The sequence below is a fragment of the Xenopus laevis genome, chromosome 4L, assembly GCF_017654675.1.
Source record: "Xenopus laevis strain J_2021 chromosome 4L, Xenopus_laevis_v10.1, whole genome shotgun sequence".
In the NCBI taxonomy this organism is placed as follows: Eukaryota; Metazoa; Chordata; class Amphibia; order Anura; family Pipidae; genus Xenopus; species Xenopus laevis.
Window position 1 is genome coordinate 110,910,953 of NC_054377.1, and position 117,712 is coordinate 111,028,664.

General features: G+C 40.8%; 5 protein-coding genes across 6 annotated transcripts; 4 read left to right on the forward strand and 1 right to left on the reverse strand.

Moving 5' to 3' along the window:
• Positions 1 to 1,080: 1,080 nt before the first annotated feature.
• Positions 1,081 to 14,994, forward strand: desi1.L (desumoylating isopeptidase 1 L homeolog). The gene is given in 6 exon segments (NM_001092829.1): positions 1,081 to 1,207; positions 5,076 to 5,097; positions 5,225 to 5,294; positions 9,934 to 10,043; positions 10,133 to 10,255; positions 12,314 to 14,994. Coding segments are annotated over 6 exon segments (510 nt in total). The 5' UTR covers positions 1,081 to 1,116; the 3' UTR covers positions 12,408 to 14,994.
• Positions 14,995 to 20,136: 5,142 nt separating this feature from the next.
• Positions 20,137 to 43,117, forward strand: pmm2.L (phosphomannomutase 2 L homeolog). The gene is given in 8 exon segments (NM_001095117.1): positions 20,137 to 20,222; positions 31,050 to 31,167; positions 33,381 to 33,457; positions 35,194 to 35,285; positions 37,068 to 37,167; positions 37,706 to 37,781; positions 38,473 to 38,588; positions 40,328 to 43,117. Coding segments are annotated over 8 exon segments (783 nt in total). The 5' UTR covers positions 20,137 to 20,141; the 3' UTR covers positions 40,451 to 43,117.
• Positions 43,118 to 49,549: 6,432 nt separating this feature from the next.
• On the reverse strand, positions 49,550 to 68,792 carry csdc2.L (cold shock domain containing C2 L homeolog). 2 transcript variants are annotated; one of them, XM_018258726.2, is made up of 4 exons: positions 68,661 to 68,792; positions 56,273 to 56,487; positions 55,355 to 55,477; positions 49,550 to 53,683 (listed from the first exon to the last, which is right to left on the reverse strand). In XM_018258726.2, the coding sequence occupies exons 2-4, from the start codon at positions 56,440 to 56,442 to the stop codon at positions 53,521 to 53,523; spliced, it is 456 nt and encodes a 151-aa protein (XP_018114215.1). In that variant the 5' UTR covers positions 56,443 to 56,487; positions 68,661 to 68,792; the 3' UTR covers positions 49,550 to 53,520. The 2 variants fall into 2 exon arrangements, with proteins under 2 accessions (XP_018114215.1, XP_018114214.1); XM_018258725.2 differs by lacking the exon at positions 68,661 to 68,792 and adding an exon at positions 68,455 to 68,575.
• A 4,987-nt stretch (positions 68,793 to 73,779) lies between these two features.
• On the forward strand, positions 73,780 to 94,485 carry fam234b.L (family with sequence similarity 234 member B L homeolog). The gene is made up of 13 exons (XM_018258727.2): positions 73,780 to 73,923; positions 75,456 to 75,851; positions 77,357 to 77,449; positions 79,098 to 79,286; positions 79,407 to 79,534; positions 80,355 to 80,502; positions 80,675 to 80,816; positions 83,204 to 83,347; positions 84,290 to 84,371; positions 86,798 to 86,950; positions 87,804 to 87,921; positions 88,650 to 88,879; positions 90,041 to 94,485. Exons 1-13 carry the CDS (start codon positions 73,887 to 73,889, stop codon positions 90,044 to 90,046), a joined length of 1,866 nt encoding a protein of 621 aa, XP_018114216.1. The 5' UTR covers positions 73,780 to 73,886; the 3' UTR covers positions 90,047 to 94,485.
• Positions 94,486 to 95,884: 1,399 nt separating this feature from the next.
• On the forward strand, positions 95,885 to 115,799 carry f8a1.L (coagulation factor VIII L homeolog). The gene is given in 12 exon segments (NM_001097049.1): positions 95,885 to 96,013; positions 97,944 to 97,990; positions 98,882 to 98,954; positions 99,172 to 99,331; positions 108,853 to 108,921; positions 109,634 to 109,754; positions 109,919 to 110,011; positions 110,624 to 110,688; positions 113,225 to 113,306; positions 113,576 to 113,622; positions 113,944 to 113,999; positions 114,706 to 115,799. Coding segments are annotated over 12 exon segments (954 nt in total). The 5' UTR covers positions 95,885 to 95,954; the 3' UTR covers positions 114,788 to 115,799.
• Positions 115,800 to 117,712: the final 1,913 nt, after the last annotated feature.

Here is a 117,712-nt window from a genome sequence, read left to right on the forward strand (position 1 = left end):
AACAATAGTAGTGTTTCTGAAGCAAACACAGCAGTTTTACTAGTGCAGGGCAACACTGCATTATATTTTCATTACTTTAAAACACTTATTTTTTGACATTACTGTTCCTTTAAGCAATCTGGTAACTAGGGCCCAAATTGTCCTAGCAACCATGCATTGATTTGAATAAGAGACTGGAATATAAATGGGAGAGACCTGAATAGAAAGATAAGTAATAAAAAAGTAACAATAACAACACATTTGTAGCCTTACAGAGCATTTGTTTTTTAGAATCAGTGACGCCCAATTGAAAGCTGCAAAGAGTCAAAAGAAAAAGGCAAATAACTATAAAAAAAATAAATAATGAAAACCAATTGAAAAGTTGGCCGTTCTATAACATAATAAAAGTGACCTTAAAGGTGAACAATTTAAATGCGCGGGTTATTTATCTGTGTTCTGACAGACGCCATGAATAGTACCCCGTGTGCAGAATCGATACTGGATTAATCACAAAGAGCCGCTCAGACACAAGATTCTTCACTAGCGACCGAGTGCCCCTGTGCCTTAACCCGATCACAGAAAAAAAAGCAGGAGGACATACCGTGAAACTTTCAAACCGGAAGATGCAACAAACAGATTCCCCGCTATAGTGAGAGCCGGAAGGGGCGGGATATTAGCAATATAAAACAACGTTAGGCGACACGTAGTTTTAATCACGTGATATTAAAGCCCGGTAGTCTAAATAGTCACTAAATCCCGCTGTTAGTATTCCACAGACAACTGAGGATGCTATGAGTTGTAGGGTTATAGTATAAAGAAAATAGCGCGTTGAAAGCCTGTGGCTCAGTTGGAAAAGTAATAAACAGTACGCCGAGCAGCAGCGCTAAAATGCAGCGTAATGTTGTTTGTTGTTGCATTGGTAACAACGCATTGCTGCGCTCATTGGTCGTGACACTGCAAATGGGCGGAATATCCGGCGTGTTAGCTTTGTTTTGTTGTCTGGTTGGTTCTTGGAAGTCACGCTGACGCCTGTGATTGGTAGATCTCTCTGCAGTGGGTGTAAACGGTAGCGATTGTCTTCGCCCACTGTTGCCGGGCTGTCAGACAGTGATTCAGTGGATTTCGGTGACTGCAGCAATGGAAACTGCCGAGGGTCCACATCTGGTGCGGCTGTATGTGTATGACATGTCCCGCGGCCTGGCTCGCCGTCTTAGTCCTGTCATGCTCGGTAAGAATCACATAGCTGCGTTATGTATGGGGCGAGCTCCTCATCCTGCGGCTCTCTCTAGTAGCATGTCCTCATGACCGTGGCATGTGTAGTTCTGCCATTGAGTTTCAGTTGAGTGCATAGTTCTAGTGTATGATAATGAGCTGTGAGTGGTGTGGGCTTATGGGTAGGCGTAGGGATAACACATGACTAGCAGGCAATAGCTTGGAAATGGTAATATTGTGTGCTGGAATATGGAGAGGGTGTGCGATTGATAAAGCTAATGCAATATGGCTCAGCTCCATTTCTTATATATTAACAGACAAGGCAACAGTCACTATAAATGTAATATTCTCATGCCTTATTAGTAGTGAACAATTCACAGAGAATCAGGAGAAGGGTTTTTTTTAAAACGTATAAACTTTAATGGTCTATACTCTATATTAAAAGGTTTTTTCAGCATACAGAACAGTGGATAATACGCTTAACGCGTTTCGTGGCGTCTCGCCACTGCTTCAGAAGTGATCACATGATCCCACTACACACCTTAATTTAAATACCTATCTGTCCCACCCAGAAACATATGAACCATTACACAACACCACTGGTTCCATCCTTTGTTACATTCTGAAAGGCATTCACTCAAGCAATTTATCCTAGTAACATAATCACAAAATAATTCAGAAGATACATAGTTCCAAAACATTATAACATCATAAACAGTAAATCCTCGAAGTAATCATATTAAATGTACAAATTCATAAGTTAGCACAATACTTAATTAATCACTTAGCCCTCATCAATCCATAGATTCGAATGGGAACATGATAGTTCCCATTCTCTATTCATTCCTCCTTCAGACTCCAAAGTTTTTAATCGATACATCTATGGATTGATGAGGGCTAAGTGATTAATTAAGTACTGTGCTAACTTGTGAATTTGTACATTTATTATGATTACTTGGAGGATTTACTGTGTATGATGTTAATGTTTTGGAACTATGTATTTTCTGAATTATTTTGTGATTTTGTTACTAGGATAAATTGCTTGAATGCATGCCTTTCAGAATGTAACAAAGGATCAAACCAGTGGTGTTGTGTAATGGTTAATATTTTTCTGGGTGGGACAGATAGGTATTTAAACTTAAGGTGTGTAGTGGGATCATGTGATTACTTCTGAAAAAGTGACGAGACTTTGCGAAACGCGTAAAGCGTATGATCTGTATGCTGAAAAAACCTTTTAATATGGACCATTAAAGTTTATACGTTTTTAAAAAACCCTTCTCCTGATTCTCCGTGAATTGTTCACTACTGTCTGGATATTCACCGAAGGGGGACGAAGGGACATGCAGCACGGAGAAGCAGTGTTTGGAGAGGTAGTATGCTCCTGTATTTGGATTTGCATAAACTCTCATGTCTTATTACAATTGTAATTTAGCGATAAATGCTCAATGAAAGTAGCGTATATGCTCTCCCTTTTTCTCCGATGACCTGGGTGTCCACAGACCCTAGGTCCCATGCTTCTGGGTTCGCAACGCTTTAAACAGGTTGTAATTCAAAGGCAAAAGCACTCACCAAATCAGACAAGCGGCCCGGGTGTGTCACCCCATACCAGTAGCTAAGGTGAGCTGTACTTGAAGATAAGAAATTGGTAAGCTCTCCGAAGTCCACTCGTATAAAATCAAAGGTTTTATTTCAGCAGGTTAAAAACATACAAAATCCTGACATGTTTCGTATCCACGATTCGTATGGTGGGTACGAAACACTTCAGGATTTTGTATGATTATGGACAAGGTAAGGCACTGTGTGCGGGTGAGCTCCGCCATCAACGCTTCTCAAATACATTCTGACTTCTAGGAACCAATCTTCCAGGCAGACTTTTCAATTAAAAAAGTATTTATTTACTGAAGAGCACTAGGACTTTGAAAAATATAACTTTAGATAAATAAGGACCAAAAATGTTTTTTACCTTGAAAGGTAAAAGGTGGTTTAGCAATTTTATCATCCACAAGGGTACAGAATAATGACTTATTAAGAACTACAATTGGTTATTCAGCTATTTGCCCCCCTCCATGTTCAGTTGTGGGTTTAAACACATTTGGACACAGAACATGTGAAAATGGAGAACACTATGACAGATGCTAATCACAAGTAATGCTCTGGTTAATTGCAAGCAATATCTGTAAATGATCACAGGGAAAATCAGTAGAGATTGATCTCATCTGTGGGCATCACTACTAATGGGTTGCACCATTGTAAATATACAGGTATGGGAATCTATTATCCAGAAAGCTCCAAAATACAGGTATGTCATTTTCCACAGAGTTCTATTTAAGCAAACAATCCAGAACAAACTGCACAATGTAGTTGAGGGAGCATGGCTCAGCAGTTTTTTTAACAATGGAAAAGGCAAGTAAGTATTGTTAGGCTTTTCTATTGTAAACTGAGAGACACAAACATGTCTGAATCATTACTTTCACTTTACTTGATTCAACCAACAAAATATATTGAGATACCCACCAATTCCAATGGGAGAGATTCTTTTAGTGTAAGGCCGGGAAAGAATAGGTGGTTAATGAAAAAGCAATATTTAGATTACAGACACTACAGGGCACTATCATCTATATGAGTTCTGTATAAATATGTGATGTGACTGCTTGGGCTATTTGTACTGTTTAATTATGTAGGTTTGGGCAGAATGATAGCACAGTGGTTAGCATTGCTGCCTTACACCACCAGGATCCTATCATAAATGTGTGTGTTCTTCCCGCTCTTGCCTGGATTTCCTCCTCCTACTTTTGGCAAGATATGTTAGAAAGTATATCAGTTTCATAGAGGCCAAATATGTTGTTCTAATTACTTGCAACTTGGTCTAAGAAAGCCGTGCATCATTATTCAACCTTTAGTGAGGGGATTGCTACATATCTGTAGGGATGTCGCGGACTGTTCGCCGGCGAACTTGTTCGCGCGAACATCGACCGTTCGCGTCCGCCGAATGTTCGCGAACGTAACGCAACGTTCGCCAATTTGGGTTCGCCTTAGCTGGCGCTTTTTTTTGCCATTTCTCCCCCAGACCAGCAGATACATGGCAGCCAATCAGGAAGCTCTCCCTCCTGGACCACCCCCACACCCCCTGGACCACTCCCCTTCCATATATAAACTGAAGCCCTGCAGCGTTTTTTCATTCTGCCTGTGTGTGCTTGGAAGAGCTAGTGTAGGGAGAGAGCTGTTAGTGATTTCACTGATTTGAGGGACAGTTGATAGTAACTTTGCTGGCTAGTAATCTACTTGATACTGCTCTGTATTGTAGGGACAGAACTCTGCAGGGATTTGAGGGACATTTTAGGTTAGGTAGCTTTGCTGCTGGCTAGTAATCTACCTTCTACTGCAGTGCTCTGTATGTAACTGCTGTGGGCAGCTGTCTGTCCTGCTGCTGATCTCTCATCTGCATCTGTTCTTCAAACCACTGCCACTTAGCTGTGTGAGCTTTTTCACATTCTGTCTAAATATCAATAATAATACCGTCTCCAGAAACACCACCTGAGTGACGTAGTGTGATTTCTGCCCTTTACAGCACAAAACGCAGCGCTGTGTCAACAATGGATTTTTTAGAAACATATTTGCCCTTGATCCCCCTCTGGCATGCCACTGTCCAGGTCGTTGCACCCTTTAAACAACTTTAAAATCATTTTTCTGGCCAGAAATGTCTTTTCTAGCTTTTAAAATTCGCCTTCCCATTGAAGTCTATGGGGTTCGCAACGTTCGCGAACCGTTCGCATTTTTGTCCGGACGTTCGCGAACATTTTTTCCGACGTTCGCTACATCCCTACATATCTGCTGTCTCTGCTTATTTACTAATAAAGTAAACATTCATTTGTTTCTCTACACAGGAAAACAGTTGGAAGGAATCTGGTAAGCAGATACAACATTTAAATATTGATTTCTCATTTTGTTATGCTGAGTTTTGATGGGGATGGGGGAGGAGCGTTTACCTATGATTTGCAACTGCTCATAAGATTTTGTTCATTCTCCCACACAGGCACACTTCCATCATTGTATTCGATGAAGAATTCTTTTATGGCCGTGAAGGTATCACCAGCTGTTTGCCAGTAAGAGTTTGCAACATAACGTTATATCTGTTAATGTGCTGAGCAGCATATGTTTTACCTTTAAGCATACAGAAATTTGTATCAAGGGGGGTGCCCTCTGCCAAGGTATCGTTCCTGCAATGAATATGCAGTATCTATTGCACTATAGCACAGCCAGTACACAGTATCAGCTGGCTCCATGAGTGTGTTTGCTTGTCACCCATCATGTTCTGTCAATGTACTTGTCTGAAAATCTTAAATTACAAAACACTGCGTCCCACTGCTTCCTCATTCACCCTACACTGCTTTCTTTGTTTGTTACTGCTTCTTAGCTATACCTTATCACAGTTTTCCACCAATCCATAGGTCTTTCCCTTATTCTGTGATTTTACCCCATACACCTGGAGTGCCCATACTGTACTAATGTGAGGTCTACTTTTAGTGAGGTTGTCCCATTATGATCTACATTAATAAAAGCATTGTTAGCATTCTGCTTCATGGAAAATATTACTTAAATACTGATTCATGGGAAAATGTTTATTGCTATATTTAACAAAAAACTATTTCTTATGTAACTATTTCTTATGTAATCTACTGATCACCAGCTAAAGGTCTACTGGTAGATCCTGATCTACCTTTTGGGCACCCCTGCCATACACCATCTCCTTCATTCCTTCATGCCCCTTATTCCTTCTATTTCCTCATCCGTCTTATTCAGTTTTTGCTGTGGCATCCCTGCTTCCAGCTCCTGCATATTTCACTCTGATCTCATTAATAATTATTCATACTTATCATGCCAGTTTTTTGCCATTGATTTACCTTCACTCTTTCAGTATTTATTTTCCCCTTGACATTGCAATATCTATAACTTTTATGTACTACCCCTAGTCATGTGCATTGCGTCCCTGTCTCCTGTAAGATGTCACCATGTGCATGTTGAAGAGCATGCTACATTTTTCCCTCACTGCTTTAGTTATTTGCCTGAAGAGCACACACTTAGCCTAATTACTTTGGCTTCAGCCTATTACACACTGTTACTAAACACCCTTCTCTAGTTGTCAGTTAATCCCAAAATATTGTCAGAAAACTCCATTTTCAGATGTCCTACTTTGAGCAATTTCCATTAAGAATATAGACTCCCCAGAATGGCTGTGGAAACAAAACACTACATGTGATACAGTGGTGTGAAAAACTATTTGCCCCCTTCCTGATTTCTTATTCTTTTGCATGTTTGTCACACAAAATGTTTCTGATCATCAAACACATTTAACTATTAGTCAAAGATAACACAAGTAAACACAAAATGCAGTTTTTAAATGAGGGTTTTTATTATTTAGGGAGAAAAGAAATCCAAACCTGTGTGAAAAAGTAATTGCCCCCTGAACCTAATAACTGGTTGGGCCACCCTTAGCAGCAATAACTGCAATCAAGCGTTTGCGATAACTTGCAACGAGTCTTTTACAGCGCTCTGGAGGAATTTTGGCCCACTCATCTTTGCAGAATTGTTGTAATTCAGCTTTATTTGAGGGGTTTCTAGCATGAACCGCCTTTTTAAGGTCATGCCACAACATCTCAATAGGATTTAGGTCAGGACTTTGACTAGGCCACTCCAAAGTCTTCATTTTGTTTTTCTTCAGCCATTCAGAGGTGGATTTGCTGGTGTGTTTTGGGTCATTGTCCTGCTGCAACACCCAAGATCGCTTCAGCTTGAGTTGACGAACAGATGGCCGGACATTCTCCTTCAGGATTTTTTGGTAGACAGTAGAATTCATGGTTCCATCTATCACAGCAAGTCTTCCAGGTCCTGAAGCAGCAAAACAACCCCAGACCATCACACCACCACCACCATATTTTACTGTTGGTATGATGTTCTTTTTCTGAAATGCTGTGTTACTTTTACGCCAGATGTAACGGGACGCGCACCTTCCAAAAAGTTCAACTTTTGTCTCGTCGGTCCACAAGGTATTTTCCCAAAAGTCTTGGCAATCATTGAGATGTTTTTAGCAAAATTGAGACGAGCCTTAATGTTCTTTTTGCTTAAAAGTGGTTTGCGCCTTGGAAATCTGCCATGCAGGCCGTTTTTGCCCAGTCTCTTTCTTATGGTGGAGTCGTGAACACTGACCTTAATTGAGGCAAGTGAGGCCTGCAGTTCTTTAGATGTTGTCCTGGGGTCTTTTGTGGCCTCTCGGATGAGTTGTCTCTGCGCTCTTGGGGTAATTTTGGTCGGCCGGCCACTCCTGGGACGGTTCACCACTGTTCCATGTTTTTGCCATTTGTGGATAATGGCTCTCACTGTGGTTCGCTGGAGTCCCAAAGCTTTAGAAATGGCTTTATAACCTTTGAAATTGAACTCAGGTGTGATAAACCACAGTTAAGTTAATTTTTAACAAGGGGGGCAATCACTTTTTCACACAGGCCCATGTAGATTTGGAGTTTTTTTTTCTCCCTTAATAACGTAAACCTTCATTTAAAAACTGCATTTTGTGTTCAATTATGTTATCTTTGACTAATAGTTAACGGTTTTTGATGAGCAGAAACATTTAAGTGTGACAAACATGCAAAAGAATAAGAAATCAGGAAGGGGGCAAAAAGTTTTTCACACCACTGTATATCAAATGCTGTACATGTACAAACATACATAAATCTTAAGTATCATAATCATTACTGGCTCAATAAATTGGGTAATGAAAATTCCCTTAAAGCTGAGTAGAAAAGGTGCACAGTACTGCCCGGTTGTTCCCATCAGCTGGTTCATCATGGTTCCCCAAAGCCGGCAGTACCTCACAAGATTTGGTAAGGCAATATGTGACTATGAAGATTTTCATTCATCCAGGTCATGATATATCTAGTATAGGTAAATCTAAAAACAACTGGACTTGGTGAGTAATCAATGAAGACGTTTCACTACTCATCCGAGCAGCTTCTTCAGTTCAACTGAGTGGTGTGGGAAGTTCTCATCATACAAACTCTTCCACTAATCCAATCACAATGGCACATTGCTCACAAGTAACACCTGTTTCTAGGAGTTGCATGACACATTGGATAATCCTATCACAGTAACTACACAGAATCAACACCTCTGTGAATTTCTTCAGATGTCACCTCTTTGAAGAGTTAAACTCCCCATAGACGCAACGATTCTTCTTGCCGAACGACCGATTTTAGTTTAACTGAAGAAGCTGCTCAGATGAGTAGTGAAACGTCTTCATTGATTACTCAGCAAGTCAAGTTGTTTTTAGATTTACCTATACTAGGTAATGCAATATAGCGGTTTTTGTATGTGGCAGTTTTGAGTGTCATGTTGTTTTATCTGGTATGCCTGGGCCTGATAATCCAGTTTGAAACGTTTTCTTATAAGTACATCAGTTGACACTCATGTGGCAGGAATCCGCACTCCTTTGAAGCCAATGTCAGAAAACAGACTACACCACACCATTAAAAGTTGATATCTCCAGTATCCTGAGCCTATTGAAGAGTTATTGTCAGTTTTAGCTCTTGAGCAGTGATAAGGATGCCCCTGATAAAGATGGCAGCGTGATATCTTTTTTTGTCTATTGACTATAGTGCCTTCACTTTTCACTCTTAATTTTCTGATATATAGTAACAAGCCCGGACTGTGGGTTCTGGCAAATGACATAAGATGCCATAGAAAGTCACTATTTAGTGGGTTGGTGGGGAGCTGATTGGGCCTATTTTGAATCCCAGTCCAGACCTGTATAGTAATTTAATTATGATCCCATTGACCTCTCTTGCTTCACTCCTTCATGCAGTGGTCTAATTAGATGTTAATCTGGCTCACAGCAAAATCATTGAAATCTGTTTTATACATGCATGCTGAGACAGACCCTGTTATACAGCTACCTGCCCCGCTGTCCAGACTTTTGTCTTTTTTTATTAGACCCCTTACTTTTTTGGCTCATTATCCATCAGTCCCTGAGGGTTACATCCTGTTTCATCTGCATGACATTATCAAGCACTGTGCCATTAGCCAGTGATGTGCCAGAATTTAAACATTTTAGCCAATCTGCTCCTGCAAGGCAAATACATGGTACAAAGTCATAGCATACTTACCCACAGTTCTCTAGAGCAGTGCTGTCCAACTTCTGTGTTACCAAGGGCGGGAATTTTTCTGGCCCATGTGGTGGAGGGCTGATAATGGAAGCCAGTGTTCCCTTTTTTAACCACACCCGTTTTAAACCACACCCACGTTTCCATAAGAAATTTTAAGACCATTTCATATGTGAAAATGCAAGTCATATTAAAACATTCCCTTGAATCCAAATGCCTCCTCCTCCCCTGTGGATAACATAGTGCCCCCCCATCGCACGATTAAACACCTTAGGGGACAATTTCCAAATGCTGACAAACCCCCAGAACAAACCTGAAAGCATACTTTCATGTGGGGGCCACACAAGGGGGTAGTAGCAGGCCGGATGTGGTGTGTGTCACCAGTTGGACATCACTGCTCTCGATGAACACTTATATTACTTGTAATATTCGTGAAGAAAAATCTGGATTTATACTGAGTTTAACAGCATGTTTCTGAACACTATATACTTTACTTCAGTAAAACTTATATAAAAGTAGAAACCGTATTTTGATTACATAGGTGGCAATGCATGCAGTTTTCACTGCTTATGATAATTCTATTTACTTTCAGGGACGAACAATGTTAGGTGAACCCGACTCTGTGATGGAGCTTGGCATTACTGAAGTAACAGAAGAGATTTTCCTGGAATATCTATCCTCCCTGAGGGAGTCTGGGTTCAGGTGAGCATCAACTGGCAGAATATTTAGGGGTTAAGTTTACTTATTCGCCTATTTCTGTTCATTACCTGTTATGCTCTTTCTTTCCACAGTGGGGAGTCATACCACCTGTTTGATCACAACTGCAATACTTTCAGCAATGAAGTGGCTCAGTTCTTGACTGGAAAAAAAATTCCTTCATATATAACAGAGCTGCCATCTGAGGTTTTGTCCACGTAAGTGTATTCTCTTTTTTGTAGAACAACAAAGGAAAATTGGAAACAACAAAGGAAAAATGCAGGATATTATCTTACCTATTTCATTCTGCATCTGTTCACCCATAGAATCCTTGATACAGTGAAACTTATTCATGGTTCTGGTTATTGATGCAACAGCAGCACTGCCACTGAATAACACAGTTTGTTGTTTTTATGCCAACTCAGCACAAGTGTTTTTCTTTAGAATTGAATTCTCTTCTAAATAGCATAGATGGCAATCAGGTTCAAACTGAGATTAAAAATAAGCCCTGGTATTTTAAATACATAGAGGCCCAAACAGCCCCAATATAGAGTAGGGATGCACCGAATCCAGGATTCGGCCTTTTTCAGCCGGATTCAGATTCGGCCGAATACTCGTGCCTCGCCAATCCGAATCCTAATTTGCATATGTAAATTAGGGTCAGGTAGGGAAATCACGTCACAAAAGAAGAATTTTTTCCACTTTTTCCTTTCCTGCCCCTAATTTGCCTATGCGGCCGAATCTTTCACCAAGGATTCATAACAAATAAAAAAAAAAAAACAAATACAAAAAGTATTGTAGAGTGATACCTATATTGGCTAACAATAAAAAAAATACATTGCAAGCTTTCGGAGCACCAAGGCCCCTTCGTCAGGCAAAATAAAAATGAAAGATAGAAAGGCACAGCATATATTCTGTTAGATCAGTGAAAGGTATTCATGGGCAATAAATTAGGAAGTTACAGATAGATGGAGATCAAATGTAGAGATAATACAATGAAAAAGGGTGGGTTGTAAATATTCCAGGAGTCTGGATTCAGTCAGGTCACATAGTGTGACATGAAACCTGACCCTAAATTAAGGCCCTGTCTTAATGTGTTAAATATCTTCATACATTTGAATTGATAAATCTTCCTTTCCCAATCAGATCCCTTTTAGAATTAAGACCTGCATGTCTTAAAGACTGTGATTTTGACTGCAGAAATGTTGCCCCACTGGTGTATCACATGATTTGGTGTTGATTTTATGTCTGTGATGGTTCATCCTTGTGCGCAATTTGGTATGTGTATGCCTCCTGTAGAGCACCTAGTACATGTAACTTCTACAATACCTTTTGTATGTTTGTTTTTATATTTGTTTTTTTTGCTACTGGCTAACACGGTACCACAGTTTTTGTTTTGTGCTTACCAAGGATTCAGGGATTCGGCCGAATTCCAAATAGTGGATTCGGTGAATCCCTATTAAAGAGTGATGGTAAGTTACAGCAGTCTCTCTGGTCTCTCTATCAGAAGCTACAGATTGCCTGTCCAGAGCTGATGACAATTATTTCCATGTGAGCACCCCTAAATAATTGTTTGTTAAAAAGGAGTACAGTACACTAACATACTGTATGTATGCAATTTGTGTCTTTTGAATAAGCCTTCCTACAGTTAATAAGATACCTTTATTCACAGTACACTGCTTTTCCTTACCACCCATTCGTCTATGTATGAGTTGCTTGAATCATTTTAAAGTAAACCTAAAACACTGGGGTTGGCAAGTTGTTAGCCTAGTCACTTTCCTTCTTCCCATGGCTGGCACTCTTCTTCAGAAATACAACAATTCGGGTTCCTATACTATCATTCTCAAAGTTGTCCCCTGCATGCACCACTTTTTGGAAGGCACATGCGCAGTATAGAAACTTGGAAATAGTTCTGTTTATCCCTGACAATGGATCTCTGAAAGACCAGGAAAAGATGATAGCTTTGCATTCAGCAAGCAATACCCCAGGCGAGTGCTTTATTTGAAGAAGTAGAGTTTGTAAGCAGCTGGAATTGTGGGGTTGGTGTCTAACAACTCGTCACTGCCCAGTGATTTTTACCTTTCCTTCATATTTAAATTTTATAAATAGATCATTAAATCAGGGCATGCAGGAAAGTTTCGTTCTAAAACTTGTGCAGGGCTGCTAATAATAGTTATGTGAGGTGTGGAGTGTGACTTTTACTTTCCCCGTACAACAATATATAAATGCTGATTTTATTCTCTTTTTTTTAATGCTAATATCTTCTTTCCTTCCAGACCCTTGGGGCAAGCTCTTCGGCCTTTACTGGATTCTGTTCAAATCCAGCCTTCTGGTGGAAACATCTTTAACAGGCAGAGTGGACCAAGTTAATAACTGCAGCGCCATGTTCCAGTGGGGGCAGTGCCCTCGCTTTTTAACTTAACAGCATTTTCTAGCATTTGTTTGACCACAAGTGTTTCTTTTGTTCCATTTCCTAGAAATCAGGACATAGAGCCATATAGGCAACTCTTTATATTACTTATATCCCATCAATTTAAATCACCAGTTTGATGGTGTAATGTAACATTCTAATTAATATATAGAAATCCAAATTATTTAAAAATGATAACCCATCTTACGAGGGTATTATTTGAATAAACATTGGTTAAATACAGTTTACTTGTAATTATACACAGCATTGCATTCTGTCCATTATATCAAAAACAGAGAAGGCCCAGCTATTGTTGAAATTAAGACAGTTGTCCAATTGGTGGCTGCAGGGAGTGTTTTTATTTTTTTTAGTAGGGCATACCCTTCTCCTGCATACATTTCAGCTTGCATGCTTTGTGGATACAGCACAAGGTTATGGGGTGGTCTAACCCTATGTATTGTTAGGGCACCATCTGCCACTGGGTCCCTGACTACTGTACCCCCAGGATGCCTATGCATTAGTGCCTGCTTTAAAGAAATTGTTCAAGGTAAAAATAAAAACTGGGTAAATAGATTGTATGTGCATAATAAAAAATGTTTCTAATATAGTTAGTTAGCCAAAAACGTATAAAGGCTGGAGTAAGCAGATGTCTAACAGAACAAAACACTACTTCCTGCTTTGAAACTCACTTGCTTTCCACTGATTGGTTACCAGACAGTAACCAATCAGTGACTTGAGGGGGGCCCATGGGTTATAACTGTTATTAGGCTAGACATCCGCTCACTCCAGACTTTATAGATTACATTTTTGGCTAACTAACTACATTTAAAAACATTTTTTATTTTGCACATACAATTACCCAGTTTTTATTTCTACACTGAACTGTTTCTTTAAGACAAGTGATAGCTGGAGGGTTACTGGATTCTTAAAGGGATACTGTCATGGGGAAATGAATCAGTTAATAGTGCTGCTCCAGTAGAATTCTGCACTGAAATCCATTTCTCAAAAGAGCAAACAGATTTTTTTATATTGAATTTTGAAATCTGACATGGGGATATACATATTGTCAATTTTCCAGCTGCCCCGAGTCATGTGACTTGTGCTCTGATAAACTTCAGTCACTCTTTACTGCTAATTGGTGTGATATCACCCCCTCCCTTTCCCCCCAGCAGCCAAACAAAAGAACAATGGGAAGGTAACCAGATAACAGCTCCCTAACACAAGATAACAGCTGCCTGGTAGATCTAAGAACAACACTGCCTATTCTGACAAATAAAAAAGTAAAAACCCATGTCCCACTGAGACTCCTTCAGTTACATTGAGAAGGAAAAACAGCAGCCTGCCAGAAAGCATTTCTCTCCTAAAGTGCAGGCACAAGTCACATGACCAGGGGCAGCTGGGAAATTGACAAAATGTCTAGCCCCATGTCAGATTTCAAAACTGAATATAAAAAAATCTGTTTGCTGTTTTGAGAAATGGATTTCAGTGCAGAAGTCTGCTGGAGTAGCACTTAACTTAACTGGTGCGTTTTGAAAAAAACATGTTTTCCGATGACAGAATCCCTTTAATTTGCTTCTAAGGGCAGTGGCTGATGGGAAGATATGTCGCCTGCAATTATTTATGCACGACTGCGAGTGACAAATCTCCCGAAAATGCATCTCCATAGGAAATAACTAAAATAGCCAGCAGTAAAATCAACATATCGCAAAGTCGCCCGAAGTTGCCATATGCTGGTTTTATCGCCAGTGATTCCCTGTCGGCCACTGCCCTAATACATCTGTTAGCCAGTGGTAGTGGGACAGCAATGTACTATGAAGCACATAGCTCATAAATAAGTCCTGCTGTGTCTTAACTCTCCAGATCTCTTCTTTAATTTGTACAGGGAACGTCTGAACTTTACCCCTTCAGAGACAAAACATAAGATATGTGACAACAACAACTCTTCAGAATGTTGTAGCACAGGTCCCTGGGGGTACTGTTTTTTTGCAGGTTAAAGTTTTACCCATTTTATCAGTCTTTCAAGGACACCTTGTTAATGTGTTTGTGGCAAGAAACAATTGTATAGCCTGACTCTCTTTGGCCAAAGGGCTATTAAAACTAAAGTCCACTGGCTCCAATATGAAATGCATTAAAAAAAAGTAGTTACATATATGTATGTAAAAGTAAGTGTTTGTTTATCTCTCTAAAATTTCTGCTTAACTGCCTTTACAAATGCATGGCAAGCTGGCCTGTGGACCAATGTGTGCACCATGGGAGTTTTGGCCATGCATAGTATGTTTAAATTGCACTGACCCATAACTTGCAAGGGAAGCAGGAGAGAGGAGCAACCCATGGCTCTTACTGGAGCCCAGCAACACTGGAAGCATTGGCAGACCACAAATTTGTCAGAATAGGCTGTCTGTAAGCCAGTGCCTTACAAAAGGGCTCCTACACGGAGCAATGGTCAGTACGCTTGCTCAAATGACTGAACTGCCAGTACTTACCACTTTGTAAATTAACAGTTTTACTTGAAAAAAAATCTTTAATAAAAACACTATATAAAAGTTACCAGTTCTGATGAACTCCTGATACCTCGGTGTGTGTAATTGTTAGTGTCAGTTTATTTTATCATTGAATTATTTAACGTGAGGCCCCTAACATTTTCAGTGTAGTTGATAAAGGGCTAGGTGCAAATGCAGAAGTAATAAGGGCCACAAAATAGCAACCCTTACAGCAGTATGTATAGATCACTTGTGCTTAGTACTACTAATGCCACAAGCTGTGCTCTACATATTGTGTTGGAAAAAGAATGCAGCGCTAGGAACAGAGTTTGATTCTAAGATCCCTGCATTTACTGCCTGCCAAAAGCATTTGTTATGTACAGGAATTCCAAATACCTAAGCCCCCCCCCCCCCAACCCTTCTGGCTTGTATTTTATTAACAATGTGCCACACAGTGTTGAAAAAGTGTGCAATTGGCAAAGTCCAAGGGGGCAAAAATATGTAATTTGTTCCAACTTTAGGGGGCAGATTTATCAAAGGTTCAAGTGAAGGTTCGAAATTAAAAACGTTGAATTTCCAAGTAATTTTTGGGTACTTCAACCATCAAATAGTCCAACTTTGATTCGAAGTTGAAAAAACTTTGAAATTCGAATATCGAAATTTATCATGTACTGTCTCTTTAAAACTTCGACCATTCGCCACCTAAAACCTGCCGAAGTGCTGTTTTAGCCTATGGGGGACCTCCTAGAACTTGTATGGAGGCAATTGGGGGAGTTTGGGAGATCGAAGCTCGAAGTTAAAAAAAACTTTGAATCGAAGCAGATCGAAAGCGCTATTCCTTCGATCGTACGATTCGAAGTATGCCCGAATACGGACCACTTCGACTCTCGACTTCTATTCAGTTGGTCTTTTTGAATTCGAAAGTTCGAAGTTTTTTTAACTTCAAACTTCGACCCTTGATTAATCCCTCATTGTTCAACCTTTACATTTATTAAGTTTACTCTGTAGGATTCGGTTGAACTTTTGCCCTATTGTTTTATGAAATGAAAATTTGTTTATGAGAATTGTTTTTTTATTTAACGAGTGAAACAAGGAGAATGAATATGTATATTACATATGCACTTATAGGATGTAGCTTTTATTTCCATATACTTTGGTTTGTCTGTCCTGTGTCCCTCCAGTTGCAACACTTCGTACCCCAAATCTGTCTTCATTGGAAAATATACCTCCTTTTTTTTGGCAACATTTATTTATTTTTATACAGGCATTGCTATTGTTGAAGAAACCATGGGGATTGTATGCATTCCACTGATTTGCTTGAACCATTGTGCCTGCTCTGGCATAATTTTTATGGCCTTTGCTTCTGCCCCAGTGCTATTTGTTGTGGTAGTGAGAGCTGCCTCCTACAATGTAAGTAGCTCTGGCAATCCCTGTCCCATCCAGATTCTTTCCTGATTTAATGCAGCCTGGGAACCCTTTTTGCTGTTGGTTATAAGCAGGTTAAAGATGGCTGTCCTTGCTCACCAACTCCCTTCTCTGTGGGAGGCTCTTCATTGCGGTAACAAAACTCAAAGCTGTAGAGCTGATTCTCCCAGAGACAGTAGGGAGTCGGCAGCCTTGGAAGGGCATAGGTAATGAAATATGTACCATTCATTATTATCCATCAGTTGCACTTTTGCTGGCAAAACCAATTCCGTGTCAGGTAGTACTGTATTTAACCCCTGCCTTGAGCAGACATTAGGGGCAGATATATTAAAGGGATCCTGTCATCGGAAAACATGTTTTTTTTCAAAACGCATCAGTTAATATTGCTACTCCAGCAGAATTCTGCACTGAAATCCATTTCTCAAAGAGCAAACAGATTTTTTTATATTCAATTTTGAAATCTGACATGGGGCTAGACATTTTGTCAATTTCCCAGCTGCCCCCAGTCATGTGACTTGTGCCTGCACTTTAGGAGAGAAATGCTTTCTGGCAGGCTGCTGTTTTTCCTTCTCAATGTAACTGAATGTGTCTCAGTGAGACATGGGTTTTTAATATTGAGTGCTGTTCTTAGATCTACCAGGCAGCTGTTATCTTGTGTTAGGGAGCTGTTATCTGGTTACCTTCCCATTGTTCTTTTGTTTGGCTGCTGGGGGGAAAAGGGAGGGGGGTGATATCACTCCAACTTGCAGTACAGCAGTAAAGAGTGATTGAAGTTTATCAGAGCACAAGTCACATGACTTGGGGAAGCTGGGAAATTGACAAAATGTCTAGCCCCATGTCAGATTTCAAAATTGAATATAAAAAATCTGTTTGCTCTTTTGAGAAATGGATTTCAGTGCAGAATTCTGCTGGAGCAGCACTTTTAACTGATTCATTTTGAAAAAATTTTTTTTTCCCATGACAGTATCCCCTTTAAGGTTAGAATGGTAAATTCTATTTTGAATTTTCAAGTTGGATTTTTGGTAAAAACTCACAAATTTGAGTTGGGAATGATCCAAACTCGAATTCGAGATTTATCATACCTCGACCCTGGGAACAACTCAGATTCAATAGTACGCCACCTAAAACCTGCCGAGTTCATGTAGAAGTCAACGGCAGAGGTCCACTGACCCATTTGAAGATGTTGATAGCCTTCCTGACATTCAAGTTTTTTTTTCAGATAAAAAACTCGATTCAAGTTACGTCGAATTCAAATCGAGTTTTCGGGTCAGTAAAATGAGTTTGAATTTTAGACATTCTTATATGAGATATTTTCGAATTCATTTGAGGTAAAAAAAAAACTATCACTTGACCTTTGATAAATATGCCTCTAGATACAGAGCTCCTGAGGTGCATCATGCCCATAGGTGTTTTTCTTCACAAAGATTTGCACATCAAATGCTGCACAATAGAGGACAAGCTCTATTGTGGCCAGAAAATGGCAGTTTGTTTGTGTTTCTTGGAGTTTGAATCATAATAAATGTATGACAGCCTACAAATCCTTCAGTGATAATGTCAGGAAATATCACCCCTGCCACAGATTCCATTGCAGGTATTAAACATATTTCAGCTGTGTCAAAACTTTTCAGACAGTGCCAAAACTGTCCCTAGCCATTCTGCCCTCACTCTTTGTTTGTCCAACTAATGCCATGTAATCCCCATTATAATACACAAGCAGTATACCATCAGGTTAATCACATCTTCATAATGCATGGTCTCATATCTGTTTTATACATTCTTGGAAATGTATCCTTGCGGGCAACACACTGTACATTGGTCAATGACACTGGTCATTACAATAATGAGTATAAAAATCCAATACACATAAATATAAAGTATAGTTACACAAAAAATACCGTCGCCAGTCAAAGAGAGATGGGACCGAAAATGGGGTAGGCCCACCTTTTCTCGAAAAAAAAACGGCCTTCCTATATTTTTATGGTTTTTACCTATAAATAACATTGACATCAAGCAACATTTTTACTGACCAGGCTGGTAAAATAGTGGCCAGGTGGCAATCCTATGTGTAGGGGGCACAGCCTGCCTTGACTGATGTGATCTGATAGAACATTTTTCAGCCAGTGCCCAAAATCGCCCCCTGCTGCCTCTTGCTGACGTGAATATGAAAAGCCTGAAAGCACTGGCACTCTTCAGCCTAAAAACAACTGAATGAAAGTTCAGCATACAGACAGTACATACAGTACTTTGCCCTAGATACATGCTATTTGGAACAAAATGTCCTTTTCCAGCTCCATAATATTCACATTAGTTCAGCAGACCTTATCTCTGTTTTGCTGCTGTCATGTCTCCCTCCTAGCCCAGCACAAACAGATGTACCTGCATCGTTTACGTCCTCTGCTCAAATTAGAATTACAGCATGGCCCACTTGATGCTCGGGGTATTGAGGCAGTCTCTATTGTGAAGGCAGATGGTATAGTAAATAAATCACTTGTAACACAACAGAGAAGCTATCGATGGTATGTTTATTTAAGTAAGCAGAGTGACAGATAGCAGTGACTAGACAGCCTCAGTTGTATGTTTCTCCACTATTTACAGTCAGCAGTCATATTGTTGTTACACCTATTCTTCAGTAATTTGTTTATATAACATACTATGCTGAATTACTTTGTACGAGGTGCAAGCTTCTGCCACAACCACAAGAGTGGGGGTTATGTTGCAAAAGCTTATTGAGCTATTCACCAATACCCAGAAGCCTTTCTCAAGCCTAAGGAGTAACCCTTAATTAACCATATCAATCCCCCCCTCTGTGCTATTATTATATCACCAATCAGTACCCTCGCAGTTAAATATCACAAGTGAATGCTACATACAGTGAAAAACCATGCCTGAATGAATGAACAATAAGTGCAAAACAGTTGTATTTCGTAATAAAAGTAAATGGAATTCTAAGCAACTTGTGCATCAATTACAAAACTCATCTGATTCTGAGGTTATGTGTAAATGTCATTGTTACTGAAAATGGTGTAACAATGATTCTTAGTACTACTTGGTTCTGACTCCTGAAACAATTTAGCCAATTATAAGACCTGCAGCCAGGAGGCCTGACTTCTGCTATATTGAAGCACAGAATAGGAAAGTATTCACAGGAACATGGCAGCAAATCATTGCCTAATGTAACTCTATCACTTACAGCTGTTTCTTTACTAATCACAGGAATGCTGAACTCATGGAATTCTATCTCCAGACTACCTTGCTTTCTGAAGTGAAGAAGTACAGCTTGTATACAGTACAGTAAATAAGGGCAGCTTAGATTCAATCACTAAAGTTAGACCAGCCCTTGGGGAGAGAAGATTGCGATAAATTTACCCCAGTGGTCAGTGTGAACAAGTACATAGCAGATTTGCGTGTATAGGGTGTGAACCCATACTTCTGCTCTGTGTGTAGAACAGCCAGTGCAGTAATGAGTGAATAAGATCGGGGCTGTATCAATGGGTGCATTTGAGCCTGACCTGTTCCCTGCTGCGAGCTGCTACTCTTTTCATATCAAGTCAGAGAGGACAAATGTCCGAGCAGTGCAGCCCACTTGGCACCAGCGCAGTTGTAACACGCGGCAGGAAGGAGCTTATGCTACGTGCTGGGTGCCTTGTTTACCATGACCAGCTGACCCGCCAGGAGCACAATGATTGGCCAATGCATCCTCCACACCTCCCTCCCTCTTTCACCAGCCCATCACTCTCCCTATTCAATCATTGCACAGGCCAGGGCCTCTGCACATCAGAGGAGAAAGCCATGGCAGACACAAGGCTCTTAAAACACAGGGACATTCTGTGTCTGTTTGATGTGGATGGGACCTTAACCCCTGCAAGGGAGGTAGGTAATCGCCACACTGGCTTCTAAGTCAGTGAAACCAGTGTACTTGTGGGGTTAATAATGTGTGAGAATGTTTCCTTTACAAGAGCTGACTTCTAATAACAGCTGTGTGTATATATATATATATATATCTATATATATAAAACAAACAAGGGAAATTTGTGCTCATCACTAAAAAATGTGCACAAAAAACTTGTATGTGTCTATATATATATATATATATATATATATATATATATATATATATATATAAAAACAAGGGAAAGTATAAAAATATATAAAAAAACAGAGGAATCTTGTATTTGTCTACATATATATATATATATATATATATATATATATATATATATATATATATTTCATACAAAAGCATGGATAGTACAGTTGTAGTGCGTGCAGGTGCAGTAAACATTGCATGGACTCTAATGATAACAATGCACTGTACATATTCCTCACATGATGCATGTTCTCCAACCTGAGATATTTTAGATATAATAGGAAAACTCAAAACAATTATACGTCTGAAATTAAAGTGCAAGCAGGTGAGCGAGGCAGCAGTAGCACACAGCCGGTTGCCAGGGAGCCAGCTTGGAAGGTAGGTGAAATGTAATTTTACATTCAGTCACATTCCAAGTAGCACCCACAGGCCAAACTCGCATCTCTCTCTCTTGCAACACAACACTGGCTGCTGCACAAGAAACACTAACCTTTCTGCTATATGGAAATCAACAAAGCATGTGTAAAAATATGTTCGCTGAATAAATAAGGGCATATGGTTCATGTACAAAGAAAAATGAAGCCCTTCGTGGGGAGAGAAACATCTTCTCGAGAGTTGACCTTCTGGTTATAGTTTGTAAAGGCGCAGCTGTCCAACTTCCGGGCCTCTGGGGGTATTATCCATGTATATATATTTAAATGATCCTTTATTTATATGGAGCTGACACATTTACATAGCACTGTTTATCTGTCTGTTTATCAGTCCCTGTCTCTGTACAGTCCCTAGCACACCCACTGGTGTCAGTTTTATCAGCAGCCAGATAACTTGCCTGTATGTTTTTGAGGACACAGGGTGCAGACATACAAATTCCCTGCAGATAGTGATAGGGTCGAAATCGAACCTAAAACCCCAGCAATACAGGGCACCATTGATATAGAGACAGAGTCCTAGTTTTTGACAGCCTCTCTCATGTTGTCTTTCTCTTGTAAGAATCAATGTAGTGTAGAATAAGAATGAATAATGACAATGTTGTGTTCACACAGTTAGCATTAATTCTATGTATGAAAGCTGCAGTATACCCCTAAACGTGTGCGTATAATGAGATCATTTAATTTTCTTATAAATGAGTAACACTGCAAAACACAATGTGAATATGGGGTGTAGTATAGTTTGTCAAACTAAATTATAACACGTCTCCCATGTGTCCCAGTTGCATGTGTAATGTAATAGGATGATCCTTGTGTAAAATTCTTCCTCTTTGGACAAAAACCAACTGGCAAAGCTCAGTCTTGACAATTTTTTTTATACTGAATAGATCTTGGCATCTACCCACAGCATCAGCAGCAATACAGTTGTTCACTGCAATTGAACCAGTACAGTAATCAACAAAAATGAATCAGCAAATAGCATGGATATAATGCTAGTTGCAGCTCACCAAGGGCTTAAGAATGAAAAAGGAAAAGTATTGGAATGAAGGTCAACAGCCAGATTTGTCCACACATCAAACAGGTGACATAAGGGCCCTCTGGCTTGCATTTGCAGTCCAGTTTATTCCTTGAAGGGATACTCTGATGAGCGCAACATGTGATCAAGCTGTTAGCAGTTATTGATTGGTTAGATCATAGCTTTGAATCCATACTCTGATCAGCAGTCAAGACAGGAGAAGCCAGTAAGAATCTGCCCATGTACAGCCACCTATAGACAATGAAACCTAATTTCTGATTGGTTGCAATGGATTACTGGACTGGTGCATTTTGGAATGTTAGTGGATGAGCCCCTGTAGGTATTTAGTACTTCATCTGGGCCTTTGTGCCATGAATAAACTGTGTTTTAAGGGGGCATAATATTTCACACACACCATATGTCATAATTATAATAGTGCTGTTGTTATCTATGGGCCAATTTGGACATCACCAATTTGAAGTTATATGGTGAGACCATGTTTATACATTTGGTCCATTTTAAATTTCAGGGACAACACTCCCCTGTCAGGTTCTTCTTGTAAGACCAGGTAGTTTATATCTATATATACAGCTATAAGCCTTACAATTTACAATGTATTGATGTGCAGAGTAAAGGTGGCCATAGATGTTACAATTACGATCTTTCCTGGGAAAGATCTTTCCAGGAAAGATCGATTGTTTTTATATACACGTGCAGAGCTGAATCATCAGATATACAAGTAGACACAATAGAATTCTACCTGTATCTGAAAATTCAGCATTAACAATGACGGATGTTGGATGCCTTCAAAGGTTCCCTAATCAAATTTTCCAGCCAGCCCGATTGATGAGCCGATATCGGTCGTCTTGTTTCCTAGCATACACGCACCGAATGATTTTCTAGTAGACTTAAGGTAGGAAGATACAAATTACAGAAATAGGCTATCCAGAAAACCCCAGGTCCTAAACAATCTGGATAACAGGTCCCATACCTGTATTTGGTAAGTAAAACAACAATGAAATGCAGACAATTTTTTCTAAAATTTTACCAAAATTGTTACGCCATTGGCAGGTACCTCTGCTGCCCCTATTTCTGCCCCAGTTGATTGCAGAGAGTGGATTGCGACAGGATTTACAGGGCACGCCCAGTGATACAGAGAGGAAAATCTGGTTGATCTTGCTGACAATAGGGCTTGTTTACAACTACAGGGAAAGGAGCAAGGTCCATGTTTTTTACCTTTTGGCATCTTGCCCTTTTGTTTTAATAAAACTCCTTTTCACTTTTGCAACAAGGAAGTGCTGCAGCTAGGGTTCACGTACAAGAAAATACTTCAGCAGCACTCCAATTATGGTGAAAAAATTGGTACGTTATTCGTGCCTCAAGCTAAGCGATGTTTCGAGCTTTTCCAGTCCTTTATCAAGCTTGATAAAGGACTGGAAAAGCTTGAAATGTCGCTTAGCTTGAGGCACGAATAAAGTACCAATTTTTTCACCATAATCGGAGTGCTGCTGAAGTATTTTCTTGTACGTGAACCAGACCTGGGCAGACAGGGTCACAGAAGGCACCCGATGCTGCAAAGAGCGGTGAGAGTGTGTGTGTAGCACTACTTTGTGTTTGCTGCAGCTACGGTTGCCACCTGGCATTTTAATACACATAGGCCCAAACTGCCTCCCACATGCCCTATAAATAGTGACTGTCTATGGCCCTAATATCATTTGTAAGAATCTACAGATTGCCAGTGTATTTCAAAAGCATATTGTCCATAAAGGATAAGCCACATTTCTATATACATTTATCAAGATATAAGGGTTTATTCATATGGAGATTCAGATTTGGCATGTGGGCTGTTATGGTTACTGCTGATTCTTATATATAATTCTGTTATAACCCAGCCCATAATTATTTACACTAGTTACTCCTTTCTGTTATAAAGGAGGCCAAGTGTCATATGTACAGTTCTGTTTGCACTGCATTAGCTACTGTTTTTATTTCTCTAGTTAAAGCAATTTTGTCAGAAGAAAACTGCTGTATATTTACCCTTTACATGGCAACAAACAATGCTTACACAAAATACCATTCTACTAGGGCCACATATTCTACCTTTCCAGGTTTCCTTTTGCTCTATAATGGGAGCCGTGTTTACTGGAGACACAGAACTTTTGAGATCAAAAGGTGTTGGCACACAAAGGGTAAAATATTCAGCCACTTTGATCCACATTATATTGTACGTTATATGGCTTTCCATTGCATGTCTCCATGTATATGACAGAGACGGACATTCCTTTTTGTTGGTCATTTGATCTCTGAGCGTCATTATTTTCATCTTAAAAAAGGAACTAAAATGTTCTGTAAGCTTGTAATGATTATCTTAGTTAGCCAACAAAGGTATCACCTTTATACCACCGTTTTGTTGTTTTTTTTGCCCTATGACTGACTAACAGAACAACAACTTTACTTGGACACACAAAAAGTTAAATATACTCCCTATGAAGCTGAGCTGCATTACTCAACAGAATGCCACCAGTTGTTTTTGCAGAAATAGGACACACCGGCACAACATGGGTAATTCCAGCAGGTAAAACCTTGCTCGTTTATTGCGGATGCAACGTTTCGGGGCGTGACCCCTTTCTCAAGCAGTTGTTTTTGCGCCTGACAGCTGTTAAGGGGTTATGCTGTCACCTAGTGGCAGACCGTATATTAGCACAGGATGTGTTTTGTATTCCTAGCACAGGAAGTGATAAAGCTGTGATAGCCATGTTATGTATTGTGAGATCTGCACTGCAGCATGATTAAACAGCAGCTCTGAGTGGACTTGCACAGTCTCTGCATTATTGAACAGAACCACTGCAAACATGGTGTCAGAAGCTTGAACTACAGCACACCATCCACGCATCCAGCTGGAAAAGAAACTCTCAGCATACTAAGCATTGGTATTTAAGCAACCATGTACGCGAACATGATACCTCCACCAGCCGAGATGAAAATGTCCGGCGACTTGGCTACCAACTGGGAAACATTCAAAGCTGAATTTCAAGACTTTATGTTAGCTTCCGGACTGGACGAGAAATCGGAAGAGGTACAGGCAGCCACTCTGAGGCGTCTAATGGGTGGTGAGTGCAGACACATCTATCGCCATAATCTGCATCTGACAGAGGAACAGCAAAAGAGTGCCACTGCCATCTTGGACGCCCTTGAAGCACATTTCAAGCCGACAAAGAATGTAATCTTCGAGCGCTTTGTCTTCGGATCATGCAAGCAAGAGCAGGGTGAGACGATTGACTGTTTTGTAACCAGACTGAGGGAGAAAGCAGCAACATGTGATTATGGACAGTTAAAAGATGAACTTATCAGAGACAGGCTGGTGCTAGGTATTACTGATGAAAGCACGCGCCGTCGCTTGCTAAGAGAAAGGGAACTCACGTTGGCGTCTGCCATTGATATTTGCCGAGCTGCGCAGCAAACAGACTTGCGAATGAAAGTGCTGACACAGGCCAGAGCAGATGACTGTATAAATGCTACAGCTGCCCAAAAGCCAGCACTTCTAAGCACCATAAAGCCCAGCATAGCACGATATCCTACTACTACTCCAGAAGCCCTGAAAAGTGTAAGTATTGTGGCAGCACACACAACCGGGGGAGAGAGCAATGCCCAGCTTTTGGCAAGACTTGCCGACTTTGCGGCACCCTCAATCACTTTGCAGCAGTGTGCCTTAAAGCAAAACATGACCAGCGTCAGCTACATACAGTTGACGATCAAGCGGAGCTTGAATGGGAGGTGGACAAGGAGGACAATGGACATATATACACCGCCAGTACTATGGGCCCACCCAGCTCCCGAGGAAAAAAGTGGTTTGTCAACCTTCAGCTCCATGGCATCCGACAATGTTGCCAGCTTGACTCAGGAGCAACATGCAACGTCATGAGCCTTCATGATAAACACAAGATAGCACCCAAGGTAAGACTAGTACCTAGCCAGACCAGACTCAAGCTGTATTCGGGGGAGGTGATGAAGTCATTGGGCCTTTTTCGTACGGAATGCTTCATAAAGTGTCTACGCCACAGACTGGAATTCGAAATAGTCCAAGCAAGCCAGAACCCGCTCCTATCGGGCTCAACATGTGAACGTTTGGGTCTAATGCGCATTACTATTCCAGACGAACTCCACAATCTGGAAAGCCATACCACAGGGGTGCTAACTGAGCACCAGCTTACCAGCACATACCATGATGTGTACAATAGTCCGATAGAGTCTCTACCGGGGGAAGTGCACTTTGACCTAGATCGAACTGTCACACCAGTACAATGCTCACCACGCAATGTTCCAGTCGCACTGAGGGAAGCTGTAAAGGCCCAGCTGGACAAACACATACAGGATGGGAACCTAGCCCCAGTGACTGAACCCACAGACTGGATAAGCAACATGGTTATAGTCAAAAAAGCTGACAAAATCAGAATCTGCATTGACCCAAGGGCATTGAACAAAGCACTGAAAAGGTCCCACTATATAATGCCAACACTTGAAGATGTCCTCTATAAACTGCCCAAAGCCCGTACTTTCTCATTGGTGGATGCCCGGGATGCATTCCTACAAATCAAATTGGACACTGAGAGCAGCTTTCTTACTACCTTCTGGACACCCTGGGGGCGAATGCGCTGGCTCAAACTACCCTTCGGTGTGTCTGTAGCCCCAGAGGTGTATCAAAGAAAACCACATGAACTACTAGCCGGCTTGCGAGGTGTGGAGCCAATTGCAGATGATATACTAATAGTGGGTTGTGGAGACTCACTAGAAGAGGCCACTCGCGACCACGATGCCAACATGATTGCCCTTATGAACTGCTGCAGAGAAGTGAAACTGAGACTGAGCATCAAGAAGCTACAGTTTAAACTTAATGAGGTCCGCTTCCACGGTCATATACTATCAGCAGAGGGGTTAAAGCCAGATCCTGAGAAGGTGAGGGCAATAAAAGACATGCCTGCTCCAACCGATTCAAAGGTTCATCGGATTCGTCACCTACCTGTCAAAATTCATGCCCCGCCTCTCAGCGGTGTGCGAGCCCTTGTGCAGGCTCGTGGATAAAGACATGCCATGGCACTGGCTGCCAAAGCACCAGGAAGCAGTTGATGAGGTCAAGCGACTAATTACCACAGCACCGGTACTAAGATACTATGACATTAGCAAGCCCATTACAGTTCAAAGTGACTCCAGTCAGAATGGCCTCGGATGCTGCCTATTGCAAGATGGACAACCTGTAGCATTTGCTTCCAGAGCCCTCACTGCAACTGAGCAGAATTACGCTCAGATCGAGAAAGAATGCCTAAGCATTGTGTTTGCCTGCCACCGTTTCCACAGTTATTTGTACGGTCGGGGAAACATCACAGTTGAAACAGACCACAAACCGCTAGTCGCGATATTCAACAAACCTTTGCTTAGTGCCCCAAAACGACTTCAAAGCATGCTACTCTCGCTCCAAAACTATGCTCTGGAGGTGACCTATAAACCGGGCCCATATATGTATGTCAGTGATGCACTGAGCAGAGCCACAGCACGCTGGCACGAAGCGGACGCACCTCATGCCCAGCATTCAGTCTGCAGCATGTACCGTGAAGAGCTCGACATAGAGGGCATAAACCAGGCTGACTATTTAAATGTCACGCATCAGCGTCTGTCGCAGATCAGGGAGTCCTCTGAGCAAGATGAACACCTCAAGATCCTCAAATCAGTTGTGCTCAACGGATGGCCTGATTCAAGGGCAGACACCTGTGGCTATTAGAGAGTATTGGAACTACCGGGATGAAATAAGCTTACAGGATGGGGTGTTCTTCAAGGGCCAATGCATTATCATTCCAAAGCAACTACGTGCAGAGATGCTACGTCGCATTCATTGGAGCCATATAGGTGGTGAGGCATGCTTCAGGCAGGCTAGAGAAACACTGTTTTGGCCGAATATGCATGGGGAGATTAAAGACTATGTAGAACAGTGCACTGTGTGTAACGAATATGCACACGAACAACAAAAAGAGACTATGATGTCACATCCCCTCCCTACACGGCCATGGCAGATTCTGAGTATGGACATATTCAACTACGCTGGCAAGGATTTTCTGCTTATCATCGATCACTATTCAGATTTTTGGGAAATAGAACTGCTGCCTGACCTGTCGGCGGACACCACCATTAAGAGATGCAAGGCTCAACTTGCCAGGTATGGCCAACCCGACCGAGTCGTCACGGACAATGGTCCACAATTTGCTTGTGCTCTGTTCACCAAGTTCTCTCAGGAATGGGGTTTTGAGCATGTTACTTCGTCACCAATGTACCCTAAAGCTAACGGTAAAGCAGAATCGGCAGTGAAAATTGTTAAAGGCCTGTGCAGGCGAGCAAAACGTGCAGGAGACGACCCATGGAAATCAATCTTGCTGTGGAGAAATACGCCAACAATTGGCATGGACACTAGCCCCGCAGGCTGAAAACTCCCCTCCCAGTGACTGACACACTACTGGAACCTTGCGTTGCATCAGAAGTTCCTGGCAAGCTGCATTTCAAACGGCAAGTGGCAAAACATGCATATGATAAAACGGCCAGGGACCTTCCGGCACTAAATGTGGGGCAAAATATAAGAATGAAACCTCTTCCAGGTGACAGGACTGGCATATGGAGACTAGGAACTTGCCTCCAACAAACAGACCCTCGCTCCTATCTGGTTGAGGTGGAGGGTACACTGTACAGGCGCAATCCTGAGTGGACCTCAGGCCAGCAGAGCGAATGGACCTCAGGCCAGCAGAGCCCAGTCCTAGCAAGCCTGCAGTAACAGTAACAGAATCCAGTGAAACGCCGAGACTAGAAGTGGAGGCCACAGTGGAGAGCCAGTCTGAGCACTTGCCTGCAACGGACTGCACATCGGCCTCACAGCCTGAGAGTGAGTCTGAGATCCTGCGTTACTCACGCAGTGGCAGGCGAATTCAGCCACCAAAAAGACTTAACCTTTAATTAGTTTTCAAACAGTCATGTTTGGTTATCTTTGAAAAAAGTTACATATGTGCATATTATTTAAGTACAGTAGGGCAAATAACGTTACTACTTGAAGGCTTGAAATATTGTTTAAATATGTTAGATTATACAGTTAGAAAAGGGAGATGTTAAGGGGTTATGCTGTCACCTAGTGGCAGACCGTATATTAGCACAGGATGTGTTTTGTATTCCTAGCACAGGAAGTGATAAAGCTGTGACAGCCATGTTATGTATTGTGAGATCTGCACTGCAGCATGATTAAACAGCAGCTCTGAGTGGACCTGCACAGTCTCTGCATTATTGAACAGAACCACTGCAAACAACAGCCTTGAGGAGCTCCGACAGAAAGAGGGAACATAGAAGTAGAATTAGAGAAGGCAACTTTAAGGGAACGGTCAGACAGATAAGATGTAAACCATGAAAGAGCAGTGTCAAGAATGCCAGCTGAGTAGATAATGTCCAGGAGGAGTGTGTGGTCAACTGTATCAAAGGCTGCAGAGAGATCTAGAAGGATTAGTAGGAATAGTGACCTTTAGACTTTGCCAGTAGAAGATCATTGGTTACTTTGGTGAGTGCAGTTTCAGTTGAGTGTGTTGGGCGGAAGCCAGATTGCAGGGGGTTGAGAAGGGAGTTGTGAGTGAGATGCTGGATCAGGCATTTGTAAACAAGCCTTTCTAGTAATTTGGATGTGAATGGAAGAAGGGAAACCGGACGATAGCTAGCGGGAGAGCTGGGATCATGGGAAGGTTTTTTTGAGGATAGGAGTGATTAGTGCTTGTTTGTATAAGGATAGAAAAGTACCAGTAGAGAGTGAAAGGTTAAATAGGTCTACTACATCTACTACATCTACTACATCTTCTGAGGTACAGAGTTACACTAGTGTAAAATATTTTTATTTTTTAAACTTCAATGCCATAAACAGTTCCAGTCTTCCTATATGGTACACCAGAGACAGAAGAACATAAAATACATTGGTCCGCAGTTGCATTGTTTGAATTATTCTGGCTATGATTAATCGGGGAATGGGTGATGTACGGCAACCAGAGGAGTGGATCAGCCTAGGGTTTTTACAGTCACATTCTGACCTTAAGGGATTCTATTTTGGTTCCATTTTGACATACACAACAACTGCTGTATGTTCAGATAGCAACATAAACAGAAATGAGACAATTAAAAAGGAATCAACCTCACTGAACAATGAAAATGGGGTGCATTTTAAAGGGCCACAATACCTTACAAACTGTGCTTAGTACAAATACATGAAGGCATTATTATTTTCCCCTTTAAAGGGTATTACAAAGAAATTGGAGAGCTTTTTTAGATTATTGTAGTTAGCCAGCCTGAGACAATGGTAGGCAAGCAATTCTAAAGCTGCCCAAAGATGTACCAATAAACTTGGATGAAGTTTTTTACTACATGTATCCTGATGATCACAACTGATATCTATGTATCAAGGATATTATTTGGTTTCTGCCAGTGTACTGTTGGCCAGTGTATGGTACATCAGCAGATGAGAAGGTGAAGAGGAACCACACTTGAGTTCCATTGGCCTCAGAGAGAATGGTGCTACGTCTCCTGCAGCTGCTCCCCATGCACTTGAATAGGAAACTCATTGTACCAGTTACTAACATTGTCAGGCAGATATGCCTTGGTAAAGTGCTCCAAGCCATACAGTTTACCATTGCCTGCCATAGGCAGTTTGTGTCCCAATTAAGTGAATGGGAAGTAGCCAACAGCAGGGTTGGCCATTTGATTGCTGTGGTTCTCTCTGGGGCTAAGAGGACTATGTGCTATAAGTCTTAAAATAAAAAACAATACAGATCCAGATTCTTTGTATTATAGAAATTACACCAGAGGCTACAGAACTCTTAGAGACAGATTAGTCTATAGAAAAATATTATTGGTGAACAGACAAATTGCATATTATTTCAACTGCCCTCCAGCTATTGCTGAACTGCAGCTCTTAGCATTCAAGGGGATCCAAGTATTTTTAATTTAATATACCAAGAATATCACAGAATAGAAAATCAGAGATTGGGTCCCAACTATTCTATATTGATCAGATCTCTCTCTTCTCTAACCAGTTTTACAAGTTGCAATCTGGTTTTAATTTTTTGCCAGTTTTCCTTATGCCCAATGTGTTTCTTTTATTACAGAAGATAGACCTGGCAGTGGATCAATTTCTGCAGGAGCTCCGCCAACGAGTGAAGATTGGAGTGGTCGGAGGATCTGATTATTCTAAGATTGCAGAGCAGCTCGGAGAAGGAGATCAGGGTAAGGTGCTGCACATAGTTTAAATCTTTTTGTTTGAAGGTCTCCAGTTTAGTATTTAACCTAGCCAGTTGCTAGATCACTGACCAAATCAATTGGGAAGTGGTCTGATTTGCACTACTCAGTGCTCTTGTCTGGGGATATAAGGAAACAATTCCTATAGACATTCTTCTATGGCATCACTCGGTACCATTCTTTGTTAAAATCCTTTACCTAATCTATTCATATTTCGCTAATTTTTCTGGCCACTATTCTAGTGGAGGTACATGCTTCATGCCATTGTGGCTTTGTAAAAGAGGTTAGGAAGAAAACAATGATGTTTTTAGGCCATTATGTGAGCATTTCAAAAAACAGAACATGATAATGATACAACTTTGTAGTTAACCAACATATTTTCATTTATTGAACCAAATAAAACCACAAATTACTCTCAAACGACCCTAGAAGAGATGTAGATAGCTGGGATTTGCCTGGAGCAGGAATGTGGGGTGAGATACAGAGTGGCTGGGTAAGAACATGTATACCCTCTTGAATACATTGGAAATGTTGCAACAACGGATTTGTTGCTTCTGGAAAAGAGAATAAGCCTTTGGTTTATCATGTTACCTGTTTCCCCATGTGATATCCTTTTTATTGACGTACACACAATGAACTGTATCATAACACAATAATATCTGCAGCCTAACAATAACAATCCCATGTGGAGTCCAAAGGTTGCTGGTTACTAGGCTATCATAGGTAGATTGGAAGTCATAGCACAAAAACAGATCAAAGGAACTGTGGACTGATGAGTTTTGCATTAATGAAAACAGATTATTTATTTTTTAGGCATGAGAATTTCATAAAGGGAGCTTTACAGCTCCCTTAATAAACTGCAATCTTTAGCATTCTAATTGGTGGCCAACAGCCAAAACTTGCCTTTAATAGGGGGCTTGCCAGACACGTGTCAGAAAATATGGAGACATATATTTCCCACTCCACAATATTTGGTAAAGGGGATATCCACCTAAATGCTAATGGAAAATCTAATTCTAATTCTACCTTTCCAGTATACAATTATCAACAATTTTCAATTATTTTATATTTGTATGTAATTGCTATTAAAAATCAGTCTACCTGACTATATGCTCTGCTGGTTCTGATTAGTGAAACAATATATCAGAAGCCAGCAAATAAAGAGATCTGAAGGAGAGTTAACTATTGCTATTATTGAGATGCAAAACAAGAATTTAGTTAAAATAATAGGGGGGCAGAGTCTGCTAATTGGAGACCCCTAATAATAGTAGTGCATAATTTTACTACCATTTCTGATAACATCCTGGACAGAAGGCCCTATTAAGAACAGGGGATACCCATTCAAATTGATTGAGAGCTGTGAATTTTATGGACTATAACGTAATAGATATGTGAAGAATTGTGAACCTCATTCGTGAATAATAAGGTTAATAAGTTTCAGTTGATTTGGGAACCTTATATTACTAGATATTCAATTAGGACTGGTATAGGTCATGACCTATGGTGATAAAAATATAAAAATAATCTGAGATATCTACCCCAACTGGTGTATATTAAAATCGTAAATAATTGCACACTACAATAACCTGTGAATGATGATTTGCTTATTGTTTACATGTTTTTTTTACACAGTATTTAATAAGATTAATGTCATATTATAAGTCTGGATCAATTATGTGATTATTTATTAACATTTCATATGTACAAGAGGATGTTACTGGAACACTGTAATCTGTGATGACATGGTTGTACAAAATGTATAAATTATATGTATATTTACTGTGTAATAATGAAAAAAAGTAAATTAAAAAAAATAGAATCCTTCAATATCTACATTTAAAAATACATTTTATAAGCACTGAAAATTTGTAATGAATTACTCTTTACTGGAAAGTTGCTTAGAGTTCAATGGTAAGTATACAAGTATATTCATAGTCATTTGTATAGACAGGGAGCTATATGTGTATATGAAATGTGTACAGTAGCTGAGTGAAGCCTTTCATACCTTATAGAGCCAACACTCCAGCTTGAATTAATGAATTTGAAGCAGATGTAGGTGACAGCACTGTAGTTTTTCATCTTATCCTGGGCTGCCTGTTACAGAGGTATTTGGTACTTACATAGTAGTTCAGATTATAAATAGACCCATTTGTCAAGTTCAGTCTTTTACTTAATTAAATCCATATATTTATTTTTTGCAGTGGTTTACAAGTTTGATTATATATTTGCTGAAAACGGGACTGTTCAATACAAGGATGGCAAACTCCTCTCCAGACAGGTACGTGCAATAATACTTCAGTTGCAGTTAAGAGTCCTAGCTTTATTCTCTGGTTGCAATAATATTGATAGGTCTGCTGTACAGTGCTGGGTACATACTGTAAGTAGCACTATATAAATAAAAATATCCCTACATACATGTCTGGGTGTGCATGGGCAGTAGAGTGAAAAGCTTAGCTTTGAAGCAAACAACTGGCTTTTCACTCTACAACTATGAGATCCTTTATCTGAAAACCCGTTATCCAGAAAGCTCAGAATTACGGAAATACCGTCTCCCATAGACTCCATTTTATCCAAATAATCCACATTTTAAAAAAAACTATTTCCTTTCTCTGTAATAATAAGACAGTACCTTGTACTTGATCCGAACTAAGAAATAATTAATCCTTATTGGAAGCAAAACCAGCCTATTGGGTTTATTTAATGTTTACATGATTTTCTAAAAGACGTAAGGTATGAAGACCCAAATTACAGAAAGAGAGGTTATCTTGTAGAGAGAATCTCTATCTGAGAATTCTGTATAACAGGTCCCATACCTGTACTCTGCATGCTCACTGACTGAAGGGAAGAATGTAGAAGAGGAAGAAGACTAACATGGTGCTCCTACAGAAGCATCCTGGGCTGATGCTCCTTTTCACTGAAAACTGCACTGGTCGGGATGCTTCTGTAGGGGTCTCAGATAAGCAATTAACATTTGATTTATCACATTTGGCACTACCCAATGATTATACAATAGAGAAACTTATCTGACAAATAGTCATGCTTATAAAAAGGCATCAAGGCTGAGTTTTAATGATATCACAGACAAAGTTTGGGCCAGGTCTAGTAGCCTAGCCAATTAGCTGCATTTTCTTCAAACATGCTATCAAATGACCCCCAAAACCATTCATTCTAAAAGAAGATCCAAATACATTTTTAATTGGACTGCTTTATTTGACCCTAAACCATCTGTTCTGAAACCATTTAAGTTAAAGCCCTTTGAAGCCCAGCCTTTGGTCAAGGTACCGTTAAGCTAATAACAAGGAAAAGCTGTACAATTAAGCTGTTATTTAGCCATAATTTCAAGGAACTTCTAGGGAAGCAAATGCATTTTTAGTCGAAATATCAAAGTAATTATCCTTCAAGGATTTCTAGTGCATCTAGAAGAACATTTTTCCTTTGAACTGAGCACCCCCACCACTGCTCTTGGCTATCAGGCCAGTTACACAGTTTTTAAACACTGTTCTAAACCAGGGAAGCAATGATCCAGCATTAGTGGCCTCATTCCTAAGCATATAAATGCCAGGTCTCCCTATTTAGGCCCGATGGACCAGAATCAGGGTGGGCCCAATCAGAACATGGGCAGAATTTTGGCATGTCAGGTCTGTATCTGACCAGAATTGCTGCATTTTTTTTAGTTTTCAAACAGCGTAGAGGTATGTCAACACTATGTCACTAAGGATTCCAAGAATTGTCATTGAATCTGACATCCTTGCTTTCGAGTTTTGCACTGATGAGTCAATCATACACTGTGCTTTCAGTAATCTTTGCTCTAGGATATAAAACAGGCACAGTTAGAGTTGTTTACTGACAAAGGGGCGAAATTACTACAATGCAGTAGATAAAACCAGTCAACAATTAACTTTAATGTTCTAGTTATGAAGGATATATCCTGCCTACAAACATGGATTAAAGTGACATTTTTATGCACAGTGTTATCTAACTGTAACAAACCGTGTACTTTGACTTTGTTTTAAGGCCATCCAGAACCACCTTGGTGAAGAATTGCTCCAAGATCTTATCAACTTCTGCCTCATGTACATTGCGCTGCTCAAACTGCCAAAGAAACGGTGAGTATTTATCAGGTTATGGTGCAAGTCATTTGGGAAATGTGCTGACCCCTGAATATCAATATATATGTTACATAAGATAGGTTGAGTAAAAAGCCCAAGTCCAACATTTTTTTGAACCACATTCACATGAAAACTCCCAGCATGCCAGTAGCTAGTTCAACTCTCAGGAGAATAATGACCCAGTTGTAGTATGTGTAAAAGAAACGGATCCGCACACACACCGATTAGTGCAGTCGGGGATTATCCCCTTTTATTGGCTGAATAAAAGGGGATAATCCCCGACTGCACTTATCGGTGTGTGTGCGGATCCGTTTCTTTTACACATTGGTAGCTAAGGGACCCGGCCGGGTCAACGGAAGGAACGCACCACCAGCTTGCAGGATTGGTGAACTACAGGTGTGTGGTAGGATAATTACATTGTAATCCAGTTGTAGTATGTTCCATTTATAACTACTGTGTATCACTAGCCTTCCACACGAGTACAAACTGCCCTCATTGTACTCATTGATCTTTAATGCAAAACATCATTACTTAATTCTGCAAGATTAAAACAAAATGCAGTTGTTCAGGCACAGCCTTTATGTTGTTGAACATTATAAGTTAGATTGAATAAAGACACATGTATATCAAGTCCAACTTTTATGTCTATACAGTATATTACCTTCCCAACTGCTAGTTGATCTAGAAGAAGGCAAAAAAAAAAAAAAACATTTGAAGACTTTCTAATTTGCCTCAAAGGAGGAATACAATTGCTTCCTGACTCCAAGATGGTGATTGGACCATTTCCTTGATCAACTTCCATTAAGAGCTATTTTCAATAACTCAGTATTTAAACACTTGATAAAAAGCCATACAACCCTAATGTACAATCTAATGTATCTGCTAGTACATAAGATTCAGAGAGAGAATTCCACATCTTTACAGCTCTGCCTTTTCGGAATATGAATACAAAAAACATTAGAGAGATTATTATATGATAGCCTTATATATTTAAATATATATAAAAATACATTTTACCAGCTTAGATGCCTTTTTTTTTTATACTTTTTCAGTTCTCAGTAATATCCTGTATGGACACTGGAGACCAAAACTGCACTGCATAATCTAGGTGTTACTGTGTACTCACAAACTAATATTTAAACCTAGGTGACTGTATAGTTTGCAGGTTACAAGTGGATATAAAAAGGATCACTCTAGAAACGTGGCACCCCCAAAGGCTGGCAATGATCTTTGTATTAATATCTAACTAAAGAGAGAATCTTCCTTTGCTCCCATTGATTTTATGTTTCTTTGTACAGTATCTTGTATGGCGCCACCGTGTAATTAGGACATACTGTATATTTACAGACAAAGTTGTTAGGGCTGTTAATCAAGTAAGGCTATTACAGTGTAAGTGCCAGGTATGCAGAGAACAGTGTCGGACTGGCCCACCAGGATACCAGGAAAACTCACGGTGGGCCCAGGTGTCAGTGGGCCTCTTGCTTATAAACATTTGGCTTATTTCATGTTCATTACCTATTTATTTATGGGAACGTAATAATGGAAGAATGTAGTATTGTATGTAGAGAAAAGAGACTAGGAGAATAAAGAGGTTGAGTTAAGAGAGGAGGTATAATAGTTTGAAAAGCGGGCCGTCAGCCTAAAGTTTTCTGGTGGGCCCCTGGCATCCCAGTCCGACACTGGCAGAGAACCAAGTGAAAATTGATTTCTGCCCAAAGTGCTAACTGCCAGCATGGCTAGTGGGTTTCCATATTTAACATTCTGGCCTATATTTTGCAGAGGAACATTCATTGAATTTCGCAATGGGATGCTCAACATTTCACCCATCGGGCGAAGCTGCACTCGAGAAGAAAGGATTGAATTTTCTGAGTTAGATAAGGTACACTGGCAATTAGAAAAAGCCTGGAAAATAACTTTGATATTAGGCATCCCCCAATAAGCAAAAGGGTAAACCTCAGTGAGATAAAAGTTTGGAAATTATTCACAGGAGTTATTGTACCAACCAAAGGATCTTTAAAGTACATGTAAACCCTACATTCTCCTAACATGTATAACCTGGGTACATCTTCACCCAAACTACATCATTTGAACTGCATAGTTCACCAGCGTTGTCACATTCACCTAAAACAAGTAGCAGCTTTCACCCGACGGCCATTTTCCCTCTGACACATCATCAATGACATTTACATCTGCAAACAGCACGTGTTCTGTAAAGTTCATGCAATCAAGAATGTATGCTTACACAGGCACAACTTACTTTGATTAAAAGTCCTGCTTGGATTGAGCCCTGTAATTTTATTTCCATGTCAACAAGGATTGGTGCTGCTTGGAGTCCCAGCATGGTATAGGTGTTAGTGCTAGATGTTAATTCTTTATGAATTATTGAATCTGTCAGCTACACCCCTGTTTCTCCACAGAAAGAGAAAATCCGAGAGAAGTTTGTAGCTGCACTACAGAGAGAATTTGCAGGGAAAGGGCTGAGATTTACAAGAGGTAAGAATCTTTGTTCTTTTAACACTGGTTTTTGCCTTCTTCAATCAATTCTCTGTTGCTGGCAGGGGAGCTGCACCAATGCGCCTCAGATTAGAGTCCTGCATCAGGGCGGGTACCTGCGGAATACCTGCGGGTTTCGGACATAGTCCAAGTCCAAGATCCCATAGCTGTGCGGTGAGTCTGCGGGTAACCCGGCTGGGTACCCAACAAAGGGGTGGGCTTAATCCCTCCCACCTTGTGGTTCTTCCAATTTTTTTAATTTTTTGATAAGATTCGGCACAGGAGTGATGTCACTTGTGGTCAAATGTGACGTCACTTCGCGTGTCCCCCGGGTTGGAAGGTTAGTTGGCCTATTGCAGTTCGGGTAGTGGGAACATGCGGGTCAAATTGCAGGTTCAGGTTGCGGGTACGAGTTTCAAAAAAACGGACCCACGCAGGACCCTACCCCAGAAATTTGTCCTTTCTAGTTCGAGATAGCGCAATTGCACTCTCCGCACTACCGATGCGGCCCCCTCAGAGGTAAGGTAAGAGGGCAAGGCGGGGGCATTGCAGGAGCCACTGCAGGTGCCTCAAAAACGCCTCTGGTTGCTAGTTCCATCCAGACAATTATTAACATTAGTTTCCCATCTTCTCTATCATACCTCCACTTCAGCATGCTGGAGCTTCTACTTTTTTTTTTTCCTCCTTGTAGGCGGGATGATCAGTTTTGACATCTTCCCTGAAGGTTGGGACAAACGCTGCTGCTTGGATGTTCTATCTGCGGAAAAATTCAGCAGCATTCATTTCTTTGGCAATGAGACAACACCGGTAAGATATTTGCTTTCATAGCATGATGCCTTTTTGTCAATTTTACATTTGGCTGCAAACAGGTGCGTTACTACAAGACCATGCATTATATAAACTATTTTAGCACAGTGTATAAGCAAATTGTAATTTTGATAGTAATTCTGTTTTTCGTTCACAACTATTAATGTAATTTTCAAGTTTTTAAATGATCTCATTTAACACAAGGGGGCAAATTTACTAACCGCCGAAAATTTGCCATCGACGGCTTTGCGCACATCGCAACAGTTCGCCAGGCATAGATTCACCAGGACAACCCTAATTCACTAAAATCCGAAGTTGTGCCCAGGGAGCCGAACGCTGGCGAAGTTGCGCTAACATTACTGCAGCAAGCGAAGCAAAGTTGCGCTAGCGATGCCTAATTTAATGTTGCAGCCAATACATTACACTACACAAGCCTGGGAAACCTTAATAAAATAAAATAGAGTTGTTATATTGCCCTACACTTGAGGCCAGTATATAGTTCATGTGCCATGTGTTAGGAAATGTAGGGGGGAAGCCGGGTACCCCTAAAAAATTAAAAGTCGCAAGTGTTTTTTTGGGACTTGGAAAAATTTTCAACTATTTTTTGAGGAAGTCCTGTCTACTCTATTGCAAGAGGTAAAATCCGCATTTTAGTGAATTTGCGTAGTTACATCCATTCTCCAGAGCGCAACTTCGCCAGGCATAAGGGAGCAAAGTACTGCTAGAGTCTATCTCTTTCGCTAGCGAAGTTACGCCGTTAGTAAATCGGTGAAGTAGCGAAATGACGTCACGCTGGCAAATTATACGCTAGCGTTAGTCACTTAGCCCTTTAGTAAATCTGCCCCAAGGTGTGAAGTAGAGACGGGGAGTCGGTGCATGTTCAAACAATGAACTCTTCTCTTTTCCTCATATATATATATATATATATATATATATATATATATATATATATATATATTTTACACAGTATTACAGTACACCCTCTGCTCCTACGTGTGCCAACATGCACCCATAAAAATATCTCTACAAGTGTTGAGAGTCTGGTGTTGAATTAATGAGTAGCAATTTAAGAAATCTGTGAGGCATATTTAGAAAACTGCTAAGTAGTGGCACCAATGCAACTGCAACCCCACTATAAGTCCCACTGAAGTCTTAGGGTAAGGACTAAATTACACGGGAGATTTTGATCAGATTTTGTGGGTCAGATTTTACTTTTGATCTTGACACACAACACCACGCAACAATGCAACAGCACAAGATTTTGTTGGATCCTAGAAAATCTGATGTAGTCAGATCAGATAAAGTCAGATGGTGTGTTCATGCATCCACATCCTACCTTCAATGCATTTCAGTGGAGAAAAATAAGTCATTCAGACACCATCCGTATTTATCTCGTTGAATGAAGACATAGCATTTGCAAATCTTCCATGTAGTGTACACATCAGATTATTATATCAGTCCCGTTACATTTTGATGTGATGTCAACTTGCAGGATGTATTCTGTTGATCCAACACCATCCTACAAAATCTCCCATGTAGTTAAACCCTAATAGCTGTATGTTTTGGATGAACCAGATCGGTAATGCTACTCACATACAGTTCTATAGTGTAGGCTGCAAGAAGTATGTAGTATGTAAAAACCTGCGGCGTGAAGAAACACCAAGTAAAACAACATTTATAATATGGTTAATGTTGAATGACAAAAACTAAATCCATATATTCACATTTTATGACCACAGGGTGGAAATGACTACGAGATCTACACTGACCCACGTACAATAGGACATACTGTGGTTTCCCCCGAGGACACTGTACAGAGGTGCCAGGAGATTTTCTTCTCAGAAAGAGACAATGAAGTATGATACTGCTTCTAGGGCCGTGTTAATGTGTACAGGTGACAAAACTGTCTTTTTATTGTACCAGGACCAAAGAGTTGCTGTGATAGAGATGAGATGGACTGTTCTAACCATGACAAATAATCACAAGCAGAACCAAAAGCCACCACTTTACCTTTGTTCATCTACTTGAAAATATACATGGCCATGATGTAAATATTATCTGCAGTACTACAAAAACTAGAGGGATCTAGATGTGTATTGGAGAATTGTCACCTATACTAATAGGGAAGAAAGGCTTCAGGAAAAGGTTGCAAACCTGTGTTTCACTATAAAGACCTTTCTTCTGGTTGCTGTGAATTCTACATTTGCTATAGAGCAATGCTCACACTGTATGAAGGCAAATGTTGATGTTCTTCAATAACATAATGGAGAACATCTGATCCCACTGGCATTACAGGCCACACTCCCCTGATGATGTGAAGTTTAGGATGAAATCAAGGAAGTAACTCCTATATGAAGTGGACAAATTGATCCTGTCGTGATTAATTATATAATAGTGAGAAATGAAGTACATTCAGGAAGTGTAAAACCATGCCCATCTCCATGCCTGCCCACTGGCAGTTTGACAGGGTTCAGGATATTATAAGCAGTCTACATAAACATGGCGTGGTATTTATTGAGAATCTTATCTCAAATTGCACGGTATGTGATCAGTGATGCTTAATTATGACCTTCAATAATCGCAGTTTGTAAGAGAACAAGTGGAGTCACAGCTAGTGTTATAGTGCTGCCAGTTATTTGACGTTTACTCCATTCAGATAGTGTGAGGCAAATGAAATGGGAATATGGTTGCTACATGACTGGTAAAAGTGATCTTTGTTGCCAATGTTAATAATAGGGAAGAAAGTGAACAGCAATGGGAAGGCCGGTAGAGTTTTTTGCATAAAAGTAGCAACCCTATTTCACACCCCTACTACAAAATATGTAACAATTGCTGAAATGAGAGTAACATAGTAAGTAAGGTTGAAAAAAGACACACGTCCATCAAGTTCAACCTTTTAGTTATTTTTTTTTTATCTGCCTAACTGCTAGTTGATCCAGAGGTAGGCGGACAAAAAAACATCTGAAGCCTCTCCAATTTGCCTCAGAGGGGGAAAAAATTCCTTCCTGACTCCAAAGTGGCAATTGGACTAGTCCCTGGATCAACTTGTACTATGAGCTATCTCCCATAACCCTGTATTCCCTCACTTGCTAAAAAGCCATCCAACCCCTTCTTAAAGCTATCTAATGTATCAGCCTGTACAACTGATTCAGATAGAGAATTCCACATCTTCACAGCTCTCACTGTAAAAAACCCCTTCCGAATATTTAGGCGGAACCTCTTTTCTTCTAATCGGAATGGGTGACCTTGTGTCAGCTGGAAAGACCTACTGGTAAATAAAGCATTAGAGAGATTATTATATGATCCCCTTATATATTTATACATAGTTATCATATCACCCCTTAAGCGCCTCTTCTCCAGCGTGAACATCCCCAATTTGGCCAGTCTTTCCTCATAGCTAAGATTTTCCATACCTTTTACCAGCTTAGTTGCCCATCTCTGTACCCTCTCTAATACAATAATGTCCTGTTTGAGTGATGGAGACCAAAACTGTACGGCATATTCTAGATGGGGCCTTACAAGTGCTCTATACAGTGGAAGAATGACCCCCTCCTCCCGTGACTCTATGCCCCTTTTAATACAGCTCAAGACCTTATTTGCCCTTGATGCTGCTGACTGGTATTGCTTGCTACAGCCAAGTTTATCATCTACAAGGACTCCAATGTCCTTTTCCATTATGGATTTGCCTAGAGCAGCCCCATTAAGGGTATAAGTGGCTTGGATATTCTTACATCCCAGGTGCATGGCCTTACATTTATCAACATTGAATCTCATTTGCCACTTAGCTGCCCAGACTAACAGTTTTTCAAGATCCTGTTGCAAGGATGCCACATCCTGGATGGAATTAATTGGGCTGGATAGTTTTGTGTCATCTGCAAACACTGAAACATTACTTACAATACCCTCCCCTAAGTCATTAATGAACAAGTTAAATAAAAGTGGACCCAATAGCCATCCACTAATAGACTATTATGCTAATATGCACTATCTGCCCTAAATTCCAGGGAACCTGTGACCACAGTCCTAGCCCATTTAAAAGCCAATCAGAGTTGCCGGCACTGCGACAATATTTTAAAGGTAAAAGTTGGGTCAGGGAGAGGGACAATGATGCAGCAGACCTTGCGGCCCGGGCCCCCCTGTTGCTCGGGGCTACCACAGCCGCAGGGTCTGCTGTATTGATAGTTACGCTAATGTTTGCCCATATTCACTACTTATGTCAGAATATCTATTCTTTTATATTTAGCACTGGGATGAGCCATAGAGGCTGAGTTTTGGGATAGTAACTAACTGCCAATGTGAATTTTGTAAATTACAAAACCTATTAACACATGAAAGCAATCATTTGTATTTTCCTATGCCAAAACCCAGATGTAAGACAGTGGGTTCATTTAACAACCAATCTGATTGTTACATTCATTTCTCTACTTGCAGCTGGCTTTAAAAAGCAAATCACTGATTTTTGGTATGGGTAACTGCCCATGGGCAAATTTGCTCAGTGTTGATAAATAAGCTGCAAAACATACTGGCACAGAGGAGTCTGCCCAGGAAGGTTCATTTATCTGCACATTTTAGTTTATTTATGATTGGGAGCTGCCATACTGTTTTTACTTACCAGTTTAATGTCATAATCCCCAGGAAAAGAGTGGCCTCTAGAGGCTTAGTATTTAATGTAAGATGACTGAATGCTTGCTTAGTTTTACCAAGCGGTATCTGATTCGTTTTACCAAGCGGTGTCATTTTAACACAGTTGTTTTGCTGGGTGTGATACACCCATATTAATATGTGAATGCTTCGTTCTTCGTGTGAATGTTTTTTCACACAACTTGGGTCCCGGGCATCTTGTCTAATGGCATGCGGGTTGTTTACACCCCATAGGAGTATAGCTGCGTTCTGACCCCTGTATATGTGTGCAGGCCCAGGATCTGTCTACACATATGCAGAGCGGATTTTGGCATGGAAACACTATATATCCATTTTCTCACTGAAATCAGCTGTGTATGTGTGCCGACACCTGATTCCATGCCTATCAGTGCAAACACATACAGGGTGCAGAAGGCAGGAGATTGAATTTTCTCTGCGCCATTAGCCTTAGGGTCAGGGCACACAGGCAGATTCGGGGAGATTAGTCGCCTGGCGACAAATCTCTCTGAACTGCCTTCCCGCCATAAATTTACATTTTAGCCTGCGGGAAGGCAGGGGAGACTGTTTCCCTGCCTTCCTGCCGGCTAAAATGTCAATTGCTGGCGGGAAGTCAGTCGGAGCGATTCATTTTAATAAGTCGCCCGAAGTTTCCTCTTCGGGTGACTTCTGAAAACAAATCGCTCCCAGTGCCACCCGCCAGAGATTTACATTTTAGCCGGCGGGGAGGCAGTTCAGGGAGATTAGTTGCCCCAAAGAAGAGGAGATTTGTCGCCAGGTGACCAATCTCCCTGAATCTGCCTGTGTGCCCTTAGGGGTCCTCACCTCATAGGGATTATAAATCAGTCTGATCATTATATGGAAAAACCTTCACCACATATTGGCCTCCTGCACAAGTCAATAAGCTGCTGACTTAGTCATTATCAGCTTCTGTACAGACAGTATTACCTTCTATTAAAAGTAGGCAGAATTATCAAATTATTTTGTCCCCGTCCTGTGATCAGTGGCTAATGATAGACAAATCTACTGTATTTGCACTGACCTACAGTACACAGTTTATCCATAGAGCAGCCAGGCATGCTGTAGTTATGATCCTGAAATAAAACAAACCTAACATCTCCTCTTCGGCTTTGCCTTTGATGAATAACAGAAGTTGATGAAAATGATACAAGATATATAGGGGGTGAGATGTTGTGAGTACAAGTGCTGGTTACCCTGTGAATAAATTTCTATATGTATACATGGTTCTGTTAATTCCATTCACATGTAACCCACTGGCTGCACCAACAGCTCAGACACTTTTTAGGTTCAAATACATTTTAAAATGTAAAATATTACATTTTAAAATTAAAAAAAAAAAAATATTCAGTTTTCTTAAAAGGTCTAATTAATCAATGAGAATGGGGCTTTTATGCTTAAAGAAACATAACAGAAGAAGTAAAATACAGTTGGTTTGGGGGAAATAAAACATTGATTGTTGTAACTGTATCTTTTTTTTTTGCTTGTGTGGGAAATAAAATATTTTCTTTTAAATTCTGTTTATGCACATATATTTTTTTATTTCTTTTTGATTTATTATTATTAGTAAATATAAACAAGTATACAGCAAAATGTCTAATGCAACATTCCGTTCTTGTGCATATTATTGATTGCCATTTTCTTAACAGAGCTAGGTTATCATTTGTGGGTTTTTTTGAATGTCATATCCTGAGAATAAGGAAAAGAAGCAGGTGGTGACGTACCTATCTTTCAACTGCATGTCATAGTTGTGCCAATAGTAAATAGGTTAACCAAGAAAGAGCAGCTAGTTAAGCCACAAATAAATGTGTTAATCAAGAAAGAGCAGAATTTGAAAATATTTACCAAATAAATGTACATAAGGTATGGAACCTGTTATCCAGAATGCTCAGGAACTGGGGTTTTCTAGATATATTTAGTATTTGTTCCTGGTTGCTCATAAAACCACCCTTTAAAGCCAGTATTAGTAAATGTGATTAGCATTCAGCAAATCTACAGAATGTTTAGAACTTTAGCTTCTGGCTTTCCCAAAGAGCTTATATTTCATAGTTGTACAATTAATTCTGGATAATAGATCTTATACCTGTACTTCACCAATGGAACTAGGGACTTAAGATGAATAGCCCAAATATTCTCCAGCTATGCAGTGCTCATGTAGGGTTGCTCCAACTAACGTGTCAGTGACCGGGCATATCCCATTGGTTGGATCCCAAAGAGGATTTGTTCTGTCTAATTAAATTTGCAAAGTTTGAATTAAAGGAGAACTAAAGCTTAACTAAAGAAGTAGGGCAGAAATGTTGTACATCATGTTTTGGGCTTCTGTACCAGCCTAAGGCAACCAAAGCCCTTTAGCAGTAAAGATCTGTGTCTCCAAAGATGCCCCAGTAGCTCCCCATCTTCTTTTCTGCTGATTCACTGCACATGCTCTGTGCTGCTGTCACTTACTGAGCTTAGGGACTTACTCAAAATATACAGTACATACAGTAGAACAGTGCTGTCCAACTTCTGAGGTACCCAGGGCCGGAGTTTTTCTTGCCTAAATGGTGGAGGACCGATAATGAAAGCCAGTATTAACCACTCTGTTTTCACACCACACCCACTTTAAACCACACCCACATTACCACAAAACCATGTCCACATTAATGGTGGTAGCACACCAGAAAACCAAATGGTTGGTGCTCACTGCTGGGATTACACTCATCATTCATATGTGAATCAAGTTTAGTAAGTCATATTACGACATACCTTAAATCCATATGCCTCCTCCTCCCCTGTGTATAATACAGTACCCTAGTACATGATTAAACACCTTAGGGGCCCCTAACAATAATTTTCAAATGCTAACAAACCCCCAGAACTAATATCAGGCTAAGGCAGCAGGGCACACACGGTCAGAGTATGGTACACACAGGGAGCATAGGGCAGGCAGAGTATGGTATAGGGAGCATAGTGTGGGTAGAGTATGAAACACACAAGGAGCATAGGGCAGGCAGAGTATGATACACACACAGGGAGCATAGGACAGGCAGAGTATGGCATAGGGTGGGTAGAGTATGAAACACACATGGAGCATAGGGCAGGCAGAGTATGGCACACACAGGGAGCATAGGGGAGGCAGAACAGAGCAGGAGACAGGGAAACCTATTAGGACCACTCTAAGGTGTACTACAGACAGTGACAGGGTGCTGGTGCCCCTCCAGCAGTTTGTATATGTGTGAACAGGTGAACAATGGGGGCAGTTTCAGTCTGGGTCTCAGGTGTGAACAGTACAGGTCTTTAGGGTGTGAACAATAGAGGTGTCACAAGTGTGAACAATGCAGGGGGGGATTACATGTGTGAACAATACAGGGGATTACAGTCTGAATTTGAGGTTTAAACAATGCAGGAGCCAGTTAATCTCTGTAGTTTAACCTTTTAAAATTAACACATGGTAAACAGACACATCTGGCAGACTTTCATGTGGGGGCCACACAAGGGAGGTTGCGGGCCGCCAGTTGGACAGCTCTGGAGTTGAATATAAATGTCAGTATAAGGCTGATTAGTAAATAATTTAGATTATTGGTACATGACAACACAGAAACCTGCATAATTAGCTTCAGAATTTAATAATCAGCCCTGTAGCATCCTCTTATATGACAACTTTATTTTCTGATTGATGATTTGTGACAACCCCTAAGCTTAGCTTCTCAACAGCTGCTCAGAGCCCACTGAGCATGTGAGTGTCGCAACTTTGAAGGACTGGATCATTACTATACAATAGAGATGCTGAACCTTTAGCCTTGTTCAAAAAGTTCGGTATTTAAAATATGGCATTTCTACCCATATTTATTTTTAGGGTTTAATTCTCCTTTACAGAAAAAGAAAGAATATTGTTCACTCTTCCATATTAATACATTAAAAAACACAGGTGGCTGCTAAAAAGTGTTTTTTTTTTACTTCATGAGGAAGTGTGCCCAATATTCTTTTTTTTTCCTCATCTGAATAATCACAGTTTTGAGGAACTCTGCATAAATGCAGGCACACTGAATCCTCTGCAGTCCTGCTTGAGACACCAAACAAAGGGAGTAGCGGTGAGTCTGAATTGCCTCGTGAAATTATCACATTTAGTTCTCCTTTAAATCCAGTTAAACCACAGAAACCATCAGATGTTTGCTTCTCAAAGAGTGACATGTAAATTGCATGTGCTGGTTGCTATGGGTTACTATATTTCTAGCAAATTTACTGTTATTTTACCTGGCACTTCCTATTTGGCAGCTATTACTTTTCTTTCAGTGCCGGCCCTTTGCCCAGTGTTTGGTCATCTGGAACAGAGGCTAAATTCTTAACATGCAAAACAAAGGACATTTAGCACTGCAATCCAGACAGCAAAGTTTAACCTTCATTTCTTCATCTATAAAATGGTACAGTGGTGCAAGCAGGCAATAATGCAACTTTAGGTGTTCCAGCAAAATGAAGATCAAAGCCCAAAAATAAGTGTAGCGCTATAGTAAATTGAGTGCACCGTATGAGCTCCACTCCCAATTCTGTGCTCCGGGATGAGACCTTAAATCTCAGGGAGTAAGCCCTCGCAAATGTTGTGGAGGCAGGGTGTAGTGTAACTGTAACTTGATACAGGGTGCAATAATTAGGCGCCAGAGGTTCTTATAACTTAACCAATGAACATATTTATTGTACAAGAACATCCACAATAGAGTGTACATACAGAGCAAGCAGGATCATACAGCAACAGTGGATAGGCATATACTCACACCACCTTTGGTCAGTAGCTGTCCCCACAGGGATGGGAACATATACACAACAGCCACTCAGGGTACACCCAGCTTTCAGCCTTTTCCCTAAGTGGAAACTCCCTAGGTCTGTACACTTAGTCCCTACTTCTTGGCAATTAGTACCTGGGATCATAATCCCACTCACAATCCTCGGAAGAGCCTCAAGCTGCTCAGCTAAATAGCATGACTACCTGTCACTCCTAGAGTGACCTCTCAAGGTGAGTAGCCTATCCTTTCTAGACCTGACCTGTCTATGTTTCACTGGATACCATGTCTGCCTGCTCAGGCTAGGGCTAACACAAGATGGACCCTGAGCACATTGCTGCCCAGGACTTTATACTTTAGCACAGTGCCATCTACTGGTCACTATTGTGAACACTAAAGGACATAGAATTAAGCAGGAATAGGAACAGGTCCCCCCTCCTAACTGTATTTTAGGACCCAGTTAGGTGTCTATAACTATGGGACTAAGCATCAAAAACAGGTCTAGATATTATATCGGAGCTCACCCTTCTTAATGCAGCGTCTCTCCCTTCGGTCGCAGCTCTCGCGGGATCCTCCTCACTTCGTTAAGGAGGTAACTTCAGTGCACAGATTTACCCCGTTTCACGGCGCAGATTGAAGGAATCACAAGAGACGGTATTGCTCAATTTTCTTGCGGCTTTATTTGGCACATCTAGTGAGTTTCTAGCAGTGGGTTGGTGAGGAAAACCTACGCGTTTCGTGCCCTCTTTCCAGGCACTTCTTCAGGGTCACCCTGACGAAGTGCCTGGGAAGAGGGCACGAAACGCGTAGGTTTTCCTCACCAACCCACTGCTAGAAACTCACTAGATGTGCCAAATAAAGCCGCAAGAAAATTGGGCAATACTATGGGACTGCCTGCTAATACCGGGAGACTCATTTACCAGTCCCCTACATAAGGATCAAAGCCTAAATGTGCACTGACATTTTTTTTTTACCATGATTAAGCTATTTAGACATTTCTCACCTGCCCATGCCCTCCTATGGGGTGGAGCCAGGCAACACTGGATATAAATAAGTCAGAAGAAATTTCTGCGTATAGCTAGTTTGGTCTCCCTATCACAAGAGGAACTGACATCCCCATTCATGTCTATGGAATCACATGGAAATTATAAGCAGATGTTTTCATATGTGAACTGTAAGGGTGTATGTCCCCTTTAAATGACCACTAAATAAAATGGAAAACCAATGGAAAAGTTAGAATTGGCCATTATTTAAAATACTTTAAGTTAAGTTAAAAGTAAACCACCCCTTGAAAGGAGGTAGGAGGCTTTGCCAGATGTAAAGTGACAAATATCCATTTTCAAAAAAATGTGTTGTTTTTTTAAAAAAAAAAATCTTTCTTTTAAACTAAACAAGAAAAAGTGTGTGTGATTCCTAAGGAGCTTTCTGTCTGTTTGTAAATTATATTTACACGTGTTGTTCCTACTGCCATTGGTTGTTGCCTGGCTGTTGAAATAACAAAACAAATGCAAAACCTTTAAAAAAAACAAAAAAAAAACAACCAAACCAGGGTTTTATTTTATTTTATTTATTATTGCCAACACACAGACTTAAATTAACCAGACACAGACTACCAGCTTCTGAACACAGACACATACATAACAACTTTAGAATGTTTTACCCAAGGTGAGCAGCAGATAGCACATTGAAACCCAATAGAGAGAAATTATAGCAACTTTGAAAAACATTTTTATATTTCTGGGAGTTGAAAACTGGTAAAGGTTAAATTATATTCACCAGAACTGAAATGGTAGAGAAAAGTTAATAGTAAGGGAGTTATATAATAAAAAGACAGGTTGCCCAGGAGCAGTAACCCGTAGCATCCAATCAGCAGGTAGCATTTTCTGGTCGCCTGTTTAAAATCAAATATTATTGGTTTCTATGGGTTACTGCTCCTGGGTAAACAGTGTATTTTATTACATGGGGGGGTAAATATGGAATATTAAAAGTCTGAACATTTGAAGTAGCCACTTTCTGTATGACACAGTCATTAACAGATGCGAGGTTGGCTTGCCAGACACGTGGCTGCACCCACCCAATCACTGCTCTGTTTTATACTGGGCGGAGCATTGTATATGATGTCATTGAAGATTCACTCACCAGCCCCAACAACAGTTCTTGATTATGTGAGCTTTGGTGGCTTTTAGCGATACAAATCCAACAGTTGGGCAACTCTTATGTGAGCTTTGGTGGCTTTTAGCGATACGAATCCAACAGTTGGGCAACTTTTCTTTCAGCCCAATGATCCTTAATTTCAGTACTTTAAAATGATTATCTGTTGCTTTGGAAACATATTTCTGCATGGCAGCAGTCATTTTCATATCCATGGCAAAAAAAATTAATTAAGTGTGAAATACGGATTTCCTGGATGAATGTGAAGAGATGGAAGTGGGAAGGTTGTGAATGAACTCTGCAGGATTAAAGGAATAGGATGATTTAATAGACACAATGAACGTTGGCCAAAGAGGTCCCTCGGAATGCTGACACAGCACAATCCAATGAATGTACCCAGTGTTTCTAATTGCTCTTTAACTCATTCAGTATTTTAAAGACAGGGTAGGATTTAGGCAGTAAGCCTCTTTTCTGTTGGTCAGGTCCAGTGTAACAGAAAGAATATGTGGACTATGGCTTTGGTATCCATGACGGAGTTTATAAAAAGAAAAAGCTCAACTGAGCAGAGCACTGAGCTAATGAAGTTAAATGGGAAAAAAAGCCTATTCGTTAATGAATCAAAATAATTTCCACTTCATTTGCCACAGCCATACTGCCTTTCGGTTTAACAAACATCAGGTGGAGAACAAAGCACAAAACAATGGAGCAACCCACCGGTAAATCACATGCAAGTTGCAGCAAACACTACTTGCAGGAGCCCACAATTATGCAGAGTTTCTGGGGGATATTGCTGCATAGTGGGTAAAAAACACAGTGGGCTGTGTGTTAATTTTGCATTTTGTAAACGCGCCCTTATGAGTATAAAACGGTCTATAAAATATACATATTCTATGCCTGGAAGTAAGGGGCTTAAACATTATATGGCAGAACAGCCATTTGCCTTAGAAAGGGAAAGCGTATTGCACAGTGTTGTGCTACCTGGACATTGGAAAGATCTACTTGTTCGGTGCTTCATGACTTATTTTGTCCAGATGTTTCTTTTTTTATTAAGGAGCAGTGGGTAGAGTACTCCAACACAAAACAAATCACACTTTAGGCCAGATTCAATGAAATGAGAAAGACTTTCAGCTCTGGAAAAAATGCACTTAAATGAGAAAAACTTCTCACTGTTTATAACATGAAAACTAAATTGAAGTCTATGGGAACATTTTTATTCCTGGAATTGACTCTCACCCACGTTTTCATGTGAAAAGCCATGAAGTAAAGTTTTCTCATTGATTTGAATCTGGCCCTTTATTTGAGGCTGTATGATGTGTTTTGTTTTTTTTGTTCTCATAATGATTCAAGCAGAAAGGCTGCAGGCTGCAGAGTGATGAAGAAGAGTGACTATAGGCCTGTGCAAAGGGTCGGATGTCTTTCAGTCTGTGTGATCGGCAATGAAAGATTTCTATATAGAAGTGCGTGCAAGACAGCCTTTCAATGCTTTCAGCTATAATTGTGTGTTAATCCCCAAAGGCATACCATTTTAGCTTATACAAGAAACAATATTTACAAAGATATTCTACCCAGCATTTAAGTCATTTAAAGCAGCAAAGACACTGCAGTGTGGATTAGTACTGAAAATACACAAAATCCAGTGATAGCTTGTAAGGCTGCTGACAGTTACTCTGTAATGTGGATCAGAGCAGGGGAGTTGCTGTTATTATATTGTGGTACAATGTTCTCCAACACAACAATACTTCTTGGGAGGATCATTTTTGGATAAAAGACTGGCACCGGTGTTCTTTTGCTGGTTGTAACTGCCGTGGCAAAACATTCAAGCCTGTGTCACACAGCAGCCACGGGGCCAGCACAATAGTGAGTGTAAATTGAGGGATCTGCGCATTGGTTGTAACATTACAGCAACTTCATACTCTGCTGTGTGTACTTTCTGGCCATGGGGTGCATCCAACCTGCAACCTTACAGCTGTTGTGAAACTACGACTTCCAAATGTATAGTTTAACAATGGTTAGGTTCATATGTTGTATATACCTCTTTTATACTGAGTCAAACTCTGACCCTGACCATCAACAATAGAGCAATAGTCACCAGCCTTTCAGTGATATTCTCATGGCTCCTCTCAGTGCAAGTCCCCTTGTGCCCCCTTGCTCTTATTTTGCTCTAAGAGTTTTTATGCCATGCCCAAGTTTTAAACAAAAAAGTAAGCAGCACGCCTTACCCCTCCTATAAACGTAAGCCCGGTGCTTGGTGCTGGAGGGATCAGCACCCTCCAATACACACTAAAAGAAATGTACACTGGCACAGCAGGATAGGTGAATGCAGGGACAAGCCCTTGCAAGTTTAATCAGCTGGGAGCGGACTCATTTAACTTGCAAGGGATGTCCCCGCAGTGAACTCATTAAACTTGCAAGGGTTGTTCTTGCATTCACTTGCCCTGCTGTGCCAGTGTATGACACAGAAAATAAAAAAAAATTCAAATTCAAAGTAAGCAAGCACAGTGTAGATTATATATACACGATGCTTCTGTTAATACTATTTCCATAATTTCTTGCCTCACAGGAAGTAAAATGCAGTGCCAATGCCTCCTCCGTCATGCTAACACGTGAACTCTATTATATCAATACACTTTCTGCAAAAGTATAAAATATGCAGTAATGTGACACAAACATTTCTTCTCCAAAGTTCAGGTGATGATTAAGTCAAGCCACTGAAAAAACAGCTACACTTTGTATCTGTAAATCAGCAAGGGACATGCAAAGTCAGAAATGAAAATCTGAACAATAAAAGTGCAAAAAAAAATAAGACAGGAAGAAAAGACACCCACTTGTATCCATAAACCCACAGTCCTAGCAACAAGGCATTGTGATGATGCAAAGTGTAGAAATGCATTTTATCGAGATAAGGAAAGAAAGAGAAAGTGACCAGGTTTTTAGCCCCATAAACACTTGCCTTTTGGATATTTTCATCAAATGAGATTTCCAAAAAGCAAAACCCACATAAAGGAACCATAAGTGCAGAACAATTGCCTTGTGCCAGCCATGCTGCCATTGTCACAGCCTTATTCATTTATAACTACAGACTTTTATATACTGGGCTCCCAATACCAAGTTAGTGGTGATAATGGCACCAAAATGAGTATAAAGTTAAGCTGCTCTAGATTTTCCAGATAGCTTGAACCAGTCCTTACTGTCCTACTTCTTTTCTCTTTGGGACTGAAAGTGCGATGATATACTGAGAAAGATATCAGTATACACTGGCTCAAGCTTTCCAGAAGATCTGGTGACTTTATGGCAGCTATAGACACGAGGGCAACATGGCAGTTCTCATATCCCGTTTGGTCCCCACCATATCTGAAAGGTTCTGGTACAGTCTATGAGCTGATGATCTGTCCTGACCATGTCTCATGCTTTGTGTGAGGGGAGAGATGAGTTAAGATGACCTCCACAGCTTGAAATTTCTGGTTCTTGGGTGGAATCGGGCACATCTTGAATGTAACTTCGTCTCCCTCGACTGGCACATACTCTCCCTCAATACTATGAAAGAGTAGAAGTACAGTTAGAAAATAATCATGAGCACTTACATTTTCAGCAACGTATAAACTAGAGCATTGGGTAAAATATTATTTCTGTCCCTCACCTGCATATGCTGTTTTAAAGTAGCTGGTTTATTTCCTTGCGTGACACAGTACATAAAGACCCCCACATTTATTCACAAGATAAGAAGGGAGGACTGCACAAAGAACTGAACACCCGTGCAAAGAAAATAGGTTTACCCAGCCAGCTACAAATCAATCATATTTATGTTTAAGGAGAACTAAAGCAAATTATTAGGCTAGAAATGTTGGGTTTCTGTTCAAGTCCATGTCCATCACAGTCCTTAAGCAGCGCATAGCTGTGCCCCCAAAGATGTCCCAGTAGATCTGAATCCTCCTCTCTGCTCCTTAACATAGTCTGGGGCTAATATCACGCGTTAAGGGACAGACACACACTACTTAGCATTTATAAAATATAAAATGCACAGTATAAGTGTTTTGTGCATCAGAAATTGATTAAAAATCAGTCCTGTAACATCAGGACAGCTCTAATCTCAATTTCTGCTTTTGTTTTAATGATTTCTGACAAATCCTAAGCTTAGCTTCTCAACAGCAGAACAGAGCAGGTATGGGTCATTAATGTTACAGAGTTGTTGAACCCCTGGGCTGATATAATAAGTTCAAATACAACATTTCTATAAATATTCTTTGTTTAGCTTCAGCTCTCCTTTAAAATGCAGAAATGTTATAGAGAAATACAGAATGTGCTCCTCATGACAGCAAGTCTTACTCATATGTGCCATGGATATGTGCTACTACTGGAGCCAAAGGAATTTGGTTTTCAAAGTGACCCTCCTTACTACACCAACAAACAGGGACACATAGTTGCCCCAGTCCCCAAACTTACAAGAAAGACATATAATTAAATGGAGTCATAAATGACATGTGTTTATATACAAGATGCCCAGCGTGTGAACTTCAAGCTGTTTTTGTAATACATCTCCCAGTATCCATACGCTGAGCTATATCAGCTGCAGGCGAGCGCCCAAACATGAGGCCTGATATACATAGTTTTGGGGAGTCTGAGTTTTCCTGTCCTGCTATGGGCCCTTTTCTTTCCAAGGGAATCAGAGCCATTATAATGGCAAAGTAGGAGTTAATGTGTTTGCTATATAGCATGCATTTAAAGAGAGATATTAACGATGGAAATCACCACATTTAGCAGCTCTGTGCAAGGTGAAAACATATTCAGTACGGTTTCTCTAAATCTCACAAATAGGAGGAATCAAACAACTCTATGAAAAGGTGAGAGAAAGAGGGACAAATGGGAAAAGAAAAAGAAGAACGAAGTTTTCTAAATAAAGGACAGAAAGGAAAAAGACCCCATAACAATGGCTGACAGAATGGGAAAATGGGGAAAATCAAACACAGGTAAGGGAAGAAAGATGATGAAGTATGAAACAGTAAAGATAAAGAAAGTGAAAATATAAAACAAGGGTGAACCAAGTAATTAGCAAAATTCATTAGTGGAAGACAGTTGACAATGTGAAAGCAAAAGAGCAAGAAATAAAGGCAAAACCTTTATGGTTGCTAGGGCATGGTCTCTAGCAACTACAAGGAAGGATTTGCTTTCTTCCACTATGAGAAAGCAGGCCAGAGAAATCAGACTTACTCAGAAATGTGCACAAATATATCTTCTGTTCCACTTTCTGGAGTGATAAAGCCATGGCCTTGGGAACGTGAAAACTGTTTGCAGACACCTTTGTAAATGGGTCCAGCAGAGGCACGTGCAGTACTGAAATGGATCAAAGACAAAGTAAAAATATTATTGATGTAATGATAACACCTCTGTCCTTTCCTGCGCTGGTGAAGATTGTCAACCTGCAGTCAGTCAAATATATGTAAACATATGTTACTGGGCCACACAGCAAATTCAATTTAAAGCGCCAAAATATTGGTAGATTGGCAAAATTGTTCATTCATTAGGGCCTCACTGGGCCTCCTATACAGCTGCAACTGCAGGATCTGTTTCCTCTGCAGTCACACCCTTGCATGCAGTATAATTGTGTAGGTGAGCTGGATGCACACTAGAATTTTTTGCCAACAACAGCATCAGTGGCGTAACTAGATGTTGCTGGGCCCCACAGCAAATTAATTTTAGGGCCCCCAACATATCCAGTGTTTGTCCTGTTTTACCAATATATGTTCAAATTGCTCATCAATGAGAGCCTCATGGGGCCCCCTGTACCTCCTGGGCCCCCCTGCAGCCGCAGGGTCTGCTTCCTCTGTAGTTACGCCCCTGAACAGCATAAATCTTTGCATTTTCCCTCTCTAAATATAAGAGGTGTTCCCATGCACACTGCCTGTCACTCGCAATTTGTAAACAAGAGTGTCTGTATATGCAAGGTGCACACTGAGCCTCGCCCACTGTACTCTGTACCTGATGCACTTACAGATGTGGACGGTGGTGGTGGGGTTGTAATGATTGTTTGGAAAAATTGTAAATGAGATCTCTCATATTATGTGCAAATTACTGTACCAGCCCAAACAAACAAGGTGATAGCACATGGCATGTAAGTGGCATATTTACGCTGAATATGTCCGTGTCCTCTTGGTTGGGAGGGGGCTAGGAAGGTCCCCCAAAAAAAGGTGACTTCTTTCCCACAGTCTGCTGCCTTCCCTGTGGAAGGGATATGATGTGGCGACAGGAGATTTAGGAGAGTGGAGAGGCTGAGTGGGAGTGGTGGGATCTGATGACATTGTGACACGGCCCGGCGTTCCACTAGCTCCAATCACTTTAATCACCTAAAAACAATTGAAAAATTAAGTATGCTTTAAAATCACTTAAATATGTATTTATAACGCACAATAGAAAACTCTATACATTAAACATACAGACACTCATTGATACAGAACGTACATAAAGAGGGCCCTGCCCAATAGAGCTGACAGACAAGGAGGAGGATGGAGTATGAAGAATTAAGCACCTGCCGGGCTGTCTCGGTCAAAACTGCCTGCCTGCCCAGTTTTCCTAATATGGAAATCCAGGCAGGAATTAGATTGACACGTTGATCAATTGCCATGTCATGCTCTGCCCACCTACCCACCCTCACAGTCACTACCCCGCCCCAGTGATGTTAAGGTCCCTCCCCCACCCCGAGTTACGGTAGGGAAAATATGGCAGCTATAACCATAGGGGATTGGCGTGTGGTGTATTTAGAAAGCTAGCCCTAGGCACAAATCCGGGCCTGATACTGTATGTCATTAGGGCTAATGTCACAAGGGAGCAGCCAAATGAAAACCCAAAGGATTACCTCTCTGTTCCCCATCACTTGGGAAATTCTGGACAATGTAGATCCATAAAGTGCTAGAAACCACTAATATTATTATTTATATCATAGTGTACAAACAATCACATCTCACTGAAGCAGATACAAATTGTTGCCAATTCTTCCAGGGCATTTTTCATTCAAGTTAATGGGGATTAAATCCTGGGCACATTTTACACATCAGAAATCAACACCCCCATGAGACATTAGCTGCACAGTCTCAGGCTACTACAGTATAGATTTCTCTTGGAAGTGTGAGTTGCTGTATTACCCAGTGTCAGGTTGCTGACATTAGATATGTGATAATCCCCACGCTGACTTGTGGAAGCATTATCTTTTAAGGGAAAGTGTCAGATATACTAATGCACCAGATTAGAAGGACAATAACTCCACAAAATAAAAATTTACTCATAGTGCTAGAGCAAAAATATTCTTTTACTTTCCTTCCACCAAACCCTCCCTTTCTTGTTTCAGCAACATGATTTTGCTCCTCTGTCTTCTTTGCCTTGGTGAATCCAACTGACTAATGCTGTTTGTTAGTGTCAAACACCATATGAGAACTGTAATAACAAAGGCCAATATTTTCCCTGGCCAATATCCCAACGAGATCATTTTACAATTAAGTACAATTATTCAGATGTCATTTATAATAATTGCCATTATTTGTATATACAATTCTTTTTACAGCAAATAAGAAACAGACTTTTCATCAAAATATCTACACACAAAAATTCAAATTCAAATCAAATGAAGGACAATTATACACTTCACAACATTTGAAAAATGAAAAGAGGGACAAAAAGATATCCTGCGTGACGTTTGGCCAAGCCCAAAACCTGCCCATGAAGTCCCACTCCTCTTGGGCCAAAGGTCTTGCAAAAAACAGGACCACTGGGAGGTATGCAATGGGACAATGGTAAATGGATTGGATAGAAATTAAAGATTATCAATCATACCTCCCAACATTTTGGAAGTAAAAAGAGGTACAAATTTTTTTTCCGCACGTAGCGCAGCAATTTTGACCACGCCCCTTTCTGTGGCCACACCCCCTAATTACCATGTTCATTTTACAAAATTTGGCAGGTTATGAAAGTTTAAAATAATTCTCCTTGTCTTAACTGTTTTTTTGTGTCTCAAAATTGTTACAAAGAATCTTATTTGCATCTGTTAGCTGTCTGTGCAAATTAAGTTAGAAACTTTGTTTCTTTTTCTGGCTGTTGCAGAGAAAATAGGGACTTTCCAGTACAAATGAGGGACTGCAGGTTGAGCTGTCAAAAGAGGGACTAACCCTCTGAAAAAGGGACAGTTGAGAGGTATGGATTATTAACCTCCCCCCCAAAAACAGTCTTTTTGCTACAAATGATTTTCTATGTGCGCTATTTGCTTTATGCAAAACAAAGGGACTAAATGGTGCTCCAGAATGATAAAGTAAATAGCTCACCGGGTTGATCATGTGGTCCAGGTGCACCAGCCCCAGACCCCCAGCTTCAGGGAGCGGCAAACCTAGAAAGGGCTATTCCTTATAAATGCATAGGCAATATGTGTTTCATACCTCCAAGGTACTTAATCATGGGCTAATTTTTAATTTATACTTTTGGCCCTGTGGAATCCTCTGAGTCCCGGAAAGCCCTTTCTCTTTGCTGGATATATCGCTATTTGCTTTATCCCATTGTCTCGATAAAAAGCAAATGCCAGGCGTAGTCTTTACTAATGGCATCCCATTTCTCACTAACAAATTCTTGATTTGCTCCAATGCATCCCAATACCATACCTCCTTATTGCCCTGGGAGTGTCCGGTAGTTGGGTAGCAATACAAAAACTTAGCATCTTTCATTCTTCACAGTGTAATGGTCTGTCTCAACTCCTCCTCCTTGTCTTCATGTGATAAGCGTTTATCCTCACCAAACGAAATTTAAATGTGAAAAAGCACACTAGTCTTCGCATTATATATGATTATTATTGGACTACAATACATTTTAATTCCGCAGCCACTTTTGTTGTGCTGAGAAAATACTTTTAAACTGAGAACACTGCTAATTTGCCTCTTACACTTTATACTTTTATCCCATTCTAGGTTGCTTTTCAGCTTGACTCATCTCTAAAGTATTATACAATATTTATAGAAATGGATCCAGCAGTTTTAGTTGTGCTGATCTTTCACAGTGATTTTCCTGATTTGTTAACCATAATTACTTGCCTTGGCAGTCTATAATGACAATTCAGAAAAAAACATACATGCCTAAGGGAAAACATTTCCATGCTGTTTCTTCATTTCTTTATTTTCAGTCTATTCTTTACTATGCCTCGCTTGTTGCCAGTAAGAATGAGGTTAACAATTATAATTGGTTCTCTGAACCTAGGGCCGTGCAAAATTAAACAGGTTGTTACATGTGTTCTGACTGCAAAATTGACTTGCTTTTTAAACATTTCAATCGCCCTGAGAATGAAGTGTGAAGTTGTTTTAATGCCTTAACAACCTTTAACAAACCTTAACAATTTTATACAATTATCTGTACAAGGGCAAAGTGGCCTACATTTTCTCCTTTTCCTGTTTTTATAAAGATACAATCTGCCATTTAATATTAATTGGGCTGATTTACTACTCAAAGTCTATACTCTGGTAACCCTTTAAATGTCTGGTTACTAAAGGCATTTGTGCCATAATCTCGTTACTTTGGCACCCAGGGTAGGCATATAACAAATCGTGTTAAATTTAATTCTCACGGTCAAGCTATAGTGGATGCAAAAATCCCAGTTTTTGTGATTTTCCTTCCTGAGCATAAATAAGAAGATGAAGAATGGCAACTGCACCACCCATGAGCAACAGTTTGCAAATATTTTTTTCTGGACCTTGATGACTGCACTGCATAAAAACTGTCCCACAAAAAAAGAGACAGAGATAAAATACTATGTAGAAAACCGTGCTATAATAAAATAAAATAAAAAAGTGATACCATATACCCATTACAGGTGAACTTGTCTGTTATGAACTTATTACCAAAATAAATAGAGATATTGGAAACCCATTGTCCTGAAGGGTCCAAATAATGGGATGGTCATCACCATACAGTCCATTTTAGGTAAATTATTCTAATGAATGACTTCCTTTTTTTCACTGTAAAAATGAAACCATATCTTGTACTTGATGGTAATTAAGCTGCATGAATCCATATTTGTGGCCAAACATTCTTGTGGAGTTTATTTAAAGTTTAAATGATTTTTAGCAGACTTAAGGCACTGAGATCCAAATTATAGACAGATCCTTTATCCGAGTCCTTAGTATTCTAGAGAAAAGATTATACACCTGTATTTATAATTGCAAATAAAATTACCAGCAAAATTTAAAAATATATATATATATATATATATATATATATATATATATATATATATATATATTAATATTAATGCAATGTCATATTTAAGACCATGGGTAGGCTGAGGGTCATAAGCATTCTGCTCACAGGCCTCCAACAGGATAGTTATATGATATGCAGGTGACCCTAAGGATGAGCCTTACAGACAAATATATAATAAGAAACATGGCAATGAACTGACATTTTATGGCTACTAAACTAGTCAGTGGCAATGCTTATAGATCAACCATTATCGGTATAAAAGGCTGATAAACAAAATAAACTTGTAAGAAAAACATTACAACTGATTGAAAACATTGAAACCATGGTTACCATCTGCCAGATAGGAATTAGTCCTGTCCTGTTCTATATTATTATTTGAAATCTCTTTTTATTACATTTTTAAATTTTCCAAAGGGTACAGAAAGAAAAAAGGGGAATGGGGAAAGAAAATGAACATAGAAAGGACATAAAAGAAAATAATTACACACCTTAGCACGTAATTATCATAATAAAATGTTACTTCACACTATTTCTTTTTGTTGTTTTTTTTTGTGTATTGTATAACCTACGACTTTATTACAGAGATCTGTAAAACTTTTAATACAAATATCATACAGTGATTTTGATTTATTAGAGCACAGATTAAATTACACATTTTTCTCATACTCTTTTATATATTCACACCAGGGACTCCAGTTTTTCTGTTCTATATAATTATACACAAGGTTTATGATCTGACTTGACCCCACATACAGGCACATTCAGCATCATGGGCTGCAGTACAATAAACAAACCAAAATCCATTGTTATATTTTAACATAAATATATATTAAAGACCCAAATGTGTGACAAATAAGTAGCCCGTTCTATTAATCATTGAAAAAGTGCTGTATATGAAAGGGAAATATTTTTCCCCACACATTAGCAGAAATGCATGAGTGCTTATCAGTCACTTAGGGGCATATGTATTAACAGAGACAGAAGTCACCGGTGATGTTGCCCATAGCAACTAATCAGATCTTTGCATCTTTGCAGACGAAATCTATTGCCGATTGGTTGCTATGGGCAACATCACGGTGATGTCTTTCTCCAATGATAATAAATATGCTCCGTAAAGTCTCAGACTTCCCAACATTTGAAAAATGTAGAAGGACAGAGATCTGCCACACATAGCCTTGTTTTAACCACGCCTTTTTCGTGACCACACCTCCTAAATACCACACCAATTTTACAAAATTTAACAGGTTATGGAAACACATTTCTGGGAGTTATAGGGTGTTGTTTTATGTTATTACAGTTTTGCTAATAAAGGTGAAATTGCCCTTTAAGCTGTCATAGTTCCCCTAAGAGACTTGCTTATCTTTTTAGTTACAATGCAGGTGCTGAGCACTCTGGGCTTTCTGCCAAAAGTTTCCTTATCTAAAGTTTGAGAATTTCTGTATTTTTTTCTGGCAGTTCTGTGCAGGAGAGAAATGTGGGACATTTAAATAAGAATTTGGGGACTGAGAGCCGAGATCTCAAAATCGGGTCTGAGGAAACGGACATTCGCGAAACGGTTCAGATGTCCAATCTGGCAGATTCCATGTGTAATGCATCTTGACACATGAAGAAAAAGAACACTAGCAACTCCATCCATGCAGAAATGGAAAGTTGATCCAGCAGCTCCATAGTGCATAGCATTCCAATAAGTAATTGATAAAAGCACATTTTATGCATCTATGTTTTGAAGTTTATGCAACTTATGAAATATACCATTTGAAGCCTAAGGGCTGGCATGGCACTCGGAACGCTTCATTTTCCGATGTCGCCCGAAGTTGACTCACAAGGAAACTACGGACGACTTCAAAAAACAATGTGCTCCAAGTGCCATCCCAAAGAGCAAATTCGATTCTAGTCTGCGGGAAGGCTTTTCGGGAAGATTAGTTGCCCGAAGAAGAGGCGAAGAACTCTACCCAAACTTCACGTGTCTCTGCCCTGAGGCTTGTTAGTTTGTATTTCTGCTAATGTGTGATGAAAAATATTTCCCCCAAAGTTGACTTTGAATACACAGAACCAGGCCTGGACTGGGATTCAGAATAAGTCCTGGCATTTCAAGTACACAGAGGCCCATATAGCCTCCCACCAGCCTAATAAATAGTGACTGTCTATGACATCATATCTTACAGCCCCTCTGGCAATTGCCAGAGCCCACGTCCAGTCTGGGCCTGCACAGAACTTTTTGAAGGAGGTGTTATATGTATAATATATATATATCTTGCAATATTATTCATTTTTATGTTTATTCTCCTGCAGCCCACAGTGCCAATTCCCAGTATATTTTGATTTGGTGGTCTAGTAGAGGAACTGTGAAAAGAATCGACAAGGAGAATATAAGGGTTGACTTTACTGTATTTCATTTCTAATTCCCAAAACACTTGATTTCATAGATAGAGTGATCTATTACCCTTCATTGTGTCAGATCTCCTGAAACATAAGATAGCGCCCTGCTCGGCCTTATTTACAACCCCTTTTCAGTTTCCTCACTCGGTCATTGTGCAATACAAGCAATATTACAGGAAGGTTACAGCTTTGCTTGAGTTCTGCATAAAGCGGCATTGCTCCCCTGCAATGGATAATGAGACAGCCTGCTACTTTTGGAAAATTTTACAGGCGATATATAGCTCTTCCTACTCATTGCAATAGGTGTAGCATAAATGTAATGCACTGCATGTGTAATTTTATTTTATAGAACCACCTGGTTATATAGTTCCCCACATACTTACAGTTATTAACAGATGAGTTTTGGCTGCAGGTACAAAAGGCCACATAAACCACACCATGTATGCATTAGAGCTCAGAGCTACTAACTGGCATATGGAAGCCTGAATACAGTTATAGGAGTGTTGATCAGTAGTGTTAGAGTTCCCTAATTTACAAAGGGTTTTTAGTTTGGGGACCCTAAGCCTGATCCTCATGACAAGTTAACTGTATGAAAGACATGCACTGAAATGAAAGCACAGGAATACAATGGGAAGGTAATAGAGGGCAACCTGGATTTGCTTAAAGGGGTAGTTCACCTTTACGTAAACTTTTAGGATGTTATGGATTGGCCAATTCTAAGAAACTCTTCAACTGGTCTCCATTGTTTTCTATAGTTGTTTCATTATGTGCGTCCTTCTTCTGACTCTTTCCAGCTTTCAAACTGGGGTCAATGACCCCATCTAAAAACAAATGCTCTGTAAGGCTACATATTTATTGTTATTGCTAGTAGTTTTTTTTGCTCATCTTTGTATTCAGACCATCTCCTATTCATATCAATGCATGGTTGCTATGATAATTTGGACCCTAGCAACCAGATTGCTGAAACTGCAAACTGGAGAGCTGCTGAATAAAAAGTTAAATAACTCAAAAACCACAAATAATAAAAAATGAAAACCGATTGCAAATTGTCTCAGAATATCACTACATCATACTAAAAGTTAACTCAAAGTTGAACAACCCCTTTAAATCAATCAATGAAAAGACCAGTTTCAATTAAATATTTGTGAAGAAGGTAATGTAGAGAAGCACCCGATCAATGTCCAGAATCCTAAATGGAAATTCTTCCATTAATGTGCTTTCCATCCCTTTGAATCGAATATCAATTGCAATTTTTTTTAGGATCAATCTGCAATTTAATTTGTGCTGAGAATGTTTCCTAATGTGGTAGCAGTAAGTAGGATCTGGGAGCCTTCCAAGGATGCAGAGTTATATTGTAATTTATTGTGGGAAGAGATTCATGCACAGTAAGAAAATCTATAATCTAGAAAAATGTGATCTAGTAATAAGTGAAACTTTCCAACAAATCTGTGCTAGTTGGGGTGGTGGTATATATGTGTATGTGCCAGTGTTGACACTTTACGTGATATTCAGTCGGCACATAAAGGACCACCTATTGATTTAATATATAAAGGGAACCCTAGAATTACCACCAGATGTAAAGCTATGAGTGCCTTGGTGCCAATGGACACTGTACTTTGTGGACTGCACACTATTTTGCAAGGTATGTGCATTTGGGACATTTGAGCATGGTGCAAGAATCGACTAAAGCACACAGACGCAAATACTTTATTAAATGGCGTTTGGTCCTTAAATTTTAGTCTATCGCTGCACCTTGCGATCATAAATAACCCTAATTGATCCAGCCACCTGCTGGTGTATTTTAAATGGACTTATTGGGTAATAGAATGGCCAATGCTAAGCAACTTTTCGATTGGTTTGTATTATTTATTTTTTATAGATTTTGAATTATTTTCTCTTCCTTCTTCTGACTCCAGCTTTCGACCGGGGGTGACTGACCCCATGTAAAAAAACAATTGCTCTGTAAGGCTTCACACTTATTGTTATTACTACTTTTTTTATTATTCATCTTTCTATTCTGGCCCTCTCCTATTCATATTCCAGTCTCTTATTTAAATTAGGGCATAGTAGCTGAGCCCTTGGTGTGTGAACTTTAGTACCCTTAGAGAGGAACTCAGGCCTGGATTTGTGGAAAGGCCACCTAGGCCTGGGCCTAGGGCGGCAGGATTTTAGGGGGGCGGCATGCTGCCCAACCACACCCACATTGGTTCAAAAACACAGGGGATGCGCTGGAGATACAATCATGTTTTACATTTCCCGTGCGCCAATCCCCATTGCTCCAGTCCAGATGATGAAAATGTGTACAAATAAAAGGTAGGGGACAGGGGCAACGAACGGCAGTGGGCCTAGGGGTGGCCACTATGTCAATCCGGCCCTGGAGGAACTCCACGGGCAATTTCCGCGCAATCCGACGCTCAAAAACGCAGGTGTCACGTCGAATGCGACAGAAATAAGGTAAGTAATGGAAGTGTCGGGTGAAGTCGTAGCGTTGATCCGACACAACACGACTGTCGGATGCAGACGCAGTGTGCAGCATCTGCATCCGACAGACGTGTCAGATCAACGCTGCGACACCATCCGACAATGCATTCACTTACCTTATTTCCGTCGAATCCGATTTGACGCCTGCGGTTTTGCGCAGATCGTCGGATCGCGCTGAAATTGTCCGTGTATTCCTACCCATAGTTTTACTGTGTGGTTGTGGGTGATTTAGAGTGCAACACGACCAGGAGCTGAGCAGCAGACGACGAGCAGAGAGTAAGGCTAGGGCCAGATGATGCTTCCAGCTCCCTCTTGTCTTTTCAGTGCGGGAAGATTTCAGCAAAAAATGTCACGGTTTGTGCCAAAATTCGCCATGTCAGAGCGGAAACAATGCTTCCAGGTGCAGGCAGACCATGATCGGAAGCACAGCAGATTCTCCTATCATTTGGCTCTGGCCTAAAGAAGAGGAGTATGGCTGCAGGATGCTGATAATGAGCAGATTGCAGTAGCCAAAGCTGTACTAGATATATTTGGGAAGAGTCTTTGGGGTAAAATGAGAATACTCAGACAGTACTTAGTGCTGCAGGCACCTATCAAGTCAGGATTTATTTATGTGATGAGAAAAAGAAGTTGCAAGGCTAAAAATACTATAGCTACCCAGCAAAATGCCATGTTGCAGTAGGGCCCTAGATGATCTTCCCTGGGGGATAGAGTGGTTAACAGAGCTAGTAACCTGATAGAAGTGATAAGGATATAAGCATGGTCATAGCAATCAAAGCCATACTTTTTGTCTGCCATATGCACTGTGGTACCAGTCTAGTGCCAAACCTTGTACCCCCTAACCCACATACTGCTAGGTTGCAAACATAAATATTCTGATATCCTAAAAAATTATAGAACCCACCTTTGCTTGCAGCTGGGTATATGTTTTGTGCTCATATCTTCAGCAGACAGGTACACTATTAATCCACAAATTCTAGAGGTTTCAATATATGTGGCCCCATCTGCATCATAACTAGATGCTGTTTGTTGCTTTAAACATGGCTGTTCTGTATGTTGTTTTTTTATATATAAAAGTTGGCTAATATATATATATATATATATATATATATATAAAGGTTATAAGGCACAGTAAGCAAACCATCACATCTATCTGTTTGTTGATGTCACAGGGAGATACCGTAATGCAGAGGTAAAGTGGATTATATATATATATATATATTAATTATATCAGTGCAATGCAGGAGCTGAATTTCTGACATTACAAGCAGATAAAACCAAGGCACGTTCTGGCAGGCCCAAACGCTGACTCTGTTTGTGTAGTATCCTTAAAGGAGAAGTCAACCCCTACGTGCAAAAATCCCTCCCTCCTCCCCCCAGCCTACCTGCCCCCCCGGGCAAATGCCCCGAACTTTTTATTTACCCCTCCGTGCAGGTCCTCTCCTGCTGAGTTCACAGCAGCCATCTTCTCCTGAGCGCTCTTCTTCCTTGATTCAAAGGCATTTTATGGAGCATGCGCAGTAGGAGGCGGATCTACCGCGCATGCGCCGAAAGTCACGAAGTTTCCGAAAAAGGAAGTCGGAAACTTTGTTGACTTTCGGGCACATGCGCAGTAGCTCCATACCGGCAAATGCCTCCAACTGCACATGTGCCTGAAGGTTGTGAAGTTTCCGATTACTTTTTCCGGAAACTTCATGACTTTGGGCGATTGCACAGTAAATCCGCACCAGCAAATGCCTCCTACTGCACATGCGCCGCTGAATCCACGAAGAAGAGCGCTCAGGAGAAGATGGCTGCTGTGAACTACGCAGCAGAGGACCTGCACAGAGGGGTAAATAAATAAAGTTAGGGGCATTTGCTTGGGGGGCAGGTAGGCTGGGGGGGAGGAGGGGCGGGGGCCTACAAAGGGGAGGAATTTTTGCACGTAGGGGTTGACTTCTCCTTTAAGCGGTATTGGACTGGCCCACCGGGATACCAGGAAAACTCCCGGTTCTATGAGAACAAAGAGACTAAATAGATAGAATAATAGATGTATGTTAAAGGAAAACTATACCCCCAAACAGTGTAGGTCTCTATAAAAAGATATTGCATAAAACAGCTCATATGTAAAACACTGCTTCATGTAAATAAACCATTTTCATAATAATATACTTTTCTAGTAGTATGTGCCATTGGGTAATCATAAATAGAAAATTGCCATTTTAAAAAATAAGGGCCGCCCCCTGGTATCGTACGATTCACTGTGCACACAAACATACCAACAAACCATACTTGTTAGGTCACATGAGCCAATTAACAGACAGAGTTCTGTCTTTTGCTTCAACACTTCTTCCTGTTACAGTTGTAGTATTTCTGGTCAGGTGATCTCTAAAGCAGCACACAAACCATCACAAAAGGGTGGCTCAAGGCAAGAGATATAAAAGGGTAAGATTTACTTAAATATATAGAGCAGTTTGGTAAGGTTCTTTAATATGTCACATAATATGATGTAAGCAATCTGTGGCTTAAGTGTTCATTTTGGGGGTATAGTTTTCCTTTAATAAAATAGACTAGGAAAATAGAGGTTAGTGAGGAGAAAAAGTATATAGTACTGAGTGGGCCCCTAGCCTAAGGTTTATTTGGTGGGCCCCTGGTGTCCCAGTCCAACACTGTCTTTAAGTGAAACAGATTGGTATAAATTTAAAGGGAAACTCTACTTCTGGTGTTCAGTAAAGCATATTGACACTATCTGCATATTTCTGATGTTAAGGAGATTTTGTTATAGACTACCCCAGACAGAAGATGCTAATAAAATCACAATTATTTCATCAGGGACCCTCCAGCTGTTGTTCAACTAAAACTCTCAATATATATCCCCTAAATGCCTTCAAGTGCCTGGGGGGAGAGTTACAGATTGGATATCCTTCACCTGCAAACACCCCCCTTTAGATTGGGCCCTAACCTCCCTGCGACCCTACATATAGCTTTAGTCAGAGAGGGTCACCGTGGCCCTTTCAGAAGCCCAAATAAAAGGAGGTTTGTTTCTTTATGGTGTCTGTGCCCCTGAGAATGGCATTCCATGATGTGCTTGACGCCAGGCAGCGGTAAGACAACACAATGCAATGCCAGGCGTCTTGTGCCCATGGTGGACAGATACAGCACAAACCACCCGAATAGGGAAGAATATGAGTCTGGGCTAATCCTCCCGGAGCGGTACCAGTAACACTACAAGGCTTGGCACTCACGTTTAGCCCCGCACACAGTCACTCCCTTCCTCGCTGGGTTCCATGTCAGCGCAGCGCAGACTTACGGACACACGCCCACCTCCCATCCCCTCGGCAATGAGCCCCAGCTGGGCGCAAACACGTCTTTACCCATGCTTTAACCTTTCACATGCCACGTCTCGCTGCCTATGTCAAAATGACTTGTAGCAAGAGCAGTCCAGACTTACCCTTTATTCTTCCACGACGCAGTGTAACAGGAGATCGCTCCTCTCCCGATCCAAATCTATCTTGTTTATTTTGCATCTAAATTCTCCGCACACCCCTCCAGCTGACGTGTGTGACAGGGGGAAGGCGGGGCTTCTAGGCTCTCCCATTAAAGGCACAGCTTGACTACTAGCAGTACTGGGCCAGTCAGCATTCACCCTACTTCTTTCCCTTATTGTGTAATCAGACAACTGTTACAGTGATCTGGAGTTATATAGTCCGTTTTGTGTGTGTTTGTGTATGTATATATATATATGTGTGTGTGTGTGTGTTTGATAAATGTATTTGTAGTATCTATATACTTCTTCTTCGGTACATCGGAAAAGACATTGGGGCTTATTTATCAACGCTGGGCAAATTTGCCCATGGGCTGTTACCTATAGCAACCAATCATTGATTAGCTTTATAAAGTCAGCGGCAAGAACAACAACGAATGCAGCAATCTGAGTGGTTGCTATAGGTAACAGCCCATGGGCAAATTTGCTCAGTGTTGATAAATGAGCCCAGGTGTCACATTTGGGCCCAAGAGGAATATGTCTTTATCCCCCCCCTCCCCAGCTGCAGTGGTATGTGCCTCTGTGATTTGTGATACTGAACTTTAAAGGAAAAGCAAACCCTGAAGTTAAAAAACCCTACCCCCTACCCTACATAGACCCCCCAGCCTAAGTGTTACGTACTCCTCTGTGCAGATTCTGTCCAGAAGAGTTCAAGGGGCGCCATATTCTTCTCTTCGCTAATCTACGGAATGAGAACGGCGCTTGCGCAGTTCGAGCAATTTCCTGTTTCACGACAACTGCGCATGCGCCGAAACTCACGAAAAATGTGAAGCGCCGTCGCATTATGAAGATTACCGAAGAGCCGAAGATGGCTGGGGGGAGGAGGGGTCTTTGTAGGGTAGGGTTTTTTTAACTTTAGGGATTGCTTCTCCTTTAATAAACAACAAGCCCTGCTGTGTGCCATTAGCTTTAAAGGGGTTGGCTGTACACCTTCCAAACACTTTTTTTCAGATCTGTTGTTTTCAGCTAATACACCAGGAATAAAGACTTTTTCAGTTGTACACTACTCTTTATTTTTGACCGTTTTTTGTACTATTGACTTTACATACCCATTATTTTACTTTCTCATGTCTCCCAGGGGGAAGGGGAGCAACGACTCTATAAACATCTATAAACTGTTCTAATTTGATACCTACCTTTGGCTCTGCTGAGCAGAAACGCTGAGCCTCAATAAAAATCATCAGTTATACAATAGTTGCTAATATTCCACAGATGCTGCTGAAAATGTATCAACTAATGCAGCAAATTGTAACAGTTCAGAGTCCATTAAAGGACAAGGAACCCCATCATTTAAAAAATCAAGTATATTATTGTCAACCCTTGCAGAAGTAGATCACTAGGTTTTTTTTATTAATACTGTTCGCTGCAGTATAGAACAGCTTCGAGTGTCAGCAACCCCCTCCCCAGAGCTGCTCTAGAAAGGTGAAAATTTGATTTTACACTTCGATATTAGAAAAACACAAAGAAAGTAGAAAGTGATGGGAAAAAGTATTTTATTTCTGGTGAACTATCTGAAACCATCCGAACTGAAAAAAGTGTTGGAAGGTGAACAAACACTTAAACTTAAATGGCAAACACAGATAAAGTGCAGCATATTCCATGTAATCTGTGTTTGGTGTCTCAGTACATTACCTTTGGCACAGTCCCCAGTTAACTCCTGCATTCCTGTCTGATGGAATACACCAAAAACTAAAACCTGATCAGGGCTGCAGGAAAAAAATAACAAGGGCCATACGTGTCATTCTTTTCTTGATAACCTTGTAAACAGGTGATACATCGCTGGAACTCCCACTTACATAAAGTTCAAGCCCTCAGGGTTGTGTCTCACACAGTATATTCAATTCTAGTGGAAAAACCAGTGGTGAAGAAGATGACCTAACCCTGCAAAACCCCCATGTGCCTTTCAGCAGTGACATGAATGACATCCGTTTGTCACTTTGCACAGGGTCGGACTGGGGGGCCCGTAGCCCATCGGGACTATTGTCCACGGACCCCTCCAACCCTCCCGCCCCCCTACTGTGATGTGCCGAGTCCTCTCGGCGCGCCTGCTTGAATGGCGCTGCGTGGCGCCTAGAGAAAACTTGTTTGTTTGTACAATCTGATAGGGGTCTGGCCCATTAAGGGTCGTGGCCCACCAGGTTTTTTCCCGGTATCCCGCCAGGCCAGTCCGACACTGACTTCGCACACATGAAAGCAATCAAATGGATCATTGTTACAGCACTTCTATATATTCATGGGACACCTGAGTTAAGCCTTCCTAGGAAATAAGGGCCACATTTGTTACATAGATGAAAGTCACCCTTCTCTCTTTCTCTCTCATTATGTTTCCCCAGTTCCCTTTTCCTACCTAGTGTGGCTTGCTCTGCTTATAGTACAGTTTCACAGCAGAGTAGCCCATGAGCAATAGTAGGAAACCCGTGTCCTGCTACAGGCTCCTACTTCCTCTCTGTCATGTGCAAGTCACACAGTATATAACAGCCTGGCCCCACTGACTGTCTCTACTGTCCTCTGACCTACTCTTCTCTTCTGAACTGGATTTCCCTAGCACCACATATTTACCAGGATAAGTACACTACACTCATGTCTAATTAACCTAACTGCCTCTCTTCTCTTATAGCAACACTAACCTGATACCTATCCTATATTATTCTAGAGAATACAATTGCATACTCTGCACAACCAATCACACCTCAATACAAATGTAGGAGAGAGAGGAACTCACCTGAGGGGAATGAGGAGCAGTAGCATCAGGTCTGCCAGCTCAAGCAGCAGGGCCAGAAGATTTACAAAAGGAGATGAATGGCAGCTGACTTTGTTGTAAATCTGGCTGTGAGGTTTGGAACATTTCCTTTCTGATCAGAAACAGCAAATTCTAAATCATATATTTTAAAAATGATATTTGGATATGTGTGTATAGTTTTACATGTTACAAAATGCCAGAGGCATAAGTTCTTTACAAATAGGCTTAGTTCACTCCTATGATAGCATTCTGGAGATTAAGTAAAGCCCCTCCTCTAATGGCCAATTCTAAGCAGCTTTTCAACTGGTCTTCATTTTTAAAATAGTTTTTGCATTGTGTGCCTTCTTCTTCCAACTCAGTGATCCCCAACCAGTAACTCGTGAGCAACATGTTGCTCTCCAACCTCTTGGATGTTGCTCTCAGTGGCCTCAAAGCAGGAGTTTATTTTTGAATTCCAGGCTTGGAGGCAAGTTTTGGTTGTATAAAAACCAGGTGCACTGCCAAACAGAGCCTCAATGTAGGTTGACAATCCACATAGGGGCTACCAAATGGCCAATCACAGCACTTATTTGGCACCCCAAGAACATTTTTCATGCAATTGTTGCTCCCCAACTCCTTTTACTTCTGAATATTGCTCACAGGCTCAAAAGGTCCCTGTAACTCATCTCAGCTCTCAAATGGGACCCGGCAGCCAAAAAAATATATACATATTGCTGTAACATTGCAATTTTATTGTTATTGTTACTTTGTATTACTTTTAATCGGCCATCTCCTATTCATATTCCAGCTTCTCATTCAAACCACTCCTGGTTGCTATGATAAAGTCGACCCTAGGAACCAGATAGCTGCTTTAATTCCAGACTGAAGGGAAGCTGGACACAAAGCAAATTAAAAAAAAAAACATAAAAAATGAAGACCAATTGCAAAATGTCCAAAAATAACACTCTCTACATAATATTGATTAAGCAATGATTTGTTGAATAATGCCCAATGTAAAGCAGCAATAATAACAAACTTTCTGTTCTCTTACATATACCTTCTTGCTTCCAGGGTCATGACTCAAGCCCCTCCGTCCATCTGCTGCCCTGCAGATTTTAGAACAATGGCCAACAGCACAGGTGCCCAGTTCCCATCAATATGTGGCCAACCTAGGTACAAAATGTCAGGGTTGCCACCTTTGCTGATGGCTAAAGCTGAAGACACAGGGGGGGGCAATGATGTAGGAGCAGGCATGATGACTCAGAGGTGGGCACAATGATGACACCAGGGCAAGGTTATTACATCACTTAGATGCAACTGGCTGGATTTCTATACAGTATTCTCAATGTTTTGCTGATGTTCAAAACCACACCGGTGGCAACCCTATCTCTTTAATTACAGGTATGAGATCTATTATACAGAAATCAGTTATCCAGAAAGTCTGAAATACAGCAATGCTAATTTAGAAAAAAAAAATCTTATTTTTGATTGATTTGCTTTGTTTTTTGTATCTGTAATAATAAGAAATGAACTGTACTTGATAGTAACTAAGCCACGTTGAGGTGAGTATCTCAGTATTGGCCAGATTATTGCTCTGGTTTCATAAGGCTGAAAACCGAACAGAATGTTCAGACCCGATCAGGCCTTACAAAAACCGAACTGTTAAAGTGTCAAACCAAACAGGTGACACAGTGTCGGACTGGCCCACCAGGATACCAGGAAAACTCCCGGTGGGCCCAGGTGTCAGTGGCCCCTCATGCTGCTAGACATTTGGCCTGTTTCATGGTCATTCTCTATTTCTATGAGAGCAAAGTGGCTAAATAAATGGAATGATAGATTATAGTATGTAAAGAAAAGAGACTAGGAGAATAAAGGGTTGAGTAAGGAGAGGAAGAAAAATAGTACTGAGAGTGGGCCACTGGTCTAAGATTAATTGGTGGGCCCCTGGTCTAAGGTTTTTGGGAGGGCCCCTGGTGTCCCAGTGACAACCCTAGTCGAGTAAGTGTAATATGCCTGCCTGCTAAAGATCACTTATTATTACTTAATAAAAATTTCAGTGAGCTGGGAGAAAAGTCCAAGGGAGCGACCATCCCCTCTCAGCCAAGGTGTGGGCTATGTTTGCACCCTTTTAGCAAAACAGCGGTTGTGCCATTCTGCATTCCAGCCTCCCCATCATTCGCTACGCGCAACACAAACACCTTCAGTCAGTAAATGCCTAACTTGCCTACGACATATATACTGCTGGGATTGGATAAAGTGATATCACACACCCCTACCCTGCCACATCTTAGTCACGTGGCTTTGAATTTACCTCCTCCCTGGAACGCCATAGCGACATTTAGCTTCCTGTGTGCAACTAAAACTACATCTCCCAGAAGACATTGCGGGGCGCACGCGCAGATTGTTCGTATAGCATGGCTACGGTGCTGTCCAGGGCGCTGAAGCTGCCAGGTGAATATGTGTAAATAACGGGGTTTGGCTGGGCTGTTTGTGTTGGCAGGGGAATTTGCAAGTGTTCATGTGGGTGTTGTAGGGAGGTTCCCACAAAAGCGCAGCGCTGTGGCTCAGTGGTTGGTACTAGGCAGGGAAGGGCGTACGTATCTCTTAGACAGATTGGCCACTGCCATATGTACTGACCAACAAAGGAGAGCGGCCCCAGTATCGGCCTTCAGTTTTATTCAGGGAGCCGCATACGCAGCTCTTATGTTATTGTTAAAGGGGAACTATCGCGAAAATGAAAAATTAATATAAGCTTCAGCATACTGAAATAAGAAGCTTTCTAAATACAATCAGTTATTTATTCTGCATTGTTTCTGAAATAATCACATTTATCTTCACTATTCCTCTCTCAGCATGTTTCTCTTCATTATACCATCATGCAGCAGTTGGGTGTCAGATATTCATTGACAGTTAGATCCAATATATCTTATAGGGGGGCTTCCTTTCCTAGCAGATGAATTAGAGCTCACTCCTGGGCCCCCTGGGCTGCACCCGCCATTAGACCCCACAAGAGGTCAGCCCTCCCCACCCCACAGGTCCACCCCCCCACCACACAGTAAAAAAAAAATACATTGGGGCTAGGGTTCCCATATGTTAATAAAAAAATATTGGTGGTCAGGGCCCCCCATAAAAAAAACATTTGTGGTCAGGGCCCCCCCCCCATTAAAAGAAACATTTGTGGTCAGGCCCCCCCATTAAAAAAACATTTGTGGTCAGGGCCCCCCATTAAAAAAAAATGGTGGCCAGGGCCCACTTCCAAATTATAAGGATAATGGTGGCCAGGGCCCCCCTTAAACATGTAAAAAAAACTTGCCCCCCCCAGAAGTTTGAAAATTGGAGCCCACCACACAACAGGGACCACAAAGGGTTACCTTTTGGGGGGCCCTGCCATGTTACACTTACTTCATTAGTGTGGCCCACCTGCTGTCAGTGAGCTGCCAACTTCAGAAGGGAGGAGGGGAGCACAGGTGGCTGCATCTTCTTCCAGTGACAGCATTTTCTTCCCTTATTGGTCACAGAATTTCAAGTCCTGGTAAAGCTGCATGGTTATTGGATGAGCTGGAGGGGAAGTTCAAACCTCAGCTATCCAATCCCTGAGCAGCTAAACCAGGACTTAAACTCTGTGACCAATAAGGGAAAGGAATGGACAGAAGACACCTCCCCCTGTGCTCCCGCCCTGCCTTCCCAAAGTAGGCAGCTCTCAGAAAGCAGGGGGCCTGGCTAACCAAGTAAGTGCGGCGTTGACGGGCCCCCCTTACCCTCTGGGCCCCCTACAAGAGATACATATACTGAGAGAGGGATAGTGAAGATAAACTTAATTATTTCAGAAACGGTACCGTGTTTTTAATTATTTAGAAAACTTCTCATTTCAGTATGCTGAAGCTTATATTAGATTTTCATTTTCATGATTGTTCCCCTTTAAAGCAACTCTTACTAAATACGTGCGGTTTATATAAAAAATCATAATCTTTATCCATTCTCAGGAAAGAAGTCCCATGACCCACGGGAATATGACCCTCTCACACAGGCGGACAGCGATGAAAGTGAGGATGATCTGGTAATTAACATCCAGCATAATGGAGTTCAGAATGGGAAGGGCAGTAGGGGTTCATATCATGACCCAGACTCTGATGTTGAAAGAGCCTCCAAAAGAGTCCAGCAGCGTCCAGTTGATGCTAAAGAAGAGGGCCTATCCCCATCAGGAGGACTGGACCTTGAGCTGAAGGCAACATCACCAGTGGTGTCTTATATAAGGACCACAGTCTTCCTCCTAACAGTTGTTGTCTCCATGATCATGGTTCTTATTTGCGCATTTCTCATTCCTTGTCCTCACAGAGGGCATCACCAATTCTGGACCCTCCGCATTGGTCAGGAGACAGGTAATATAAATCTCATGTAACTTTCTAAGTCATTGGTTGGTGAAGCACTGTGTAGAAGAGTGTGTTTTGTATAGTTTGTTAAGACAGTTATTCTATTATTACCTTTCAGTGCTTACTTCAGTGGATTCAGACAAATTATAATATTTGCTTTTAGTCTGGAACCCCAAATGTAAAAATCCTAGATGTACCCAGTATACTCCCCTGTTTTTCCTGTTAAAAGCTGCTTTAAAGGGCATTTATTTTATTTTTCTAAAAGGTACAGTCCAGTTTTTCATGCTCAGAAAAACAGAACAGGAAAAACAGGTAGATAGCTGGCAAGATCCTGGTTCAAATAGGCTGAACAAGAATTAACTGGGATAGAGAGTAAGCAGATTTATGGTAGCAACATGTCAGGTGCAAAAGGTGATTGGGTACAGTATCTGAGGTCAAGTGTGGGATTCAGCTGCATGAAAGAGCATGGGGTGTATTTTCAGGGCACAGATAACAGTCCTAAATGTGGGTTCCGGCTGATTTCACAAAAAAATTAGAGAATTCCAATTGTCCTTGGAAATATGGGATGACTTGTTTGTGAATGAGAATATTTGCAACAATCAAGCTGTAGTCTTATGGTTTATGGCAAAATGCATTATAATAAAATAAAAGCCATTGTTCTATCTTGATTTAAGTTTGCCTAATTTTGGAGACTGTAGGCTTATCCAAAGCCACTGTCCATCCAGGTTTGGTGGTTAGAGGCTATTATGGTGGTGGTAACCATTTCTTAGTTTTTGACTTTCACCCATGTGGTACATCCCATGTTTTTCTGACTGCGGATGAGCTGTAAAATCTTTGTACCTGTAAAAATATATCTGTAACAATGTAAACAGCAACTATTACAGTTAAAGCAGAAGTAAACCCTAAAAATTAATGTGACTAAAAATGACATATTTCATATACTGAACTTATTGCACCAGCCTAAAGTTTCAGCATCTCAATAGCAACAATGATCCAGGACTTCAAACTTGACACAGGGGGTCATCATCTTGGAAAGTGTCTGTGACACTCACATGCTCAGTGGGCTCTGAGCAGCTGTTGAGAAGCTAAGTTTAGGTTTGTCACAAATCATCAAGCAGAAAATGAGGTTGGCCTGTAATATAAGCTGATGCTACAGGGCTGATTATTAAATTCTGATGCTAATTGCACTGGTTTCTGTGCTGCCATGTAGTAATTATCTGTATTAATTACTAATCAACCTTATACTGTGACTATTCTATGTGTACTGTATAGATCTTCCCTGCTAAAGGGCTGTAGTTGCCTTGGGCTGGTACATAAGCCCAGGAAATAATATACAACATTTCCACCCTACTTCTTTATTTAAGCGTTGGTTCTCCTTTAAATCAAAGTCCAGACCTAAAAAAGTTTACCTGATGGTCCTTTTGTAATACTAGAATAAAGCTGAGTATACTTGTAAGCAGTAGAAAGAACTGTGAACCATTTTAGAGGTATGTCTGTGATTCTTTTCTTTACAGGTATACCTTCTCCCCTGGAACTGTTTGATGTGAATATGGACGGTGTTCCGGACATCCTAATTTCTTTTGCATCCCCTAAAAATGTGTCCCAAGGTAAACATAAATCAATAGTTATTATTCTTTTTATTTGCCCTCCCCTCTGATTAGTACTACATAAATGAAATACAGAGACAAGCAACTGATATGGAGCAACTGCAGCTAATGGGCTATTAGAAAGTACTTAGAAAGGATGTGTTGATGTTTCTTGTGGTGAAGGGAAAGGCATTGCTTGTGCAATATACAATTAGCCTGAAAAGACTCTCTGAAAAAGAAGACTGGAATTGGCAGGCACATAATTGAGTACTTCTTGGTAATACGGGGCGCCGATGGCTACACACCCACTGTATGTAACGCACTGTATGCAGAAATAGAGCCGCACTGACATTGCAAAAGGCGTCCCTCGATATGTTTCGGTCAGCGCTCTGTACGTGAGTTATTTGCTTTCTCTGACATAATTGAGTACCCCTCTGAGATCTGTGGATCATGCTAGTGAATGTGAGAGCATGATGAACTGGTAGTGCCTCTACCCCCACCCACAATTTAAGTTTGATGCTCTTATATGGTTATATAGAAGATTTGATGCCATTTCAGAAGTTATGTTACCTGAAATAATGAGATATTGTAGTAGGTTGTAAGCAGTTATCTAATGTTCTTCAATGCAGGATGTCACCAGTACAAAGGAAATTTGGTTCCATAAGAACTAGAAATGTACCAAATCCCATTTAGAATTGCAGTTGGTCTTTTTCAGATCTTCACACAATCTGCTTGTTTGGCAAGGCCACCATATAAGTGGATACGTAAGTGTTAAGTGCCCCCCCCATGTGCCAAGTAAATCAGGCTGCTCAGATTTTCTCTGGCTGTCAACTATCAGATCTTTATAAAGACCTTCCGGGACGAGACGACCGAAACACCTGACTGATGGCTTTTGACCAATGGGATCTCTATCTGTATTTGCCCAAATGTTCTGTGTAGGATTCCAAATAATAGATTTGTTGCTTCTAAGAACAATGCTTTCTCCTAACCACAGCATAAGAGTCTCACATACTTTAAAGAAAAAGGAAGGGTAGAATCACTGGCGATCACCCCCATTATTATAGTCACCTGCTATCCCAGGCTGGTAAGAAAAATAAAGACGAGGTCCTCTGCACATATATTAAGGACATTAAGACATTTTGTGCATTATGTTTCTATAAAATTCCCCTCCCTTTAAATAAAACAGGAATTGTATCTCAGGCAGGTAGACCCCTTCTTCAAAAAATCAGCCTTGGATGCCAATTTTTCCTTTTCTTTAAGTTTTGTCCATTTCTTTAAAGTATAGATTTGTTTGATGACTTTCGTTCTTTTCTTGAAACACAGATCAAACCTTTGTTTTATGTTTCATTGAATTGATATAATTTAGTCAACATTTGCACAGAGATTTTACATGCTAGAAAGTGAACTGGTATTATGTAAATGTATATAGTATAAATAAGGAGAAATCTAAAAGCAGCTATAGCTTTTAAGATGTTTCCCTTTTAATGTGTAATCCATTTTTGTAATGCTGCCTGTAATCATGTCTGTTTTTCCTCTTTTCCTTTCATTTTGACTAATTTAGTTCTATATTCAGTTATTTCCCTTCTGTCTTCTTTATGTGCATCTGTGTCTTGCTTTTTAGAATTATATGTATTTTCATAAGCCCTTAATTTCTCTCCCTTGCATGAAGATGCTATGAAACATCACAACTCAGTTGCAGCCTTGTCTGGCATTAATAACAGCATCCTTTGGAGCAGTCGTGTGCAGGAGGAAATCCAAAGTATAAAGTGTGGGCTGCTGCTTCCTGATTCCCCACAGAATAATACTTGCCTTCTAATCGGACGCTCCAAATTTCTGCAACTTGTCAACGCCACCTCAGGTACTTGCAGTCCCTCCCCTCTATCCTTCCTGTTCACACACAATTTCCAAAAAGGTGTTTGCTACGCAATTTTTATCTTTGGTTAAAATAATAGGATCTGTTTAATGTTTTTTTTTTAAGGAAAACCAATCTGGACCAGTTCAGTCCATCTGTCCAATGGGGCTCTGGCTACTTCTGCAATTGTTCTGCCAGACCTAAATGGGGATTATATTAGTGACTTACTGGTGCTTACTGTAGGAGAGCAACAGGTAACTGTCTTTATATTATTAAAATGTGTATATATAACCTTTTTTAAAAATGTTTTTATTAAGAGTTAGCGACAGAGTCTGATTTAAACAGGAACATGTCACTATTCGCCTATATTAATATATATATATATATATATATATATATATATATATATATATATATATATATATATATATATATATATATATATATATATATAAAATAGATATTAATAACCTTTCCAAGTACAGGTGCCACCCTTGTTCCCCCATAACCTCCACTTTTATAAAGCTAAACTTAATGTTTGTTGGAAATTATCAGTCATAAGCAAAGGGTTACATGTGTCATAGAAGCTGATGCTATACGGCTGATTACAGTAACGTTCCTCTGAAGTGCTAACCCCCCCCCCCAAATAAATCTTTGGAGACGCCCAATGCTAACTGTCACTTTTCTCCTGGCCCACTTGTTACCTGCTTGTGCTGCTCTGCTACCTTCTGCAAAGTTCAAAGCAGGACCGGGGCTACGACTCTGCAGACCCCGATGTCCAGGCCACCTGGCCTCTCTGTGACCCTAGGGTCTGTTGTATATGTAGTTATTCCACTGGCTGATTATTAATCAGTTGTGTTAGGCTCTCATCCATAAAGCAAGACAGAGCAGCTGCTGCATGAAAGAAAGGACGGATTACAATTCCCTGTGTTGAAGTTAGTGCTCCTTTTTGATGAATCTGCAAAGTATATAACATTTATCCATTTCTAATGCAGTTTAACAGTAACTGTTCTCCTTTTACTGGGCTGATGGGGAAAAAAAAGCAATAACATACTGTACTTCTTTCCTCTGCAGCCACATCTGGGATTCCAGTTGGTCTCTGGTCTGACTGGGCACCTGTTGGGAGAAGTTGTAAAATACGAAGCCACAGTTAAAGGCAAACTCCAAGGACCACAGGTCCATTACACCACTCAGGGAGCCATATACATCTTATTTGGGTTTGGTAAGAATTAACACCTTCACTTTATATTACAAATCTACAAGAAAAACCTATATCAGTGTGTTACTGATAGGTATGATAACAGAAATTTACATTTAATATGATACTGATAGTGGCAGAGAAATTTGCTGGACAGGGGTAAGATCCAATTAACTTTTTATCCTGTATATTTTAGGGAGTGTGCAGGCAGTTGCTCTCAAAGATATTTACACACAGGCTAAAACTGGAGAGAGTTTGCCCAAAGCTTTGCAGAAGGAGGATCCAGAGTGGGAGAAATGGAGAACAGTGAATGGGTCTCAGACCATCAATGTTTACAGGTAATAGGCACAAGGCAATGTTCCATCTAAGGTATACAATTGTGCTCACGCTCATGGATCTTTAGTGCACACAGTCTAACACAGAGCGCACAAAAGTGCCTGATGCAGGAGGATATTGTGTTATTCTGTTTGGCTTAGGTGGCAAACCCAGGCTGCAGGACAACTGTAGCAAAATAAAGTGTACCTTTTCCAAAGTGAAACTAAGGGGAGGGGGTCTGCAGATAAAATCTCTCTTTTTCTGCTTTTCGGACTCTAATTTAGCTCAGCGAGGCAGGTGTGCGGGCAACAGTCTGTGTGGGTGGCTGGAATGTCATTCAGGTGCTGTGTAGCCATTCTGAAGCCATACATTAAGGGGTGAGACCTGCAGTAAGGCAGCAGTCTGATTTGATAGCTGATATGTCAGGCAGCCAATCCCTGCATTCAGAGAGTGAGGGTGGGGATGAGCTGTGCAAATTGTCGACCCGCACCCAACCCTAGTCCGCCACTCTGCTTCCCTTTATATCCCTTTATTCCCTATAAATAGATGACAGCGGCGCATACTTAGGTCGCAAATTCCTTGTGTGTGTGTGTGTTGGCCCGAAAACCAACCAACCCTCTCCCCGCTGGTATCGGGCCTGCCCCCACATCACTACTGAGCAACATGGTGTGCTTGGAAGGGATTAAGAAAGCAAGGTTCTAGGCACTTCTATTACCCACGTGTGAAAATAGCCTCCTCTGCTCAGAGTAGCACACCCTCCTGCACCACCACTGAAGCTACAACAAGATTATTTTCCATATCTGTGTAGACTTCGAGTAGCAGGTAACATTGAGTTGAACAAATTTAATTTGTTTTATTTCTTGCCCTAATAATACACAGTAGTGAAAGGTATATAACTATTTGTGGTCATGATGCCCTTTCAGGTCCCAGTCCCCAGTTTCACTTGCCATCTGTGCATATAAAATATAATATATAAATATCAAGAAAATAAATAAATTGCTTGTATTTGGGGAAACTTTCCTGTATCCAAATGTATAGATTCTGAAATAAGCTTGCATACCCATGCATATAATCCTGAGATGCAGAAGGACTATTTTATGGAAATGACATTCTCTTGCCAACAAAACCGTTAAGCACTTGGAGGAGGAACCGGTTATTCTGGGCTCCCACAATCCTCTCTTTCACAAATGTTGATCATACTGTGTGAGTTTTAACTATAGTTGAGAGAGTATGGCACCACAGCAAGTTGTAAAAGGTAAATCTACTGTGCTTGTGGCATAATTTTGTAAAATAGCACAGACAAGCAATGGTTAGTGTTTTTTGTTGTTCATTTTAATATCCTCAATGTTGTGCACATTTGTAAATTTGGTCCTTATGTGCACAAAATAATTTTTTTGCACACACAGCCCCCAAAGACTTAGAATAAAATGTTAGGCACCCTCCTATTGCGTAAAATCATTTACCTGATACCTTGGGCTGGTGCTCCTGGTCACTAAAAACTGCACAGCCCCAGGGTATTTCTGCAGAAATCCTTGTCGCCATCTTGTTTGGATTCTTCCATCCTCTTTTAGTTACGGTTCGGCAGGCTCATGCAAAGTAAAGTGAAAGCATAAAGGAGGCATAAAGATCAAGCCAAGGAACTTCTGCAGAAATACTCTGGGCTGGAGCAGTTTTCCCCCAACAGGAGCACTGACCCCAGTACCCAGCTGTTACAATCATGGGGGGGTACCAAACATGTGGCACCCAACAGTGACTTGTGACTTTAGTTCTTGCATAGGTAACTTTGAATTTAGATTGGTATTTTGTTAAAACTTTTATGGATGATTTGTTGTTATTCAGCTATTTACAAAAAAAAACAACAACATAAACATTTGGTGCAATCCAAAGTATTTTTATATACTGAACTTATGGCAACAACATATATGTTTGATGGGCAAAAAAATATTTTCTTCAAGGGCTGGTTCAGACCATGCAATGTTGGAGAAAGTGTGGTTATCATCACCTGTTCTAGGTGATAGAAATGTTGTAATTGTGTAATTGGAGTAACTGGATGCAGTTAAGCAAGCAAAGCATTAATTAGAAGTATGTTAATTTATCTGAGTTGTTCATAGAGGGGGTTTATTTATATAGGAGTTGAGCTTCTAGAAGAACATCTCAAACCCAAAATTAATGAACAGTGATTTAGGGGTAGCAGTGCTTGAGGACTCACAAGAGCTTAGAATCTTAAGGGGGTTAATGAGAAGCAGTCTTTGATAGACCTCTAATTAAATTATTCCCTCTAAGATTAAAGCTTTTGGTTCACAACCAACCTCTTTAACAATATTATAAGGACATTTTTTACCTTTCTAAAACAAAATAGCCCCCATTCCTCAGTGCCTGGGGTAGTGACTGGTCTCCTTTAATTTCATAGAACAGGAGTGGAGTTCCTACAAAGCATTCCGGTTCTGGACAGTAACTGCAGTGACCTGCTTATCACAACGACTGATGGCCTGACATTGCTGCGGGGGAAAGACTTAGAGAAGAGATGGGCTGTCAGCTTGAAGAACGTCAAAAGGTTTCAGTGGTTTGATTATCCTGTTTTTTTTGTGACTTCATGAGGGCTATGTACAAACACAGTATATATGAGGGACCATTATTTTGTCAGTACAGCACTGTATGTACAAAATGAATCATTTTTACCTCCACTTTGTACTCAAACATGCTATGAGGTTTTTACTATGTGATCATATGCAAAGGGAAATGTAGTAGTGTTGGGCTACTCCACTGTGTGTGTGCAGCTTGCTTATGCCCAAGGGTAAAAAAACGTTATACTAGGACTGAGTCACGTTAAAGTTTTGCCAGTACCAGTTTCTAACACAAGTCCTAGAGATACTCTGTGGTTGTGTTAACCTATATTTGTCGAGCATTTATAAATCTAGAAGAATATGTCTTCAGGAATTGCTTACAACCATTTTACTATGCTCTGCTTGTACATGATATAAATAAATGTAATAATCTCCAGTAAGGAAGGTACAAAGGCTTTGTACCTGTTTATTGTGAGGCTGTTCACACAGTGTTTCATGCTGAAGCCCTTCCTCGGTTGTGGCAGTGAGATCACAGTTAGATTTATGTACCACAGTGCCCTCCCCCTGTGTAACCAAGTCACGGAGGGTTTTTATCGAAGTCCACATTTTGACTCAAGTAGGAGCAGATTTTGTGTTTCCAATTTAAGTACAAATATTCAGCTGTTATGCATATTCAAAACTCAACAGTCCAATAAATAAATGGTCTTTATATTATCATCTATTATGTTTCAACGTGGCCAGACTAACACCTGTTACTGCTCAAAGGAAACAAAAATGTTTTGTATATGCGATGAGATTTCACACACTGCTATGCAAACAAAAACCCATTGGCATCATGTGCTTTTAGATCGGCTAATCATCTTTGTGGTAATTACTTTTCATATGATCTATATGTTTGGCTCATGAATGCGATCTCTTATTACTTTGTGTAGTCAGCCGCAGACTGGACACTTTAATCCTGATGGCAGCCTAGACTTCTTGCTACAAATTCATAGCAACAATACTTCAAAGAGGGTATGTATTATATTTCCAATATTGATTCAGATTTTTTTAACCATTGCTTGTTACCAGACAGGGAAATGGGACCTTTGTACACAAAAGGATTATTATTGTTCATGTGATGTGAACTGCTGCCTTAAGTTGGCCACAGACGCAAAGATAAAGTTGCACGAAAATTTTTTGTATGATTTGTGTGTGGATTTTCCCGACATTTTTCATACCATGGCAATCGTTAGTTTAGTCGATCTGTCAGGTTAGAAGATTTCCGTCAGCTATTGATAATATCTCTGCATGTATTGCCTATCTAATGATATCAATGGGTGATTGTCACTAGTATTTTTCAGACATAACTTTCTTATGATTGCTGTCATGGCCAGAGCATCGTCTGATTTGTTCTTTTACTACTGTTAATCCGAATGGTTAATTGCAGGTCGGAAGATTGTGCCGTACGAGATCGTACGGTAGGAGGCTAGAATCTGCACGTCTATGGCCAGATTTACAAACATAGGTGATAAATGGCACAAGTGCTGTTTCCAGTAGCAACCAATCTGCTAATTGTTTTCATTTTCTAATTTATAGTAGAGTGTTAAAAACAAATTGATGATTGGTTGCAACAGCACTTGCACAATTTAGCACATGTTTGAAAATCAGCAAAAGAACGGCAGTCACTTTGATTCTTAAAGGAGACATATATTATGTAGAAAACAAAAATGTTCCAGTGCATTAAACACTTAGATATAGAAGGAATGTGTTTAAAAAGTTGTGTTTTTGGTTACTTTATTGAAAATTTCTGCAAAACCCCTACAGTTCCACTTACTGCTGCCTCCTTTCCCAGGCTGTGCAGAGGAGCACACTGCACTGTGGAATAGGAGCCAGCAGCTAAGTTGACATGTCAAAGCCTGTCTTTGCTTGTGTGACTGCAGGGCTGTGATTGACTATCCCCCTCCTACTGTGCTTCTGGCAGGGACCTTAGTCCAGCCTACTCTTCCTTTGAAACTCAATTCAGATGGCACTCCGGATAAATTTGAAAACGTTTATTGACAAATTAGAGTAACAGCACAATGCCTATGATTAAGGGAGTGTTTCCCGAAACGCGTAAGGCGATGCTGTTACCTTAATGTTGCAATAAACTTCTTAAAATTTATCCAGAGTGCTGCCTGAATTGCTCATTGGATCTATATCACAGTTGGGACGTTGGTGGCTGAGCACACAGAGTTTGTGGAGCTGATTGGAGGGACATGGCATGGTGGGGTAAGTCTAGAGCGGTCATATTCTAATTGACTTCCACATAGGTCTGTACGACTGATTCTTTTTTCAAGAAATAGCCTGCATGTGATCCTTAAAGGGGATATATTCATATTTTAAACTCTTCCCCTATCATGTAAGCAATTATAAATAATTATAAATAATATGTGTTGCCTGATTTCAAAATTACACCATTATTAGAGTTCCCCATAAATCCTCTCTTAAAATGAGTAATGGCGAGTCCGAAGGGTCCTTGCTCAGAAGCAATGTGAAATGTGGGTAGCCAATCACAGCTCTGCCTTCACTCTGGGAAAGATAAACTGCAGTTCCCTTTCAGATGTGCCTATCTATTGAGGAAGCTGAACAGATGGGTGGGATTTATAGAATTTTTTGGGGGAAATTTTCAGTTATGTAGCTCAAAAGGAAACTTTTAAAAGCATGTGCCTTCTATTTTTATTCTTAGATGTGTATAATGCAATTGCAAAAAACATGTTCTTCACTATGCCCCCTCAACTCATCACTCCTCTTGGGCAGCTCAGTTTCTTTCTCCCCTTGCCTCTCCAGTCAAAATGTCAATATTAATTCCAATGCTTCAGGGGGTTTCTGACAGGAAATTGTGCAGCACTAAACTATATATGGATCTTTTTAGGATTAAAAAGGCCTAATTGAAAATAAACTAAATGATGACTGGCAAAACAATATTTAAACACCTTCTGAGTCTATTGCATCTTCACCTGCATTAATAAGGCTTGATTTTGACCTGCTTCCATTCAGTTGTGTTTTGTGCATACAAAATCTTCTTTATATTTAAGTATTGGTTTTGCCCTTTTAGTTTCCATTAATTAGGAACTGTTGTCGAGAGCTGCAGTATTGATAGCCTTAGGGCCCTTACACATGGGTGTTAGTTCCTACGTCCTCCAGCAGTTGATCCTTCGTGTCTTCCACCACAGTGGAACGCAGGAAGAACCAAAGCCCATGCTTCCTGATTGGGCACGTTCCTTCATGGAAAGCATGAAAGACCAACCGAGAGAAGACACCCCTTGTGTAAGGGCCCTTAGAAGAGTTCTTCGCTGCAGCCTTGTATATAGAAAGCACTGTTTCAACTCCATAGGTATTTTTAAAATATTTTTATTGATTTAAAAAAAAAAACAATCATTTTACATAACAGTGACTTTCAGAATTGCTTTCCTTTTCAGATCGTCATTATTGATGGCACATCTGGTGTACCTCTCTGGGAATGGGAAGTTCCATGGCATGTGAAAGAAGCAGCGGCTGCTTCTGTCCCAACTTCGGATGGGAAGTCTGCCTTTGTTTTCTGGGGTGATGGTAGCCTTCCAGCCAACAGCACAGTGAGTAAGACTTCAATGTGTGAAAGTGGGATGAGTGAGTGCTAGGAAGTCATGCTCATGCTCGCCAAAGTAATCAGAGTATAGCAAGTAGACATTGTTGCGTGTCATTGAGCATACGTGAAATTGCTTCTAGTATATAGAAAGTAGTCCTGGCACTACTGGTAACAACAGGAAATCAGATAAAAAAAAGTATTACTTTGAAATGACCTCACAGAGAAATAAAGAAAAGATGTATGGTAACATGATGAGTGAAGTAAAAAAATAGTTTGACCATGTTTTTGCATTGGTGTATGTAAACTGGGTTTTTTTTGCTTCCTCTTGATCAACTAGCAGTTATGCAGGTTATATACAGACTTAAATGAACTGTAACACTAAAATTTTTTTAAAAAATCCATTCTACCCACACTAATAATGGATCTACCCTGCAAGTTTATTAATAGCAATGCTTTATTAAAAAAATACTCCGCATCTTCTCCCTAACCCGACTTCTGCCAAAACTGGAAGTTATGAGTGATGCAGCTGTGGCATGCCGGTTTCCCAGTTCCAAGAAGAATTGGTCTCTTTTCAAATCTGGTAATGGCCAGTTTCTTGTTGTGACAGCTTCGGTAATGTCTCTTTTAATAGCTGATATGCTCTTACCGTAACAATGCCTGGGTGGCGCAAGGTCCGGAGCAGAGTGACCTCCTTGTGAAGTTTGTAAGTGGCGAAGGTGTGGCAGCCAGTGAGGTTGCCATAGCGCTGCATGCATCGAGTCACATCGTCACATTTGCTTAAGTGTAAAAAAAATCTATTTGGGTTAAAAACGCCTGAATGTAAATATTCATTTAACTTGAATGTGCTTCATACTTTGCAGAATCTGAATATACAAGTTGATACACAGTGGAATAGACATCTCCTCCTTCTCCACCCAAGCTATCCCGGTGTTATACTGGATATCTTTAATGTTAGCGCAAACATTGTTACGATGGAAAGTAAGTGGTATCTTGTATGGAAACCTTATTAACATTATGTAAAAGCACTGGAGTGAGGAAAAGACTGAACAGGAGTGTTGTAAATATAATGATCTGGTAGTGGTGTGCTTTATTAGTTTATGGTTGCTAATTTACATCTGAAAAGAAGCTATCACACTGCTTTTCATGGCATAGGCATTCTCTGTTACCCTCAAGATGAGCAAAATGGGTTGTCACAAAATACTGTGCTGGCCTGTTACTGTTTGTGTAAAAGATTTTGTAACACCATTTATATTGATATGTCTCAATGCAAATTTTTATTTTTCCTTCAGGGCCAGAACTAGGGGTAGTCAGAAGAGGCAGGTGCCTAGGGCGCAACTGAGGGAGGAGCGCTAGACACATACCTTTTCTACCTATCCCTAATTCGGCTTTTTGTACCTGAAGCTGCTTCACTGCCTAGCGAAGTGATGTGCAATGAATGAGATGCATGGTAGTAAATGGGGGAGCCCCTGCTTGAGATCATCGCAAATCTCATCCATTGCGCAACCCATGCCCCACCACCACCACAGTGAAGTGAATAGTGCCTTGGGAGGCACTTGCGCTGTTCTTCTTTACTCTCCCAATGCAAGTGTGCTAGTGGCTGAACCCTTTATTGTGACTGACTAAGCCAGAAGGAATGCAAATTACATTAAATATGCCATTGATCTTTATTACTGTATTCAGAAATTGTCTTTTTTCTTACTAATCAGTTGGAATTAAGGAGTTGGAGAAAGACGCCTTTGTCGTCATTGTGACATCAGATCGAAACATTGGAGCTTCAGACAATGTGCCCCAAACCTTAGTGGTCAGCAAGCTTGCCTTGAGATGGGCTATGTCTTACAGCCATCCTTTGTCTGTGGGAGATGCAAAAATTAGGCCAAAGGTTGATGATGTGAAGAGAATTCTAAGTAGGCTAAAGTTTGGTACTATTCCTCAGAAGGTATGAATATTTATATCTGCCATATAACAGTTTGTTTTGTGTACAAAAAAGTTATACCATGCCTGAGGAAGATATCTAAGCAGTCCCAAAAGCTTACAGTTAGTATAATCGACTAAATTAGACAATGAAAGAGGTCACTCACTGTGCATTTCCTTGTTTTGATCAGTGGTTAGCTCAGCTCAGCTACTTAGAAAAAAAATTCGAAGACAAGCAGCAATATCGCTCAGGAACTCTGGGTTCCATAGAGTGGTGCCATATTTATTTTTGAGGAAGTATCTGCAGGGGAACAAAGCATGCATTATGCTATGGCCAGACAGGGCCAAAATCAGTCTGCTGATATTCGCATGCCAATTTCAGCCCCTACCAGAAGCAGTATCTCCCATCTTCGTTCATGTCCAAAATCCTTGTCTTGGCAAACACACTAGTGAGACTTTGCATTTCCTGTTGAAATCTGTAGAGTGTTCACGCCGGAGCCGACACAAGGGTTCAGGACACAAATGACTTAAGAGGGTACAGCTTGCGGTAGGGGCTGAAACCAGCCTGCAGATTTCAGCAGGCTGATTTCGACGTCATCTAGCCCTAGCCTCAATTAAGTTCCTTTTTAATGCTTTGGAAGAAAAATATGGTGTGATTTTCAGTTTCATATCTCCATTTTTAATTATCTTGTCTTTAGTAACCACCAAAGTGCCACGACGCCTAACTTCAGATAGCATTTAAAGCAGTGCAGTAACCTATAGCAACCATTCAGCGATTTGCTTTAAACAGTGTAATATAGGCAGAATACTCAAAGCAAGTATTTAACTGGGTGCTGTGAAATATCCACTATTAATAAATGAGTTTCTGCAAAGTTCAACATGCTTAGAATTTTTGCCCAAAACAAGAATTGATAGAAGCCACGCTGTTATCGTTTTTATTATGACTGACTTCCAAGCCTACATTGGGAGAGGTATTAATGATCACTAGATAGGAGTCTCCTGTGCCTCTGGAAAGCTCCGTTCTTACATGTGACCTCCCTTAGTTTTCCATGACCTGTCTGTCAGCTTGTGTTTTTCTAACATAATGCTGAATGGTGTAAAGAATGGAAAGCCTGCATCTCTCAAATTCTGTGGACTGTATATTATGGCTTTGGGATAATTTGTTTCTCTTTTGTCCTTAATACAGCCCTAGCTATGTCATCTTATGGAGAAGAAATATTGGAAGATGGATCCAACAAGGGACTTACCTGTGCTGTAATGTGTGGTTCTCTTCCTGCTGTTGGAAAACATGATATCATAGCAAACATCACAACCCAAACACTGTTTCTCAACCGTAGGTTTCCAGATTTTGTTGAACTACAAATCCAATATCCTTCAATATATATATATAATTAGAGATTTAGAGTGTACTGAGATTTGTAGTTCAGCAACACCTGGAGGGGGGTTAAAAAAAAAAGATATTGAGAGAATGTGTTTGAATTGGCCTCATTATGCTGATAAATGGAATGTCTTAATGTTGTACCTGATACATTATATTAACCTAATATGAACATTTCTGGAAGCTTTCTATATGGTGTGGAGAGCCATGAGAACCTTGCAGTATCACTTTAGCTGCGCATAGACCCCATTGGTCCTAAAATCACTCCTCCAGGGCATTACTTACACAATCTTGGTGATGGCATTCTATCACCAGTTGTTGCCACACAGTGCACAACACACAAGGGCACTCCATAGCAGCTAGGACATAGCTCTGTAATCACATCTTCAGCCTCCTTATGACATACAAACACATAAATATCAGTGCATGGCTATTTACTATTATTTTTCCTCCCCTTGGATTAAAAGTAGAGTACTGTTGTAAAAGGCAAATGTCACTGGCTGCGAAAGAAAGTTGTATTGCATTTTATATAAACTTTCCAACAGCTTTTCAACAACCTTTATTCTAGTTGGCTAGGAATGGTCTTTGATGTTGCAGCTCTTATCTGTACAGAAGATTCTCTGTTCTGAGCATTATTTTTAATTGAAACTGTCTAGGACAAGGTGAGATTTTTGGAAATGACAAGCACAGATTTATACTTATGTACATAAATTATGGTATCCCGGCCAGTTCCGGGTTTACGGAGGGGGGCGGGGGGCCCGGCTGCGCGTCCTGCGCCAGGGCCCGCCCCCCTCTAGTTCCGTTTCTGCTTTTGTAAGGTACTGTAAGCTGCTATCCATGACACAATATTTTCTTTCTATGGAGTGTAGGAAATGGGGTATTATTTTTTGTGAAGTCAGGGTGGACAACCTGAGGTTCTTGGCTGCTAATCCACAACTTGTTATTGGCAAATGCTGTTCTTGGGATCTATAGTTTGCGCTAAAGAGACATGAAGTTCAGACCTGTATGTTCTTCAAATATATTCCTTCCACTTTCTTACTTGGCTGGTTGCACGTCCTCCAATGGCCACTTTCCACTGGCAATACTGACAAAGAAATGAGTCCAGCACCCGCAGTTTTGAATAAAACAGCCTTTATTGGTGCAAGGGCATTACAGCAACGTTTCAAACCATATGGTCTTTTATCAAGCTTGAGTTCAAAACTGCGGGTGCTGGACTAATTTCTTTTTGAGTGCATAGAGCTGTACAACAGTGCAAATAGCCCCATTATGTATGAAGCTTAAACATCAGCCTCATGCGCACAGTTGTTTATACCTCCAAGTGCCTATGAAATTGGAAGAACACAAGGTTAAGCCTAATTGCAGTTTCCTCCATTTGCCTGACTATTAGAATTTTATAGTGTATTGGTAGCTGTGAAAAGTATTTATTTAGAACTCCCCCAAGTCTTTTTTTTATTTAACACCTTTTAGCAGTCTTGATGATTTATAGCTTAGGGCTATGGACACACAGGCTGTTGTCATGTGCGAAACTGCGATACGTGGGCAACAGAGCAGGTACGTGCCTGGCGCCCCCCCAGCTTTGCGCCCTAGGCACGTGATTACTCTGCCTAGTTCTGGCCCTGGTTGTCAGCGGCTGTTTTCAGCCTGTGTATTTGGGCTGATTTAAATCAATGGAGTAGGGCACTGAGCAGATCTGCTTCTCTAAGCCGATATGTCGCTGACAACAGCCTGTGTTTCCATAGCCTAAGCAGGGTCCGGTTCTCATTGACACTGTACCCTGAGCTGGATGAAATCACAATAGCTGGAAGTACAGTAAGAGTAAATAAGAGGATACACAGAACTAGTGGTGTAACTATAGAGGAAGCAGACCCCTACAGTTACATGGAACCCCCCCTCCCCAGCTGCTATCTTACCTTTGGCTGGGGAAGGGGGATGCAGGCTGCTCTGGCACTGGGCGGGAGTGGGCGGAGAGGTGTAGACGAGTCAGCGTGTTGGGAATAGCAGTGCACCGGCCATCCGAAGATTTTTTTGCAGGGGGGCCTGGTGCACTGTAGTTACGCTGCTGCACAGAACCACATATGTTTGCAGAGTTTCAGTATCGGCAAATAAACCTACAACGTTGTGGCTATGCTATCTTGCTGGGTTACTTTTCTGTAGTGATTAAAATCCAGTGGAGGTTTGTTATCGGCTTCTATGTAAGGAATAAGTCACCCACACATCAGCATAACACTCACTAGCAGCTACAGAAAAAAGTTTAACAACACTAATATGCTGCTTAATAGCCTCCAGTCATGAGGTGCCTAGTTGGCTGTCAGAGAAATGGGCTTGTGAGACCTGACCTCTTGCTGCCTACTCACTCCTTATGGTGCTTGTTACACACAGAAAATGAACACTGCTGATGAGTCACAACTGATAGTTTTAGTTGCCCAGGGTAATGCAACCTTTTACTTAATCTAAAAGTGTGTGTGTATATATATATATATATATATATATATATATATATATATATATATATATATATATATATATATATATATATATATATATATATATATATATATATATATATATATATAGTCTGTAAACTGTAAATACGTCTGTACATTAGGTAATGCTTGAAAAAGGAATTTGATGTATATAGTTGTAGATAGAGTAGCCGTCTCGGTGGACGCTTACTAATACGTAGGTCATAGCAATTTAAAAGTAGCACATGTGATAACCACTGCTGGCTGCCTAGTCTCTCTATGCGGGATTTGCACAACTAGAATACAGGGTTTCATAGCATACAGGCCGTGCTCATTCAATTTCTTCTGACAGTTACTGAGTGGCATTCTTCATGCAGTTTGTGGTGTAGTTTGTGGATGTGTTAATATCCAGTTGTTCTTCAACCAGTTTCCTTGTGGTACAACTCCATATTTATCGACATGATACATTTCTATAGTGTTTTCTGTAATGATGTTCTGTAGTCTGTAATCCTTTTGAACATAACCCAATCAGCTGCGTTGCCTCGAAAGTTACAGTTGACATTTTTTAACTAATTAGATCAAAGCATGGCATTTGTTTCTGGGATATGCTGTGTAAGTGACTTGCAGCTATCCCTATAGAAAATTAGTTTTATTTTACTATCCAACTGGATAGAAAGCTATATTAACCTATTATATGATGCAGATTGTAAGCTTTTGTGGGCAGGGCCCTCTGATCCTATTTTTATTCTGCAACCCTGTCTGTTATGAATTATTGTAAGGTATTGTGTAATGTGGAGGCTTTCTCTGCTCTTTTCTTCTATGGCCTATGTTTTACATGTTTTCACGTGGCATTCATTATACTCTTTTGCTCAGTTTGCTCTTTCCCGTCAGCTTTTAGTCTTCTCTTTTGCCTCTTCCACCTAAATTCCTTCTCATCTTTTCTTCTGCTGCTCCCTACAAACGGTGCTTTTCACTTTACAGCCCTTTCTACTTTCTCCTTTTAGTCTCCTTTTAGCCTCCTTTTTCAATTTGTTTGCTTATCTTTTGTGTGGGAGTCTAACCCCCATATGGCACTAGGTTTTCCCTGTTGCAGTAATATATAGCAACCAATAAGATGCTTGCTTTTTTTGTCCAGTGTGCTGCAGCTTTTTTGGGATTGTGTGAGTGTCAACGCCTGTGTTGAGTTGGTATAATTAAAGAGTGAAAATACAGATTGTCAGAGGAATACCCCACAGCGCTATAAATGTGTGTAGAATTTTTACAGTTCTCTGGGGAATTGTCTGTTCACCCTTTTGATGAATATAGCTCCTACTAGTTCACATTTATGTACAGTGTGAAGACAAAACATTGATAAGATATGTCACTAGTGACATACAAGGTGTATGGATAAATGCACATTCATGGTATACACTTTCGCTGGCAGCTGTAAAAATCTTTATACAGGTATGGGTTCCATTGTCCGAGCACCCATTATAAATATTTATTTAATATATTTTTCATAAGAAAAGGCAAATAATTCAAATGTTAAACAATGATTTCCTTTTTCCTTGTACTCGATGATAAATAAGCTGCATGAATCCATGTAAATGGAAAAACAAGCCTTTTGGGTTTATTTAATGTTTTTGGCATTTGGTGAGCCAAATTATGGAAAGATCCCAGTCCCAAGCATTCCGGATAATAGAGCCTACACCTGCACTGGATGGTGTAGTAAATGTGTTAAAAATGTCTCTGGTGTACATACAGTATTGTCAGAAAATGTTGTAGCTTCTTAAATAAAAACCATGAAATCTATTTTTCTGTTGTTTTGATTTAAAAATGTCCAAGGTTAAATTGTACCTAATAAATGTCTTGATGTATGTGTTTCATTTGTGTGGCACCATTAATGTACACATTGACAAATATAAGGGAGGCGATCATCAAGCTATGATGGACAGGGAGCAGAAAGTTGGCACAGATGCCTATCATGCATTGGCTATGGCCCGATGCTGGCATTACAAACATGCACCGAATCCACTATTTTGGATTCGGCCGATCCCCGAATCCTTCGTGAAAGATTCAGCCGAATACCGAACCGAACCCTAATTTGCATATGCAAATTAGGGTTGGGAAGGGGAAAACATTTTTACTTCCTTGTTTTCTGACAAAAAGTCATGTGATTTCCCTCCCCACCCCTAATTTGCATATGCAAATTTGGGTTCGGCTGGGCAGAAGGATTTGGCCGAATCCTGCTGAAAAAGGCCGAATCCCAAACCGAATCCTGGATTTGGTGCATCCCTACATACAGGGCTTCCACATGCATCAGGATATTGTGCTCTCAGATGGAACAATGTTTAAAGGGCCCCTCTTATAGGGGTACTGTAGTCAGAGGCCCTGTGGCAGAGGGTGCCCAAAGAGACACAAAAGTGCAATTCATGGGTTGCAAAGGGGCAGGGTTTATAGAGAGTGGCTGGATTATGGGTGTGCTTTAGCATAATGGCTGTGAAGAGGGTGGGTGAAGAGTTGTGGTAGTATAGGTGTGAACCATTCTGTTCGTTTGCATCCCATTGGCGAAAAAAATTTGCGCTGGGCAAACCGTTTTGAGCGGGACTTTATGATTTTGACAGTGCAACCCGCTGTCACGGATTTGTACTGATAAGTCCCGAGTTTCTCTTTGATGTACTGCACTAAACAGCCAGAATAGATAGATAGTTTCTAACATAATTGGGTCTTGGCAGACAGCACAGAATAGATACTTAACATACTTTTAGTAACAGTTTGATAAGATAAGAAGGAAGACTTGCAGTTTAAAGGGCAATTCACCTTCATTTGCAAAACTGTAATAACATATAAAAACCACAGAAATGTCTTCAAACTTTCATAACCAGCCATATTATGTAAAAGGAACATGGTAATTAGGGGGTGTGGTCACTAAAATGGGCCAGGCCAAAACTTTTTGTCCCTCTTTCTGTTTCCTAAATGTTAGGAGGAATGTGAGTATGTTGCACATTTCTATATCCGTGCTACCATACAGCAATACAGTGCTGCATTTTCTCATTCCTTTATCTCTATGGGCAGCAACTGTTCTGTGAGCGTTATCGCTCAGTCTGTGACGTGGGTCTGCCATTAGCACCAACAGAGGCCGTAAAATACTTCCTCATGTGACATCACAACCCCCCGCCCACAGTATTGGTCACATGGCCGTGACGTTGTCGCCGCTTCACTCACGCACGCAGTTGTTTTCCTTCCGGGAAGTGCGCCGTGACTGTGTCATCTTCTTCAGGATGGCGACAGATGGAGACTTCCTGCTGCGCTACAGAGCTGTCTCTAACAAGCTTAAGAAGTGAGGCTAGAAAATGGCTTATATTCTAAATGTCCGCAAATGTTTCCATAATGTTATCCTATGCGTTTACTTATCTTTCCGTTATGTCACTCAGCTCACTGTGCCACCAGCCTAGTCTGGAAGAAATATCCCTTTATACTAAGTAATTGTTATCCTGCTTGTTTAGGAATAGAATTGACTTCATTGCACTGGCTCAGTAATACCATTCTGTAAAGTAATGATGGGCCATTATGGATTCCCTGCATCTAATGCAGACTTTGTGCAGCACAAGGGGCAGAAGAATGGGCAATTGGCTTTGAAAGGGAGTTTATTGATGGACAGAAAATAGAGACCAGTATTGTGAGTATCCCCACCTGCAGGGGGCAAGTCCATTGATACTGTGGGGATACACAAGGGTGCAGGGAGTTTCACTTGTAAACACACATTTTTACTTGCTTTCTAAGCCAATGATTGCCTTGTAACTATCTGTGCTCCTCTGTTATATAAACTGCACAGGAGTTTGGAGAAAGGGGTGCTCAGTTATAAACACTGGGCAAATTTGCCCCGCTCAGTAACCCATAGCAACCCATCAGTCAGTGTCTTTTTTTCAGCCAGCAGCAGGTTGAGCAATGAAAGCAGACCCCTGATTGGTTGTCATGGGTTACTGAGCAGGTGCAAATTTGCCCAGTGTTGATTAGGGCAGGACTCCACGGATGATTCCGGAGCGATCCGACATGCTGTGAAAAAACGCAGGCGTCACGTCGGATGCAACGGAAATAAGGTAAATAATGCTATTGTCGGATCGTGTGGCATTGTTGATATGACGCAACACGATTGTCGGATGCAGACGCAGCGTGCATCGTCTGCATCCGACAGTAGAATTACTTACCTTATTTCCGTCGCATCCGATGTGTTTTTGCGCATCCGATCACGCCGGAATCATCCACGGAGTCCTGCCCTAAATGAGCCCCTTTGCGTGGAGAGTAGCCAATTGTCTTATTTTTACTCAGTTTAACATTAACATACTATCCCAAGTGGGTATTAATACTTATGCTTCCTTCTAGATTTTTATTTGGATTATTCTCTTTTGGGTCATTGTCATATGGGTAGTATTTTATAAAGCATTCCAGGTGTTTTTACAGTATCAGTCTGCATCAGTCTAATTTAGTTTGAGCAGAATGTGGCCCTAAAGGTATGAATGTGACGTATAACTTTCACTTTAAATTTCGAATATTACATCAGTAACAAGGGAATTAATTATTGCAATGATGCATAATTGGTTTGTAGGGTGATTTGCAAATAAGCTTAAAGTAGACTCAAGATATTTTTAAATACATGAACATAATATGAGCATGTTAATTGGTAAACAAGGGTCTGGCATTAGATGGTGACAGAGAGGGTATTTGTCTTTGGTCCCAGCAGCGGAGGGGCCATACTGAGAAAAAAAAAATGTTTATAAAAACACAAAGGACATATAAGGGCTCATTTATCAAGTGTTATGCAGGGTGCAATGTAGAGACATGCACATTCCCCCAATGAATACAGCACTGCTTGTGATAAACAGTGATGTATTCATGAGGGACAGGCAGGGTTGGCATTTCCCATAATTTGCATGTTGCTCATGTTGTGTCATGTACTTAACTGCCCTGTAGCAGGTGGGAAGGACAGGGCTGTATTGTGCCTGACAGCCCTGTGTACTGTACCTGGTGCTGGATTTATTGATCAGGGCAAGTGCTGTTTGACTGGGTGTTTGTGCTTTTGTATCTGAGGTCTTTGTTAATGACACCCCTTATTGTTCAACTGAGTGGATAGATATTAGGGATGTCCCTAATTAACCCTTTTATAATAATCTGGGGGCCTGAAATCAGTATTTATAAAAGATGTTAGCTGGATTAAAAAAAGATTGCTTTGTTCAGTATTCAAGTGAATATTTTCTCTTCTCTAATTTTAGGAGATTTTTACGGAAGCCAAATGTTGCTGAGGCTAGTGAGCAGTTTGGTAAGATTTCTTTAATAAACTTTTCTGATGAGTACCTACTATAACTAACATTAGCATTCTAGAGCAGATCCACCCAACCCTAATGTGATGGGTATAGTATAAACCCAATAATATATTTGTTTTGCATACTTATAATAAAATCTTGCATTACAGTTATTTACAATTTCATATGTGGAAGTGGAAGCTATGTAAAAAATGGATTCCCCTTTCATGTACTGTATGTTACATGCCCAATAGCGAGTGGACACTAAATAATTAAAAAGGGACTCTTCCTATTGTAGGTTTGATTTCCTATGTTCCACAAATACTCATTTTCTTTTATTTGCCTAAAAGTTGTGTAGGCGTACACAAGTTGTGGCCTAGGAGTAAATGGCTTAGATCCATGGCTTAGAACCTAGCTTAATTCCACCTACTAGCCCTGAAGCATCCCTTCCCTGTTTCCCTGTCTGCTTCCTCCAAACTTTCCCATTCTATGAAGAAATTTGCTGCTCCCACCTTAGGTGGGTATTGACTCCAACTCTCCAGAGGTCTGGGACAGTTGCTGCCTCGTTTCTACTCATCTGTAAAGGAAGACAATCCGTACTTGGCAGATACGTGCCCTTTTCCCCCTCTCTTCTTGCATTTTGAAGGCCTTCACCCAGCTGGGCGGTATCATATCATTTAATAGGAAATGCCTAATCATATTTCATGACAAATAAGTCTCCTAGTTAACATCCTGAAGCTATGAACTATTCAACATTCTGTTTTACTGATCAGAAATCCATAGGGATCACTTTTGGTACATGCCATTTGACAGGCAACTTATGACTTTGGGTGGAAAAGCTGTAATGCAATAATAATTATAATGCATTTAGTAGTGTTATGAATTGTGTGCATTTATTTATGTTTCAGGTCAGTTGGCTAAAGAACTCAAGCAACAAGACTGCCTTCAATATGCTGGTTTCTGTAACTTAGCTATGGCTAGGTGAGTAAATCAAGAAAAAGCCCAGATCCTTACACTAAACCAGATAGTATTTATTTGTCATCACTCTGCAGAGCATCATTGCTGTTGTGGAATGTAGCTGAGGTTTTTCTCATAGCACAAACATACAAGGGGCTAACAAGTAGATGAGAGTGTCAGGACTGTTACAGAGGGATGCAGGTTAGTGAGTGATCATAACTAGTCACATTTCTATTGGCAGATGTGAGCAGACGCTGTTTAATGCTCCAGGAGAGGCCATGGCATTAACAGAAGCTGCACGTCTTTTTTTGCAAGAAGAAAAGGAAACTCAGCGCTTGAAGTGTCCAGGGTTTGAGGAACATCTGCAGGCTGCCATTAACTGCTACAGCTTTGCCATAAAAGTAAGCAGGTGCAATTATGATAACATATATTTCTCTGCTGAATGTAAACAAACAGGATATTTTCTCACCCCACCTTCTCCTTTTGATTGGTCTCATTTACTGACCTTCTTAAGCTTTCCTTCCCCTGGTTGCAGTAGTCTAAGCTACAACCCCAGTCATGTTTGTGTGTTGCTATGATTTTTATTCCATGGCTTGACGGTTCTACACAGTGATGAGTAGTGGAGCAAAGTGCTGACCCAGTAATCCCAGCTATGGTAGACTCTTTGCATTATATGATTACACAGTCTAGATAAGTTTCTCTCCTCTTGATGGTGTAGAATCTTAGATGTTTGGGGGCTGGCTGACTAGCAAATGTAGTAGAAGCCAATAAACATTTTGTAGGATTTTAAATTCTCTGCTTCGTTTTATGTATAAAAAAATATACTTTCATTCCCATTGGCTTCCCTGCTATTCACTAGTCAATATTGCCACCAACTATCATTGCTAGCAAGGGAAGCATGATTTATTCTGTTTGTGAGGTCTGAAACTCAGAGTGTCCTATTATGCAAACTGTGGAGAAATATAAATGTAGATGACGAAGTGCTTGATAGTTATGTGTAGAATTAAAACTAGCACACTTGTTTCCCAGGTTTTACCCATGTATGGGACCTGTTATGGAGAATGTTTGGGACCTGGATAAGGGATCTTTCTGTAATTTGGAGAATATCATTTAGTTAGGAAACTGAATACTTAAGCAATAGATAGTTTATATAAAATTAAGTGGCATATTAAAAGTATCTTACCAAACTTACCTATCCTTACATTTAAAGTAGAATTCAACCCCTAGGCACAAAAACCCTCCCCTGCGTAGGCCCCTCTCCCTCCTCCCCCTGGCCTACCCCCCCCGGGCAAATGCCCCTAACATGTTACTTACCCCTCCTTCTAAGTCCTCTCCAGCGGAGTTCACAGCAGCCATCTTCTCTTCCTGTATTCGGTGGCGCATGCGCTGTAGGAAGCATTTACCTGTAAGGATCTACTGCGCATTCGCCGAAAGTCACGAGGTTTCCGAAAAAAGAAATCGTAAACTTTCTGACTTTTGGGTGCATGCTCAGTAGCTCCGTACCGGCAAATACCTCCCAACTGCGCATGCGCCCAAAAGTCACGAAGATTCAGTTTTTTTTCCTGGAAACGTCGTGACTTTCGGCGTATGCGCAGTAGATCCTTACCGGTAAATGCCTCCTACTGCGCATGCGCCACCAAACTGCGCTGAATACAGGAAGAAGAGCACTCGGGAGAAGATGGCTGCCATAAACTCAGCTGGAGAGGACCTAGAAGGAGGGGTAAGTAACAAGTTAGGGGCATTTGCCCGGGGGGGAGAAGGGAGCGGGGCCTTTGCAGGGGAGGGATTTTTGCGCCTGGGGGGTTGAATTCTCCTTTTAGAAGTATCTTCTTCTAATGAGTGGATCTTACCAATAATAGCCAGTCTACACTCTGAGCCAGGGGTCACCAACCTTTTTTTTTTTTTTTTGTTATTATGATTTTTATTGCAACATTCAAGAAAACAATACAATACAGTATTTCAAATCGACAGTGAAAAATCACAAGACAGGCAGTTTTTTTTCAATAAACAATCTATCTTAGTTGCCAAATGTGGATGTTCCTTTGCAAGTTTTCATTAAATTAGGTTCCAAGTATGTATCCTAGGCAAGTGATACTATAGCCTGCGTGCCTATCGTTCAACAAAATAAGGGGGGGAGGAGAGAGAGGGGGAGGGGGAAAAAGGGGTGGGGAAGGAATTTAGTAATAGTCATTGGATAGAAAGATGTGGGAGTAGTGGAAAGAGAGACACAGGAGGAAAGGAATGGGAGTAAGGAGATTGCAGATCCTAAGGTGTAGAAGTGAGGATTTAGTTCTGAGTGGGCTGCTCACTATTCAGTGTAGTCAAAGATGTCACCAACCTTTTATACCTGAGAGCCACATTTAAATGTAAAAAGAATCGGGGAGCAACACATATATGATATAAAGTTTCTGGGGTGCAAAATAAGGGCTGTGATTGGCTTATGGTAGCCCCTATGAGGACTGGCAGGAGGCTCTGATTGTCAGTACACCTGGTTTTTATGCAACCACAGCTTTCCTCCAAGCCTGAAATTAAAAAATTTGCTTTGAGGCCACTGGGAGCAACATTCAAGGGGTTGGTGAGCAACATGTTAGCCACTCGTTGGAAATCACTGCTCTAAATGATAATAGACGAAGCCTGTTATTTCTTCTTAGGCAGTGGTTTTAAGACTCCAGTACCCGTTTGAGGTACAAAATTTGATCTTGGCCACTCTTTGCTCATAGCACTGATACATATGTGATGAAATTGTGATAAATTGATGCATCAGCCACAGATCCAACAATATGGACCACAGCTAAGTGTCCTAAATGACTTTCAAGCTCACCTTCCAGGAGACAAAATTGGCATTCTCCCAAATCTCATACTAACTGGTCTTTAGGCTGAGCCACAGTTTTGCTGGGCCCAGACCTCCTTACAGTGGCCATACAAAACTTTTTGGAATTCACTGTTTGAAGGACATTATGACATAACAGGAGGGCTATGGAGTGTAATAAATACAGGAGGTTGTGTCCAGTCAAGATGAGGCAGTAGTAAATTTAAAGCTGCAAACTAAAGCATTTTCTCTTGCCTAGATTGGGGGACACAGGCACCATGGGGATGAAGATCCTGTTGCTTGGAGGATGGACACTAAACGGTTAATAAGCTCCTCCTCCTGCACTGGTTCTCATACCCTGCCTACTTCCTTTCCCCTCAGTTTTACTTTAGTGTCCTCAGAAGGAGGACGGATGCTACTGGCTGGGAGCAATGGTGCCGATTTATTCATGTGCCATGCCAGCAGTGGGGCCTGAGTTCACTTTCCCGAGCCCCCCACCAGCCGAATAATATTGTGCCCTGATTGCCTTCCCGCTCCACGGAGGTCTGCAGGCAGAGGCTCCCTCAACACCCTGGGGCTGCTGGTTCCCGCTCCACGGAGGCTGCACCAGCAGCCCAGAACGGGGTACGCACCAAAAATAGGGCAGGAATGGCTGGCAACGAAAGGGGTAAGTGTTTTATTATCCCCTTTTCACCCCCTTCTGCTTCGACTTCCACAGACAGGGTAGGCCCCTATATGCTGCTTACTCACATCCCCCCTAGGAGCAGAAAGCGTTCTTACCCGCTCTGGCTCTAGAGGAACGGCACAGCTTAGTTACACGGAGGGACCGTCATTGTGTTGGTCCGATTCTTCTGCGCATGTTGTTCCGGCCGCCATCTTGGAAGAGGGCGTCGGCACTCTCTGCGGCGGCCATTTTCTTTGGGGCATACTGCGCAACTTGCGTTTCACCGTCCTTGCCGGCGCATGCGTCACTTCCGGCCGCCATCTTGGAAGAGGGAGTCGGCGGATGCACTCTCTACGGCGGCCATTTTCCTTGAGGGCATACTGCGCAACTTGCGTTTCACCGTCCTTGCCGGCGCATACGTCACTTCCGGCCGCCATCTTGGGACACGAGCTGGAACGGCAAAAGGAGGAGAGAATACACTCGCTTCCTCTACTTACTGAGTCGATACTGCAGAGCAACCAGAGTAAGTACTCTTGTTGTATTCCCTAGGCAGTTTTAGTCTTGTTCTGGCACTAAGCATGTCACTTTCACCCATGCAGGTCGCCCATACAGGGACAGCCCAGGTGCACACAGGACTTTCTCAGTTCCCTGCCTGCTTCCTTTTCTTAAGGAAGAGCCAACCCTCTATAGCATGACTGACAGAGTAGAGGAAATGCCCTCTTCTAAGCGGCAGACTAAGTCCCGCACCCCATCTCAAATTGCATTCCTTGCATGCTCGTCATGCAAAACAAAATTTGACATTGCCTCTTCTGACCCAAAGTGTGTAGCTTGTAGTACTGGTAATATACCGGCTCCTAGCTTACCAAATGCAACCCTACAATCCGGCTCAGCGATAGCTTCGGCTTCTCAGGCGAGCTCGGATTCTGAATTGGTGCGTGCTCTCTCCCTCTCACTGGCTGGTCTACAGAATCTAGCCAGGATTCCAGAGACTTTGGACAAGGTTTTGGAGCACCTCTCTAGTCAGCCACAAAGGATGAGCGCACAGGCAACTGCTTCTAAGCGGTTTCATTCCCCCCCACCTGAGTCACCTGAAGAGGAAGAGTCAGGGGAAGAGGGGCAAGTGTTGTCAGGGGAGGAGTCAGATCAGGAGCTGGATACTCCCAGGTCACAAAGGGAGGTAGAATCACTGATACAGTTAGTGTTACAAACATTAAACATTGAAGACACAGCAGCTACAGCTGAGCCTAGCAAAAACATTTTCAAAAGGCAGAAGAAGACTTCATATGTTTTTCCGGCTTATGAGCACTTAGATGACATTGTTAAGGCTCAGTGGAAAGTTCCAGACCGCAAGCTCCAACTATCTAAACGCTTTTCACAGTCCTATCCATTTCCTCAGGAAAATACAGACCTCTGGTCCTCCCCACCAGTGGTGGATCCTCCGGTGTCACGTCTATCTAGGACCACAACCATACCAGTGGCTGACGCAGCTTCTTTTAAGGACCCAATAGACAAACGTCTAGAGGGTTTCTGTAAGGCCATTTTTTCAGCAGCAGGAGCGGCGCTTCAACCAATCTTTGCCACAGCGTGGGTGTCAAGAGCAATAGAGATATGGGTTGAGCAGGTAGCACAACTTATTGGGTCTGAGGACCCGTCTACTGATCTTTTATTGTCACAAATAGCCGATGCAAACTCTTATATCTGCGAAGCAGCATTGGATGCAGCAAAACTCATTGCCGGAGCTTCAGCACAGTCCATTGCAGCCAGACGTTTTCTATGGTTAAAAAACTGGTCTGCGGACCTCACATCAAAGAGATCACTAGTCAGTCTTCCGTTTGTGGGTAAACAGCTTTTTGGAGCAGAGCTCGATAAGATTATATCACAGGCGACGGGTGGAAAGAGTACCCTGTTACCGCAAAACAGACCCAAGCGCACCACCTTTAAGAGAAGACCTTTTCTGCGGCCCTTTCGTCAGGGTCAAGGCCAAAGGCAGAGAACACAAACGGAAAAGCACCAATCTTCCAGCCGTTCCAGATATCCAATCAAACAAGGCCACAACTGGTCTTCAACCAGACAAACCGCCAAGCCTTCTCAGGAGAAACCCGCCTCCGCATGAAGAGGTGCCCACCCCCGAGAGTGTTTTTATAGGCGGACGCCTAAGAGACTTTCGGGAGGTGTGGGAACAGAGAGTCCAAGACCCTTGGGTCCTGAAGGTAGTCTCCCACGGATATCTCATAGACTTTATACAAATTCCTCCAAAAGATTTTTTGTGTCACGTCTTCCCTCAAAGGAGCCAAAGCGTTCAGCATTTCGAAAGATTCTCCGAGATCTCACAAGCTCAGGGGTCATACAGCAGGTTCCACCTCTAGACAGGGGCAGAGGTTTTTATTCCAATTTGTTCATCGTCCCCAAAAAGGACGGATCCTACCGTCCTGTGCTGGATCTAAAGGCAGTAAACAAATATGTCAAACGTCAACATTTCAAAATGGAATCCATTCAATCGGTTCTGCTGTCCCTGGAGATGGGGGAATTTATGACAGTAATAGATATCAAGGACGCGTATCTTCACGTGCCAATACACCCCAATCACTACAGATTCCTTCGTTTCTTCGCTGCAGGAGAACATTGGCAATTTGTGGCACTTCCATTCGGCCTATCCTCAGCCCCGCGTGTCTTCACAAAGGTCATGGCAGCAGCTCTAGCAGATTTAAGGCTGCAGGGAATAGGAGTCATACCATACTTGGACGACCTACTAGTCAAAACTCCGTCTCATGCCTTAACAACAAGTCACCTACAGACAGTGGTGGAAAGATTGACCCAATTAGGTTGGCTCATCAATTACAAAAAATCAATGTTCACTCCAACGCAACGGACAGAATACCTAGGTCTGATTATAGACACGTCGCTGGGAAAAGCTTTTCTTCCACCTGCCAAGATATCCACCTTTCGCACAAGATTAATGATCATTCAGAAAGAGAGATACATACCACTCAGAGTAGCCATGAGAGCACTGGGGACAATGGTAGCGGCTATTCCAGCTGTACCGTATGCCCAATTACACACCAGACCATTGCAGAGACTAATTCTATTACATCAAAGAAAGATGCGTACAGAGCTAGACCGCAGGATACTGATAACAGAGCCCGTTCAGGCGTCAATGAAATGGTGGCTCCAACCATCAACATTGCAATCAGGCAAGCTGTTTCCCAACCATACATGGACAGTAGTAACAACAGATGCCAGCTTACAGGGGTGGGGAGGAGTACTGGAACAACACACAGTACAGGGCAGATGGAGCCCAGGGGAAGGATCCCTCCCAATCAACATCCTAGAGCTCAGGGCGATATGGCTCTCCTTGTCACACTGGACCCACAATCTCAAGGGTCGACCAGTGAGAATTCAGTCGGACAACATGACGGCAGTGGCCTACATAAACCATCAGGGAGGCACAAGAAGCCAAGCGGCGTTGGCCGAAGCACAAAGGATACTTCTTTGGGCAGAGGAGAATGTGCCAGCCATCTCCGCAGTACACATTCCAGGAGTAGACAACTGGATAGCAGACTTCCTCAGTCGAGAGACAGTAGATCAGGGCGAGTGGAGTCTGCATCCGGAAGTGTTCCAAGAGATAGTAAAAAGGTGGGGTATACCAGAGGTGGACCTAATGGCGTCAAGATACAACAACAAGCTGCCAAGCTTTATGGCAAGAAGCAAGGATCCTCTAGCAGTAGCGGTGGACGCGCTAATAGCACCTTGGCCGTTTCACAAGGTATACGTGTTCCCACCTCTCGCTCTGATTCCAAGAGTCATCAGACGAATAAAGGAAGAGAGAGTAGAGGCGATACTGGTGGCTCCATTCTGGCCCCGCAGACCTTGGTTCGCAGAGATCATGCGGCTAGCAGCAGACACTCCATTTCGGTTTCCAGTCAGGGACGATCTGTTAACACAGGGACCTATCGTCCACCCGAATTCTCCACGGCTGGATTTAACGGCGTGGCTCTTGAGGCCTTGATACTCTCCAGGTCAGGAGTTCCACAGGAGGCCTTACCTACATTATTAAAGGCCAGAAAGCCTGTATCTGCACGGATTTACCATAGGATATGGAAGACCTTCATCTCATGGTGCGAGACTAACTCCAAAGATCCACGGATCTTAAACGAAGCAAACGTACTGTGTTTTCTGCAGGAGGGACTGGATAAGGGTCTAGCCATCAGTTCCTTGAAGGTCCAAGTATCTGCACTATCTATTTTCTTCCAACACCAGTTGGCGTTGCGGCCTAACATTAAGACTTTCATACAGGGTGCTCTTCGACAGGCACCACCATACCGTCACCCGGTTCCGCCATGGGATCTTAACCTAGTACTATCAGCTATGCAAGAACAGCCTTTTGAACCTATCATGGACATTCCCTTGCTTACACTGACTATTAAGACAGTATTTTTATTAGCCATCACGTCGGCTAGACGAGTGTCAGAGTTGGCAGCCTTATCGTGTAAAGTGCCATTCACAATTTTCCATAAGGACAAGGTAATTCTAAGGCCAACACCGGATTTCTTACCTAAAGTTGTGTCCGAATTTCATCTGAATCAGGACATTGTAGTGCCTTCCTTCTGTCCTCATCCCAAGACACAGATGGAGAAAAAGCTGCACAAGCTAGACGTAGTCCGTACGCTGAGTATTTATGTCTCTGTTACCAAAAGTATAAGAAGAACTGACAGTCTTTTCATCATTCCGGAGGGACCGAGAAAGGGCCTCCGGGCATCGAAGGCAACGATTTCCAGATGGATCAGGTCGGCCATCTCAAAGGCTTATGTAGCAAAGGATAGACCTCCACCCTTCGGGATTCGAGCTCACTCGACCAGGTCGATGAGTACTTCCTGGGCAGTACGCCACCAGGCTTCCGCTGAACAGGTTTGTAGAGCTGCAGTGTGGTCTTCAGTACACACTTTTTCCAGGTTCTACAAGATACACACTTTCTCCTCGGCTGAGGCAAGCTTTGGGAGAAAGGTGCTACAGACTGTTGTAAGCTGAGCACTGGGGTGCAAGTCCCGCCCTCATGGGTAGCTTTGGGACGTCCCCATGGTGCCTGTGTCCCCCAATCTAGGCAAGAGAAAAATAGATTTTTGTACTTACCGTTAAATCCTTTTCTCTTGTCCTACATTGGGGGACACAGGCCTTCCCTCCCTGAATAGGTTATAATTCAAAATTCTTCTAGCACACTGTCTAAGTGTGACTGTATATAGTTCATAGGGGGTGAGAGTTCCTTTTCTGTTTGCACATGGTGATAGTAGGGTTGTCCTTCCTTCTTCGGCCCGAAAACTGAGGGGAAAGGAAGTAGGCAGGGTATGAGAACCAGTGCAGGAGGAGGAGCTTATTAACCGTTTAGTGTCCATCCTCCAAGCAACAGGATCTTCATCCCCATGGTGCCTGTGTCCCCCAATGTAGGACAAGAGAAAAGGATTTAACGGTAAGTACAAAAATCTATTTTTATGCTGCATAGCAAACTAAGCAAAACAAAGCAACCTGAAGTAATTTTAGATTAAAGGGGAACTCCAAACAAACATAACTTAATCTTTTTGAAAAGTAAACATAATTTCAAGCAACTTTGCAATATACATCAATTAAAAAATAGGCAGACTTTTTTTCTGATATTGGAACAGTTACCCAAGCCTAGCCCCCTGCTCTCCTTCTGATCTGTCTACTTTGCTGAGCTGGCTGAATACTGTTACTTTATATCAGCAGCCATCTGTCTTTAGCCTGCATCCTCCACACCCCACAATTCCCTGCACACATGATTTCAATAAGGAAAGGAACATCACAGTGCAATGCATTGTGGGTTATGTAGTTCCTGCATGCTGTCTGTAAGTTGTCTAGAAGTTGTTACAATTTGTGTTTTAGTCCCTCCTTCCCTGCCAGGATTTCAAATGATGCAGAAAGAGAAGAACTGTTAAACAGCTGGATTTTAGCATAGTAAATGGCCTTTATTCATACTTTTTGAAGAAACTGATAACTGTGATGGGTATATTAGGGGTTTCTGTGTTATGTGGGCCTCTTTATTAAATTTTGGTTTGGAAGTCGGAGTTCCCCTTTAATGTTACTATTATAAAAACACAAAGGAAAACTGAAAGGCACAGTGGACCATTTGTACAAATAATAAACTAAGATGAGATCAAAAGTAGTTCTACTGCCAAGTATGTTTTTTCCTCTTTAAGGGTAAGGCCACACTGGGCGTTTTGGGGAGATTTGGTCGCCTGGCGACTAATCGCTTCGTCTTTGCGGAGACCAATCTCCCCAAACGCCTTCCCTCACTCTGCGCCGGCTAAAATGAAAAAACGCCGGAAAGGCGTTTCGGGAGATTGGTCGCAAATCTCCCCAAAACGTGTGGTCTTACCCTAAGAGCCAATTTCTGTCTTCACTTCTCTATTTTAACTTTCATTATTTGTTATATTTCCCAGGTTTACATTGAACTCAACCAGCCAGTGATGGCAGCCAGCCTTTGCCTGGAACTAGGAAATGCTCTGAAGGTTTGTGACCAATAAGCCTGTTGTATAACATAAATAGATAAACAGTGTAATCAGACTGCAAAATCGAAACAACAAATACATCTTAAGTCTGTCTGCATATGGCTGTTTTTTACAAGTCTGTAATTGGAACGAATGAAAGCTAAATCTCCTGCATACTAATGCGTAATGGCTTAGAGATTCCCTGAACTCAGTGGTTCATATGCATATTCTTCTAATAAGGACTCTTTCAGAGTAACAAAGGGGAGAAAATTAGTTTGTTTATATAAATGTTGTAGCTTTAGTCACTAAAAATTAAAAAATAAAAAATCAGTGTGTAAAACTTTATTATGTTCCTAAGGAAAATAAAAGCAAAATTGAAACCTGCTGGGTTAGGACAAGGAGGAATGTATTGTTACTGTGTGATAAAGGTATTTATTATGAAGAGCTACCTTTTCTAAATAGGGAGAGGAAGCATGTGGGGCATTTGGCATTCCAGTGTTTGGTTCATGGAAGTTAATTAATATATAATATATTTACATCATGATAATAGCCGTCTTCAGGAAGAGCATTTAGTGGGTTTTAAGCTAAAATACCAGCTTCGAGGTGGGATGCCATTCCCTACTCTTATATGTTACTTCATGTCTTGTCAAATTCCTAAATTTGAAAGATTTTCTCTAATCTCATCTATTCATGTTTGGAGCATTAGCAGAAATGTTATCCTTTCTCCACCTAGGATATGAGTAAACTGGGAGAAGCCATGGTGTATTTCCAGCGTGCAGCAGAGTTGCAAACACAAGTTCCTATTGAGTGCCTGCTTTCACTTGGATATGTAGCTTCCTGTAAGATCATGACACGTGAGTAACTATTGGTTTTCCTCCAGCTACTTATGAAAGTCTGCACACCCATTAAATACACTTACATAAAGCCCCAATCATATAACTCTTTAATATAACATTCAATTGTTTATCAGGGCTTATTCCTATATTCCTGTATTTATCAATCTTATCCACTGCTGCAGGTGACTATGATGGAGCTTTGGCTGTATTCACAGAGATGCAACTTCTGGCCCAGGAAAAGGGACTGCACACCCCTGGGAACAGTCTACCAGTTGGTAAGGAGCCTGATCTAATACCAAATCTTGTCTCAGTCATGTAAGAATGGGGGAGACATGTTCACCACCCGATTATATTTAGAACTTTTTAGCCAATGTTATCCATTAGTCTTGGTGTATAACATTTCAGTTAAGTTTTGGCCTGAAATTCACCCATAAGGCATATGCTGTTCATGTGAGTGCTACAGGAATTGGTGCCGGATTTCGAAGTTATGCTCCCCTAGGCCGATAATTGCATACTACGCCTGATGCCCCTTGCCAGACAAACACACACATGCAGGTGCACATGTATGCATAAAAGAAAGAGCCGTTAGGGTACTGCCCCATTCCACAAATTGTAGGACAAGTTTGGTCTACTTTAAAGAACAATTCAATCTGGATACACTGGTAGCAGTATTTTTTTGGAAACCCCCATTTAGTGAATCCAGCTTTTCCTCTAGCTGGCGCTCCTTATAGAAAAAACTAACAGAGTGCTGTACCATACAACTAATAGATCATAAAGTCTATCTAGCTGTTTCTTTTTTTGCCACATATAAGCAACCAAATTTTGTCAGTTTTATGATTTAGTAAACATTCTAGAATGCGTTAACTTTAACACATCTTGTTATACAGGAGCATTTCTGGACATCATAGCAAAGTGTGAAGTATCAAGGGTCCTTCTGCTTATGTTGTTGCAGGTACATAATATCTATTTTAAATTCTGCCATGTGGTGTGCATGTTATTGTATTGTTTGCGTCCTCTTTGGTAGTTCGTAGTAATTAAGCTGGTCACTTCTAATGAAGTACAGTGCCCACATATGCATGGGAGCCCTAGAGTTAACACCTGATTTGAGGAGTTGGTGCTTTCAGCTTTCCCTTAGTGTGTTGGGCCTACACATGCCACTGACTTTTATTTAATAAACTGCCATGCACTGGAAATTACCCCTTTTTCCTACAAAACTTGCATCACAATTTAATAAAGTGGATGCACTTTTTAACAGGTGTCCGCAATTTCTGTGCAAAAAAAAAAAAAAAAAATTGCATTTATTTTAGCACTTTACACATTCTTAAATTAATGTTTATATGTGTTACCTAATTGGCCAGTGATCTAATCATCTGTTCATTGGGGGATTTCTTTGTGACCAGCTTTTACTTATACCATCACATTGTTGAATCTGCATACTAACATGTGGTCTGACAACCCATTATAAGAAATTCTCAATTCTTGGTTGTTTCACTGTTCCTTTAAGATAATGAGGCTAATTTATGAACACTGAACAGATTTGTACCTATGCAGTAACAGATCAAAACCAATCAAAATGTTGCTTTTGTTGTTCACTAAATGTTCATTTAGGGAATGAAATGGAAGTGGACAGAGTTTAATACGTCTACAACCCACTAAACGAATGTCGTGCTAGCTCAAAGTCACCTGACCTGCAGATTTTGGGCCGGCTGCTCACAACCAACGTCCAACCTAAAGATTTTAAAGCATGTGTACTTGCTAATAGGTTGGAACAGTGTTTGACTTCAAATCAAATTCTACTATAAAAATATAATTATTTTTTATATTTTATTATTATTTAGTTCTTTACAGTCACTTACTAATAATATCAAGCAAATAGTGTGGCCTTTGGAGTGACATTGTAATACTGAATAATGCTCTTTCAAATGTATTCACTGCTGCAAGAATTAATGTCGGTAGTATATAGGGAATCCTTTAATCCCATGTAATCATCAAACGCTAATACCCTTCATTAGATTGCACCGTTTTATATCCCGTCTACTTACTATTGTAAAAAATACTTGTTAAATAGGTCATAGGATTATTAGCAATCACTCCGTTTTATAGTAAACCTACTGGTCCCCTAGAAATGTTGGCCCTTCTAGAGTCTGGTATGTTCCTAATAACATCAAGGATATTAAGATTCTTTATATGATTTTAGGAGGACTGTGTAGTGTGCATGTTATATAGCTGCTCAGTTAAATTGAAGTAAATCACTATACTAAATAAAGTGTAGGGGCATTATGTGAGCTCCAGTGCAGAGAATAAGGACTAGTCTCTATAAAGAATAATAGTAGGAAGGTATTAGGCTTACACTTAGGGGCCGATTCACTAACTTTGAGTGAAGGATTCGAAGTAAAAAAAAACTTCTAATTTTTGTGCTCCTCGAGTATCGAATTGGCGTAAATTTGCCTGATTAGAATGATTCGAATAGATCGAGCGCAAAAACACTGCGACTATTCGCCATTCGATAGTCGAAGTACTGGATCGAGTGCAAAAACGCTGCGACTATTCGCCCATTCGATAGTCGAAGTACTGTCTCTTTTAAAAATACTTCGACAGCCTATTTTGCCACCTAAAACCTACCGAATTGCTTTAAAAGCCTATGGGAAAGTCCCATAGGCTTCTTTTCCAAGTTTTTGATCGAATAAAAAGGCATTCGATCGAATGAAAATCCTTCGAGCGAATATTCGATCGAGCGCCTATTCGCCTGGCGAATAGTCGCCAATTCGACTATTCGCCAGCGCGTAAATTCGCCCAAATTGCCTATTCGATTCTATTCCCCAGTCGAATTTCGAGGGATTTAACCCCTCGAAATTCGACCCTTGATGAATTTGCCCCTAGGGGAGGATTCAGTAAAAGACAGGTTAGATGAGATAGTGGGCAAAGGAAGGGAAAATGGGAGCACAATGTCCAAAGGCAGCTCTTGTGCCCAGTTATTCTACTGTGTTTGATTTGGACACTGTTTTGTAAATGTACTGACAAAATGTAGAAAGACAATGCATTTCACCCAGGGCACACCTTCTAGTATGTCCTCTCTTCTTAGTTAGAATACTTTTAAGATTGAAGAGTGGGTGTTTTAGCCCATGATTGAGTGATGTGTAAACGCATGCAATTCTATAGCTATCACTTGATTTAATACTTTGGCCACTTTTCTGTTTGCAATAGGTCACGGTTATTATATTAATATTTTTACAGTACCGTTGTGACTGTATTATTCTTTTCTCTCTGTCTCTCTCCTAGTTTTCCTCTTTTGCAGTTAATTCGGTGCTAGTGCCGTAGCAATAAATCGTCAACTGAGCCCGTTGTAACTTTAATGGAAATGGAAAATAAATATATGTTTAACTTTTAATATTTCCATTAGGCAAAACTGTTGGCAACGTAAAGGTGTACTGGCACCCGTTTTAGTTGTCTGGGTGTTGTAATTTAAAATGATTCAATCATCTTTGCAGCCTCCACCTCAGAAGCTGCTGCCTGAACATGCTCAAACTCTGGAAAAATATGACTGGGAAGCATTTGATAGTCACAGCCATGGTAGGTGAACACTCTTAATTCCATTTTACTATTCCAAGTTTAATTACACTGACAACTGGAAATTATCCCAGAAGCCAACCTCCCAAAAACAAATTTCTCAAAAAGCCCTTCATATAATAACCACTAGAGGGAGAAATATCTTTCTGACTCCTGACTAAATCCATTGTATATCTAGCATATGTAATATACTGTATTATAACTTCTACCAAAATATTGTACAGCCTACTTTATGTATTCAGTATCCTTATGATTTTTGTTGTCTTTTTCAGTGAATTATTTGACAGAAGAAGTGTTTTTACTGCTGCAGTCAGTAGTCGTGAGTATAACTATCAATAGATGCTTTTATTTTTCTATCACTAATGAATCATCTACTACATATTCAATCTGGTACCATGCTAAATATTTATGAACCCAAATGACAACTTTACCATTGTTTATGAGTTTCTGCTTAACAGGAAATAATGATGATTATATTCTACCAACCCCTGCATCTCGTTCATTATGCACAGATTAAGGACACATGCTACATAATTCATTCTTTTTTAGTAGATTATATAATTCCTCCCTGAAGTAGAGGAGGATGATCTAAAAAATGGCTCTTTGCTAACAATTTCACTTTATGCTATTTATTTTGCAGATGGCCTGCCAAGAAAATGATGTGGAATCCCTAAAAGTTCTGCAGGTAGAGTTATGGTGAGTTCTGAGATGAGCTTATAATTCATTTTTTCAGATAGAAAACTGTGAAATCCAATCACACAATTCTTTAAATGTTGGTGTCATCCAAAGCAGTTTTATTGTCCATACTTGCTGAATGTATTCCCATTTTTGTATTTAACAACAGTAGGCAGTTAGAATTGCTTTCCTACTGTGTGGTCGAAAGCAATGGAGTATCACTAAAGATGTTGTTCAGATGCCTTACAATGATTGGTTAATGTCCATATCATTCCATACAACTCCAACACTTGTATGTTTTGTAATCCAAGAAGCAGAGTTCTAGACATGCAGTAATATTGCAGGTAAGCGTAATTGCTGCAAGCTATGTCACAGTTATAGCCAAAACCTCCACTCATTTGGGCATTTTATACCCCTTGCTGTGGAGCCTACAATGTGGTACAATTTTGAATTAAAACATGTTGGTATTTGGGAACCACCCTGATATGTCTTAACCCAGCAGAGTTACTGGTATCAAGATTACACACTAGAAGACTCTATTGTGCTCTAATGGGCCAACGGCCTTGATTAACTTCATGTAGAGGGTTCATCTACTTTGCAGAACGCAGTGTGCACAGCCGCAAGCAGCAGTCACTTTGCACACTGTGTTCTTCCAGAGTGGCTTTAGAAATTAAAATAAATGTCTTTTTGTGCTTTGCTATTCACTTACTCTTTTTTTTTCCAACAGGCCGCTCTTAACACCTGAACAGAATCACTTACTGCATTTGGTTCTGCAAGAGATGATCTGCCCATCAGGTCAAGGCATCTGAACCTTACAAACATTTCATTCTGTAGCACGGGGTAGTTCATGTAAGCTTCCTGTAAGACATTTTGCACACACATTTTTGTGCAAAACCTGTTTTAAGTTATGTACTGTTTGGGTGTCTAGATATAGTTCCTCAGTGCCCCACAGAAAAGAAAGGGAGGATCTCTGTTACTGCTTTGGCAGAAAGATACAGGTTAATCATACTTTTGACAGGCTTAGTTAGTGATTACCCTCCTAATGTTACAAACTCTCAAACTGTTCTGCCCCCAAAATTTCTAAAAAGAATCTAAAAGGTTCCAGCCATGGAGGAGCTCCAGGAAATACGGTTTTCCTGGCAGCAAATACATTTTATTGACTATAAGATACGTCAAACACCAAAATATGTGTTGGGGTTAGTGGAGGGTAGGCCTGTTAGTAAGGATCAGCAACTGAGCTGCAGATTGTGCAAGGTGGTATGCATGATGGTATATGAATGAAAGCTGGTAGGGCTTTGGCAAAGTTTTAAAACTGCAATTATGTGCACTCAAAGATTACCAAACTCCATCAATAGCCTGGACAGAGAAAATGACTCATAAGTGCTTTGTAATATTCACAGTTGTTTATAAATGACATGAAAATGTCCTCTTTTAAATGATATATAGTCCTTGCTATTGATCTGTCATTGCTTTCCTAAAAGACAGAGATCTTTTCTGGACAAATTAATTCTGGTTGAAGGGAAACCGGTAATATAATTAAGTCTTAGTTGTAGTAGAAAACTGGTGACACACACAACCATTACAACACTTTTGGTTGCCAAGATTTAATTTCTCTTTTACTGCACATGTGCAAGACCTTTATTTCAGATGGACTGTCGTCTAGCAGTAATGCCAATTTACCATTCATACAAATAACACTGTATTGTGCTGTAAGTGCACAAGGGTATTTCTCTGTATTCTGGAAAATACATTTTCTGTAAATAATGGGTGTTATGAGTAATGATAGATTAAAGTGACGAATTTTCACTCTTGAACATCACAGTGTGTCAGTTTCTTGAAAATAGAGACCTAAAGAACAGTTACATTTTTGTCATGGGAACCAAATGAAATGAATGATTGTAATAAGGTGCTACACAGAGCTCAGATTTCTCTAGCTGTGACTTGTGTCCAGTACAAGCTGTAGAGCTAGGCACCTGGATATACTATAAACCAGTGTTTGCAGGGGGGGGGTTACGACCAACATTTTGGATGTTATGTTCATGATTAAATTCTATTCTCCTTAATGATGAGTAAATGGTTTTCCCCATTCTCAATATATCCAGCCGATATGTTTGATTTACAGTGTTGGGTAGTCTTCCCGATATAGGCCAGGCCTCAAGATCAAATTCTTTCTAGTCAACCTTGGATTTGTTAACAAAAAAAAAATCACTTTGTTATATTACAAATAGAACAAGATGGAGAAGAAAAGGTACTAGTTTTCAAAAAAACTCTGTCAGATTATTATTTAAACCTACATAAGCTTCAATCAACATATGGTATCAGTGATTCTGCAAAGGCATGTACATCGGGTATATCAGACTTCTTTTTCTTCTCTCTAGGGTGTCTCAGCACCTTGGAAGAATTATCTCTTTCTCTCCTTCAAGCCAACGGGCTTCTCTTGACAAATATCTGTTGCATTTCCCCCAGTCTCATTTGTTCTGTCTTGTAATCTGCTATGATGTGTTTTTGATAAAACCAACTACAAGCTACAAAAACCTTTAATTTCACTGTGTACCTATCCCCAATAAATTGTCAATCCTTAATGTTTAATAAATGCTAGGTGGGGCTCTAGGGATATAAAAACACCAAATACATCTAAATCACCCAGAAACAAAAGTCTCACAGTTATAGATTTAAAAGGTAATGTTTTATTATTTCCATGATCCTGTTATGCAACACATTGCATCAATCCATATTTTACCACCTGTTAAGACCGTACAGAATTGCAAACCTGGGCAGTGTACTGTTTTTGATATCTGAGTATATCTGAAGGTAGAAGGTTGGGTATACTGTATCTGGTCTGTATATTTTTTATCCTACGCTAATATTGAGATTCCAGTATTTTGGAATTGCCAAGGGCCACCTATGCTCTGCTTACAGCCCTTTACTCGTCCAGTCTTTTCACCCACCAGTCAAACTAATTATCACTATTTCACTAATTATTTGCGTATACTCCATCTTTTATCCGTGTTTGAGTTAATGTATGGCCTTTACTCCATATTGGACCTATTCTTACAAAGTTTACCATTGTATTGCATTTACAGTATTTCCAGTTTTGAGTAATATGTAATAATAATGTGCATTATTTAAACATTGTAAATGGTACTATTCCCCTGTCCCCCAACCCTGTTTATTACACACAGCACTGGTTGATGCATAAACTCATTTCATACAGTGGCCTTCTCAAAAACCTAGGTACGCGTTCTGTCATATTTAAACATGAGTTTAAATATGATACGATACAAAGTATCAGTTTCATAATTCCAGGTACAATTTGCCATTGTTCCCTAAACAGAACATGGCTGTATTATAAGTACCGGCCACAGAGCAAAATTGTATTGAAAGTACTTTTAGCCCGTTTGGAATAAAGGTGGAAACAACGTTTTTGAACATTTTATACCCACCCTCTCACACTAGTAATCTAGTTTGCTCCAGTAAAAAGCCCTACACACAAACTGACCCAACCCCATACTTATTAAGTATACAGTTCAGCCAGGCCCGGACTGGCAATCTGTGGGTTCTGGCCAATGCCAGAGGAGCTGCTATAAGATGCCATATAAAGTCAGTATGTAGTGGGCTGGTGGGGGCTGTTTGGGCCTCTGTGTGGGCTGTGTGGAGCAGCACTATTAACTGATGTGTTTTAAAAAAAAAAAAAAACATCTTTTCCCATGTCATTATCCCTTTAAGCTTCTAGG

Excerpts from the sequence above, each read along its gene's own strand:
- fam234b.L (XM_018258727.2), top strand. The coding sequence starts at position 73,887 with ATGGCTACGGTGCTGTCCAGGGCGCTGAAGCTGCCAG. Across the intron at positions 79,287-79,406 it reads ACTTGTCAACGCCACCTCAG|GAAAACCAATCTGGACCAGT; the intron begins GTACTTGCAGTC and ends TTTTTTTTTAAG. Across the intron at positions 80,503-80,674 it reads ATACATCTTATTTGGGTTTG|GGAGTGTGCAGGCAGTTGCT; the intron begins GTAAGAATTAAC and ends TGTATATTTTAG.
- csdc2.L (XM_018258726.2), bottom strand. The coding sequence starts at position 56,442 with ATGTCATCAGATCCCACCACTCCCACTCAGCCTCTCCACTCTCCTAAA. Across the intron at positions 55,478-56,272 it reads AGGACACGGACATATTCAGC|TACTGCACGTGCCTCTGCTG; the intron begins GTAAATATGCCA and ends GATCCATTTCAG. Across the intron at positions 53,684-55,354 it reads ATATTTGTGCACATTTCTGA|TATTGAGGGAGAGTATGTGC; the intron begins GTAAGTCTGATT and ends ACTCTTTCATAG.